This window comes from Actinia tenebrosa, unplaced genomic scaffold (assembly GCF_029948245.1).
Source record: "Actinia tenebrosa isolate PJP-AT-01 unplaced genomic scaffold, QUT_ActTen_1.0 PGA_scaffold2__45_contigs__length_23673736, whole genome shotgun sequence".
NCBI lineage: Eukaryota > Metazoa > Cnidaria > Anthozoa > Actiniaria > Actiniidae > Actinia > Actinia tenebrosa.
This window is the reverse complement of record NW_028292579.1, coordinates 3,672,223-3,776,237: the sequence shown is the minus strand read 5'-3', so window position 1 is coordinate 3,776,237 and position 104,015 is coordinate 3,672,223. Positions and strand designations below refer to the sequence as shown.

At 38.1% G+C, this 104,015-nt stretch overlaps 11 protein-coding genes across 15 annotated transcripts; 7 read left to right on the top strand and 4 right to left on the bottom strand.

The window, feature by feature from the left end:
- Positions 1-2,606: 2,606 nt before the first annotated feature.
- LOC116302148 (lysophosphatidylcholine acyltransferase 2) lies at positions 2,607-17,266 on the bottom strand. The gene is made up of 14 exons (XM_031711369.2): positions 17,084-17,266; positions 14,991-15,133; positions 13,354-13,571; positions 12,475-12,606; positions 11,459-11,500; positions 10,971-11,029; positions 9,550-9,584; positions 9,404-9,458; positions 8,752-8,834; positions 7,697-7,822; positions 6,659-6,809; positions 5,962-6,060; positions 4,906-5,050; positions 2,607-4,117 (listed from the first exon to the last, which is right to left on the bottom strand). The coding sequence occupies exons 1-14, from the start codon at positions 17,195-17,197 to the stop codon at positions 3,969-3,971; spliced, it is 1,551 nt and encodes a 516-aa protein (XP_031567229.1). The 5' UTR covers positions 17,198-17,266; the 3' UTR covers positions 2,607-3,968.
- An 861-nt stretch (positions 17,267-18,127) lies between these two features.
- On the top strand, positions 18,128-22,870 carry LOC116302128 (E3 ubiquitin-protein ligase TRIM45). Its single transcript, XM_089033761.1, has one exon. It carries the CDS (start codon positions 18,169-18,171, stop codon positions 20,443-20,445), a length of 2,277 nt encoding a protein of 758 aa, XP_088889887.1. The 5' UTR covers positions 18,128-18,168; the 3' UTR covers positions 20,446-22,870.
- LOC116302134 (lysophosphatidylcholine acyltransferase 2) lies at positions 21,425-35,266 on the bottom strand. Of its 3 annotated transcripts, XM_089033762.1 has the most exons (14): positions 35,016-35,266; positions 32,753-32,895; positions 31,438-31,658; positions 30,813-30,947; positions 28,564-28,605; positions 28,328-28,386; positions 28,021-28,055; positions 27,712-27,796; positions 27,351-27,403; positions 26,801-26,926; positions 25,956-26,106; positions 24,686-24,784; positions 24,375-24,501; positions 21,425-23,979 (listed from the first exon to the last, which is right to left on the bottom strand). In XM_089033762.1, the coding sequence occupies exons 1-14, from the start codon at positions 35,133-35,135 to the stop codon at positions 23,891-23,893; spliced, it is 1,485 nt and encodes a 494-aa protein (XP_088889888.1). In that variant the 5' UTR covers positions 35,136-35,266; the 3' UTR covers positions 21,425-23,890. The 3 variants fall into 3 exon arrangements, with proteins under 3 accessions (XP_088889888.1, XP_088889890.1, XP_088889889.1); XM_089033764.1 differs by lacking the exon at positions 32,753-32,895 and having other exon boundaries at positions 35,016-35,143; XM_089033763.1 differs by lacking the exons at positions 32,753-32,895; positions 35,016-35,266 and adding an exon at positions 31,826-32,738.
- A 3,310-nt stretch (positions 35,267-38,576) lies between these two features.
- Positions 38,577-50,832, bottom strand: LOC116302122 (alpha-protein kinase 1). Its single transcript, XM_031711339.2, has 10 exons — positions 50,497-50,832; positions 49,026-50,285; positions 48,067-48,172; positions 47,754-47,964; positions 45,697-45,920; positions 44,853-45,035; positions 42,982-44,482; positions 41,340-41,499; positions 40,872-40,996; positions 38,577-39,295 (listed from the first exon to the last, which is right to left on the bottom strand). Exons 2-10 carry the CDS (start codon positions 50,180-50,182, stop codon positions 38,877-38,879), a joined length of 4,086 nt encoding a protein of 1,361 aa, XP_031567199.2. The 5' UTR covers positions 50,183-50,285; positions 50,497-50,832; the 3' UTR covers positions 38,577-38,876.
- Positions 50,833-53,080: 2,248 nt separating this feature from the next.
- On the top strand, positions 53,081-64,343 carry LOC116302135 (oxidative stress-induced growth inhibitor 1-like). Of its 3 annotated transcripts, none has more exons than XM_089033766.1 (4): positions 53,081-53,174; positions 60,385-60,454; positions 61,200-61,333; positions 61,708-64,343. In XM_089033766.1, the coding sequence occupies exons 2-4, from the start codon at positions 60,406-60,408 to the stop codon at positions 62,947-62,949; spliced, it is 1,425 nt and encodes a 474-aa protein (XP_088889892.1). In that variant the 5' UTR covers positions 53,081-53,174; positions 60,385-60,405; the 3' UTR covers positions 62,950-64,343. The 3 variants fall into 3 exon arrangements, with proteins under 3 accessions (XP_088889892.1, XP_088889891.1, XP_088889893.1); XM_089033765.1 differs by lacking the exon at positions 53,081-53,174 and adding an exon at positions 58,725-58,953; XM_089033767.1 differs by lacking the exon at positions 53,081-53,174 and adding an exon at positions 60,190-60,289.
- A 1,324-nt stretch (positions 64,344-65,667) lies between these two features.
- LOC116302125 (eukaryotic translation initiation factor 2 subunit 2) lies at positions 65,668-72,168 on the bottom strand. The gene is made up of 9 exons (XM_031711342.2): positions 72,036-72,168; positions 71,759-71,897; positions 70,761-70,858; positions 70,022-70,141; positions 69,027-69,155; positions 68,314-68,462; positions 67,983-68,039; positions 67,818-67,903; positions 65,668-67,113 (listed from the first exon to the last, which is right to left on the bottom strand). The coding sequence occupies exons 1-9, from the start codon at positions 72,051-72,053 to the stop codon at positions 66,938-66,940; spliced, it is 972 nt and encodes a 323-aa protein (XP_031567202.1). The 5' UTR covers positions 72,054-72,168; the 3' UTR covers positions 65,668-66,937.
- A 1,367-nt stretch (positions 72,169-73,535) lies between these two features.
- On the top strand, positions 73,536-77,118 carry LOC116302136 (kelch-like protein 18). The gene is made up of 5 exons (XM_031711357.1): positions 73,536-74,457; positions 74,790-74,936; positions 75,529-75,697; positions 76,081-76,215; positions 76,698-77,118. Exons 1-5 carry the CDS (start codon positions 73,536-73,538, stop codon positions 77,116-77,118), a joined length of 1,794 nt encoding a protein of 597 aa, XP_031567217.1.
- Positions 77,119-78,084: 966 nt separating this feature from the next.
- Positions 78,085-80,464, top strand: LOC116302139 (uncharacterized). Its single transcript, XM_031711359.2, has 5 exons — positions 78,085-78,272; positions 78,907-78,947; positions 79,065-79,100; positions 79,455-79,571; positions 79,723-80,464. Exons 1-5 carry the CDS (start codon positions 78,106-78,108, stop codon positions 80,196-80,198), a joined length of 837 nt encoding a protein of 278 aa, XP_031567219.1. The 5' UTR covers positions 78,085-78,105; the 3' UTR covers positions 80,199-80,464.
- A 1,093-nt stretch (positions 80,465-81,557) lies between these two features.
- LOC116302138 (uncharacterized) lies at positions 81,558-84,152 on the top strand. Its single transcript, XM_089033693.1, is given in 6 exon segments — positions 81,558-81,744; positions 82,590-82,630; positions 82,725-82,760; positions 82,925-83,050; positions 83,198-83,358; positions 83,360-84,152. Coding segments are annotated over 6 exon segments (849 nt in total). The 5' UTR covers positions 81,558-81,577; the 3' UTR covers positions 83,678-84,152.
- A 59-nt stretch (positions 84,153-84,211) lies between these two features.
- On the top strand, positions 84,212-100,540 carry LOC116291994 (uncharacterized). Its single transcript, XM_089033995.1, has 6 exons — positions 84,212-84,866; positions 85,533-85,573; positions 85,651-85,695; positions 97,774-97,833; positions 98,139-98,282; positions 98,885-100,540. The coding sequence occupies exons 1-6, from the start codon at positions 84,691-84,693 to the stop codon at positions 99,358-99,360; spliced, it is 942 nt and encodes a 313-aa protein (XP_088890121.1). The 5' UTR covers positions 84,212-84,690; the 3' UTR covers positions 99,361-100,540.
- A 2,541-nt stretch (positions 100,541-103,081) lies between these two features.
- LOC116291993 (uncharacterized) lies at positions 103,082-103,468 on the top strand. The gene has a single exon (XM_031699227.2). The coding sequence runs from the start codon at positions 103,082-103,084 to the stop codon at positions 103,466-103,468; it is 387 nt and encodes a 128-aa protein (XP_031555087.2).
- The last annotated feature ends 547 nt before the right edge of the window (positions 103,469-104,015 follow it).

The window sequence follows — 104,015 nt, the reverse complement described above, 5'->3', positions numbered from 1 at the left end:
TGCACTGACACTATTTACATATCATCCACAAAACATTTCAAGCTTGATACGCAACATGTAGCAAAACCTTTACCAACCTCATAAATATAAAACATCCATAATTTTATATGAATACTCATGTTGCACGTTTTTAGCCAATCAGAGAGCGCGTTGTATCATTTCAATTGCGATGAAAAAGCGCGCGCGCGCCGCTGACGAAACAATGAACAAAATAAAATACTTAGCTTTTTGCCTGTTAACTTTTAGTCGCGTCCGCTAAACCTTTGCAATTTATTTATCGCTTTGGTTGGGCTTCCCTTACATTTTGACAAATGTTAGAGGCAATAAATCTCCACCATGTGCAGGTGAAAGAGCATAAAGGAATTTTAAGGTGAATACCAGATTCGCAAAATGAATCCTGCAGTTTTTTACAGAGGAAAAGACAAGACGATCCTCCCAGCGGATCTGCTTGCTACATACCTCACATACCATGCCAACAAGGCCGAAGACATGAAACTTCTCTTCAAACTACGCCTCCTCGAGAGAGAAGAGAAAATATCCTTAAGGGAAATCAAATGGCGCAAACACCAACTGGAAGCAGAACTAAAGCAACAAGCTGAATATTATTTTGGATGTCACAGAGTGTTTTCTGATCAGTCCTTGGTTTCGACCTCAGACTCGTTTAAGAAGAACTTGTACCTTGGGCCTTACCCAACTAAGGCCCTTATTCCTAATGCACGTCTGAAGGAGCTGAGAGAGAAGCTAAGATCAATGCCCACGGGTAACGAAAAACCAAAAGCTTTAGCTAGGGCAAAATTGTTGCAGGGTAGGAGAAGACAAAGATTTCCTTCGGCTCCACCCGAGTCTGTCCATGATATATCGGCTGATAACATAGGGGTGATTGAGCCAATAGAAACGCTAGTTGGAGAGGATTCTAAAGCAGATGGCTTAGAACAACTGCCCTCCTTAGAGCCAATCAAATCGCCAGAACAAAAACCCGAGATTATCGGTGAGACGCACGATTCACTGCACGAAATACAGAAATTGAAGTTCAAACGAATTCAATCGGCTCCAATGGCTAAACACTCTAGGGAAAAGGCAGAGGGACTACATGTAGAGGGCCGGCCAAACGCCAAGCAGAAATCTAAGGTAAAAGTAGGACGAGCCAAGACTTGTGTTACAAGACGAGAAAGATTAACAACAGGCACTAAATTTGGAAAAGAACTTTACCGAATTGAGCAGACAATCAAGAAGAAAACGAAAGAAGAAAAGTCAGAGTTCAATAAGGGAAGGCCCTGGAGTGATAGGAGTATAAAGACCATTAGAAAACGCCCAAGACCCAAGTCTTCTTCTTTCGTAAGCGCTCTTCCGAAACACTTAGAAGCAAGCGCACAATGTTTGCGGGCGAGATCCGCGATTTCAAGCAGACAAAAGCAAAAGGAAAGAGACAGAAACGAAAAATATCCACAAATTTTGAGCAAACCTTTGCTCAAAGCTTTGGAAACCAAGTCAAGTACATTGTCAGGAGATGAGAGGATTTCTCGTAAACATATCTCGGAGCAGGTTTCGGAGGTAAAAAAGCCAGGTATTCTGCGCAAGCAAATAGTGGCGCATTTAGATTTCTCAAAAGCTCATCACTTAGTTTGCAAAAGTTTTGATAATTCAGAGACCGATAAAACTGGCCAGCTTGATGAAGAAGAAATAGCTAGACGTTACATTGATGACAGTGTACAACTGGAAGATCAAAGTACTGCTGAACACAAACACCGACGAGAAAAACGAGGAAGTAGAGACGTCGAACTAGAAATAAAAGGTCAGCGAAAAGTAGCCGAGAAACTACGAGTAGAAATCCAAATTCCACAAGAACAATGTCCATCGGAAAGCAGGGAAGCGACGACAGCATTAGCAGAAAAACACCACGAGGAAAAGCAAGAGTCAGTATCTCACAAAGACGCAAAAAGACACTCCATAAAAAGATGGAAGGATGCTGTAAGTCATGTGATCGATCACATGGACAAAGAGGGCGAATGTAAGCGGTTTGTCGGTCATCAAGCAAAAAAGGAACATGCGAGAAAGCGCAAATTATCGATATTCAAAAAAAGAAATTTTTCAGATGAACTGAAGGATAAACAAAATGAGGTGGAATCAGACATGAGGAAAAAGGTATTGGAATACATGAAGGTTTACAAAGAGGAAGAGGAAGATCAGAGTGCTGAATATCTAGATGGACCACAGGAGAATGAATATTAATGCATGCAAATTGGATGGGAAATTTTTTAGTATAATATAATTGAATGTTAGATTAATGCAAAAATCAGGTCTTTCTGAAGCAAAATGTTATGTAGAGACACAAGATTATTGCTAACTATGTTTATTTAAAAAAATGGTTTGAACAATTGTCCCTGACACTCAAATGGGTTCTACTAAAAAATTCTTCCCATTCAATCACAGTTGGGAAGCCATTTGAGTTGCCAAGTGTGGAAGCCAAGTTAAGAGTAACTACTTTAAAACTGTATACTATATGAAATGAGAAAATTGTCAATAAATAAATATAGTATTCATTGAATTGTGAGTTGTGGGCTGCCTTGATACATTAACCAATAAAACAAGCCAAAATCTGATCTGGATTAGCTTAATGGTAAGTTTTATTAAAATTTCAACATCGCCTTATAAAAGGAGAACAATTTATCAATTCAATCAATCAATTGTATATAAGTTAATAAATAAAACAACATTAGTGTGCCAGCCTTATTTTAGCTAATAGATAAATAAAGACTATACAATTAGCTGGTATTGAAGAAGGTTTAGCCTAACGAGTGATTCTTCAAAGATTCACAGAAAATCACTTAGGTAATGCGTAATTTTTAAATTGCGGTTTCCAAGGATAACAAAAGGCCTCAACCTAAAATCTGTGTTCCGTGATTTTGGGTGCAAGTGCGCAACCCTGAATAACAGGTTCTATGCAGGATTATTCGTGCGCAAGATTCTTCAAATGCAATTCCAGGGAAATATGTACAATCCGTTTCAGAATAAATGGTATTTTGCTGTAGTCTTGTGCCTTAATTAAACATTTGTTCTCCATAGTGTACGAACAAACTTATTTTCAATAATGATATCTTTTTTGAATAGTCCCATTCTCAGTTCCAGTTTGCATCGAAGAGAGACGAACTATGAGCTTGCAATGATAGAGGCATGTGAACAATTGTCCAAGGTGTTAAAAAAGGTCTCTATCATTGCATGCTCACCGTTCGTCTCGCTTCGATGCAAAGGCACGGCTACCTTTCAAGATGGCGCAGGGAACTTGGAGGGAACTATTCGCAAAACATCGCTAAATTAATTGATTACAGACTCATTTACTCAGGATATTTTTCTCTTATTCTCTCTACTTCATTATACACCCCGAACGCATAATTTATTACTACTATACTATGTCTATTCTTTGCGTACATATTTACGGTGTTCAACTTATCTATAGAGAAAAAATATCGTTCTGGGATCCTCACGAATACCCTACATTTCGTTACCAGCGTGGTTGGTCCATGTAGTGTAGTGGTTAACACATGGGACTGGAACCGAAGACGTTGGTTCGATTCCCGCCAAGAGCATTTGATATTTTTCTCTTATTCTCTCTACTCAGGGTTAGCCTCATTTCAGCGTCAAAATATTCACAAATACCACAGTAAAGTAAAGAATTTACAACTTCAACAATAAACTTTGATTGACCACGGACCTTCACTGAAACACTGAATATTCTACACAAAATCAAGACTAGCCCTGAACAACAGAATTCGAAACTAAAGCATTTCCATATAATTTCAAAGCACATTTATTAAATATGCCTAATTCAAGGTCCTTTTAAGTGCTCTTAAAGATGGTTTACAGATTCCATCTCCAGGAATGAATAGCGCTTACCCTATCTAAAAACATGTTCCACAATCGAGATCGCTTTTATGTTTTCTTCTTACCGCCTATCATAATCCAGCTCTTGTTCACGCTTTTGCTGCCCTATCCGCATCCTCATACGCCTCATTCACTGTACCACTCTTCCCAGGGTCTGTCTTTGAATGGTCCTCCTTTCTGTAGCTGTCAAAGATAACTGCGTACTCTGGATTGGACTTGGCGAACGCGTAAAATTCCTCTGTTAATAAAAGAGGATTTAAATCGGGGCGTAAGAACATATATATATATATATATATATAGAAGTTTTATGGCTGTTTTGTGGAGACTAAAGGTGGTGTTACATGGACCAACTTGCAACGCCGATTTTTTTGCGCAACACTATTGCACGAATAATCGTTGTCGTGTAACATAGCGCCGAGGACGATTTGTCGCGCAATTTTTCACTCTGCAACACGTTGCAAGTTTTTGATCTGCCTTCAAAAACTTGCAACGCAAGATGACGAATTTTCAGCAAATCGATGTGTGTAATGTCGCCGACTGTAGAAGAAGTAAGCTTAAAGAGTACAACAACTGCAACAATTGTCCAAACCTAATGAAACAGACAAGATAGAACTTTTGTAGTTGATAAAAAATGATAAAAGCAAGAAAAGAAGAAAAAAGAAAAAAGCCGTGAGTGAGTTGGCAGCGCGTGGCCTGAATACTAAAGTAAATGTTGCGCGAAAAGTTGTTCCCGTGTAACATGTCGAAAAAGATCGACACACAAATGGCGCAATAGCGTTGCACCAAAAATCGGTGTTGCAAGTTGTTCTGTGTAACACCACCTTAAACCACCTGTCCAACGTCGAACTTCACATGAACCGAACCTAATGACATCAAAGAAGACCGCCTTGTTATCCATTGTTTCAATTAGGTTCGGATGATGCTTAAGTTCGACTTTTGACCCGACTCTAAGACACTAAGAATTCACTCAAGTGATATCGTAGGCAGGAGACATGTAAAGACGCGTAAAGACACGGTAGTACCTACCATATGTGACATATCCACGATTATTCACATCAATTCGTCTAAAAATACAATTGATATCGCGTTCCCTGATGGAAGGGTAAGCACTTTGTAGGATATGCTTGAGCTCGAGCTCCCCAACACGACCATCTTTATTCACGTCAAAAACCTGGAATAACAATAACGAAGAACTAAAAACTACGAGCTAAAAAAGCAATATTCTTAGCGTACTATTTAAGTTCAAAAATGAAATTTCTATCGAGTGGACTTTACCATAAGTTTGCAATTGGACTCACAGCGCGTTATTATAGAGCAGTTTTCGTATGACTGTGAAAAGCTCGTTGCCGTAAGCGTGCCTTGCCGTGACCATGATGCTTTCTAGTATTTTAATTGGCTGACTTTTTTCTCGCGCAATGTGACTGGTGTGACAGTGCCGTGACCTTGGCATGACCGTGTTCGCGCCATGTTTATACCATGTTCAGGGTATTTGATTGAATGGACAGTAAATTATAGAGCAATGTGATTTGTCTGGTGTCACGACCGTTTCCCACTAATACACCGCCCTGGATCGGTTTTCGGATGAGTCAAAAATGATTTGATGAATCACACAAAAACCCTAAAGCCAGTTACGTGTTACCGCATACCGTGCCGTGAAAGTGCTGCAAGTCAGTACCATACGTTCCCCACTGATGTGACAACCGCTCTAAAACAACTCTAAGGCCTTTCAATAAATGCAAAATTTACTATGAAGAACGCGCGCTGCGAATGTATCATGAACTAGAGGCGAGAGCAAGCGGAAGCCATTTCAGTGATACGAAGGGCATGTCATACGTAATAGAAATATATAATTAGGGATGGATCATTAGATAATTGAGAGGAGGTTGCAGGAATTTGTTGCACGAATTTTTTTTTGCGAGAAACCCCTGCACATATTTTTTTGTTTGCTCGATATTTCTTTTCTGAAAGGAGAGGTTGCGCGATATTTTTTTCGTAGGTGAAGTGCCTGCTCGATATTTTTGGGGGGATTTACGCAACACCAACCCTCGTCAATTATCTAATGTTCCGTAGTATATATCAAACCTCGAATGCTAGTTTAATAGAGTCATCGCTACTGGCTGGTTTTGCCACAAGGGCCATACCAATCAGGTATTCTCTGAAATCTATGTCGCCAGACTCATCCTAAAAGAAATTAAAATAAATAAATAAATAAAAATCAGCAATAATTGAATACGATCTTCCAGGGGTGGGACAGTGCGCATATTATTTCTTTATTACAGAACGGACAGTATTCATGGTTCCGACTCAAACAATAGCGAACCAATCGCAGTTTTCTCAGTTAAATAGCGCAGCGCAGTCGTGACGTCATAAAAACGAAGACAAAGGCGAAATTCGGACAAACAAACTTACAAGTTTACTTTCAGCAGATAATTTTAACAGCCGATCGCAGTTGATCTTAGTTTACATGGGTTATTATTGTAACTTTAAGTAAAAATAATAAAATCTGTTCGTATAATTCTCGTAGCGGCTAAACAGAATGCAATGTTTGTCCGAATCTTTAAGCTATTTTTAGAATCAGTGCGCTGCGCTATTGAAATCTCTTCCCACAAGCAACTACAAAGTATCTGTTTTAAAGAGTACTACAAGTATTATACGAGGGAATCTTTAATTTATGAGTTATTTTCAAAGGATAGTAAACGATAATTTATATATTCCAGATCCAGGTATTTTCGTTAAAGGTGAGGCGAATTATCGAGTGCAATTATGTACAGAACATTACCCTGTCATAAAGAGAGAATAACTCCTCTATTTGTGGCGTGATGGGAAGATTAAGGTACGCTGCAAATTCTTGAAGGTCAACTCGACCATCAGCATTTGTGTCGATCTCAGAAAATTTATGCAGCAAGTCTTTCATGCTGTCAATGCGCACACTACAAAAATACAACATTATACAAAGCAATTACTGTAAGTACTGAACGTTAATATTATAATATGCAGATTGCGGGACTTTGGGGATGAGATAACCTGCTCTGTAAGGGAAGCTATTCCCTGTTTCAGGTTCTCCTCATAGCTTTTCTTTTTGCTGTGTAAACTAGTAAAGTTTAGATTAAATAGCTCCACCACCTCGCCTCTCTACACTCATTCCCTCGATTCTATCTTCCACCAGGTTGTTACCTTATTCCTTTAAAACCTAGGAGAGGCCAATTCGGGTTCAAAATCGTACCACGGTAATGATAACTATAATTGAAGGCATTCGTTGATGCATTCAAAGCTCGCGACATTAATTTTTATCCAATCAAATTACGGTGTCACGACACCGTCAAGGTCACGGTCCCACCACGGTGCACGATCCAATCCCCGGCCAGGATTAACACTCAGGGTCTTATTAATAAAATAACTGTAAATCAGTTAATTGCCTTTGTAATCACATCTACGAATGGTTGAAACTACGAGTGACTCGGATAACTATTTTAATTGATTAATTAGCGGCCCCATCTCTCCACATTTCTTCCTCACTAACCAATATCGGAGGGACGTAAAAGAACCATTTGAGGAAGCAAAGAAACCCTAGCAGTGCAAGGGTGGATCCAGCCAAAATTTTAGGGGGGGGGGGGGGGGCTAATCGAGTTTCTTCCGTCAACACAACGGAAAACAATAAAAAAAGCATCTAATTCTTCAGTTTTTTTTTGCTGAAGGGGGCTTCAGACCCCTTTTGCCCCCCCCCCTCCCCTCCCTTGCAGTGACCATCCTCAGTGGATACAAGACATCATACATAATATACACATCACAAAACGGCTCTTATGTCTGATGTCTTTACCATAGTTTGGTGCTGATTTTCTGGTACTCCACCAAACCAGTTGAGGCTGGTAGCTTCTTCTGTGTTGCTTCGAGCATCAGTCGGCAGTCTTCATAAGTGTGTTCAGTTACAGGAACCTTCAGTACACTACGCAAGGAAAGAATAGATGTTAAGATCATATTATTTCTTGGCTGGTCATCTGTTAGGGTTGCATGCATCGGTCTAATCCATGGTTCCCACTCCACTTAGTTACCGTTGCTATGTCCACAAGCTCGACAAATTACCTAGAATATCTCAGAGAGTCTTAAAGGGGTAAAATTGGAGCTCGGAGTCGCCTTTTTGGGCTTGGAAAATGAGGGTTCTATGCACTGGGATAGGAATATGCTTTTTCGTAGTCCTATTTTTTTGTTTTGCTTTGCGCATTTGCGCAACCGGAAGTGATTAGAAAAAATTAAGATTCATAAGATAATAGTTATTTGCAGACTCTATAATTGCACGAATGAAGGCTAGTCAATCATTCTACAATAATACATGGATATTTTCGACAAAAAGACAAAGAGATACATTGATTTGTCATATTTTGTAGTTTCGGTGCTCTTAAAAAATCTCATAAAGTCGAACAAAATTCTCTACAAAAATCTATTTTTTCATGTGTTAGAATATTTAACTTTTTCTAAAATGTTGATGTATCCTAGATTTTTAGGAGTATTTTCAAATAAGCTATTAAAAAAAAGAGAGTCCCGTGCAAAATTTGAGGGTTTTGCCCTGTTGAAGCTCAAAACGCGTATGGTTCTTCAATAAAATCTTGTAGATTTTTCTGCGGTTTTTGAGCGCGCGCACATCGTGCGCTCAAATCGAACGTTCAAAAGTAGGCAGTCACCTTAAAACAGATACTGTTAGTGGTTTGTGTGCCAAGATTCTAATTCCACTGGGGGAAATGCTGCAGCTGTGATTGCCTCACTATTGTCTGAGTCGGAACAATAAATATTTCTTCCTCAGACTCAAGTTATCTTCCCATCCACATAAGATGCGACACTACAATGAAAGCAAAAAAAAAACACATTTATTTCACTTACCTAGCCATTTGCTCTCTGACGTTACGCGCAAATAGTTTTGCGTCAAGTAATTCTTCACAGGATGGTTTATACACTGGCAAAATCTATCCCAAAAAAAGTAAAGAAAAGTGAGTGAGTTTAGCGAGTTGTGATAGAGAAAATAAATTTGTTCAAAATTGATTTTTTTTACAGTCTTGTGTATTCATGTATTCCAAGAATTTGATCACGATTGGTCTCGTACGCCTGTTTTTTTTTTTATTCCACTTGACTCTACGTAGTATCATTTTAAAAATATCCTCAAAAACTGGCAGGATAAAATGTGCACTGTTCGCTTCCACTGAGAGTGCTTACTATGCAGATGAAGCAGGGGGAAATTTAGTGAGGGTGAGTGGTTCGGGAGTCCGGGGGATTTGTGCGAACTCCCTAAACCGCAATCAAACTCCCTAAAGGAACTGTGAATTCCTTCCCTATCCAATGCAAAATTATTTTTTTTAATAAATGATTTTGTTTTCCACAGTTAGCTCATTGCAACTCTACATTCATTGTTTAATATCAGCAGCAATATTGGATCCGCTCCTGTAAAGGAACTATCAGCAATGGATTGCGTTATGTACTTGCAGTATGAAGAGAGATCATTGAGGAAATGGTGTTCCCCAAATATGTACAGACGTACCTCTATTTCCAAGTAATTGTGAAACTGGCAAAGTGTTAACCAAATAAGCTTCAAACTAAGAAAACAAACATATAAAGAATATTATAAGACTTGTCTTATAAAAGAAAGAATTCACAGTGAGGCAAAAAGACACTATAAGAACTTACGCTCCTGGACCAGACCAAGTCCAAGTGACTGTATCCTAGCAATGACAAGACAGACATAGTTTTAAAGCCAAAACATTTTTGTTGTGCTGTCAAAATGTGGTAAAATTAAGTACAAAACATTTAGATTTTAATGGAGTCATTTATAGATGAGTGGACAAATGGATGGATAACTGGGATGAAATAGGATAGATGAACAGAAGAATGAGTGACCAGATGTATTGATGGATGAATGAGAGGTTGGACGAATGGATGATTTTGGGTGGCATGGGTGGCGTAGTGGTGTGAGCGCTCACCTCTCGTCAATGCGACCCGAGTTCGAGTCTCGCCGGGTTCGGTGTTGTATATGAGTAGAGTTGTTTGTTGGTTCTCTCCTGTGCTTTGCGGGTTTTCCGGGTTCTCCGGTTTTCCTCCCTCCTCCCACAGGTTTGTTAGCCACTGGCTATTAAGTGCTACCCTCGTGAAAAAAGGACTTTATTATTATTATTATTATTATTATGGGATGGAATGGAATGAATGAACAGAACGAGTGACCAGATGTATTTGATGGATGAATGAGAGGTTGAACGAGTGAATGGATGGCTTGTGGGATGGAATGGATGAACAGAATGAGTGACCAGATATATTAATGGATGAATGAGAGGTTGGACGAATGAATGGATGGATGGTGGGTGGGATGGAATGGATGAACAGAATGATTGATTGACCAGAGGTATTGATGCATAATTGGGATAGAATGGGATGAAGAGACAGAAAGATGAGTGAACAAATATATATTGATGGATAAACAGGTGTACATATGGAAAAGGGACAGGGTGTTGTGCAGAGACAGACAAAAAGGTGAGCTGATGTATAAATGAATGCGTAATGATAAGAGGGTAAATTTTACACCATGAAAAAATGACGTTTCGGATGCTAGTCCTTCATCAGAGTAAGTTGCTTTTTTTACTCCGACAAAGGACTAGCGTCCAAAACGACAGTTTTTTCATCTTTTCAGGGTGTAAAATTTACCCTTTTATCATTACTGTTTCATAAGAAACACAGATGCAGCTCACACTAGTTTTTAGCTAGTTATCTCTTCTATAAATGAATGATTTGATCAATAGATGGATAAGTGGGATGGGGTGAAGGTTCAAAAGAATTGGTGAACTTCTTTATGCATGAATGAATGGATAGATGGATTGCATTGGGATTGGATAGAAATTCACAGAAAGATGGGTGAACAAATAAATGGAAGGATAGGTGGATGAATGATAGCTGACTGGGATAGAATAGATGTGCAAAATAATAGATGATATGATGGGTAAGTGGAGGGATAGATGGGTCACATCAATGAATGAAGAAGGTGGAAGAATGGAAAGATAAAGGGATGGGACAGGAAAGGAAGGGATAATCAGAGGGACGCCATTTGTGTCAGTACATACCAGTTTATTGGGAAATTTTAGAACTACAGGCTGTACTGGACATGCTGCGTAAAAAGCACCTGGTAGGACAGTAACACATAAATTATTTATTGTTATTATTTAATTCAATTCAATTCAATTTATTTACACACTAAAAATAGAAATTAATATAACAAATCATAATTGTTTATCTTTACAAGTTATTCTAGATTCTATAAAGGAATACATAAATAAATATTAGATATAAACAGTTACTACAGTGAGTGTGCAGTGATGGTTTAAGTAGTATAAACCTTTGAGTAAACCATCGCTACATACAGAAAATATAAATTATATCATGGCAAGATTGGGGTGAAAAAACTAGCACAAGTATTTTTAATAGCTATATGAATGTATATATTATGTTACAGCTTTTAGTAGGTTCAGAATTCAAAATATTGTACAAAAGGGTGAAATGGTTCATTTTATCATCCCTATGTCATAGGACTGCAAGATATCCCATTAGTTACCTGGTTTAAATGTTATCAGACACTGTCTGTTTGTGCAAGTTCCTGGAAAATAAGATAAAAAAAGATGAATTTCTAAAAAAATCATCTTCCACATTAAAAACTGCAATTTTCGACAGAATAAAATGAATGAAAGAAAGAACGAATAAATGAATAAAATAAATGGATGAATAGATGAATAAATGAGTGAATGAATGAATAAAAATCACAAATGAGGTCGGGATTATACAACAGAGCATAGCTCCAATCTAAGTACACCCTTGATGAATGAATGAATGAATGAATGAATGAATGAATGAATGAATGAATAGATGAATGAATGAATGATGGATGAATGAATGAATGAATGGATGGATGGATGATTGTATGAATGAATGAATGAATGATGGATGGATGGATGGATGAATGAATGAATGAATGATGGATGAATGAAAGAATGAATGAATGAATGAATGAATGAATGAATGAATGATGGATGAATGAATGAATGAATAAATGATGGATGGATGCATGGATGAATGAATGAATGATGGATGAATGAATGAATGAATGAATGATGGATGGATGGATGGATGGATGGATGGATGGATGGATGGATGGATGGATGGATGGATGAATGAATGAATGAATGATGGATGAATGAATGAATGAATGATGGATGAAAAAATGAATGAGAGAATGAATAAATGAATGAGAGAATGATTAAATGAATCACAATCAAATGAAAGAGTAAGAGAGTGGGAAAGGTAGCTATTGAGTGGGGTGTGTGGGTGTGTGGGTGTGTGGATGGAAGAGTTAACAGATGAATTAACAATCAATAATTTAAAGTCAATAAAGATTAAGTAGATAAATTTATGGAATAAAAAAAGGAAAGAAAATGAAAGGATAATGATCTAAATGGAAATTAAAATCTTGATGAATGGAAAACTTGGAGGAATAAAGGAAAAAGGAAAAAACATCAAACGTAAAATTGTAAATGCATTAGTAGAGTTTGCATCATTTTCCAATATTGGTTTTACCTTCCGGGAATATTGCAAGATGAGGCCATAGTCCTTTAGAGCTGGTTCTTCTTTTGATTTCAGCGATAGTGTTTTGTCGAGAGTTGACATCATTCCTTGCAACATAGATAGGCTGCATGCAGCGTAGTATAGCTAGAGTAGAAAAGAATGAGGACACCTTTTATAAAATACACTGTATCAAAAAAATTTTTGATACAAAATATAAATATATAAATTAATTTTATTCTCTCCCTTCCCCTCCACACACACACAAAGCACACACACTCACTTATCTATTTAGCTTTTTCCTGCAGAGACAGCCAGAGGCACCACAAAAGTTTTTATAAATTACTTTGTGCCTTGTATTGTAAGCACAGGCACTGAAGATGGTCGTGGGTCTTTTGCAACCACCTTTTTACAACCAACCTCAAGTAAAGACAGACGTGGCCTACAGTTTTAAGTCCTTGCCAAGAAAACTTGAAGGTCTAACCAGATGTAATTACAAAGGCAGTACTTTCATTGTCGAAACATTGAGTAAAAGGATGCTGCTTCTTAAGTACTGTTTGAGTGAACCACTTAAAATTTGAATATTTAATGAAGCCTAGGGTAAGGTCACAGTTAGTAACATATTGGAAATATACTGTCAACTTTATAACTTAAATATGTAACATTCAAAAGAAGTATTTCACCATTCAATTATTTGCTTTATGTAGAATCAATACTGAAAGTATTGCATCAGGGGTTAGGTGCACTTTAAACATTAGCCTCCGAGTCTGTCTAGAAAGACTGGGAAACAACTCCCCATATCATGACATGAAATAAAAAGATTTACTAACTGAGCTAACCAGAAATTTATGACACAATACCCTACGCACCCCTAAGAATAGAATTATACATTACCTCCAATAATAGGAATCTGATCATTTTCCCTTCTAGACACCCCTCCAGGCATACCGATAACAGAGAGGGCAAGAGCATCGATAAATGAAGAATGAGGAGCAACAACCAAGACAGGGGCCTCTTCTGAGCTACAAAGCTTTCCCTTGACCTTTACCCAGTGGAATCCAAAGAAGAAGAGACAAGCACGTGCACACAGCCTAAGGGGTACTTTCAATATTCTAGATTGCAAGGAAATAAACAATAAATTATGTATTGTTAAGTCTTGTTACCTCTCCTGCCCAGGGGGTACCCCGCCAGGATTTGGGTAGGGGTGTTCCGCTGGGATTCTGAAAGGGGTACCCTGTTTATGACAAAAAAACCCAAATTTTTAGACCCTGTTTATGACAAAAGATATAATTTATTGCACCGAGTTCCTGTTTCAATTATCATGTCAGCTAACGCGTATGGTTTTTTTGACGACCGTATAATAACCAGTTTCGGTCAATACGAAAGTAGAAACCCTGAATATGACAGGAAACTCAGGAAGAATTTGGAACTTGAGCAAAATTGTATACCCTGTTCATGACAAGAAGCTCCACATATGGGAGTACCTCCCCCCCCCCCCCCCCCCCCCCCCAGGCTCTCCTATTACCTCTTTAACCTCTCCTTGGCTATACTTTGAAGTTCAAGATACTTCAAGCAAGTTCTTCCACACATCTCCCTATTTCAACTCAACAGAACTCCACTGTATATACCTCTTTACCTTGGACATAATGTTTTCCTATTTCAGACCACATGTCATTGCCTTAGGCACATGAATATTGATACAACTCAAACAAATAATCTTATTCTCTAGATAATGACACATGGACTAAAATGAGAAAACATTACGCCAAAGGTAGAGAGGTCTATTCCTATCTACTTGACAAAATTTAACAAATTCATTCTAGAAGACAAAATTATTAATGAAATTATAACTATATTTTAGTATAAAAAGTAACAAATATAGAGTACTAATAACGCAGGGTTGTGGGTTCAACAGCGCAGCACAACCGTGATGTCATAGAAACGAAGACAAAGGCGAAGACAAACAAACTTACAAGTTTACTTTCAGCAGATAATTTTCACAGCCGATCACAGTTGATCTTAGTTTACATGGGTTATTATTGTAACTTTAAGTAAAAAATAATAAAATCGGTTCGTATAATCCTCATAGCGGTTAAACAGAATGCAATGTTTGTCCAAATCTTTAAGCTATTTTTAGAATCAGTGTGCTGCTCTATTCCACATTACATCTGGGATTCAGATTTTTTTCTTAATACTCCACTTTACAGTTTCGTTCCAAGCCAAGACTGGAGTTTCCATGCATGATAAAAAGTATAGTTTTGCTATGCGCGGAAACTGCAGCCTCGACTTGGAGTGAAATGGAGTATTTTCTATATGTCACATTGATTTCCAATATATACTATTATATCATATTGCTATCCTTAATACGCAACAACAATTATATTAAATTAAAAAAGATGGGTAGATGGATGAAAACATTAGAATAAATGAGATATGATAGATGGATGAATTTTTCACAGGAGCCAGTGATAAACCAAATTGCAAAGGGCAGCTTACGTTTCAAGTAATAATAAAATTGCTTGTGGACTTACTTTCGTATTCCAGTCAGGGGCTCATTCAATTTACCCTCTGTTAAAAATGCTGTAGCTAATGATGCCAATATACTAGCAAATAAAAGACAAATCACAGCTCCGACGACTCTTATTGGAAATAGAGTTAGTGTACAAATGACAACCTGTGGAATACAATTCGAATATCAAACTATGATCAGTCAGAAGAATACTATGATAGGAAGGCAGACCAACCAGATAAGATAACCTCTACATTAAGCTTCTGTATGGGAAGAACGAGAGAAGTGCTAGGAGAAGCATGAGGTTTAACTGAGTGCTTCTCCACACTTCTCAAGTGCTCTGTCAATCCCCTTGAGTGCTTTATAACTCCACGCAGCACAGCAAGCAAAGTTTTTAGTAATATACAGTATGAGTGGCCGTGTTGTATCAGATATACAAACTCGAGGCATAGCGGAGAGTTTGTGTAATGTTTAATACAAATGTAAACGAGCAGGAGTGTTTTATCGGGTATAAGACATGAGGCGTAGCTGAGTGGTTTTAGACCTGATAAAACACGATCTGCGAGTTTATTAAACGGCTTAAAAAACTCCTGATGTAAGTTCTCATATTGTACTGAATTCTTTACGAAATGTTTCAAGTTTGATAGAGAAAATCCAAGTTAAAGTTTATGCAAATGAAGACCGACCTATATCAGATATAAAACCTCCTTCACAGTCATGATTTCTATTGTGTTTCCTTCATGAATTATTAATGAGTTTTTTAAATATCGGATACAACACGGACACAAATACTGTATACTACTTATCAAACATCTAGGTTAGTTCCTTTGTGTTTCACTAAAATTTTCAAAATTAAAGTGAATCTGGCCAAGAAAATCCAACTTAAAGTTTATGCAAATGAACACAATTTTGTATCAGATTTACGACATTCTTCACGGTCGTGATTTCTGTTGTGTTTTCCTCATGGATTATTAATGAGTTTGATAATTTCTTTTACGAAATACTGATTAAACAAAACCATTATTTCAGATAGAAATGACACAACTGAAAGTGCATGTGCTGCGTGCTCTCATAAAGCACACACTCAACCAATCAGAACACAACATTTGTATATGTAATAGGACTCCATAGAGGAAAATTCCGAGGACTGACAAAATTGGATGAGGCCGTAGGCCAAGTCCAATTTGGCAGTCGGAGGAATTTTTTGAGTCTAATTATTTCTTGATTGGGGAGCATGAAATCCCATTACCTATTAATTATATAGCTGCCTAATTAATCCCATATCAACAAGACCTGTCCAATTAAGAGAATAATTGCACAGTTACCTATATGTGATTAATGAGAAGCTCTATAATTAATAACAGTTATTGTATAATAATTAACAATAAAAGAGCTTTTTTTGTGCTCCGTTCAGTAATAAAGCACTCAGGAAGTGGCGTAAGCATGAAAGAAGTGTAAGGAGAAGCAACTGAGCCGTAGGCGAGTGCTTCTCACACTTCTTGAGTGCTTACGGCGCTTCCTAAAAGCTTTAGGAGCACGGAAAAAGCTGTTTTATTCGTTTTATTATATATTTACTAATTTTATTTCGGTAGAGTACAAACACTATAAGTGTGTAACATAATACCACTAAATACTGCTAAATTATGCTAATCCTATTGTATTCTATTGTTTAATTAGCACTATTTGCTACTAAATAGTGCAAAGTGTTGCACACTTTTAGTGTTTGTACTCTATTAAATTTATTTAGGCAAAAATAAAGACAGTCGAAGGATCTTGCAGCACTTCACGCGCGCAGATGGTATCAGCACTATGCTCTGTTCACTAATAAAGCACAAATTTAAGTTAAACAACACTAGCTACTGTAAATTTGAAAAAGTAGCCATAAGCTTATTTCGTGCTACGCCTTTCAGTTTATCGTGGATTTCGTTAAAATATTTCTAGATGCCATTGATTTGTTACCTGTTTGGTAACTGGACTCTTGAATCAATAACAACATATATTATTAATTTTTTAGCTAAATATACAATGCTGAAGTATTTATTCAGCACGATAAATAATTCACTTTCAATTAACGTTTTAGAGCAAAGGACAAACAGATGCAAGTTGTAAACTCACCTTGAACTTGTCGAAAATCGTCAAATGAAGGCTGTACGAAAATGGATTTTGTACTTGAGGAATAACAAGGGATTTCTGCCTGAGAAAATGCTTGTCTTTATGCTTTGAACTCATCTTAAAACCGGGTAATCAGGCCATAAATTTAAAGAGAAATATAGGTCACCAATATTAAGAGATTTCTGTAGGTAAACAACAATTCAATTAAAATTAAATCATGCGCGGGAAAACACGCGCGGGACTGCCTCCGACAAAACCATATATGGTCAATAAGTCCATATATAGATATAAGCTGAAACCTAAAAAGCTCGTGACGTCATTCGTCAATGAGAAGTTGTAGGGAACTACGTCACGACTTACAAACTCGATCTCGCCCATTTAATTTCGCTCTTCGTTTTATATTTATAAACAATATCAAGGGCGGATCCAGGGGGATGTCATTCTTGAGGTCAAATGGGCCTTCTGTGGTAAAAATGCGACTGGGATTTCTTTGCCCACAAAATTTACCCCTGGGACCCGCCCTTCAAAAAAACCCTGGATCCGCCCTTGAATATTATTCTTATTTTTTCTTGGTTTGTTCTGAGCATTTTTCAATAAAATTTCAATAAAATCATTGAAACGTAAAACAAAGCCTCGAAATTTTACCCGTTCATTGAGAAATAGCACTTCTTTCGCTCTGCATAGTTATTTTTTTAATTTAGCCCGGTTTTTTTTTTGTTGTTGTTTTTTTTGTTTTTTTTTTGGTGGGGGAAAAATCCTTAAAACGGGCTAAATTCAAAAAATAACCACACAGAGCGAAAGAAGTGTTATTTCTCAATGATCGGGTAAAATTTCGAGGCTTTATTTCACGTTTCATTGGTTTTATTGAAATTTATGATGAATCCCCATACATTTCCTTATAACATGACACCATCTGACACCACAGAAACCAAGCTTGGGCTACCTGTGAGCAGGTAAGCGGGAAAAACATGACAAACTGCATGGTTAGGTTTTCCATGTATGGTCATGATGCCCTTATTTGATTTGTTTTCCAAGAAAGATCAGGATTCCCCGAAAAAAAGAGATATTTTCTCCAAAATCTCAAAAACATGGCTTCTAGACTGCAATCGCAGTCTTCTTTTGACAAAATTCGTAACGAACTCATCTGTTCTATATGTCTAGATCCCTTCGAAGACCCCAAGATCTTACCTTGCTTTCATACCTTCTGTAAAAAGTGCTTGGAAGATACGAAGAGGTCTTGTAGGGGTGCTCTTTTGTGTCCAACATGTAGGAGCAAGACCAACGTTTTTCTAGAAAGTGAGGTGGAAAAACTTCCAAATAACTTCTTGGTTCGTAATATAATGGAAACTCTGGCAGAAGAAGAAAAAGCTTACGTCTGCATTTGTACAAATTGTGATGATAATATCGCCGCAAGATGGAAGTGTCTGGATTGCAGGAGGTTTCTCTGTGATTCTTGTTATGAGGAGCATAACGAATCGTCTCTTTTTAGAGATACTCACAGATTAAGAGATGTTGATGAGCATGAAGACTTCGAAGAGGCGAACTCTAGTGTGTTTTCTAGTGGTTCGTTTGAGAAGGAAGCGAGGGAATTTCCAATGATGAGTTGTGAGAAACACTTGGACAAAGAGTGCGAGCTGTATTGCAAGGACTGTAAGAAGTGCGTTTGTACTGTTTGCTTTGCTGTTGAACACAGAAACCATGAAATGGGAATGATGAATGATGTTGCAAATGAACAAAAGGATGTAATCAGAAAATTGCTTGCGACGACACAGATAACGACAAAGGATATCCAAAAGACCATTGAAGAGATAGGCACAACAAATGCAAATATTGAGCAGCGCCACCATGATCTTGCCTGTCATGTTGAAGCTACAGTTGCTGAAATAATACATACAACTCAACAGAAAGCCACTGAGTTGTATTTGCAATTAGATGAAGCTAAGGCGCAGAGATTTAAAGTAATAGAAGCACAGAAAATGTATCTGGAGTTAGAAAAGTTAAAGCTGGAAGGTGCATGCCAGTTTGCTAATGAGGTTCTATTGTGTGAGAATCCAGCTCAAGTTTTGTCATGGAATGAGCAGCTACTGAAGCGAATGGATGAACTGAACCATGAATCCTACCAAGAGATCTCTCCTGAAGTGAATGAATTTATTGACTGTAGCTTTGATATCACAGATTTTAAAAGGTGCATCAGTAGAGCATCAGTGTTGTCAAGCAATACCATCCCTAGCAACACAAAACTCACAACTAAAACTATCGCCGTTGAAGGAAAAGAGACAGGTCTTGAATTGATGACCATGGACAGGGATGGGAATCTTTCTTACAGTCCTTTAGATAAAGTTAAAGTTAAGCTATTCAATCCTAAAGGTGAAGAAGTAGATCTTACACCACTGGCAGACCTCCAAGATGGGAGATATGCAACCTCATTCATTCCTCAAGAACCAGGAAACCACAGAGTTCTGCTCACGATAAGAGAAAATCAAGCTTGGAAGACACCTCTGCCAGTTTATGTCTCAAGAGACTACATGATGACCCACCATGCAATCCATGGCTTTGGTACTAAGGGGGGAAGAGAAGGGGAATTGTCTGGCCCTTGTTTTGCGGCAGTAGATGAAGACGAAAACATCTTGGTTGCAGAATCACAAAACAACCGTGTACAGATTTTTGATTCATTGGGGAATGTCAAGAAAGTCTTTGGACAAGAGGGTAAAAATCTTGGTGAGTTCAGATGCCCAACAGCGACTGGGTTCTTAAAAGATGGATCGTTGGTTGTCCTTGATTCTTATAACTCCAGGGTGCAGATCTTAAGTCTTGAAGGTGATGTGCCAATAAGAAGTTTTGGCAAAGAAGGCAAGGGAACCAAGGAGCTTTATTACCCATTAGGCTTATCAGTTGACGAAAAGAACAGAATCATTGTTGCTGACACTGGCAACAATGCTATCAAAGTGTTCAACCCAAACGGAGACTTGATTTCAGTTTTTGAATCGAACGAAGAAGAAAAGTTGAATAATCCTCTGTCTGCAGTTTATTCAAGAGGGCAGTTCATAGTAGCAGACTCAAGAAATAACTGCATCAAATTCTTTTTCGAGGATGGAAGCTTGTTGCACACTCTCACTTCTATTAATCATGAAAGAATCAGTGGTCCTTGCCATGTATCAACAGATAAGAATGGTTTTCTTTTCATATGTGAGAAAGGGCGTCATGATATCAAGGTGCTTGATCAAGAAGGAAAGCTGCTTATGGTCTTCGGTACAAGAGGAACAACAGAAGGGTATCTCATGAACCCTCAAAGTGCTGTGGTTACAAAATCTGGAAAAGTAGTTGTAGCTGATTGGGGGAACAATAGGATACAAGTTTTCTATTGAGATGAAGTTAAATATCCATTAAAAGTTAGTACTATTTTTCTTCAGAAGATTCCTAAAAACTAACTTCATGGACATGCAGTAATAACATAGTACAGAAAAATCATAAGATTTGTTGGCTTTGTTTTTCTACAAATTAAGAATTCAATCTGAAAGATTGAATCATGTTATACATGCATGTTAATAGTACATATATAGCACAGTGTTATACTGGTAATATATTTCAGTTAAGCATTATTATGAAATGACCAAGTCATTAGCATACAAATTTGTATAACATTATTTTTTCAGTTGAGGGTGACACCATAGAGTCCAGCATTCAATGCAGTCAACTGCTGTTATAAAAATAAACCATGAAAATGATGGGTAACTTCTGGGCTTGGTTGTACGAAGGATGAATAGCACTATCCTACGGATAAATCCTATTCTGACCACTGGATAAATTTATCAGATAACAGCATGGACTTATCCACTGAATAAGGATTTATTTATTGGATAGCGCTGTTCACTCTTCGTCTGGCCCTGATTGCTTTGGTAACTTAACATAAGCAATTTGATAAAAAAGAACAATCTGCACCATACAGTAAGTGGTTGGTAAGTGGTCAGCTTGGTAAAGGTAAAATACGGACGGTGAAGTAATGGTAAGGTAATAGTAAGTGGTCGGCAAACAGGATTCTTTGATGCTCAGGGTACTTAGTCTCAATTGTGTGTGGAATGTTTCAATGTTCCAGTTAAGGTCAATGGAATTTTGAAGTGTTTGTATTGTTGAAGACATGCATTACTGTGGTATTTGTGAATATTCTGATGCTGAAGCGAGGCTAATCCTGAGTAAATGAGTCTGTAATCACGGGATACAGTAATATTGTCTATTTTACTTTTGCTAAGTTTTTAAAAAAAATTTTAAAATATTAGCTAAAGTAAAAGTTAAGCACTTCTGTCAGGGTACCCTTTGACAGCTAAGATGAAAGATGGAAAACAGGCAATTTGTTGTGTTATCTATTAAGCTTTGTAGTTAAAGTGCATATGCCATATATCATTGAAAAATGTAACTTACAATATCGTACAAATTAGTGCAAAGTCTTGCAGGTCTACGGTCTGCTGAGGTCTACTGAACTTTCTAGTTTGTGCATGAAGTCTTTTTATGAATATATGGTGCACTCTAATTAAAAATAAAAAACCTAGTTAAAATTGACAATGATTATTTTTATGATTTATAACCTGCATATAATAATATTAAGATCATATACACTCAATTGAAGAATCGTTGTCGGGTTCAGAAACATAGAACATAGAAGCTGAGACGGAAATGGCACATGGGAAATGATATAATTATATTATAGTTCATTCATTTGCGCTATCCATGCAGTAGTCGGTTTAAAATGCCAAACGCATATTAAAAACAGTGGACGATGCCACGGGTCGCCAGTCACAGCATGCGTCTAATCTAATTCCCATGTGCCATTTCGGTCTCAGCTTCTATGTTCTATGTTTCTGAACCCGACAACGATTCTTCAATTGAGTGTATACATGCTTATGAATTAGACTACATTTAGTATTAAACCCATTCTTATTGATGTTCAAATTCTAAGAGATAAAAACGTTTATTGATGATGATATTTTTATTTACATTTTAGTATTAAAGCATATTGATTTTAAGGTGACTGCCTACTTTTGGAAATTGATTTAAGCTTTTCTTAAAACTTCGATTTTCCGAATTGAAATTTAATGCTGATTCCAAATCTGGAAAGAAAAATAGGGTGTCCCGAGCTCGTTTTCGAGATAATCAGCAATTAATGGGAGCCTACGCACGAGCTTTTGGAGTAAAAATTGCGCCACCGGAAGTGATTAGAAAAAAATTTAAGATTCATAAGATAATAGTTATTTGCAGACTATATGATTGCACGAATGAAGGCTAGTCAATCATTCTACAATAATACATGGATATTTTCGACAAAAAGACAGAGAGATACATTGATTTGTCATATTTTGTAGTTTCGGTGCTCTTAAAAATTCTCATAAAGTCGAACAAAAATCTATACAAAAATCTATTTTTTCACGTGTTCCTGATTTAAACTTTTCCTAAAATGTCGATATAACCTTGATTTTTAGGAGTTTTTTCGAATGAGCTATCAAAAATATAGTGTCCCGTGCAAAATTTGAGGGTTTTGCCCTGTTGAAGCTCAAAACGCGTATGGTTCTTCAATAAAATCTTGTAGATTTTTCACCGGTTTTTGAGCGCGCGCACATCGTGGGCTCAAATCGAACGTTCAAAAGTAGGCAGCCACCTTAAGCACATCTTTTTAATTCGTAGATCAATTTGTATAAGAAATAGTTATCAGACTCATGATGTAAAGTCTGCTTTACTTTTAATTAGTTAGATATTGCTTTATAGTTCATTTGTATATCTACAATAAATGGTATAAATTAATCTGGATTTTTCATATCTTTTTTTGAACGAAATACATTAGGGCCCCGTCCACATGTATCCGCAAATTTTTGTATCCACAATTTTTTTTTATGGATACAAATTTTTGTGTCCATATCCTCAAATTTTACGAAAACGGATACCTGTGGACGGTGAAAACAATTTGAATATGCTGCGTGTGGACGCAAACATTTTCTTATCTGCAAAAAATAATTTGCGGATACAAAAATTTCCGGATACGTGTGGATGGGGCCTTTATATCTAGTAAGAGTTAAGTGTACCCAAATTAAACCAGTGAAAACCATATGTCAAACAAAATTTCTAGATTAAATTTCCTAATGAACTGTACTACCCCAATGCAAACGTTATTGCTAAATAGAAATTGATTTTCCAATACTTCCATTTAAATTTCGATTTCAATATCTAATTTATATAATCATGCTGGGCCTTTGAAACTGTTATGAAATCAGTAAAAAAATCTCACTAAAGATTCAAAACTAAACAAACGCCAATATAAAAGCTGCCGAGCTGAGATTTGAGGGGGGCTTAATTCTTGCAAAATTTCATAAAAGAAATGGGGAGCTGGGTGGACAGGGAGTATTTACAAAAGCGCTGTAATCAATGCAGCCCACCATGCACGTATATATATCATAAAAAAGTTATTTTTGAATTCAATTTGTTTCCATTAATTTTTCGATTGGCCCTCACTTGTGAAGGTTGAGGTAATTGTGATTAGGACCTTTAGTTAAATGCACTGACATACAGTAAATTAAAAAACCGTTGGGTCGAAAAGTGAAGCTAATTGAGACGGTATTCTAGGTTAGTTGATATTCCTGTGCATTGAGTGTTTGCATACTGACACATTCAAGAGTGACAAAATACTTTGTTTGGTAACTTGAATCAATGTTGAGAGGTGCAAAACTGTTTACCCAGAACACACCCCGTTCTTTGCTTTGATGAGCTTTTTCAACCTAACAATGTTTTTTTCCAATTTGTTGTATACCAATAATGGCCACAGCATTATTATGCAGCTTCACTAGAATCCATGTTCTCCAACAATGAAAGTAGCACAGTAAATTCAGAATGAAATGAAAGAAATTCATTCAGTTCATCTGTGGAAAAAAACATTGGACAGGCATAAAATTATTTCATGTTTTCCTTTAAAACAAGACTGAGTGACTGCATAAGGTGTAGCAAGGGGGAGCAAGGGAGTGTAGTGTGTGACTATATCCACCCCTCTTCGAGTTTGTCAAAATAATTATAGTGTAAATTTAAATTGGATGTTATATACTGGGAGAACCTATATGTAGTACTCAGTTGATGTAATGTATTCACAGAAAAACCTATTGTATTCTATTGTCATTATATCTATTTTATTGTATTAGGTGGGATTCATTTTTGTTAATGAATACATTAAATAAACTGCTTGCTACCTAGGCTCTCTTGCTACGTACTGGCTAGCTAGGTAACTCCCTTGAAATCATTGCTATCCATATCAATTTCTTACCATTTCTGCTCATGACATAATTATTGTTAGCAAACATATCATCAATACACTGCAGCGCACAGTCTATTATCTTCTGCTGGATAACTGATGCCATCTTCTTCCCAGGCTTGCTGTATTTGTGCAACATCTTTGAAATAAAAATAAGATTGTGAGGCTTGCAACTTGATTAGATGGACAGATCAATTTAGGCAAAGTTCTCCACACCATGTGTCAATGGCCTGCTCCATGGTATTTTGATCTGAACAAAAATGCACTCTTGATTCCCAAATGAACCATTACTTATTTTGTTTAGCTATGGTTATGATACATACCCTTAATGTGTTGTTGTACAATTTTCCCTGTGATGCCATTCTCTTCAAGCAAGTACTTCCAATCAGATATTGAAGGAATGTCACCTGACCAGAGTTTTGCTGTTATCAGAGACAATGGTGCAAAATCAGTGACTATTAGGCAGATAGGCAATATGCACCACTGGTACAAGTATATTAATATATACTCCTCCAACCAGTGGGCAATGATCAGAATAGTAACCTACCTGCAACCTACCAAAATACTACCAATACCTTACCAACGTCCTACTGACACCCTAACAACACCCTACTGGCATCCTAACAACACCCTAGTAATACCAATGCCCTACCACACTCTAATGACAACTTAACAACACTCTACCAACACCCTACACCAACACCCTACTGACAACCTACCAACACCCTACTGACAACCTACACCAACACCCTACTGACAACCTACCAACACCCTACTGACAACCTGCCAACACCCTACTGACAACCTGCCAACACCCTACTGACAACCTAGGAATACAACACTCTACCAACACCCTATTAATACCCTACCAACACCCAACCAACACCCTACCAGCACCTCAACAACTCCTGACCAACACCCTGCCAACACCCTACCTACCAACACCCAACCAACACCCTACCAGCACCTCAACAACTCTTGACCAACACCCTGCCAACACCCTACCTACCAACACCCAACCAACACCCTACCAACACCTGACCAACACCCTACCAACACCTGACCAGCACCCTGCCAACACCCTGCCAACACCCTACCAACACCCAACCAACACCCAACCAACACCCTACCAGCACCTGACCAACACCTGACCAACACCTGACCAACACCTGATCAACAACCGACCAACACCCAACCAACACTCTACCTACCAACATCCGACCAACACCTGAGCAACACCCTACCTACCAACACCTGACCAACACCCTACCTACCAACACCCGACCAACACCCGACCAACACCTGACCAACACCCTACCTACCAACACCCGACCATCACCCGACCAACACCCCACCAACACCCTACAACCCAGTCAACCAACCATTGTTGATGATCATTAACAGCGTATTAGATAACAGTCTCCATCATTGCCAATATCAGCCAGTTTTCTGCAGCTAAATTTTGATCAGTCAAGCATGATCAATCAAAGTTCATCAGTCAACTGTACATTGTCAACTATCATCAGTCATATTTGATTGGGTACATAGTGCTTAAGCAGCTAGAATGGCACTGACTATCTTTACATCACTTACAGGATCAAATGCAGAGAAGAGTAGTTTAAGTGGACTACAAATTGGCAGATCATGGTACTTGGCATAGTCATCAAGTGTAATGATACCATCTTTATCAGTATCTATCACAGCAAACGTCTCAAGCTGGTCTTTCATGTAATCTAAATTTATCCTGTGAAAAAAATTACTAAATTAGGCCAAGTAACAAAGATTAATATTTCAGAACAGACCACAAAAGACATGTTGCAAATAAAAATTATTAGTCGGCCTTCCAATGCAAATATTTTGATAGTGTTAACTTACAAGGACTGCAGAGATTTTCCAATCTTAGGCCCCACTTTTTCCATACTAGTCCCTAGTATTTTCCAATCTTAGCCCCCCCCCCCCCTACTTTTTAGGATAGTCTGCAGTTAGTCCTTGTCCTACCCAGACAAACAAGCTCTGCTCAAGTGCAGTCTCTACTTAAACATCAATTGCATGGAGGCCCATTCTAGGGACATGTACAAGTCTTTTATTTTATTTGTTCAGGGAACACCCTAAGATGAGCAATTAGATAATAGACCTAGAATAGAGGTCACCCCTACATTCATGCAAAGGAAGCTTATGCGTTGCTTGAAAAAAGCTCATTTGTTAAGAAAGAGCAGTTCGTAGCATAACGTGTAATTTGTGTCATCATCAGGTCATCAAACCCTCTCAAAGTCAGTTTGGCCCCTTTACATGAACATGGGATACAAAGGCAAAGTCATCACTCATTCTAGCAGCTGAGCACAGGTTGGTCATAATTGTTCAATCATATTTCAATCATGCTCAACTGCTAAAATGGCCTACCCTTGCAACAGGTATAATTGAATGTTGTTCATTGTTACCCAAGTGTTTTCGAAAGGCTCTGATATTCAACTATAGCCACATCATCAGGTAGGCCCAGTTCACTTGCTTTACTCATCAGGATGCAGTCTTCAAAGGAGTGCCCTGTTGTAGGGACACCAAGGCATCTAAATATACAAAAACAATTCATAAAACAGTGTCATAATGTAATGATTTGTGATTTATATAGCGCCCTTACTACGTACATATTCAAAGGCACTTACAATTATTAAGTGGTTAATGTGACATGACTGGGATGGTCACTGCCAGGATTTCTTAACGTCCTCAGTGGGAGGGTCTTTTTTTACCTCCCTCCAATATTGGTTAGTAATCATGATGAAGTCTGGAGAGATGGGACCACCATTTAAAGTGGTCATCCGCGCCACTTGAAAGGCTAACCATTTGTAGATGAAATTACATATGAAGGCAGCACTTTCTCCTCAATTATTAAGACCCTGAGTGTTGATCCAGCTGCCAAGGCTCAAACCCATGACCCATGATTAATTATAATCTCTAGTGTCAAGAAATTATCTGGCTATGACTTGTTCTTACCTTGCCATTTCTTCTCTCACATTATCTGCAAACAACTTAGGGTTCTCAAGCTCCTAAAAGCAATAAAAATGACAAAAAGAAACTTGATATTAAAATGATGTTTAAAAGTGAATGCAAGTAGGATATACACGAAGGAAAGGAAGAAGGAAAAGGAATAAATCAACTAATAGTAATTATTAATATTCAATTATTATCTAATAATTATTATCATTACTATAATCAAGATGACAAATACCAAGAGAAAGAATGGGGTTTAGCAAACTCAATAGGAAGATAAAGAAGAGAATACTTTCTTGTTTCTGAAGAATACAGAATTCTACTGTCAAGTGAGACATGTTTCCATGGCAACAAGCCTACGTACCTTTTGTGTTGGTGTCCTGATAGGCAACAGCTCCAGCTCGGCTTCGTGATACAGCTGACACATGATCATCATGAAAAGGTGCAATCTGGAGAGAAAGCAAAGTGACCTTTATTGAGACTTGTAATAATAAAAGGGTAATGACACTAGTCCTTTGTTGGAGTAAGTTGCTTTTTTACTCTTCCTAGTTTTTTCATTTTTTCTTCATCTTTTCACTGTGTATAATTTACCCTTTTATCATTACTGTTTCATTTAGAAACACTGAGACCTGTTGACCTTCAACTGTGGGCTTAACAGAAGCTATTTACTCACCCAGTTGGTCCATCATACACCCAGGAATAGATATCCTATCAAACCAAATCAAATTTGACGTTAAAAATTATTCATGTATAAACAATGTGTGAAACTGCAAGAAACTGGCACCAGAACTAATGAACTTTCACCCAGGTGACTATGAAAGGAAATTGGTGAGTGAATTGAGACTACAGAAAATGCACTAGTTGAACTAATGGGCTCTATACACAATCATGTAGTTGGTGTAGGCTCTATCAATCTCAATAGTCATGAACTTTGCCTTTTACTATGATCACAGAATTAACAATCTTGATTTTGTACTCACTGGTTTACTGATGTATTTGACACAGATTGGCTGGACTGGACAACCAGGTATGAATGCCCCTGAAACAGAATGCATCCATGTACCCATGAGAGAGATCAATATGATTGTATTTAACACTGAACCCCCCCCCCCCTCCCTGGTATCCCCTTCTACACACCCACCCACCCACACAATATTTTGACTCTTGCTCACTTTAACTCTAGTCACATATTAATTGGCATGAACATCATATTTACCTGCTTTGAATCTAATGAGTGCACTTCTATTGGTACATGTTCCTAAAAAAGAAAACATAAATAAATGTCATAAATCATAAAGCATAAATAGGGTGATAGTAGGGCATTCGAAGAGTGTCCTCAGACAGTAGAGTATCAATAGCGTGTTAGTAGGGTGTTGGTAGAGTGTTAGTAGGATGTCAGTAGAGTATCAATAGGGTGTCAGTAGGATGTTGGTAGAGTGTTAGTAGGATGTCAGTAGAGTATCAATAGGGTGTCAGTAGGATGTTGGTAGAGTGTTAGTAGGATGTCAGTAGAGTATCAATAGGGTGTCAGTAGGGTGTTGGTAGAGTGTTAATAGGATGTCAGTAGAGTATCAATAGCGTGTGAGTAGGGTGTTGGTAGAGTGTTAGTAGGATGTGAGTAGAGTATCAATAGGGTGTCAGTAGGATGTTGGTAGAGTGTTAATAGTAGGATGTCAGTAGAGTATCAATAGGGTGTCAGTAGGATGTTGGTAGAGTGTTAGTAGGATGTCAGTAGAGTATCAATAGGGTGTCAGTAGGGTGTTGGTAGAGTGTTAGTAGGATGTCAGTAGAGTATCAATAGGGTGTCAGTAGGGTGTTGGTAGAGTGTCAGCAGGATGTCAGTAGAGTATCAATAGGGTGTCAGTAGGATGTTGGTAGAGTGTTAATAGTAGGATGTTAGTAGAGTATCAATAGGGTGTCAGTAGGATGTTGGTAGAGTGTTAGTAGGATGTCAGTAGAGTATCAATAGGGTGTCAGTAGGGTGTTGGTAGAGTGTTAGTAGGATGTCAGTAGAGTATCAATAGGGTTTCAGTAGGGTGTTGGTAGAGTGTTAGTAGGATATCAGTAGATTATCAATAGGGTGTCAGTAGGGTGCTGGTAGAGTGTTAGTAGGATGTCAGTAGAGTATCAATAGGGTGTTAGTAAGATGTTGGTAGAGTGTTAGTAGGATGTTGGTAGAGTGTTAGTAGGATGTCAGTAGAGTATCAATATGGTGTCAGTAGGATGTTGGTAGAGTGTTAGTAGGATGTCAGTAGAGTATCAATAGGGTGTCAGTAGGATGTTGGTAGAGTGTTAGTAGGATGTCAGTAGAGTATCCAACACTCTACCAACATCCTACTGACACCCTATTGATACTCTACTGACATCCTACTAACACTCTACCAACATCCTACTGACACCCTATTGATACTCTACTGACATCCTACTAACACTCTACCAACATCCTACTAACACTCTACCAACATCTTACTAACACCCTATTGATACTCTACTGACATCCTACTAACACTCTACCAACACCCTACTGACACCCTATTGATACTCTACTGACATCCTACTAACACTCTACCAACACCCTACTGACACCCTATTGATACTCTACTGACATCCTACTAACACTCTACCAACACCCTACTGACACCCTATTGATACTCTACTGACATCCTACTAACACTCTACCAACATCCTACTAACACTCTACCAACATCTTACTAACACCCTATTGATACTCTACTGACATCCTACTAACACTCTACCAACACCCTACTGACACCCTATTGATACTCTACTGACATCCTACTAACACTCTACCAACACCCTACTGACACCCTATTGATACTCTACTGACATCCTACTAACACTCTACCAACACCCTACTGACACCCTATTGATACTCTACTGACATCCTACTAATCAATAGGGTGTTAGTAGGGTGTTGGTAGAGTGTCAGCAGGATGTCAGTAGAGTATCAATAGGATGTTAGCAGGACATTGGTAGAGTGTTAGTAGGATGTCAGTAGAGTATCAATAGGGTGTTAGTTAGGTGTTGGTAGAGTGTCAGTAGGATGTCAGAGTAGAGTATCAATAGGGTGTTAGTAGTATATTGGTAGAGTGTTAGTAGGATGTCAGTAGACTGAGTATCAATAGGATGTTAGTAGGACATTGGTAGAGTGTTAGTAAGATGTCAGTAGAGTATCAATAGGGTGTTAGTAGGGTGCTGGTAGAGTGCTAGTAGGATGTCAGTAGAGTATCAATAGGGTGTTAGTAGGGTGTTGGTACAGTGTCAGCAGGAGTAACAGGGTTCAGTACGAGTATCAATAGAAGGTTAGTAGCACATTGGCCATGTATCTTAACTGGTAGAGGAGTATCAATCTGATTAATTCACAAATGTTTGATGGTTTTCTTTGACATAACAAATTACCTGTACAATATATAATTTGTCTAATATTTAGTAAACATATTTTACCTTCAGGACAGATCAGCAGATGAGGCCACTGTCCTCTTGTTGTCAGTGTTCTGTATTTGACATCTTCAAGAGACTGCACCCTTGATTTAGGGCACTCTCTTCTGACACCAATTGACTCTATTGCCATTAACAGGGCTAGAAATCAACAAAACAATAATATAATCACAGAAAAAGTATAATTAGAAAAAAATATTGCTAATGGCCGATTATTGGTAAGGTGGTGTACAGCCAACAAACACTCGACCGTTGGAAATTGCAATCCTTATCCTAACAGGGGTAGTGAGATTTTTATAAAAGTGGACAGTGCAAAAAATTAGTACCAAGGTTGTAAAAACAAGGTACACATCTGTCAATAAAAAAAGCAATTACAAAATGGGAAAGTGGATGGGAAATATGAACAAAACAAAAAATAAAAAAATCAGCTGAAATAAATGTGAATATGGATAGGAAATGTGAAAGAGAAAAGCCAAACAGGTGAAAGAAATGGGAACATGGATAGGAAATATGAAAAAGAAACCCAAAAAAAAACTGAAAGGGATAAAAGAGGTTTATTTAGTTGTAATAGCAACTACCACAGAAATCTCAAGGGGATAGGGCAGATGTTATATATCTTTATAATGCTTACGTGCAGTAATTGGGCTTTGCAGGTTTTCTATTTTCGATAACCCAGAAGGTACCATTTCAACTACACTCAACAACAAGGTATCCATGAATGATGAATGAGGAGCGAACACAACGATGGGAGCCTCCTCTGGCGAGGCTAACTTTCCTTTTATTCGCACTTTATGAAAGCCGCTGATATAAAGTAGCAATCTGGTGTGAAGCTGCAAGACTTTCTTCATCTTTCTATGGTTATCAATTGAAGGGTAGAAAGAAAACAAAAAATTAAAGCTGAAATGTTTTTTGTTTTTTTTTATGTTAGTTATGAGAAGCTAGATCCAAACCAGAAATATATAAATGACATAAAAAAGACAGTGCTATTAACGGTAATAGATGATTAACTCAAAGATTACATTGTTCCAGCTACCAGCCAAATGGTGGCAATAGATTGGTCAACTGATTACCCAGTCAGAACAGTCAGCCAATAGGCCATTTGCAGGACATGACTGTTACTGGAAGATCTTTTGGCTGAAATGATTCATTATCAAAGCAATATATCAACTCTCAACTGTTTGATGTAAATCCAACTATTGTGGACAAACATGCATGTGTGTCATAAACTACATGACTACCCAGTTTAACCCAGACTGTGCCTTACATGTAAGTGATTTAACAAATTGTACTTTAAGGTTTAAAATAAGCAGCAGAATTTTTTTAAGTTTAGTTCACATTCTCCATGCAATAATTTTAACAGTTAATAAATATAGAGCTTCAAATTCCTTTTATATTATATTTAAAGGTGCGTCATTGACCCAGGGGGGGGGGGGGGTACTCTGCCAGGATTTGAGTAGGGATGTTCCGCTGGGATTCTGAAAGGGGTACCCTGTTTATGATAAAAAACTCAAATTTGTAGACCCTGTTTATGATAAAAGATATAATTTATTGCACGGTTTCAATTATCATGCCAGCTCGCGTATCGCTTTTTGAAGACCATATTAACCAGTTTCGGTCAATACAAAAGGATAAACCCTGAATATGAAAGGAAACTCAGGAAGAACTTGGAACTTGAGTGAAATTGCATGCCCTGTTTATGACAAGAAGCTCGAAAAACCATACCCTGTTCAGCGGATCATCCCCGTATAGTCCACATATGGGAGTACCCCCCAGGGTCATTGACTTAATAAAAATTTTAATGGTTTAGCTCAGGTTTCAGTCCTTCAACAAGGCCTTCATCAGTGTGTTATGCATTATATATTCCATGATTTAAAACGAGAATAATTCTTCATAATTTAGATAGTTGTAGACATTTATTTACTAACATTAAATTATTATTTTATTACCTTTTCCAGGTTGGAAGAGGTGTTTTATAGTCATACCGATCTGCACCATGTGCTATCACCAGACTCCAAAAAAGCACAGACACAAAAACAATAAGAAAAATGGGAAAACGAATGGGAAATATGAACAAGAAACCCAAAAATAGCTGAAAGAGAACAAAAAAATGCTTATTTAGTTGTCATAGCAACTACCACAGTAATCCCAAGGGGGAATTGGACATTTCTATTTTTCATGATAAAAAGCAGTGGAATTCTTCATACATGTGACCTATCTCATTTCTTTAACACATATGTTACCATAACTTTAGGGGAACATACATTATTTACTGGTTGGATCTAGGGGGACACATTAAAAAATGTATCCTGTTTGAATAGAGGGCCATGTTAAAAAAATTTAGGTTGGGAAGTGGCAATACATTTTTTTACCTTACAGTTCACAAAATCCCACCATCCCCCCCCCCCTCCCCCATACCCATAAACGGTCCCATATTTAACAATTATTGGCCAAAGGCAAAGTGATTATCGGTGGAATATTTACCGAGCCGTGAGTCTTCAAGCAGCGAGGTAAATATCACAATAATCACTGAGCCTGAGGGAAATAATTGTTCTTGTATGATATCTTTAGACTTGAATATCAGAGAATAGTCAAAATTGAGGATTTAAAAAAACCTTTTAGTAATTATTTCCAATCTTGAAAAGTTTGGAAAACCTCATAATCTCCAGTGATGATTATCGTCTTAGAACACCGGTAGCTCAACCAATCACAGCCTGAGAAACTCTATATTCAAGTCTAAAATTATACTGAAAATGAATATTCAAGTCTTAGAAGAGTGGTTTTATATGATGGTAGACAATACAAGGTTATTATTTATAGCACAACAGGCAAGGGTTGGAGATGAGGGAATTAAGATGCAGGATTGTCCTAGCTAGTATTTTTCTAATATATCCTCAGCTGTGACTTACTCTAATTGAATGTCCAAAAAAATAATTTGTCAGACAGATTTTAAAAGTAAGATGCTGTAAGGATAATAAGGAGACAACTGACAAATATTATTTTTTAAAAACTTGATAGGATAAATGAATCAGCTTAATTAGTGATAATGGAAAATAAGCCTTTAAGGATATTTTTCGAAATAATTACACATCTTAAACTGGAAAATTAAATTGCCTACTTTATCAGTTATAAAAAGATAATTTTCTGCATTGAGACATGTTTATTAGACTGTTTGACAAATTGAGGTTTTACTATATCTCAGCAACAAACATTCCGTATATAAATGCTTTTCAAAAGACCTGTTTAACTTGGGCATAAAGTTTCCCATTCTAGACCATGTGTCATTCTCTTGAGAAAAAGATTCATTTGTGTAGTATCCATATTCATGTGTGTTCTCATGCGCAAACGTTAAACAAATAAGATGATACTCTAGGGAATGACACCTAGTCTGAAATAAAAACACATTATGCTTATGCTAAATTGGTCTATCCTTCTATTAGCTGAGAATCGAAACCTTGGCCTTCTCTGGGCATGGAATATGATGGCGTAATGTCAAAAGAGGACTGTTAAAATTCTGAGAAATCTATCCCTCGTTAAATGTGGTTTAAAGTTGTGCAACAATTTTACATGTTGAGATTAAACTTATCCATTAAGCTTAGAATGTAAGTATGCAAATTAAAGGTATAAATAATTAATGATAAGAGAAGAATAAAGCCATATACCACAACAAATTATATATTATGATATGCCTGGTAAAGATTTATAGAACAATTTACAAGTAAAAGTTAAATGAAAATAGCTGTTAAATTGAAAAAAATATATTAACAAATTTTATTAACAAAGGAATTAAGAAATCGTGAAAAATTCAAAATAACAAATTAGAGTTCGTTGCGAAATATATATATCTCTTTTGCTGAAAGCCACAACACCAACACACCGACATTTCTATACTGTTTCCAATCTTTAATACAAACATTGAAGCTTATTAACTTTACAGTTTCAAACCTTTCTTCACGGGATAGTTAATAAATCAGCTGAAACACAAGTATTTCTGCGTTTATATGCGTAGTCAGCTTCTAAAAATAATTCCAAAGACCTGCCAAAATTCCCTTAAAAAATGGCAATAGCACGATATTAAAATTTATGAACGCTACATACGGAATAACCTAAAACCTCAGCTTATTTTAGATATATATTTTTTCATTTAAATATACGAATGAGTCTAAAATTGTGCGAAGAAGAAAGAAAGAGATCGTAAAGATAAGATTTTACCTCAATTTTTTTGCTCCATGTCAGATGCAAACGATGTTTGAACGGGTTTTTTATTGGAGGCTCACGTAGCTGTGTAGTTCGATAAAACTTCTCGACTTCTGTCTCAACAAAAGACTGCATCCTATAGAAGCTGATTAAGAGATAGGAAGTTGGATATAGAGTTTTTTGATTCAAAAAATTTGAGGAGGAAAATTACTTCCCTCATAAACAATGTTGATGTTGATGTTGTGGTCAAGTCGGACAGTGGGGACTGGGAATAGGTAATACGCTGACAACAATTCGCAGGCTCAAGAGAATTTATTTTAGTTCACTGAATGAAAAAATGAATGAATGAATAAATGGGAATGAATGAGAACCTTTTTTTAAATTTCCTTTCTTTTCTCCTTTCCCCTTAATTTATACCTGGTAGACAGGAAATCCGGTCTTACTTTCATTTTTTTACCTCTTTCTTTCGTTTTTTCTTCCCACAATTTTGTATGGCGAAAATATGAGTGAACTGTATTCAAGTGGTTGAACACAAGCCTATTGTAAAACGCGATGGGTCGCAAAAGAAGGAACATTTTTTTGCAGTGAAGTGCAGTCAATAGCTAGAGTGTGTATACTAACATTTTTTGCAGTGAAGTGCAGTCAAGAGAGTGTGTATACTAACATTTTTCTGCAGTGAAATGCAGCACCTGCTAGTAAGTTGATATCAATCAGGCGTTCCTGTAGAGCACCACAGGAACCCCTGCGTTTCTTCAAAAGATTTTAATTTGCTTATTTTTGAATTAAAAAACTGTTTATCACTCATTTTAATGTAAATATGACTTTTGCGAGAATAATCAGACAATTTGGAACTAATTCGATAAAGTTTAAGTCATAATTACGGTCCTTATTGAGCCTGCATTTCATACCGCTGATCGCCTCATAAAATCCCCTTAAATCTGTTAATCATACCCTTCCGATTAGGATCCAGACCGTATCTCAATGGTTTATCAATCTACATGGTAAAATGTGTTTATTCTGAATATTTGGTGCTTGTATCACTAATTTGAACAATTTGGCTACTTTTGTCCATTATCTTCCGGACTTTAGAAAGCTTCCCTCGCCTTGGCAGCTGTTGGGGATATGAAACTAATGCGAATCCATGCACCGATCCACACTCAGTTTGGAGGTATTAAAGCAAGACAATATTAAGGCTGCAATTGTCTAGTACATACGATTTTCATTCTTGATTTTGATTGCCTCTCGAACGCCCCTACATCGTTTATTGGTTGATTTTCTAGTAACCCGTATCAATATGGCGACTTGTCAAGAGATGGCGGACGAAAATAGTACATTCCCTTATTTCAACAATGCATATGAATGTCAAGACGAAAGATTGTACGTTGTGCTACTATAAAACATCGAAGGTATGTGTAATAAAAGTTTTGATCGTGAACGCAATTTTGCATCGAAAACGCCACCCGGTAAATGATATATGACTGGTATATGTACCTAGTATATACCATAATCATTATTCGCTGTTGTTATTCCTACATAAAATTTCAATTTTTACTGTTTGATTTTTTAGATCATTGTATTTCTTTTTTGCCCTTTTCTAGATCGAGGAGAGGTAGTGATACATATATGAATTTACATTTTACTCCTGATGACGTCATTATTGTCGAAGACCCATCCACTCGTTCTCCGCCAGGATTGCTGTATGTCGAGTTTGCAATAGTTAAAAAGATCAACGGCAAAACCTATGTCGTTGATCCAAAGCGACTATGAAATTATACCACATGATAATGAGACATCTAACAACATATTATCAACGTAATGCAATCTCATCCGGTGGAATCACCGAAGAATAGAGCTTCGGCTCGCTCACCTGGTAATTTCCAGACTGCTTTTGTTGTTGTTTTGGTACTCTTGGTGGTCTCTTTGACGGTAGTTGTAGTATCGATATTCATTTTACAAAGGTACGTCTTCCTTTATACGAATAATGCTAGTTGAGGGTCAACAACCCCCTTGCTCTGGTTGTCGAGATAAATTTTGGCATGGCACCTGTTCTGCATTTCATTATTCTATCAACCTATGTGTAGCTTTTTATCAAGCTGCATGTTGCATGTTGCATATTGTATGTTGCATGTTGCATATTGCGTGCTGCATGTTGCGTGTTGCATGTTGCATATTGCATGTTGCATATTGCATGTTGCATATTGCATGTTGCATGTTGCGTATTGCATGTCGTTTACCAAGCTTGGAATGTATTATATTTATATGGAAACGAATTCAGCACTGTCGAAAATTCTTCTCTGTGTAAACGGACTAACATTCTACCAAAATGTTATTATCGCCGTAGGGTAGAAAACGCCGTAAAAGGTATATTATCTTATTTCTAGCACATCAATGTATGAAGTGATCCACTTGTTTGTACGTACATGAAGTACCACGGTAATGAAGAATCGTAATCAACTCTGAATTATGGAAGTATGGACCTTTATCACACGGCAGCCATGTTCATCCTCATGTGAATAAAAACCTTTGTTTCACCCGCATAAACTCATTCTCAAACTCTTGTATGCGAGGCTACGCGTGGTAGAATCTATTGTTCCAACCAACATTGCTGCCGCGCGAAAAAGGCCCATTGAGGCTAGCCATGTGAAAATGCGCCTGCTACAGCGGTCGTCGTTCGCTGGGAAATATTAATCCGAACAAGAGTATTCTGTATTTTATATAATTACACTAGGGACTTTGTTAATATCTAGCACATCATATGTGTGTTTGCTAAGGCTCCGTCCACACGTATCCGGAAATTTTTGTATCCGCAAATTATTTTTTGCGGATACGAAAATGTTTGCGTCCACACGCAGCGTATTCGAATCGTTTTCACCGTCCACACGTATTCGTTTTCGTAAAATTTGCGGATACGGGCACAAAAATTTCCGGACACGTGTGGACGCAACCCGTATCCGTAAAAAAAAATTTGCGGATACAAAAATTTCCGGATACGTGTGGACGCAACCCTTATCCGTAAAAAAAAATTTCCGGATACGTGTGGACGGGGCCTAAATGTATACGTTAACAACGTACATAAATATGACAAACTACAACGGAGTTAAGATTATCCTTTTTTTTTCAAAAAAGAATTCTCTCGGTTACACATATTTTCAAAATTACGCGACCTGTGTGGTTGGCACTTGAAAGGTATTTCTTGTGTTTTGGCTGCTGTCAATCAAACTTCGGACGATTTGTTGTCACTCAAAAAAGCCCAAAATGATCTTAAAATTTCAACCGTTTGAATATTACAGAAAGAAAGACAAGTTTGCTTCGTTTCAGAATTTACAAAGCTAGGATTTCGCAAGAGCAAGCCGTTTTCATATTTGATTGACGGCAGCCAAAACACAGATAACCGACGATACTTGTCGTGAGCAGCGCCGGTCGCGTAATTTTGAAAATAGATGTAATTGTGACTTCTCTCAAGCTGTTCTCTACTGTGAAGCTGAACTTAAACACTCGTTATAAGAATAAGGAGCATTAAGGGTTTGAGGACGTACGGGGCCCAAAGTTCGAATGAATTAAACTTGAGGAACTGGCTCGGAATAATTGGGCAACCACCTCCACCAATTTAATTTCATAGTCACATTACACAACATGAAATATGCGTATTACTAAAGAGTCGTAACTGTTTCAAGAGCCTCTTCTAGACTCTAATCTAGTGAGATGTGTAATGCTTAAAATATTGTACACACTACTCTGTACACAATGGCATATTGTTGAATAAACTTGAAGCAACTCGTGTCCTTACACACGTGTATTCTCTATACTATATATTGCAGAGAAAAATGTGATATATACACCTGTCTCATAAATGGCTCTCATAATTTGAAATTATTCTTACATAATAGAGGGTCTATTGAGCCCAAGCATTTGACATATTTTGTTGCATTTTGAATGCATCTTCCAGAAATTTTGATAACCCCTTTTCCCGAGGTTTCCTGTCCCAAAACATTTATAAACTGTAGAATGGATTTGTGGATCAGTTAAAAAGGTACAGCCCTTCTCATCATGTGGAGCCCATCCCTGTATGTCTACAATAATCAGCTTGCCATTGGAAGCTTGGTAAGTAAAATGGCTGTAGGCCAGAACCAGATCTGTTCTTCTTTGTTCATTTTTCCAGTCAACATTGTTTGTTAATTTAGTAAACTCCCCTGACATGTAGGGTTCTGCATTGAAGACTTGGGTCACACCGCCAGATGAGTCAAACAACTGGAGGAGAACTACTGGAAGGAACTGGATCTCTCCTACAGTAGCATCTTGAAAAGGAAGAAGGAATCCAAAATGATCAGTTTTTGTAAAACTGTGAAAAGCTCACGGCACAAACGCGGTCGTCACGAAACATCGGCCAATCAAAATCCTAGAAAACATCGCAGTGAAGGATGCGCACGCAATCTCTATCCAATGAAATGCCAAACACGGCACAAACACGGCGCGAACACGGTTGGTCACGGCACTGCTGGACCAATCACATTGCGCGAGAAAAAAATCAGCCAATCAGAACTATAGAAAACATACATCACACATACGGCACCAGACTTTTTACAGTCACATGAAATCTTCTCTCATTCACACTTGAAGTACCTGCTCATCTAAATCAAATTGTTCAAATAGCAACAGATATAAGGGTTACACTCCATTGCTTTTAAACAATTTTTTCAAGTCGAGGCATTTGGGCCAACAAACAGTAAATGTAAAGAAGCTGACACCGACTGAATGCGACTACAGCGATGTAATATGTTTTATTTGTTTAACGCCTGTTTGTATGCTTTTCAAACTGAAAATGAATCAGGGAAGGAAGAGTAGGACTTCTTATTATAGTTAGATTGGAGCCAGAATGAAAAAAAAGATATTTTCCTGTCCTTCTACAGAAGTAATACAGACTGTCATTGGCTGAAAAAGGTTTCGCGGAAGAATTCGAACAAAGCTACTAAAATGCTGTTACTACTCTCTTTGCATTTTGTAGCGAAAAACAAGACGCGGAATGTAACCGTAATGGGCAGTTATTTGTAAATTTATCATGCAGCCTTTCATGCATTTAAGGTCATAACTTGCTAGAATAAAGTTTTTTTTTTAATGGACTCCTCATAGTTTCTCCATTGCTATTGCCTATATGACAAAGCACTTAGGTCCCTCGGGAAATAGTAAGTTTTGCCAAGACTCTCAGGAAAACAAAAATAAATATTCACTACTTACTTTCCATACATCGGTTCACTGGCCACACACAAAGCACTCAAGTCTCAGAAGGTAGCTTCAAAGCATTATTCAATTTTTTACCTTGCAGCCTCGATTGAATGCTTTGTGTATGACCAGTGAACCGATGTATGGAAAGTGGTGAATTTCATTCCAGACCATACATGAACTATAAGGCCCCGTCTTCACGTATCCGGAAATTTTTGTATCCGTAAATTATTTTTTGCGGATACGAAAATGTTCGCGTCCACACGCAGCGTATTCGAATCGTTTTCGAATCGTTTTCGCTGTCCACACGTATCCGGAAATTTCCTGATCGATTCGAAAACGGATACGTGTGGACGGTGAAAACGATTCGAATAAGCCTTTTCATAGTTTAATAATCGATTTCACTGCGCATGCGATTTTATCCCGAATTTCTCACCTTCTTTTGTTTAATTAAGAACAAAGAAGGTTTAGACAAAAGAATGTAGAAATTCGGGATAAAATCGCATGCGCAGTGGAATCGATTCTTAAACTGTGAAAACGATTCGAATACGCTGCGTGTGGACGCGAAAATTTTTGTATCCGCAAAAAATAATTTGCGGATACAAAAATTTCCGGATACGTGTGGACGGGGCCTTACATTCAACGCCGGTTTACCTTTCGCTGCTTGGATGAGGCTTTGGTTGAACAAAGCTACATAATGTCTAGCAGTCATTTGACTCAACACATCATTTTCGTACTGATGAAGGTTGACTTTCTTTCTGTACTGCTTCGCCACATATCTGTAAATAAATAATTTATTTATTAACCGCCACAGTTGGATCAATCTATGCATACAACTCTTCACTCACATGATGATGCTGGGATCTACCACTACATTCAATATTCTATGCATACAACTCTCAACTCACATGTTGATTTTTCAACTCACATATAATCCCGTCCGAGCTGGGGCTCGAACCCGGGCCACAGCGGTGAGGGGCGAGGGGTAAACCACTACGCCACCCATGCCACTAATACCATATCTGTCAAGGTACCACCAGAGAAAGCCGGGCAAACGAACCAATAACAACTTTTAGGTATCGTTGAATATTTTCTTACTCAAAAAATAAAAACCAAAACTACCTTCCTAAAGGCTCGTCTTGATTGATGAACACAGCCTTGAAAACATCTCTTTGGGCGCCTTCCTTTCCTTTATCAAGTTGCAAGCGATCATCAATGTATACCATTGTTGGCTGGCCTCTCCACTGGCTGCTTGGATAGTCATATTTCCATAAAATGGCATCTGATAATTAATTTTTAAAAATAGTTTTACAGTGCAAAGCCCATAAGTATAAACTACTATGGTATGGATTAATTATGCATTAAAACCATGAAAAAAATCAAAGTTGATATTGACAAATAATAGCTATTTAGTGACTAATAGTCACTATCACTCAACCAGAACATTCATTACACAAAGAATAAACTGATCATCGCAAATGGTCTCTTGTGTATTTGTCTCTCTGTAATGAATATTCTGGTTGATCACACTAAATAACGACTATTTTTCAATATCCCTTCGCAAAAATCAACTTGTAAATTTCAATAGAGGTTTTGCACCACCACGTGACGGCAGCCAAGTTAGATGGCAGGAACAATACAATTGTTTTACACGAGAAAGAACTCAATTCCCAAGAGTAAAGGAATTTTATTGTCCCGCCATCTAACCACAGGCAGCCCACGCGGTATTATGGCTGCCGGCACGTGATGGTGCATAACCTCTATTCCATCATGGAATCAAGCCATCAGTTTGTTAGCCAATGCCTATTAAAAAGTGCTACCCACGTGAAGATAAAGAGGATCTTTTAAGTACCAACCTTGATTTTATTTTATGTTTTTAATCTTTTATGCAAAAAAACTCTTAACTGCATGTCAACCAAAACTTTGCGCCTTATTTGATGAAGTTGAAAACATGTGTATGTTCAACAGACAAATGCCTGTGCGTGAAATAAATGCCATATATTATATGTGGCCATGATAATGATGACGATGGATTTAGTTAGGCCCCGTCCACACGTATCCGGAAACTTTTGTATCCGCAAACGGGTTGCGTCCACACGTGTACGTAAATTTTTGTATCCGTATCCGGAAATTTTACGAAAACGGATACGTGTGGACGGTGAAAACGATTCGAATACGCTGCGTGTGGACGCAAACATTTTCGTATCCGCAAAAAATAGTTTGCGGATACAAAAATTTTCGGGTACGTGTGGACGGGGTCTTAAATAGGCCGTTTGCATGATGGCGTCATTTTACTAGCATTACCAAAATGCTTCGTGAATTTTCTTTCTTATTAAAATTTATATTCCTTCATGAGAATATAAGACGATTGGTGCTAGTGAAGTGAACGAAAGAAAGTCTGCAAGGGATTCTGGTAGTAGATGACGCAGTAATGCAAATGGCTTCTCGTGTTATGGGACTGCTTGGGTGGCTACAAGACAAATGTAATATCCCGAGATTGCATGACATGAAATAAATAAAAACAATACTTTTGAGTCTCCAAAGAATGGAACTTTTCTAGGGTTCCTAGGAGAGAGGGTGGGGGGAAGAAAAAAATATGAAGGCGCTCCTCTCGTCTCAGTCTTCCCTCTTCCATACCCCCAGGCCAGGCTATACCACAAAGGGGGTGGGGGATGGGGTTGAATCCCGATAAGAGTAGCAAACAGAGGAGGATAAGGCTTCGTGTTTTATAGCTCTAGTGAAATATTTCCATCTATTGCATTACCTCGAGGTGTTTTTAACACTTCTTCATCCCTTTTGGTACCGTGGTAATGAGTACTACTATGTACGGTTCTTGGTAATTCAAAAGTCTGTGATGGTAAAGACACTGCTTCTTCTATCAAGCTTTGAACGATTACAGCTGAATCGCCCTCCACAGTACGACTTATAAGAAATGCGTACTCGTCGACTGTGTTGGCTCTATCTGAAATGGCTTCCACCTCATCTCCATCTATTGTAGCTGAACGTTGGTCCGTAGTCTCGCAACCGCTTGGCCTGCCTCTTTCTGAATGCCCTTCCTCTACATAGTCCTCTACTGTAGCTGAATATTGGTCAACAGTCTTGCCATCGCATTGCTTGCCTTTGTCTTGATGCTCCGCCTCTACATCGTCCTCTACCTTAGCTGCATGTCGATCAACAGTTTTGCCATCGCCTGATCTTGCCTTGTCTGGATGCGTTTCTTCTTCGTCGTCCTCTACTGTAGCTGAATATCGGTCAACAGTCTTACCATCGCATTGCTTGTCCTTGTCTTGTTGCTCTGCCTCTACATCGTTCTCTACCTTAGCTGCATTTCGTTCAACAGTCTTGCATTCTCCTAATCTTGCCTTGTCTGGATGCGTTTTTTCTTCGTCGTCCTCTACTGTAGCTGAATATCGGTCAACAGTCTTACCATCGCATTGCTTGTCCTTGTCTTGTTGCTCTGCCTCTACATCGTCCTCTACCTTAGCTGCATGTCGATCAACAGTTTTGCCATCGCCTGATCTTGCCTTGTCTGGATGCGCTTTTTCTTCGTCGTCCTCTACTGTAGCTGAATATCGGTCGACAGTCTTACCATAGCTTGGTTTGTCCTGCTTAACCCCTGAAATGGCTTCCTCTACATCTCCTTCTAATGTTGCAGCATAACGATCCACTGTCTTGTCTGTTCTGTGTTGTGCGGTGTCGTCAACATTCGTACCTAGTAAACGATGTCGAATTCCTACACTACTTTCTGGATAATCATAATTCGTCGGTGATGCTGGCGAAAGAGGAACGTGTCCCTTTGTAAATAATCCCATAACGGTGAGGCGCGTGTTTTCTTTCAGACGTTCAGCTGAACGCCTGGTATAGTACTTTAGAAGCATTTCGCCTGCATTGGGAAGATTTTCTTTATGAAATTTCTCTAAACCAAGCAAAGTCAGGCACTTGTCTATTAATCCAATAACATGGTCATCAATGATCACATGACCACTAGAGGAACAGTAATGCTCAAACAGCTCCACGGAGATGGCATTCAGTCTATGGCCTGTTTCTTGTTCAGCTGTTGTCTGTAAATCTAGCAAGGCCAAACTTAGTTTGTATGATGCTAAAACAAAAATGTAGAACTGTTCCCTGCTTGTGAGTGCCTCGTAGGTTTGATGGGATTGGATACTGTCTCTTATATCTTCAGTGGCAACTTTCAACAGCTGCCGTCTTTCGTCCTCCAGGGTTGAAAGTTTGATGAACTGCATCATTACTTCCCCCGCATGACACTGAATAAAAACGATATAGTATTGTCTTTAACGTTAACTAGCTGTCAACTGTGTCGCGCCTGGTCCTAAGATGCGCGCGCATTCTTACAGCTAAAGCTATACTTAGAGAGCTTTACTATAAGTGTACAAAAGTGTACAAAAAGGTTTACGAAATATTAATTATACATTTACTCTTGGAGTAAACTTAAAGAATTTATATGTTTAAAGAAAATTAAAAAAAGTGTACAAATTATAAATATGATATGATAGGATGGGATGCGGTGCGCCGTGGCGTGGGGTGGCGTGGCGTGATAGTCGAGTCTAGTCTAGTCTAGTTTAGTGCAGTGTATTTATAATAAAAATAAGAATAATAAATACTGAAGATAATTACAATATGCCTGACAAAGAACATCGGGGTGTATGTAGACGACCTGGCAGCTTCTTGGGCACTGATGTACGCAGCAAGTAAGGGATGGCATTTGACAAGACCAAAGGAATTCGCCAAGGAAGAATAATCTTGCACAGTCATGTTACGCAGGCATGGACATAACAATCCATACCCAAGGGAGAGTCCCTGCATAACAAAAGCTCTGGTCAGTCAGAATGAGTTGTTCTTGTTGCACATACAGTCAGTCTTAAAGAAACGTCCAATGAACTACTTTATAAATATGCAAAGCTTTTTTTTACAGTATTGGCGTCGATTGACATTTAATTCGCAACAAGAAAAGTTGTTTTAGCACCTAAAAAGAGATGAATTAACAAGATGGACGTGAAAGGAATACCAAAACTATATATTGACCGACATTTTTTTGTGAAACGGCAGGCCGTCTTGAACCACAAGACATTATGGGGCGTCCAGGGGGAAAAGCAAGACAAAAATGTCGGATAAAAAAAGAGTTTCCTGTAATGAACTCTTTCGCATCTAATTTATTACTTCGTCTCTTAAGAAATTGTCTCATGGTGAATTGAATGCTAATGGACACCATGCATTGCCGTAAAATAATCTTTCGCATCCAATTTATTACTTCGTCTCTTAAGAAATTGTCTCACGGTGAATTGAATGCTAATAATTGACACCATGCATTGCTGTAAAAAAAAGCAATCTTTCGCATACAATTTTTCGCATACGTCCTCTTAAGAAATTGGGCGGGGGGGAGGGAGGCGAAGAAATTCTACTGGAAAAAAGAGGGAAATTCCAGGATCCAATTACATGGCGACAAAATGTGTCGCTTCACCTTTTTATCTGGCCTTGAAAGAGTTGCAAATAATTCAATGGATTGAAGAAGAAGCTCTGCAGACTTGAGCCAGTTTCCAAGGCTATACTGTATTTCTCCCTTCAACTGAATACACGCGGCTTTGGTTAGTTGGAATTGATCTCGCGTTTTGTACCTCCATCGACCAACCCCATGACTTTCTCTGGTTACTTCGTCGAGTATTTCGTCGAGTATTTCTTCTGCAACTAAAATCAAAATTCAAAACTTTCACGACAGTTGCGCAATAACAGAAGTCTAGTAGTTTATAAAGGATTGGAATTCCCGTAAGGACAACAACAACAATTTAGTATTTTTACATTAAATAAAGATAATTTACAATAATAATAGAAGAAAATAGACCTAAAAATAAAGTGCAGGCTACTTAGATATCAGTGGCGGATCCAGGATTTTTCAAAGAGGGGTTCCGTTTCTTAAACTGTGTATAATTCTCTTTTGTTTAGTCGATGTTTGACAAAAAAATTGGCTCTAATCACCTAATTTACTATCTAGTATCTTAAAGGTAAACTAAACATTATAACAGCAAATATCTATCATTTCGTGTTCAACATTATCTTTGTGGATACTTTAAAGCAAAATTTATATAAGACATATTTCTATTACCTAAAAGATCAAACCTTCAAAGGGGTTTCCGTGGACCCCCTCGTCCCCCTGGATCCGCCACTGAACTAACTCAATAGTGCAACAGAGTATGAACCTATGACAATGAAAGCCTACATATGACAAAAACAAGGGGGGGGGGGGGGGGGGAGAAAAAAACAGGAATAGAAGTATAAAGACCACTAAGGGACAGTTTTCTGAGCATCGGGGCCGGCTGTTGGGATTTGGGAAGGAGGGAGAGGGGGGGTTACGCGAATAAAACGGCTTCAAACTAGCATTCATCTGACAGTGCTGAACATGCTTTTACATTCAAAATTTAAGAATAAATAAATAAATAAATAAATAAAATGAATATGAAAAAATGAAAATGAAAATGAAAATAAAAATAGAAATAGAAATGTGAAAATGAAATAAAAATAAAGATAAAATAAAAATAAAAATAAAGATAGAATAAAAATAAAGATAAAAATAGAACAAAAATGAAAATGAAAATGAAATGAAATGAACATAAAATAATTTATTATATAGGCACGCGTATTTTACTGGGAAATACGCTACTCGTAAATTTCATACAAAACTACATCCGGGATGCGAGTGACATATTTTCCATATCTTCACTAGCGAAGCGGATATCGATGACGTCATTTCTGTTGTTTTTTTCCGCACTCGTTCATAAAGAAATCGGCGCGCATTTCCATGTGTGTGTCTATATGATAAAAAGAAAATTACACGGCAGCTTGAAGATATGAAGCTTATCTTCTCGTGTTAAAAAATATTTCAATCGTTTCAATCGAAGATAAACTTTATATCTTCGCGCTACAATATAAGCCTAGTCAAGTCAAATCAAATTTCGTTAAAAATAAAAAGTTAATCGCTGCACAAGGGACTAGTCCCTAAGGCTTATAATATTTTTTGTGGGGGGAGGCACTGAAAAAACAGGGTTTGTGCTGAGGTAACCACTTGAAATTCAAGGACTATTCAAGGAGTATACAAGGACCCAAAAATGAATTTGCAAGGAGTATGTTCAGCTATAAACTATGCCAAGGTTTTACACGGTAGTTGCGCATGGCAAACTTTCAGATTTTCCGATCTTTCTGACTAGATCTATTTCAGAACTATGCAAGTAATGATCAAAGCAAAAATTCAAGGAGTTTTCAAGGAGTTTCGCTAAAATCATAAAATTCAAGAGCTTTTCAAGTGCCCTTGAAAACGTGAATTAAATTCAAGGAGTTTTCAAGGAGTTTAAGGAGTTGCATGAACCCTGAAAAAATGACATCTTTTGGTGGGGAAAGGGGTGGCATGGAAAAAAATGAGGAATACATGTAGGGGGTATGCTAATTTGTAATGGAAGTTGAAAAATTTCTACCAGCCACACAACCCCCCTCCCCTCCTCCCATTCTTATAATGGTCCTTAAAATCACCTCTAAGATTCCCTTCATTTTTCAGAACTCGGGCTTTTCTGACCAATAGTTGTGGGGCAATTGCAGTCTGAGGACTTTTCTTTTGAATGTGAGTGACTATATCCATTGATGTTTTGGTATCTCCTTGCCAGAAAAGAAACCGATCGAGAACAAATAAAACAGCTGCCAATTTCTGGAAATTGTCCTGTATATAAGAGTGATACAAACATTCCTGAAAAATAAAAAGACAGTATGAATATTGTATCAATTGTATTAGCAGCAAACTTAAGACACCAGGTAAAATCAAAAATCAGTTATTTTAAACAGCCATTACTTGTAGAATTTGGAGTTCAGTTATAGTGGGGATGTTGGTGTTAATAGAAACAATGGATTCCTTCACATTAGTACCCTGTTCTTTGCTAACATCTTGGACAAACTGCCTGCATAATAAATAATAATAACAACTTTATTTAATGAGGGTGGCACTAAATAGTGTACTACACTAATAAACTTGTGGCCCTCAATATAAAACTACTAATATTTACAAATTTACAAATATAAAATATATGTAATAACTATCAACACGAACTTATTAGAGAAATTGACTATAGTATGATGAAACATTACATCAAGATTAAAATGAACTATTTATAAATTTAACTGTGAAGCTCAGCCACACTACGCTCATGCGGACGACGCAGCAACGCAGCTGAACGTAAAATTGCAGGAAACATATTCATAAAGCAATTTTATGGAGTAACCAGCTACAGGGTCCGGGTTCTGACGGGGTAAAATGGGAGCTGGAATTTCTTTTGTTGGTGTGGCTGGGAAAATGTCATTCTATATGTACTGGGAATGGGAATCATAAATTAAAAAAACAAAAACAAAAACAAAATTAATGGGAAAAGGAATGTGAGCTGAGCAAATGGGATTAGGAAGTACAGGGGTGGATATAGGGGATTTGCCTACATGAATAGAAGGTTTTGACTTGACAAAATTTCTGCATTCCCCCCCCCCCGCCCCTGAAGGACCCCTCCTACCCACCACTTCAGATCTCTCTCTACTGTACAACTGACTTGAAGCCAATGGATAAAACAATTACTTAAAAATGGAAGATTACAGTGCCATTTTCGTGGAGGAGGACGTGGAGCTGCTGGCAGCTCCAATTTACACCATTATGGCCACTTACATGTAAATGCTTGGGGGTAAATGAATGAGGGTAGCAACTGTGGGATATCAGGCCCCAGTGGGCCCTTTAGCTAATGAATTAATATCATACAGTTCTGACCATACCACTTTTCAGGGACAAAGGGCCAATCATTGTTTTCAGCTTCACATATCAGTTTTTGAAGATCTTTGTTGGAAACAAGAGAAAGCCAATGTTGAAGAACATCAAAGTCTGTCTCTTTATAGCTGCGTGAATTCTTTTTGCTTGACAAGTACTTCTTCAAGGTTGGATGAAGATAAATGCATTGTACATTGCCTTCTTTCTTCATGCAAAGAAGCTTTGCTAATGCTAGTTCTTTAACCTCAGAATTCTCTTCTAGCATAGGCAGTGGTCGGCGTAGACTACTAAGCTTATATAACATATCAATACTTGATACCTTTAAAGCTTTGCCAGCCAACTCAAAAAATCTGTCCAAAGCACAACCCTGAACATTGAGAAGCTCTGTTGAGTGCTGATTTCGTAATATTTCAGATGTAACCACATCTTCATTTTGGCCTTTCAAAAGTCCACAAAGAAGTTTAATTCCAAATGGATTGTATTTTACAAAATTACAAAGGCTGGTGATGTCCTCATCCTTTAGAACATGTGGATGTAACAGTGTTGAAGCCAAGGCTTTAGAAGAAGATTCCGTTAGCCCATTCACTGAAATAGTACTGGAAACAATGTCAGTTGTAGGATATTTTATATGCAGGCCATGTGTTTGTGTCTGCAGCACGAGAAAACTTGTTGCTTTACATGTTTTTAAAACATCACCAAGAAATGAATCCAGTATCCAACTTTCACTATAATCTGCATTATCAACACAGATGACTTTCCAGTGTTGTTCAAGAAATTCAGATAATGCTTTGATCTTTATGTCAATTTTCAAAGATGTTTGGGTAAATTTAGCGGCAGATTCTTGATCATTTCTCTCTTTTGCTAATTTACCCATAAAATCCCATAGTGATGCATTACTACAACCTTGGTTTAAAGATAGATACAATATGTCAGATTCTTTAATGGTTTTTGTGTTACAAAGACACTGGCACAGCCCTTGGACCAGGGTTGAACAACCAGTGCCGGGTTCACCAAGGATAATAAAAACATTGCTGCCATTCTCTTTGATTGTCCTCAATATGCTAGATACATCACTGCTTAATCTGATTTGCCGTATATGTTGACAGGCTTCTGGATTAAAACTACTTGGATGGACTTGAGTTAATGCTTGTTGGAACACTTGCATTCTTGTAGGCTGGAATATAGTGCTGTGTTATTTCATTTGAAACATTCGTTTTTGACAATCCTCGTATTTAAGACAGTTTAGAGCAATTACGTTTTGAAGGATTCTAAACATGAAGATAAAACAAAAGCTTATTAGCATAATAAATTGAGTTTAATATCCACACAAAACTAACCTTTTGAAACCGGAAGTGCAAAGGTTTGACTAAAAAACCTTCTGTTTTAATGTGTCAGCCTACGTAAAAACTATCGTATTTTTAAAACAATGTTTTTACTTACCTTAGATGACAACAATTACTACATATTATCCATACTCACCGTAGCTAAATATACAATTCTACTGATGGACAATCACACAGGTTCATACAGTGCCCAGACTAACGATACGTAAGTTAGTGTTAGGTCCAGAAACATGTTTCTCTATGTTTCCTAAGGTGGCAAAACTGTCAGGAAACATCGGGAAACAATGTTTTTTCATGCGTCTTGGAAACATGAAATGTTTCTGCCGCACAGCAAAAACATTTTTTGCGTTTTGGAAGCAAAATTTGTAGCATGCATCAATGTTTTACACATGGCTAAACTGGGAAACAATGCTCGCGGTAAAATGTTTCTGGAAACATCCATGCTTCCTCGTTTAGCAAGGGCCTTAGTTCGCTCAGCCAGTCAGTACCACAGGAAACCCAAAATAACGTTTTTTATCATTTTAAACCAGGTTTTAAACGGCGCAAAAAAAATACAAAGACGCTTCAGAATCGAAACATTCCTTCGACAAATTTCTTATGATAGCTTATATTTTTGTTTAAAATTATAGCGGAGCTCCCGCGCGGGCCTTCGATACAGAATCACAAACAGAACAATCAACTTGTTAACTACGGACAAACAGAAAGAGAGCACAACACTCCCTGTCAAGCTGGACATGATTTTGACCTGGATGGTATGGCTGTAATGGACAGAGATGTTCCTTGAAGCGTGGTTTTTCTCGACAAGATCATAAAACCATTAATGATTCCATCAACATTCAACTTTCTAACTAACTTCTTAGCGCTTTTGCGCGCGCTGATATGTAAAATCTTTAAATCACGCGTGCAAACGTCTTTAGTGACAGATTTACGTGATGAGTCTTATAGGCCTTGGCTAAACGAGGAAACATGTTTCCAGAAACATGTTTCCCTAAATGTTTCTTAAGGTGGCAAAACTGTCAGGAAACATCGGGAAACATGTTTACTCAAACATCAGTTAGCGCATGCTGAACTCTTTCAGTTTGGCTTCTACACCTTCGTACTCCAATTCTTTTTGGTCTCTGCTGCTATACTCATTTCATGTTACGCTTATTTCAATAAAGTTAGTCACCTGAAAAGGTACAAAGCTGAGACCGACAAGGATTATGGGTAGATTCATTTTACATGTTTCAACCCCTTGATAACTGTTGATGGACTTGAGGTCTTCTACCAGTTACAAGTTAACCTCCTCTGCGAGTATCCTCAATTGCTGCAGTTTGTGTCAAAACCTTTACTTGTTGGATATAAAACATTTCCCCATGATTCTCAGCGATCACAGCTTTCTAGGTTTTTGGTGACTAACTTTATTGAAATAAGTATATATCCCATAGACATCTCCTTTCCTCGTAGCTAGTTATAAGTTGTTCTATTTCTTCATCTGTCCATAGTCTTTCCTTCTTCTTTTTCTTGTTTACATCGTTTACCGCCGTCATCTCCGTCACCTCCTCATCCGCCATCTTGTTTTGACAAGTTAGAGCGCGAGCGTTGCTAAGTAACGAGCTTTAGGAATGTTTACTTTCGTGGCTAAACGAGGAAACATCGGGAAAAGAGAGTGTGTATATACTCTATTGGAAGAGTAACTTATTTTGAAAATTTGTCAGGTGACGTTTTCATGATATACGGTAAAAACTGATGGTGCTGGGCATCGAACAATCATGGTTCAATACTTCACTCCCTGAATCCAAATTAAATGATCAATATTACTTTGTTAAATATCACTTAAAAGAAAAATGATGCATTCACAGTTTGTATAGTTCACTCAACAAAATTTCAGAAAAAATGCGAAGCGACGCCGTTCATCTTTGTCTATTTGGCGGCCGATTTTCAGTCCATCGCGCAACTGAAACGCATAAAAAAGATTAGTTCTTATTAGTTTTTACGGCTTGATATATGACGCAAGTTTAAGATTTATTGAAAGTATTGGAAGAACTGCTGTTTTTAAAGCACCGTCATAAGTTTTTACAAAGATTTTTTTCCCGTAATATTTGTATTTGCCATTGTTGCCACTAATTCTCGGATCATGCGCAGAATATCTATAAATAATTTTCGATACAAAACCGAGCAAACTGAAAAGGCAATGAATTTTTCTAAATGGTAAACAACTCAATGCAAACAATCGCTCTATTGACTGCCACAGTATATAATAAAAGTGATTTCATTCTTAGAAGGAACTGAGGCGCTGTTCAATAGTACATTCGACATGAATACTCTAAATTATATATAACTTTTCTTTCTTTATATTGAAAAGCAAACACCTTTGTCCCACACGTCAAAGCATTTTGTATGACTTGTGTGCACATCCTTTTTAGAATTTCTTCATAAAAGTATAGATTTTATACAGAAATTAGAGAATTCTATTTTATCCTTCTTTGTGGTACCTGTTTGTTTACGCCAATGATGATTTACCACCAGCAGAAAGGAAAAACTAAAACAAGCAGCGAAAGCTATTAATTGGTAGCCTTGTTCTGGCAAAAATCCACGGAAAATTATCTTACAATTGTGTTAATATTCATGCCGATAGACTGTACTTTGCTCTACCTCAGAGTCGTGCACGTGAACATTAACCAACGTATTGACGCACGAGCAGTGCACGAGATTGAGGTAAGCCAAACTATAGCTATGTAGCACTACGGGAAGAATTCCAGTTGATATCCTGTAACCTGAAAGACATGTAAACACTACTGCACCAACCAGCTACAACAAAGACTCCAATATAAGGTACGACTTAAACAAACTAAGCGCGATTCAAAAGTTTTTCAAAAACGTCTAAGCAACTTTTTATCAATGAGCGTAGCTAGCTTTCATGAACCGGTTTTAAACCAGCTAACGTTGGGGCCAGCGTGCGGTTGAGGTCCGGATGACAATACGAGTTGTAAATACCTTTACTGGGTTTTTAAACTAGTTCGTTCAGTCAACGTTGTCTTTAGATTATACGGATGCATGCATTTCGAAAATACAAAAATTATAAACAATGCGCACATCAGCAACGTAAAAAATGCATGCTGGAAGTGTAGAATAGATTCATGGCACTACCATCGTCACGGTATAAAAGCGACTATCAGACAATCCTAGATAATTCATACTTAGAAATGAAAAATAGCATTTTCGAGCCGTGCGTCGACCATACAAACTCAACAAAGACCGTAAAAAACTAAGATGTTGTATTAGATCAACTAGGCTTTATTATTTTATATATGTATTTTTCTTATGTGTCTTCTCTCACGCGCAAATAATGGTGCGAGTAGTAAGATTTAAACGGCTTGTAGGTTTGATGATAATAAATACCAGGCGAAGCAGTTCCAAATTCCTGTAACAAAAACGTTTGCGCTATTGTTTTGTATAAAGCAATTTGATTATAAGATCACAGCAGAGTAAGGAAACTTACACAACAATCAATTGATATGCAAGCGGATGCATTCATAATACCCAACTATGACAAAGAATATACATAGAGACTACGAGAACATAGTTGAATTTGGTCGAGTTTAGTTACCGCATGTACCAAAACTTTGTCGTTGTGCGCTGTGCGTTGAAAATGGAAAGATTGCGCATTGAGCAGGTGTTAGATCTCTATCTAGATTCCATAGAATAGTTCTCTGTTTTTCCACTATCCTCAAAACCTAACTAGCTAAAATCCGATCCGATCTGTGAGTTAGCCTTAATTGCCCTGACGTTGGTAAGCCCAGAGGTTGTTTCAGGATATCAATAAGATTTGAAGAAAATTACTTCTGATCACTTGTTGTTGTTCCTCATCTTCCTTTTTTGATATAGTGGAATATAGAGGAAATAGTACGTTGGCTAAACTCGCGCAAAAAAAACCCAGTGAAAGTGCAATGCGAATGCGAAAACAAAACGTAGCATTAGTTAGTCAAAGGTGCGTAAAACTATAGCGTTGTGGTTCTTAATCTCTAATCCAATGATTATCAGTTTTCTTTTTTCCTTTTTCTTTCCTTCTTTTTATTATTTTTGCTGTATTTTTTAACTCATTATCTACGTAAATTACTAAACTTGAATAGCATCATTTCCTTAGGATACTAATGCATAATTTCTTGCCGGAGTACTCGGTTCGATTAAGTCCTGTACAATACTCGAATATCCTGTGTTAAAATCTATCCCGTGTGGTTACTTATTTCTGTTCGTTAATTCTTAATCGACGGTTACTTCTCAGTTAAATAATGAATAGACCACTTTATACCGCTAAACTAACCCCTAGACGTTCTATTTATACTATGAAAAAACCTTAATAGAATAGAATCTTAAGGGCATATCACTTGAAGAGGAATTACTTCTTTATTTAGTAGAATATTTACTGAAGAGCTTGGAAAAAATAAGTTTGGGCGCGGCGGTAGGATTAAAGTTAATCCAGGGATAGGACACCGCTTGGGTTTTCTAGTCTTAACGTTACAAAAGAAAATAAATTCATCTAAATTCTGTTACAATCCATGTACTTTATCCACGGTCAGCACTGAATTTGTTTCTATTTAGTCATGCACGGTAATTGGTTGGCATATATAATTTGTCGTTTCCTGATTGGTTACTGGAAAACAAGCCATTTTAGACTTTAGTAGTCTAGTCTTAGCAATTTTGTTCCGCCTAAGTAAGAAAATTGCACAAATGTATAAAGGATTTTCCTTCCTTTTAAAATGACAATTTTACTCAAGTGAAAAACCTGATGGAAAAGTTACGAACGACTCGAATCAGATGCGTAGCTTCTTTAGTTTCTGGGAGTACTTATTATATATTTTCACACCTTATGTACGTATTCCTAAATCATTAAAGTGCCTATCACCCTTCTGACAATATTCACAGTATTAATTCTACATGGGGTAAGATGTTGAATAACACTAAAAAAATATATAGTTTAAGTGCAACTTCTTGAAGTCTTAAAGGTTTTTCCATGCCATATGTTAATGCTGTGACGTATGAGGAGTAATCATTTAATATACAAAACACTACTGGTACAAATAAATTAAATTTGAAATACGTCATTGTTTTCCCCATTGCTCTTATAGAAATGATTGCAAGTTAGTTTTCCCATAGAAGCCGGTGTTTCGAATTACGAGGAACAACAAATAACCATAAATGACTCCTCATACGTCACAGCATTAGCATATGACATGGAAAAACCTTCATAACTTCAAGAAGCCGCACTCAAACTATGTAATTTTTTCGGGTTATTCAACATCTTACCCCATGTAGAATCAATACTGTGAATATCGTCATTCTCATTGGTCTGTATTAATGTGTAGCAAAATTGTGTCAAAATTTCATATTTAATTAATTATTCAAGTTTAGGTTCAAATTTCAAGAAATTTTTGGAAAACAGAACCATTTAGCATATGAATATTCGAATTTATCCTACAGTAAATTTATCTTTTTTACTCTGTTCAGGAACAACAAAAAGGAAATAATCTTACCGTTAATCGTTAATGTTTTTTATTCTTTTCCAGTTTATTTCAATTCAAGTTAATTAAAAATAATAATGATACTATGAAGATGTCCGACTGATTAAATATTCAAAAGCGTTGGTGACAAAAACTTCAACGGGTGCTATAGTATCGGGTGTGACTCTCAATGATAACAACTCACTCACAAGAAAAAATAGAAATGTTCAGTTTTAGTTCACACACCGTACAAACGTGAATTCACCGAATATTTTTGAAAGAGAAAACCATAACGTCGTATACTTTAGGATTTCCTATTTGGAAGCCGACAGGAGGCCAAGCGAAGGATCAAATTGGCGGCTCCTAAAGCTACTTTTAACATACAGATATGTTTACGTACTAAAAGACTTCAATTTCGCAAGGTCATATATTCAAACTGATGAATAGCAGATTTTGGGCTATTTCTATTTTGAAATAATAATTTCAATAACAGAAAAACTCCATTTTACAGTTCCCTTCATTGACCACAAATAATACTTCGAAGCCGAGGTTGGAGTTGCCGCGCATAATAAACTATAGTTTTGCTATGCGCGAAAACTCCAACCACGACTTGGAACAACTCGAAATGGCAACTCTTTAATATTTAGACGTTCAATCTTTTGACCAGTTGAAAAAATTCTATTGCGCATGATCATATTGGCAGATCTCCCTGGGATCAGAGCCAATCTTTATTTCTTACTGCGCAAAAGGCTCTGTGAACGAAATGTTTGAATCGGAGCCAGAGTAGTGCAACAAAGATCCTGATCATATGACGCTCGATTGTGCAAGTCTTATTTGCGTCTATTCTTTCTCTTATTTATGAAAAATATAATAAAAATACTCAATTAAATTCGTTATTTTGGCTTGACTGTTGGCGTCGTCTTACGTATGTAATTGTTGCGCATGTCTGTACAAATAAATATTTTTACGATCGAATTCAAAAACATGTTTTACCGGTTTAGATGTAAATATTCATTACTATACAATTATACAAAAGATATCCAATGTCTGTTTACACATTATTCAAGTGAGTCTTGTCAAGTCTATGCTTCTGCAGTTTGAGAAATTGCGCCTGAAGAAACTGCGGTAAACTTTCTCTCACGTTTCAGGTAACTTTAGCGATATATTTAATATTATCTTCAGCATTGGTATGTTCGCATGAATCAGAAAGGAAGAGAAAGAGAAAAAAACGGGCCTTCCACAGGTATCCCAGTGATAACATAAATTCTCCAAGAAAAGCAAATGTGCACATCATGGGAAGTACGTAGCTCCAACGTTTCGATATACTATAACCGTTTGGCCGCAGTGTGGTAGCATGCGTGCAAACCGAGTTAAATCTGCATGCAGGCTACAGTCTGACGGATTCTTTGTTTGTCAATGAATTTTTTAGTTATATCAAAGCAACATGGCCGCTGCGGCGTCTTTTATTATTCCACTCCCTTGAAAACGATTGAAAAACACCTAAAATATATATGAAACGTAGCGTTTCTTTTCGTCGCTGTCTATCGGAGAAATTCCGTTTAGCGTTCGATTAATAATCGTCGGATTTAATGCGATTTGATTGGTTCCGAGTATTCCCACAGAAATGCCACAAAATTGCTTGCGGCGACACTGGTGAAAAACGCACTGCGCACGCTCGGAGATGGCGTAGCGTAACTAAGGGCAACTTATGTTTTTGATGCCGGTGTTTTGATCGTTTTACAAAATCGCAAAACTTAAGAAAAATACTGACAACTTAAGGTTGTCCTTTTCGTAATAGCAAGATAATTTCGATTGTGATACACTGCTGATTTATACTAAAAAACTTTTGTTTATACAAAGCAAAAATAATCTTCGAAAATGCCGCCACTCGCGGCCCGACGTCGACATCCAGCATGGCTAATTTGAAGATAATCACATAGTCGGATTCTATGTAAAGAAATTCAAAAATATCTGTAAAATTCCAAAACGAATATTTAAAAAATAGCCCTGTAGATGTAATAAATTGTTATTGTCCGCCATTTTGTTTTTCTCCCAACGCATGCGCAGTGCGTTTTTCATTAGTGTCGCTTGCGGCTAATTCAAATACCGCGTACCAAAGTTGCAATACGTAAAATTTCGACTTTATTTAACCCACAAAATAAAGAAATGTCAGTCACAAAAAGTGTACTAGTCACAAATAGACACAAAAGAAAACAATGGAATTAAGCCTTCCATGCAATGTGTATTAGCAAGAGAATATAATATTCTTTTGGAATTAGCTGAACACGTCCACGAGTTACGTTTCCATTCGTAAACGCTTTAAAAACGCCGTTTACGTTTTCACGTGTTGACGGCGAAAATGGCTAATTAAACGATATACTATTTTAGTATAAAGTAGGCAGAAACATGCCATAATGCCCGCTTATTTCAAAATGAACATTAGCATGCGTGAGGAAAAGCTCTGTCTAATATTTTGTTTCTTCAAGTCAAACTTATGTAAAAATAAAACAAATATTAAAATAAGGACGTTGAAAAGTTGTGCCGCCTTGTCACGTGTTAGTCCAAGATCACGTGGTAAGTGTACGACAGACCAGACTCTTCCACAGTCTCTCGCTCGTCCGTTCCGTCTCCACACTTAGAGACTGTAACGGTACAATGACCGAAAGGTCTTATGGGTCCCGAAAACTTGGACCCAGCGTGCTTTGGGAACCAAAATACTCGTCCACAGTCTCTCTCTTTTTCGCCGCCATCTTGAAAAATATTGAAACGAACGGAACGGACGAGCGAGGGACTGTGGAAAAGTCTAACGACGGACCTACCTAGAACGAGGCCAGTGATTGGTGGATCCCTGCTTTACAGGTATGATAATGTTCGCGATCAAAGACTCTAGCTCTTTTACGTAATTCTTATCAGACAGGTTGGAAAGCCTAGTTCGTCGCAAATTACAGCGTTTTCTGCTGTTTGTCGACGCTTGCCGGACTTGACGATGTATTCCGAATAAATTTGATCAGTCTTTGATTTAAAATACGGACCTAAAGACATTATCGATCACTATAGATCGCATCTATCAGAAATCCTGGTCTGTGCTGGTAATATTCTAGCCATTCAAGCAGGTGAGTGGAGCTTAGCTACGAAAAAAAATTAAAGTTAACGATAGTTAACGATAGTCCTTGTGACTATGTGCTGTACGCTTGCAAGATGACATGTGTACGGCGAAGCACACGTGAAAATCTCGGTTCCATGCCGTCTATCGCTTGTGATAAAGGTTATGTAATCTTACATAAACGCTTTTGTAGGGAAAATTTAATGCTAAATTCATCATACAAGAACATATTCTTTCAAGATTAATTCGGTTTTGAAACTTTGATCTTTACTATATATTTCTTAGGAATATCCTGGGATAGTAAGCTTCCTTACCTAGAAAATCTGGGCTTGCCCAATATATAAACACCAGATATATCTTATACTAGCAACATCGCTTCCTAGGGAAGTGGTTATTAAGTTTTTGAGGGTATTTAGGTATTTAAAAGCGTTTTGATCTCTGTTGTTTTTGATTTTTTTTTATTGTCCGTTTGTATGATCGCCCGCGCAAAACTTCACACTTTTTATAGAACCACAAAGCTATTTGCAGAATTTTTTAAATATTTCATCAATCCTTTCCGCGTAGTATTCCATTCTTTTTGCTATGCTGAGAATTTGATATTTACTTCCGAGGCTTAAAGCTTGTCGCGCATGTTCGATTTATGACTCTGCAAAAAATAATCTATATATAGAATAAGGACTTTACAAGTAATTGACATATGTAGATATTAGACCCGAATTTAATACCGCTATCTGGTTGGCTAAGCATGTCGTTCACTCATTTATTTGTCAGCAGCTGGGTTCCAAATATCCTTTGTTGCAGTTACAAAGCTAGCTCACAGTATGCACAATATATGTTCCAAGGTTTTTTGATACCAACATATTGGAATGCAAACAAAATGTCGCACAGGGAGCATAATTAGACTTAATAACCTTAGATGTAAGCCTTATATCTTTATCAAAAAGCATTCTAAAAGGTCTTGCAAAACAATAATTTTACACATAGAAAGTGGCTTAGATTGGTTAATCCCATTGTCTACACTATGTTAACAGGCTCTAAGCTTAATTAACGAAGGGATAAGACTGTAGCCTATAGACCCCTTGCATGTGACGTCAAAGCAGCTCAATTCAGAGGACAAAACAAAAGAATTTCAATCATTTGAGAATTGGAAACCTTTTGTTATGTCCTCCAAATTGAACTGCATTGCGCAATCTGCATGGGGTCTATTTATGCATACAGATTCCAATACTGTGAAAAAATGAGAAATTTATCAGTTGCTTGGATATCTTGCTTGGATATGGTTTCAAGCATCTAGATGAGTTCGCTTTACTTCACATTGTTTACAATGGTACAATTAGATTACAAGGGTATGTTAATTAATTGCTTGCAGCAAACTCAGAAAATAATATACAAAAACAGGTTTTATACCATGTTTAATGTTATGAATCCTTGTTATTCCCAGGTTATTTCAAGATAATTTGAAATGTCTGAAAGATATGAAGAAACTGAAGATTTTGATGTTGTCGTAATAGGTATGATAACATTGGGAGTTTTGACGAATTACTGAGGCAGGGGTTTCATCAAGTTTTGAAATGTTAGGAGAAGGTCATGAACTAGCCAGAGAGTCTAAGTGAACATTTTGCTATTTTGTGTCATAGTAGATAATTTTATCGCCGTAAATACGAAAGATAATAGACTGACGTTTCAGACGTTAGTCCTTTGTCAGAGTCCACATTTGTTTCAACTAAAAAACACTGACGCAGTCCAAACTAGTTCCAAAACTAGTTGTTATTTACATATTTTGCCATTTTGCTAACCTTTGAGTAATAGTCTAGAGAATTTTGCCCATTCTTGTCCCCTACCCTCAGGGGGCTTTCATTTATTACTGCATTGGGAGGGGGAGGGGCAGCAAAAATGTAGGGGGGTGGGGGGGGGGTTACAATATTTTGAGGAAATGGTTCGAGGGGGTTATCACATATTGAGGGGGGTTGAGAACTATTGCAGGGTGATGAAAGGGGGGTTATGCAATTGTTGTCTCTACCATTGTGGGGTGGGGGGGGGGGGTTGGGTTATGTTTGTAAAGTTTCCTGTGTGATATTGCCGACCCCATCTCATGTACTAATGAATAAAAGCCCCCTTAATGAAACCCAAGCTGACACTTATTCACTGCCCGGTGATCGGACTAGGAAAATCAGCTTGTACAAAATGAATAGCTTGGCTGTGATGTTAAGCTTCAATAATAAAGAATTGATGCAAATTAATATGCCTTTTTTCCAGGAAATGGACCAAATGCATTGTCACTCTCATACATGTTGGCAGGAAACTGGCCATATTACATACCAAACCAACATCCTAACCCTATCTTGAATCAAAAACTATGTGAAGATCCTTCAAAATCACTCATTGAACAGGTAGGCACAAACTAATGTTTCTCCAGTTTTTCGTCCCTCAACAAAAATGTCTTCCTATAGTTAATTTTATTCATGGGTTGTGATAAAGTGGGCGTCGGTAATAAAACCTGTTACATGTAGGTTTCGGTACGCCATGGAGGGGTAAATCTGATGAAATGATATATAATAAATAAGCTAAATATAGAAATTATGCATGCAGTGTTATTGGGGAGGGGGGGGGGGGGGAGGTGATAAGCTAAATATAGAAATTATGCATGCAGTGTTATTGAGGGGGGGGGGGGGGGGTGATGTTACAGTATGATCAAAGAATAAAAAAATCATCAATATCATTTTGTTTACATGTTTATTAAATTGTTTATGCATTGGTATTTCAGGATTTGGACTACTTAAGCGAAGGTCTTGAAGGAAGATCTTTCAATCCAGTTGCTCTTCTCTTCGACCAACTTCAGCGACCCAACACTGATCTAGGACTTGAACAAGGGTCTTGTCTCAAATGGATTTACAACCCTTCTCACAGTGTCAAGCACTTGGTCCTGGGGTGTGGCCCTCCAGGGGGGAGCTGGCATAACATGCATGGCTCTCAATTGACACTCAGCCTTAACAACTGGTTAGAGTTACCGGGATTGGAATTCCAGGACTGGTTACGAGAACATCGACATGAAGCAGTGCGTAAACCCTGCACTTTAGTGAAAAATAGAATTGAAAGTCCTGGAAACAGTTATGATCGTGCAACGACAAGCCATATTGCAGAGTATTATAAGGATTATGTTGACAAGATGGACTTGTCAGGCTATTTCTCAAATGATTCCAAAGTCCTATCAGTCAAGCATGGAAGTGATGGACTATGGGAGATTCATGGCGTAAAGGGAAATTACCCAGACGAGCTTGTACCATTTGCTGTCAATGCAAATAATGTCGTGCTTGCTACTGGTAACAGTGTTGCAAAGACTCTTGGAATTCCTGGTGAACGACACCAGTTTGTTTATCATCAAATGGAGGATTTGGAAAATCTTTTTGGGGACTTGGAAGTGTTAGACTCACAGCCAGATCCATGCTTGGTAGTCGGAGCTGGACTTTCAGCTGGTGATGCCATCCTTTCACTCTTATGCAAAGGCATCCCAGTCATACATGCAGTTCGCAGGAGTGTAAATGACCCAAGCATAATTTTCAATAACCTTACGCCGACAGTCTACCCTGAATATAGTCTTATTCGAGAGATGATGAAAGGTACTCATGACAAAGCTCTTGATGGTACTTACCAATGTTTAGCCAAGACCAAACTAGTGGAGATCCGTAAAAATAGAGAATGCATCCTGAAGAAAACAGATGGTACACTATTCAAGAAAAAAGTCTCATATGTCTTTATTCTCATTGGCATGAGTCCTGAACTGTCATTCTTACATGGAGTTAATTCACTTGGCATTGAGAAAAAACTTCCACTGGACAGCAAGAAAAATCCTGTAGATATAAATGCTTTTACTTATGAATGCAGTAATGAGCCAGGACTTTATGCTTTGGGTCCACTAGTGGGGGATAACTTTGTTCGGTTTGGTATGGGTGGAGGATTAGGAATAGCGAATCATTTGTTCAAAGACGACATGAATGCAATTATTTAAATATTCCATTTCTTCATACAACTATTCGAAAATAGCTAGGCATTCACACACAGACACAGAAAAGTACATATGATACACATTGCAATTGTTGCAGGTGACAAAGAACACTTACTGTATATGGTTCATTCACTAAAACAAATAAAAACATGCAACTGTAGCGTTTGAAGATTTAATAACTTGTCAAAATGCTTCTAAATCTTCACCTAGGTTTTTCTAACTTTTGGATTTTGAAAAAATATTAACACAGTCTTTATGCCTTTCCTTTTTTATTAGTTTTGTTTTACTGGTATGAAAATTTGGACTGATTAACTTTGGGTGAGACAATGCCAGCACATGTAGTCTTGTCTCCTTCAACTGTCTGAACAGAAGCTGTAATTTGAAATTTTCAGTATGATTGAATCTAATTTATACATATAATATATATAGCTAATGTGAAAATGGTGTATAATTTTTTTTCAATGTTCAAATTCTTCTCACACATTAAGGAACAATACTAATCTGTAGAGTTCTTCAGTTAAATCACAATATTGTTTACAGCATATATTCTTGTACAACATTTTTTTGCAGAGGTTTGGCTACTTATAAATAGAATCCTCCACTCCAGAAACCTAACCTTATCTAGAGTGCACACTGTATATCCATGAAACAGAACCAGATGATTGTCTAATTGCAGCTGCTATTTTGTAGTGGATGTTACTGGAGCAGAATAATGGAAACAGAAGCAAATTCTCACTGTGTCTTTTTGGTTCATGTCAGTGAATGTTTTGCTAGAAATAGTTGATAACTAAGTACTTTTAAGCACTACATGGCTAGCCATTGTTTCATGGGTATATGACGTGCACTCTAATGTCAATAGATCTTTATATTATTATACAAGTCTACAAATTTGGCATTAACTTTAGGGTGCTAAGGGGGGTGAGGGAGTACCAGGGCTGTAGCCACAAATTCCTGATTGGTCCGGTTTTCGAGGGTTTTCAGTTTTTCTTATATTTTTTTTCTTATTTTCCTTATATTTTTTCCACGAAAGCGTACCGGTGGCTATGGCCCTGAATACGAATCACATACATCAAATTTCACAAAATAATAAATATAGGCCGTTTCACATTTCACAAAAAATAAAAATGGTCAAATCATGGTTTCAATATAACCCCTTTGCCACCCTGTAAAATTCATTCAGGACCTTGGATATTTTTTTCAATGTACCACAATATAGCAGGGTTGTGACTGCCAAAGAGACTTAAACAGTCTGATATTTAAGTAGACCTGTGTAATGGTATTTTTGATCTATTGTACTCTATCTACAAGCACCAGCAATTATGACATTTTTATTTTTCATTATTTTTTATCACTTTACATTTGGATATAAACTGTAATAAAACATGGATTTGACTAAACTTGTTTGGTGTATTGTATACTTTCTATAATTTATAATTGTATAACTATCAACAGGGTTCATGCTACTCCTTAAACTCCTTGAAAACTCCTTGAATTCACATTTTCAAGGGCACTTGAAAAGCTCTTGAATTTTACGATTTTAGCAAAACTCCTTGAATTTTTGCTTTGATCATTACATGCATGGTTCTGAAATCGATCTAGTCAGAAAGATTTGAAAATCTGAAAGTCGGCCATGTGCAACCACCGTGTAAAACCTTAGCATATAGTAAGCTGAACATACTCCTTGAAAATTCATTTTTGGGTCCTTGTATCGTACTCCTTGATTTTAAGTGGTTACCTCGGCACGAACCCTGTATCAAGTTATCATGTCTTACCTAAAACTAATGCTATTTTGGGAGTTGTCCACGACTATCTAATAATTATGCTCTTTTCTTCCTTTCGTTTAAATATCTATGTATTACTCTTATTTACTTCGTATTTTCAATTTTCTGTTAGGCAGTGGAAATAGATTGAATTGAATTGTCATTGGCTCACCTGTTACTGTGGTTACATTGGTACTTTCCATCCTAACTATGAGTCAATATTAGACTGTGTGTGAGAAAAAGTATTTTCTTCTCCCCTTGTGCCACTTCAAACTCTGCACTCCTTGCACATCCAAGTCAGGAAAGAAAAACTGGGTTGAGAATGGAATGTAAAGAGGGACTGTAGACCCCTTGCATAATATGACAAAATAAATAAAAAATAAAATAAGGGCCAGTCAATGTCCATTGTATGGTCAAAACTGGTGCTTGTCCAGCCACATGCCTAATAGACCCCTGGCATGTGGTGTCAAAGCAGCTCAATTTGGAGGCCAAAAGAAAAGAATTTCAATCTCCTGAGAATCAAAAACCTATCGTTTTGCGCTCCAAATTGAGCTGCATTCTGAAGTACTGCAAGGGGTCTATAAATCTACCTATCAGTGTCCTTAGACTTCATTAACCTATAAACAGTCTGTGAAAATTATTCAAATCAGCGTAACATAGCAAATGTCTAATATTACTCCACCCACCAAGGGTTGAAGATTGCACAATGGTACACTAAAAAGGAGGAATGACATCTTAATCATGGTAACTAACGATTTGTATTTGGCTTAGATCCTTAAACTCTTAATATAATTCTTAAACTGGCAACTGTAACACCACCAACATGGCCACATATACCATCTTTATTTTGGCTCTCTTAATTGGGAAATGCTTGCAAAAGATCATTACCAAAAAACCCTTTTATGATTCATGTAGTCACATTGATCACTTGAAAAATAATTATTCATTAACCATGCACATGTGAACTATTGAAGCATTTATTACTATTTATAACAATTTTAGGCTTAAATATGGAGTTTTGCACACTTTGCAGTGATTACGAGACAATAATCACCGGTCAAGCAGTGATTATGAGATTTGCCAAAGCAAAATACTAACTGGTTTTTCATCCTGAATTCAGTCTTTTCTCTGATATTCAAGTATAAAATTACATTAGCTATTTAAAACAATATTATTAAAGTCAGGCTCAGTGAATATGGTGAACATTTACCTTGACTACATGTATACATCTTGGTAAACATTCACTTTGACCTTCAGCGAATAATCATTAGATATTAAAAGTGGGTATAAGCTGTGCAATTAAACCTGAAGTGTACTTGTACAGATATCGAGAAAGACATTTGTAGAATATTAGAGGCTTAGCCACTGTTTCTGAAATGTTTCTGCATTTAAACGAATGACTCCAGACCTAGACACAGTATGCTTGTGTGCTGGCTGCCATTCATCAACCTTACTACTATAATCTTTAGTTAGTAATTCCTTGATTGATGGAAGCCAAAAATCTAGACTTTGGAAGTTGTCAACATCACAGAAACATGAAAAATTGCTTAAAATTATGTGACTTTTTCGATTCCTTTAAAACGTACTGCAACTAGACCCCATACTTGTTTTGTGCATTGCAATGTAGTTAAGACATGTATATTCTAGTTAAATCTGTGACTGGCAAATCATAGATAAATCCTGTGTAAAGCAAGGGACCTCTGTTTTATGATTACAAAAGGTACTGTATGATATTTCTGCAGCATGTTACAACATTGCTACAACACCATCATACGTATACCAAAACCTCATACCATAAATTTTTCAATTGACCAGACTGGCAATCGTAATTTTGAATTTTTTAGTTTACTGATACTGTGATTTGTTTATTATTTGAACATTTCTAAAGTAACAAAGTTATGCAGTAGTATAATGAGATTGTGAACCATGATTACAGTGTATTGATCAAATTGACACGACAGTTAAAATTGAACACACACGAGTGGCAACAAACACTTTGATATAACCTATGGTGGTAACTTATTTCATTAATAATATTCTTACAGTCTTCAAACACTATAGATGCCAAGATGATACAAACATTATTAGTGATAGAATCTTTAAACTTTTCATTGTCATTTCAGTCATATACACCAGGTATTTGTTCATTCAGTTAAAGCTGAACCCGAGCTTGGAAGAATGTTTTCTTTTATCTATGAACTTCAGTTTTGTGAAGTAATTTTGGTGCCAGATTATTGCTGTTTGTTCTTCAGCTGTGCTCTCTTGCCTGTAATAGCCTGGAAGCCAGATTTGATGCTTGCTACAGAGCAACGAGAGCCACATGTTTCACACTGCAGAAAAAACAGCCTAGTTTCTTTTTGAAGGATTGTGTCGGGCGACCGACAAGTGTGGCAAGTTACATATTCCTCTGTTGACAAGGGAAAAAAATGTGATTATGAATTTTTTGATGTAAAAGCAATTGATAAAGACATTAGAAATCCTAATATTGATAGTCTTTTATTGCAACATCATCACTGTAGTGTTTCATTTGCCCATGACAAACAAGTCAGGGCTAAATATAATGGCCAGTTAATGTCCATCAACTGGTCAAAACTGGTGCTTGTTCAGCCACATGCCTAATAGACCCCTGGCATGTGACGTCAAAGCAGCTCAATTCGTAAGACAAAACAAAAGAATTTCAATCTCCTGGGAATTGGAAACCTATTGTTATATCCTCCAAATCGAGCGCCTGCATTCTGACGTGCTACAAGAGGTCAATAGGCCAGTCCTCTTGGCAAGTCAGGTCAGATGATGATTGTCCAGTCATCATGTCCTGCCATTGAACAGCCTTAATTTTTAGCAATGTTGATAACTACAGGTGCAGATCTGGGGGGGGGGGGGGGGGGGGGGGTGTATGGAAGACCTGGTTTATTACCATGGCAACTGCCAAATTTGATTCCAGTGCAAAAATTTTCTTTCATTCTAATGACCCCTTTTCAAAAGCCTAGATCTACCACTAATGTGCAACATTGTATTTTATGCACAAAGCACTCAACTAGCATGATTTTGAAATCTACTTTTGGCACAGGTATACCAAAATATTCTTAATCTTTTAATTTTTATTTCACTTACTGATATATCTTCTTAACACAGTTTCTATCTGTTTTTGTTGGAAGCGACCCTTGATTATAAGCTGGTTATTTCCATCACATGAACCACTAGGAAAAAACAAGAAAATTTGCTACATAAACTCACAAAAAGAAAACATAAAACTTTTGATTGTTATTGAAGGCTCACCTTGTTCCTAACTCAGCCATCAAAAATGCTAATAAATGTTTTGGTTGCCGATGCAATCTGAAATAAAACAGAAAAGTCATTTCTTTTCCAGTCCAGAATCCTTAGACTCCAACTTCTGGGGATCAGGAAAATTTTTTGAAATGACAGCCATTTGAGTTATAAAGGGTAAAATCGTACTGTTACACTACTAATGCAACACCATTTGATGTGACCTATGTTCATGATAATAGCACATTCAAGTTGTTCGGGGTTTGATGTGGAATCTTAGCTGGTATAACATTTTCCCCTTACAAAGTAAGAATTACAGGAACTGTATGGATAAAACACTTACATTTTACAAATATCTGTGAAGTTAGCAAATGATGTCTTTTTAGAGCCTATTCTTACAACTTGTGGTGGTTTCATAACAAACTTCCTTTTTTCACCAGCAACCATGTCTGGATTCTTTGCTCTCATTATATCAAATACTCGCTCTAAAAGCTACAAGTACACAATTATAATCAAGCTTTTAGTATGGCATCACACAAACGTCTTCAAATTTTATTGATACTCAAAAAAAAAAAAATTAAAATCGGGGTTAGAATTAAAAATAGAAAAACAACCCTGATCGAGAGAGATCTAACAAGCTCTATTCATATGTGTTGCTGAGTCCAGGAATTACAGCCATTCCCAATCAAACGAGCCCTCTAGCGATTGTTTCTATTGCGACAAAGAAGGTTTTGGTGGACGTCAATCACAAGACATTTCCATAACAATGTCGGAAAACACAAAGCTATAAGGGCACTTGCCTATGGAATGTCATGGAAACGCCTTGAATGATGTATACCAAAAGCTTCTTCATCGCAACAGAAACAATTGCTAGAGTGGTGCGTGATCGAAAATGGCTGTAAACATGAGACCTTAGAGGTGAGATGTGAATGCACTACCAACTACAATCAATCATTCAACGATATTTTCAAGGTTCTGTAACTAAGATATAGAACTTTGTTTTTCTAGGGTATAAAATCAGATCTAAGCTACTGATGTATTGTTCTATAAGCCTACCTCATCATATGTATATTCTCTGTCCTCAGCTGCCATTACATCCTCTGCCTCATTGCCTTCTCCTTCATCCTCCCCAGATTCTGCTCCATTCTCCATCGCCTTTTCTGCCGACTCTTTGTCAATAGTTATCTGTATGTCAAGTAATGTCAAACAGTCATCATATCCTTGTTTAGTTTTGAGATCATTGTGTTTGTAAACATTCACATAATAGGGTTAATATGCTAACTGTTTTATGATAGATCTTGTAAATGTGGGATTGTGCAATTTGATAAGCAAATAGCCTTTATTGCAATATTACTGGTGTCCCACAGGGACGGTGGAACAGTTTTTAGAGTTGGGAGGGGGAGGGGTGGGGTAAGGGCTGCAGTCCTGTCCTCCCCTCCCCGTTTTGAGGTGAACTTTTTTCTTATTGCTAGGCAAAACCGGGGGGGGGGGTACTCACATATATGGACTACACGGGGATGATCCGCTGAACAGGGTATGGTTTTACCAGCTTCTTGTCATAAACAGGGTATGCAATTTCACTCAAGGTCCAAATTCTTTCCGAGATTCTTGTCATATTCAGGATTTCTACTTTTGTTTTGACCGAAACTGGTTATTATGGTCGTAAAAAAAAAAACGATACGCGAGATGACATGATAATTGAAACAGGAACTCAGTGCAATAAATTATATCTTTTGTCATGAACAGGGTCTACAAATTTGAGTTTATTTGTCATAAACAGGGTACCCCTTTCAGAATCCCAGCGGAACACCCCTACCCAAATTCTGGCGGAGTACCCCCCCCCCCCCTGGGGGCAAAACGAAAATATAATTATCATTAAAAGCCTATAGCACGAGATCAGAGATAAGGTTGGTGTTGGTGAGCACACTTGATAATAATAATGATAAAGATAATGATACTGTTATAGTGATAGTGATAGTGATAGTGATGATGATAGTCAAATTAATAAACAGCCTTCAAGCTGGGTAAAATGTAAGGTACCATTTTCTTACCTTTTTCTTTTTTTTCTTTTTCTTGGTGGGAAGATTGAAATCAAGCTCATCTAAATCTTGTGCTTCATCTACTGCATCATTTGCATCTTCTTTTTTTTCTGTCGATCCATCTGCTGTATCCTGAATTCCAAAAAAAGCAACAATTTAGTAAAGAAATAAAAAGTTCTTACTATACCAAAAAAAAAAAAAAAAAAACCAGTTATAACAGGCTGGACATTGGACAGTGCCCGGTCAGAACTGGGACTTATATAGTCAACTCTTTGCCTTGTCGGTCATTTTGACCAGTAACATTTAGCCAGAAATGAGGTATGACTATGCTAAAACTAATTTGGCCTGTCATTATGTTTGTCATTATGACCGGCCATTATTTTTTGCCCTGAACAGTTGATGCCATTCCTATCCATCCACTGTTATCTTGGTAAGACAATGACCGTTTACCATACCAGATAACAGTAGATGTCATCCATAACAGTTGATGCCATTCCTACCCATCCACTGTTATCTTGGTAAGACAACGACCTTTTACCATACCAGATAACAGTAGATGTCATCCATAACAGTTGATGCCATTCCTATCCATCCACTGTTATCTTGGTAAGGCAACAACCTTTTACCATACCAGATAACAGTGTATGCCATCCATAACAGTTGATGCCATTCCTACCCATCCACTGTTATCTTAGCAAGGCAATGACCTTACCATACCAGATAACAGTAGACAACTGACAGTAGTACTTACTGGTAATGAATTCTCCAAGCTATCCATATCGAACACTTTCTTTTTCTTCTTTTTCTTTTTCTTCATTTCAGAAAAGTCTTCAAGGTCTAATGAAACATCTGCAATGTGCAAACATACAATGAGCTGATAAAGTTTCTTGGTATTTGATTCCATATTTAATCTGAGATTAGGCTATGCCTAAACTTAGATCAGCCCAGAGGTGGTTTTAGAGTTTTTGTCGCAACAGGTACATAGGAAATGTAGAGGTACAAGGGAACCTTACTCTAAGATCTTTTTTGATTGACAGTGCTGTAGTTCCAATTAACCTATCAGGAAAACAGTGGTGAAAATAGAAAACTTCTAATGCTTCATCTATCGAGGATGAGTGCAAATCAAAATCTGATGAAATACTTCTGGAAATTATACCAGTCAGACTTGAAAAAAATGACATATTTCTCTGATGCATGCAGAATACTTAGCAACAGAACAATAATACGAGGACCTTGGTTTGTCAAAATAAACATATGAGGATATACCAAAGAAAGGTTTGAATAAATTTATGAAATTCAGCCAGAAAAAAATTCGCATTTTGCAAATAACTGACCGGAAGCTATTTTTTCCCGTATATTTTTAAAGTATATTTAAGTTTATTCGTGATAAGAGAGACAAATTTCATAATTCAAGTGATTTTTTAAAATCTTTATCCACAAGATCACTGGTAATCTATTTTTAAAGCAAAAATCCTTGTACTTGACTTTATATGCGAGGCTATGGACAATAAACTATTTACAAGCTAGTTTGCTTGAATTTCATTACATTGGCTTAATTCACAACGTTATTAAACTAGCATTAAAGACATGGTGATGAATATGTGACGTCTAGATACAGATGTTCTTTATAATACAAATGGATTAGGATCTCTGTTTTAAAGTGAGATATCTTCTATTTTCAAGGGTAAATGGGGGTCTATTTCTCTCTTTAGAATCTTACGAGTAAGCTTACATCAATTATTCTCATACCTTTGGGTTCATCTTGTTCGTTATCGTTCGCCTCTGGAGCACCATCTTTATCCTCCACGACTCCTTCGCCTTCAAGTCCATCTAAATCTAAAGGAACCTTCTTCTTCTTCTTCTTCTTTTTCATAGTAGGATCAAACATCTTCAACAAGAACGACATTAAGTTTAATTTTTTTTGCACCACGAGATAAAAATGCCACTTTTAAAACATTAAAAAATGACATTTCAATACATAATAACCCGTATTTTTGGTAAAGAAAGATTATAAATATATACTAACCATTTCATCTTCGGCCATTGTTGGGGATTAAAGTGTTCTGATTGCGAGAAAAGCGGAAAAATGAATTTCAATTTTTGATTTCCTTCGTGTTTTAAAGCATGCGACGCAAAATTGCATCAGCCAAATTGCGCATGCGTATTAGTCACGACCCAGTTTCCACTCGGTTCAAATATACAAAAATAATCCAAGGGTGGAGAGGGACAGTAAGAATGTCCTCGGAAAGAAAATTTGTAAAAGGTAGAGCTTTGTTAGGATTAGGAAACCATGGCTACTGAGGCACGTGAAAAAATGTCATAAAGAAATAAAAAATAAATTTTCCTTGTTTTAAGATGAGATAACTAGCTAAAAACTAGTGTGAGCTGCGTCGGTGTTTCTAATGAAACAGTAATGATAAAAAGGTAATACACCGTGAAAAGATGAAAAAACTTACTGACGTTTCGGACGCTATTCCTTCGTCGGAGTAAAAGAGAAAGATTTGGTAGAAAGGAATGTTTATATGATAGAATATAAATAATGAGTGTCCTACTGTGGCCTCGTTCGATGAGGAAATATTGGAATTTTATAGAAGCTGATTTTCAAGGAGGGAGGAAAACAGGTGAACCCGGACTGAGACAAAACCTCGAAGCACAGGAGAGAACCAACGACCAACTGTACTCCCAAATATGATGATGCGTCCAGGAATCGAAGTGGAAGGTAGAAGCTGATTTTCAAGTGAGAAATTCAAACAGGAGAACCTACCCCGCGAAGGAGAGAACCGACAAGAAAGTTTATTCACTTCTGTTGGTGCGTCCAGGAATCGAACCCAAGAACAGCGATGGGAGGCGGCGCATTAGCATCGCACAGCACCCATGCTCGCAAGATTGAAAGTCGAAAGCTATATTTGTGAAAATTGATTGTGAATATGATCTTTCCGTAAACCACAAAATGAAATATAAATATCAGAAAGGATAGAATCATAGCATAATGGTTGCGCAAATTAACTGAAGCCTGTTTATTTAGGAAAATTAATAAAGCAAGGTATTAGATCTGCATTATATAACCTTAGCAAAGCAACAAAGGAACCAGACCTTTTTGGATTGTAATATAGCATTTGATGAACATGCATTGCGTTCGTAGCGCTACCGTCACCTGAAAAACTAGGGAGTTTTTCACGTAAAAAACCATATTAAAAAAAAAACCTGGACCCCGTTGAACGAAGAATAGTTAGCCAATCTTATGCAGTGGATAAATTTATTGGATAGCAGCATCGACTTATCCACTGGATAAGGATTTATCCATCAGATAGCTTTATCCACCCTTCATTCAACCGGGCCCTAATATTTTACACTAGACGTGGCTTGATCGATCCGGCGCGATTTTCATATGACGTCATCATTAATTAACAACATCGAATATGACGCGATAAGAGTTAATTGGGCTTCGCGCGCCCTGGCTTGGCTCATAATGAAATGTACAATTTCTGCAATGCATTAGAAAGAGTTTTCCTTGGGATAAGTCGCAATGACTGGTCAAGAAGATGAAACGGATTTCAAACTGGATGACACTTTCACGTTCTTTGATGAAAAATACTCCAGAATGATGATGCGGAGAATCAACGAACTTCGACAACATGGGGCCATGTGCGATGTAATCATCAAAGTAGAAGACGCGCAGTTTCTTGCTCACAGGAATATCCTCTCGGCTAGTTCGGATTACTTTTTGGCCATGTTTAACGGCAATATGAAAGAAAGTAAACAGGAGATTATAACCATCACGGGTGTGAACGGAGAAAGTATGAAGTCAATACTCAACTTTATTTACACTGGCGAGATCGTTCTTGATTGGAATAATGTCGAGTTGATCCTGCAAGGCGCAAATCTCATGCTCGTGCAATCTGTTAAAGACGCATGCTGCCGCTTTCTCGAAAGTCGCCTCAATGTTACCAACTGCTTGGGTATTCAATCCTTTGCTGAGACATACGCGTGTCATGAACTGTGGCACATTTCGAGCGATTATATTTACATGAACTTCGTCCATGTTTCAGAAAGCGAAGAGTTTAAGAGCATTTCGCTTAAGAATCTTAATATTTTGCTAGCGAGTGACGACATATCTGTAGAAAATGAGGAAAAAATTTACGAAGCACTCATAGGATGGATTTACCACGACTTACCGAAGAGACGCGAACACTTTCCGGATTTGTTGGAGCTTATTCGCTTGCCTTTAGTTTCACCTTATTATCTTGTGGACGTCGTAGAGAAAGAAGAATTAATGTCGCTGGCCCCGAAGTGCAGAGAACTTCTTCTTGAAGCACAGCACTTTCATATGCTTCCAGACAGAAGAGCTTCACTCGACAATGGGAGAACAAGGCCGCGAAACTACGAAAGATTTCATGAAGTGTTGATTGCTATTGGTGGAAACGGTGACTTTACTAACTTCACAACAGGTTTGTTTGATTAAAAAATTATTTGTTTTCAAAAGCATACATATATTTCTTGCATCATATTTTGTCGACGCACGGATTTGACAACAAGAGCAAGAAAAATATGATTCGCGACTAAAGAAGAACAAAAAACAAAAGCGTTTATTTAATTATTTTTCTGTGTTTAATGTTTGCTTTGTGGTCATCAAAATTGTATGCTTGACTATTTGGAACCAAAATTTCCAGCCTTTAGAAAATGCGCAAAAGCACTACGGATTTTGTGGATTTTCAAGTTAACATGGGCAGTCTCTAGAAAGGGGGTATGCGCGAATACACACTGATTTTTTTTCCTTAAGCATTTTCATTCAACGTCATCACCAATCAATGGAACGACCTTCCAAAGCTACCAAAAGATCGTGGGTACCACGGACTATCAAACTTAGGTGGTCAGCTGTATATTACTGGAGGATATTCAACGATAAACTCCGAGACACTAGATACAGGTAGGAATCATTGCGCATCATATATACTTTTCTTGATTTACCGATTTCTCCTTTGAGAAAATTATTGCATGAATCCTCTTGTTTTACGAAAACGGTTAATTGGTTGAGCACGCTTAACCTAGTTGGATTCAGTTGCGCTTCTTTAGTGAACATAGAGTGAACGATGTATGCTATTACACAAAAAACCTTCACATTTTATCGACACCTTGTCAGAGCACGGCGCACTCGCAGATAGCATTGGAATGTAGCTTCTTAGGTTTTGCGGAGGAAGACCGTTGAACCCGGAGAAAAACCCTTGCATTAATTAAGTAATAGAGACCCAACAAACTCTACTCATGTATGATGCAGCGAGCGCCGAGTCCAGGAATCAAACCCAAGACCGCAGAAGTGAGAGATGAGTGATCTACCTCTACGCTATCCTTGATTCCCCAGATCATGACTCGCGTCCTACACGCCTGGACTTACACCTTCCCTATTTTGTGAGCTGCTTTGACAAATGAACCAAGCTTACCTTCATCCGTAGCTCTCGCTTTTCTTAATCAAAACGAAAACGAAACCTTGCAATTCCTTGAGTTTCTCTGTGATTTTCTAGTCATGCGATACGACGTACGTGAAAAACAGTGGCACAACGTACCATCGATGAACTCACGGCGTAGCAAGCATGGCATGGTTGAGGTGGATGGAAACATCTTTGTGGTTGGAGGATTTGATGGGACGTCAACTGTCAGTTCTATGGAGAGTTACAATGTGCAAACGAATAGGTAAGTAGATGCGCATTCACTAGGACTTTAAAAAAATTATAATAGATTGTGAAGTAAAAACCAGAGTTTTGAAATGCGAAACTGCATAGTTTCAATAGGACACAAGGTATATACTGCCATTCTATAGGTAACAATCACTCCCATGAAATCATGCATCCTTGATCTGCTAGTATTAAAGCACGTTAATGGCATGGCACAACGATGAAATGATTACCCAAATTTTCATGCGCTGCCTCAAATAATAACGGATATTGGAAAGTACATTGCGGCTACCTTTCAATTATGAATTTGCTTTCGGTATCGTTACCCACTTAAATAAAATCTGCTCTTAGTTTAAATTTGAACGCATTATTGCTTTTTAAATTTCTTTTCTGTTGTAATAGATGGAAAACCCGTGCTCCTATGCCAACGAGAAGGCGCTGCGTCTGCGCTGTGGCCCATAATAAATTTCTTTACATCATTGGCGGGCATGACGGATCGAGTATTCTGAACACAGTAGAGAGATATGATACTACAAGGTAAAGGCGCAACACACAGTGCAACATTGCGCGCAATATAGCAGGCAGCATTGCGGGCAATATAGTAGGCAACAATGCGCGCAACATAGCAGGCAACAGTGCGTGCAACATAGCAGGCAACAATGCGCGCAACATAGCAGGCAACAATGCGCGCAATATAGCAGACAACAATGCGCGCAATATAGCAGGCAACAATAAGCGCAATATAGCAAGCAACAATACGCGAAATATAGCAAGCAACAATGCGCGCAATATAGCAGGCAACAGCGTGCGCAATATAGCAGGCAACAGCGTGCGCAATACAGCAGGCAACAGCGTGCGCAATATAGCAGGCAACAATGCGCGCAATATAGCAGGCAACAATGCGCGCAACAAATGCTGTGGGATAAGGCCCGCAACATCGATTTCCTGCAACATTGCGCGCGATGTTGCACCGTGTGTCCGTATCAAGCTCACCTTTGACATTGTATGATCGTTTTCAGAGACATTTGGAATTCCACTGAAGTCCAACCAATGAGAGATCGAAGATCCTTTCCTTGCGCCGTGGTAACCGAGGACAATATGTACGTCATGGGCGGTTACGATGGCAACGACACTCTACGAACTGTTGAAATGTACAACTTTACGACCAATCAGTGGACCTCGATGCCATCAATGTATGTCCCAAGATCCAACGCGGGTGCGGCGGTTTTTAACAAGAAGATCTATCTGGTAGCAGGTTGGGATGGCATCAGCCTGAATTCTGTGGAATGCTTTGATCTTTCTACACGAGAGTGGCAAAGACTTCCTTCCCTTCCTAGACCAACCACAGGAGTGCGTTGCTGTTTTCTTAGCTTCCAGTCGTCTAACGAGCAGAAACCTAAGGGCAAGAACGGTAAAGGTCACTTCTGTATCATTTGCTAGAACAAGATTATTAGATCTTAGATGTTAGTTGAGAACCAAACTGAGTATTGATGATAAGAAAACATTGTATACAGTGACTTGATATTTTTGAATCCAATCAATTGGTCTTTTGGTTTGTTTGTTTGTTTATCGTAAATAAAGTCTGTTTGCGATCATGAATGTTGTGGTGTAGTGTTTGATATTCCGCGCACCACTGCCACCAACGACATCAATTACATTAGATATCATCAAGAAGCACAGTTATAATAGCTGCAGAACACTACATATATGTTATTTACCGACCAGGAGGTCCATATAGGGAAAAACTGTGCCCGAGGTCAAGACCGAGGGCACAGTTTTTCCCTATCCGGACCGACTATAGGACGGTAAATAACTTATTCCATTTTTCCCGTATTTTTTTAAACTTGTTTTTGTAATCGTTTTACTTTGGTGTTTAGCGGCAAAGGAAACCGGACCGCGAGCGCGGGCAGATACTGACAAAATACCGCCCGCTCAAACAATCTATGTTAATTTACATATACACAAACATTATTTTTTACTTTCTAACTTTTTAATCAAATGATAACGTGGGAATGGCAGTTCGCATCAATAGTTTTCTTGTCACATGGAGTCAGCTGAATAAATCATCGTTTTCTTAACAAAAAATGGGTGTGGAGGAAGAATCTCTTGGGAACAGAAATACAAAGAAATGAGATAGATCTAGGGTTTCAGTAAGAAAAAAACAATTAAGTTCTGCAGACAACATATGTGAATTGAGTTTGTTTGATGCATGTCGTTCTCTTCCTTGCTACGAGGGTTTTCTCATCGCGCACTAACCAACTGGGCTAAGCCTGCTCATGAATTCCTCTCTCAACACTAGTTTATTAAACTTACATTAAATGCTCACGTGACATGAGAATTAAAAACGCGGAAAAATGAGGAAGTAATTTGAATCGCGTATACTTTAAATACAAAGTACGAGGTCAGGATAGATCAGTTCAGTTTACCATGTCGAAAATGGTTTCAGGTAAGACTCTGCTGTCGTTCGTAGTGATTCTTTTCTTGGTGGCTTGTGTTCTAGAGGTACATGAGGTGCAAGGTACGAGTCTCACGAACAGAGATCAAGGACAGAATCAGACGGAAATGATGGAACTTTTGAAGAAATTGCAGGCAAGGTATGTTACGTACTGAAAATATTGGTATTATGAACTTGACTGATGGACGCATGCGTCTGTATGGAAGTCTGAACAGTGTTATATATATCTCCGGATACGTTTTTGATGTAGGGAACATTTTTGAAGGTAGTTGTTTACTAACTAAAGCTGTTCTGTGAAATCACCAAGGACCAAACATGCTAAATTTCTATTCAATCTGTGAGTTAGATGTGCCCTAACTTGAATCAGCCCAGAAGGTGTTTGAGGTTCGATAAAATTGATGTTTAAAGACTTATGGATGACAGTGATGATTGATTATCTAAGGACCACCCGGCTAGCTCAGTTGGTAAGAGCGTTGAGCGTTGGTAAGAGCAAACATGCTAAATTTCTATTCAATCTGTGCATTAGATGTGCCCTAACTTGAATCAGTCCAGAGGGTGTTTGAGGTGCGATAAACTTGATGTTTAAAGACTTGTGGATGACAGTGATGATTGATTATCTAAGGACTGATATCTCTTTCAAGTATTCAAAGGTTACGTGTTATATTCAGGGAGTTTAGGAACCTATCATTTATCGACCATTTGAACAACAAAACATGTACATGTCTGCCAACATTTTCACCAGAAGTAAATCAAGACGTTTCTTTTCTCCTCAGAGTAAAGCAACTGGAAGGCAAGGAAAAGTCATGCTTACAAGGTGAGAAGTTTGCAGTTACATTTCTTGCCCGCGTGTGTTTTGTTTCTTTGTTTATCGTTTCCTTTTTTCCTGTGTTCCATTACTAACTGGGACTCAATTCCACGTACTGGGATTCAGGAAGAGATGGTCGTGATGGAATGCCTGGACCACCAGGTAAGAAAGAATAAACCACCTGTTCTAAATCAAATGTTAAGCACACAACAAATCTCTGTTCTAAGTACTTTTTTCTTCTTTTTCTCCATTGCATTACCCTTTCTTGTTATTACTATAGTTTATCACAAACGGCCATTCTTCAACTTCTCCTCCTCCAACGTACATCTCCTCCACCACTACCTCTTTCTAACCCCCCTTAACGCTCACTCTACATCCTCCAACAACATCTCCTCCACCACTACCTCTTTCTAACCCACCTTAACGCACACTCTACATCCTTCAACTACGATCCTACTCATCTGATAACTCATCCTCCAAAAATGAATAAGGTTGGTCATTATCAACCACCTATAGGTGCACCAGGTTTCACAGGTATACCAGGACCGCAAGGTCCACCTGGTCAAGGAGGGGTGGTGTACATACGATGGGGAAGGACAACATGCCCTTCGGATACTACAGTTGTTTATCAAGGTAGGCGTTCAATCACTAAACTGATGCTTCAGGTTACTTACTCATCCATCCATCCATTCATTCATTAATTCGGCATCAACCCTCTTCAATTTCTTAATTACTTAATCATGCACCCACTGACTCCCTCACCCACCTATTATATTTGATTCAGGTCGTACTGGTGGCCAGTACTACACGTCCACGGGAGGAGGTTCTAATTACGTGTGTCTCACCTTAAGCCCAAAATTTGGAAAGTACAAAGATGGTCTTAATAATAACGGATACATTTACGGCTCGGAATATGAGATTGCTTACTTCAACCCTCTCACCAACAAAAACCTTCAACATCGAGCTGCTCCGTGTGTAGTCTGCCACGTCCAAACCCGAAGCACCAAGCTGATGGTCCCTGGAACGTACGCGTGTCCCGCGGGATGGAGGAGAGAATACTGGGGATACCTGATGAGTGAAAAGCATGACCACAAACATACCACAGAATACATCTGTGTAGATAAAGATGCCGAATACGCTGCAGGAGGTAGCGGTAACCATGGTGCCCTGCTGTATCCAGTTGAAGGACGCTGTGGTTCTTTGCCTTGTGGTCCATACGTAGAGGGTCGTGAACTGACATGCGCAGTGTGTACCAAATGAGCAACAAAACAATACATAAGGCAATGAACTACTGGCCAACGAAAAGTGATCCTGGACAACACAACACGATTACTTCGATTTTAGTTCTCAAACTATGCTAGATTAAGATGAATTTGTTTACTAATAATAAACCAAAAGATAGATAGATTTAAGAAGCTAATGTAAAAGAATAATAACTGCATAAATGAAATGTGAGGAAAGTGCGAGAAAAAGTCAAACCCAGAAAAATAAAATAGAAAGCAAATAAAGCAGATGACGAGCATCAACCTTTTGTGAACATAGTCATTCAGTTTATCCATCCATCCATCCATCCATCCATCCCTCCCTCCCTCCCTCCCTCCCTCCCTCCCTCCCTCCCTCCCTCCCTCCCTCCCTCTCTCCATCCATCCATCCATCCATCCATTCATTCGTCTTCATGTCTCAATAGACACATAACAAAGCTAGACGTGAAATCAATACCTCCAGGGTACGTGAAAAAAAAAAAAAAAAAAAAAAAAAAAAAGAGAAAAACTTCGAATTTACTTTGTTGCACCAAAAAAATAAGATTTAATATCCGAAAAGTTAGTTTTTGAAAGTTGACGGGCTGTTTTCTGTCCAGTTTTTGCGAATTTGTCGAGGAAAAACAACAGTAAAAACCTTTTAGTAAACAAAGAAGAAGATAGCCTTTCCTGTAAGGTTTACGTCCACGCACTCTTTCAACACAAGTTTGGATTGGAGAAAAATATAATGATGTTTATGCCAAAAAATTCTCGTTATATATATTTTAAACGGATAACACCATAGACAGTGCTTTGTACAGGATTATATTCACTCGTTGTTTGTGTAAAACACCTCGTGAATATAATCCCGTACGTCGCACTTTCTATGAAGTAATCTCTACTCTGCATGGTATATACTTACAATATCGTAATGACTGTGACGTCAGATAAGGCTTCCTTAACTGATTAAATAAAATTGAATTGGTTCTGACAAACAGTATATGATTTAAAAAGCATCATTATTTTACTCATGGCCTATCTAAAGGTTATTTTAAATTCGTTTTCTCATAATGGCCAGCATTTAGTATTACAAGTTGCGACAAATACACTCAAATACTTTACCTGACGTCACAGTGAGTAACATATTGGAAGTATAAATCTTTATAACTAAATTAAAGACGTATCATTCAAATCAATAAATATTTTACTATTCGACTATTTACTTCATGTAGAATCAGTACTGAAAATATTGAGTTTATTTAGGAATGAGGTGCACTTTAACCCACCAATGAAAAGTCACGTGACATAAGAATTAAAAACGCGGAAAAATGAGGAAGTAATTTGAATCGCGTAGGCTTTAAATACAAAGTACGAGGTCAGGATAGATCAGTTCAGCTTACCATGGCGAAAATGGCTTCAGGTAAGACTCTGCTGTCGTTCGTAGTGATTCTTTTCTTGGTGGCTTGTGTTCAGGAGGTACATGAGGTGCAAGGTACGAGTCTCACGAACAGAGATCAAGGACTGAATCAGACGGAAATGATGGAACTTTGGAAGAATTTGCAAGAAAGGTATGTTACGCAGTGGAAATCTGATTGATATCACGAGCTCGAGTGCTGAACGCATGCATATCTATCTATGGAAGCCTGAATTTTATATGCTTCTGATACCTTTGGGTATTGGAAACATCGTTGAAGGTAGCTGTTTACTGACTAAAGAGGATCACAGAACGAAGAACCAAACATGATAAACTTGAATCAGTGAATATGTGAGTTAGCTGTGCCCGGACCGATCAGCCAAGAGGGTGTTGCAGGGCATCCACAAAATTGATGTTTGAAAGGCACGTGGATGACAGTGATGATTGATGACTAGAATCGGGTTATGTGATGAAGTATCCTAAGTTGATAATAGTTTCCTTTATCATGCTAATGCCCATTAGCATAAATTTAGACTTGAATATAGAGTTTCTCATGCTGTGATTGGTCGAGCGACCGGTGATTCTGAGACGATATTCACCGCTGGAGCGGTGATCATTAGGTTTCCAAAGTTATCTAGATCGGAAGTAATACTAAAACTGATATTCAAGTCTAAAATTAAACTAAAACAATTATTCCCATCAGGCTCAGTGATTGCGGTGATATTTACACTATACCTCGCTACTCGAAGGCTCACCGATAATCACTTCGCCTTCGGCGAATAATTGTTAAATATAAACTGACAGTAGATATTTCATTTCCCCTTCAATTGTTTATCGTGTGCTGCGATCATTTTTTGGCATTTTACATTGCAATAGGTTAGGTTACATCAACAGCATGTTCATCTATCCACCGTAGGTAAAAATCTCCAACATATACATCTCTGTCAACTGAAATTAAAAATTGTTTTACGAAAGTTAATTTACAAACTTTCTTTTCAGAGTGGAACAACTGGAAGCCAAGGAAAAATCATGCTTACGAGGTGAGAAGTTTACCTTCTGTGTTTTTTGTTTTTTACTTCTTTTTTCTGTTTTCTTATGTTGCATACTAACTCAATTCCACGTACTGGGATCCAGGAAGAGATGGTCGTGATGGAATACCTGGACCACCAGGTAAGAAGGAGTAAAAGGCAATTATCTTTTCCAACGTTACTTTTCTGAATCCTGTTTTCTATTACTATCAATTCTCATCTCCACCTTCACCTCCATCTTTTTTGTTCACCTAATTATTGAAGTTCCATAAATATTCAAATTTGGCTTTTATCAAACGAAAATAGGTGCACCAGGAATGACAGGCAAACCAGGAAGCAAAGGACAACAAGGACCTTCTGGACCAGGAGGGGTGGTGTACATACGATGGGGAAAGACAACATGCCCTTCGGATACTACAGTTGTTTATCAAGGTAGGCGTTCACTCACTAAACTGATGCTTTACGTTACTCCCTCATGCATGCATCAATCCATTAATTCGGCATTAACCCTCCTCAATTTCTTAATTACTTAATCATGCACCCACTGACTTCCTCAGCCACCTTTTATATTTGATTCAGGTCGTATTGGTGGCCAGTACTACACGTCCACTGGAGGAGGTTCTAATTACGTGTGTCTCACCTTAAGCCCACGATTTGGAAAGTACAAAGATGGTCTTAATAATAACGGATACATTTACGGCTCGGAATATGAAACTGCTTACTTCAACCCATTCAGCCAAAAAAAACCTCCTACACCAAGATGCTCCGTGTGTAGTCTGCCACGTCCAGACCCGAAGCACCAAGCTGATGGTCCCTGGAACTTACGTGTGTCCTGCGGGATGGACAAGAGAGTACTGGGGATACCTGATGAGTGAAAAGCATAACCACAAACATACCACAGAATACATCTGTGTAGATAAAGATGCCGAATACGTCCCAGGAAGTGGTGCTGACAACCATGGTGCCCTGCTGTACCCAGTTGAAGGACGCTGTGGTTCTTTACCTTGTCTTCCATACGTAGAAGGTCGTGAGCTGACATGCGCAGTGTGTACCAAATGAGCAACAAAACGGTAAATAATGAAACGAACTACTGCCCAACGAAAAGTGATCCTGGACAACACAACACGATTACTTCTAGTTCTCAAACTATGCTAGATTAAGATGAATTTGCTTATGGATAATAAAACATAAATGAATAGATTTAAGAGTAAACTTAGGTGAATAATAACTGGATGAATAAAAGTGCAAGAGTAATAAACAAGGATGGATCCGGGGGGGGGCTGAATACCCCCTTCAGCAGAAAAAAACAAAACAAAACAAAACTGAACAATTAGATGCTCTTTTTATTGTTTTGTGTGTGTGTGTGTGTGTGTGTGTTGACGGAAGAAACTCAATTAGCCCCCCCCCCCTAAACTCAATTAGCATCCCCCCTAAAATTTTGGCTGAATCCGCCCTTGATAAAATCCAAAAATAAAGAAAATCTAAAATCCAAAATCCAAAAATAGAAAGCAAATAAAATAGATGATGAGCATAACCCTTTTGTGAACATATTCATTCATTGGTCTTCATATCTCAATAGACATACAACACAGCTGGAAATAAGGTCAACACCTCCAGGGTAGGTGCAGAAAAACAACTGTGAATTGACTTTCATTACGAAATGAAATTTTAACCCAACAGTTTGTTATGCACTGATAAAGATATATTCCACGAAAAAAATTATTACATTCGTCTTTATGTCTCAAAAGTAGGACGTGAGGTCATTACCTCCCGTTTACTATTGCATCAAAAGAGAAAAAGACAAGTTTTCAATGTCTTTTCGTTCCCTTGCTTCAAGCTGCTTCAGGTTGCATTAATTTACATTTGAATGACAAAGAAAAACCTAGAGAAAGACGAACATTGGCTAAAGATAGATGTTCAAAGCCAGTTCTTGTTCTATCAGGAAAAATCCTGTATGACATTATAATCATGATGCTGAAGAGGTCTAACAACAAGAGGAAGATATCAAAGAGGCACTGCTTCTCCCACAAACAAGACAGTTGTCGAGTTAAGTTCTGCTTACCTTGATTAAGATGAGTCAGGTTCCTCAAGCATCGTGTAAGGCTGTGTTGTTGGTGTTAGCTGTTCTTCTTGTAGCAGGTCGTGCTGCTGAGACAAGTGAGATACAAGACGAAGGTCAGATGGAGAAAAGAGTTCAAGGACAGAATACAACAGGCATGATAACGCCGTTAACGACTTTGCAAGCAAGGTAAGGAGTAAATAAATGTTTTCTTTTCAATTTTCCTTTGCCTTTCATAATGTTGGTGATTCTCAGGAGACTCTCCAACAATTCATAACCTTGCGTTACAGATATATGTTCCAAATACTAAAATTTCAGGCAATGTTTTTCTTTTTGCTTAGGAATTTGGGTATTTTGTGAGTGCCGGCCTCGTCACTTAACCTTGTGTTACGAGTATAATTATCGATATAAATCGTTATCAAACTTACTGATATTTTTAAAATGAGGACACAACAAAGTAAAAAAAACTTCTTTGACGGTTTAGTATACAATTTGGTTAAATTAAGATCTTTTATTATCTCCTAAAAACTGATGTCCTTTGTGTTGTATATCGCAAGACACACTGCTCTTTCTACTGTTACAAGTATTTCTTCTTCATGAATCAATGGAGCGGTTTTTACAAAGTGTGCGCGATCGAAATGTCGGAGCGCGTTAATCAGTTCTCTTTTTCGTAGCGTCTGTTATATTAACCCCAAATGCATTTCAAATCGACCACGTGATGCCAATGTCGTACACGTGTATTTTTATACCACGTGATAAACACCTGGATTGCACTTCGATCACGTGGTGTAAAAAACGTTACAACAAGGTTTCAAAATTCAGAAAATTCACAATCTATATTTGTCTTTATTTCAGAGTGGAAAAACTGGAAGCAAAGATAAAAGTACTCCTTCGAGGTGAAACGCTTTAGTTCAACATTTGCCTCCTGCATGAACTGTTCATAGCTGACTTATTTAACTGGATTTTATTTCAGGTAGAGATGGTCGCGATGGCCTGCCAGGAATGCCAGGAACGCCAGGTTAGAAAAATAATAGGAACGACTAATTTCGAGAGCTAAGAGCTAAGAAACTGTCCATAATGAAAATGAAAAGCGTGTGGGAAATGAACAAACTTCATTCGAGATTTCGCATTTGTAAAGCTGGACATTTTAGAACCACCTCCGCCTCAAATAACCTATCTTGAGTCACTGGCGGCAAAAACTAGTTTTGTAGTGGCCGTGCGCTTAGAGGAGACTGGGTCGAGTCTCAGTAGGAGGTCGGTTTCAGTTCATGGACGCAACAGATTCGTGTTGAAGTTGTTATCGTTTCAATTTGTCCCTTTTAGGAGAGAAAAGTGTAAGTATTTTCTTAGTCCTTATCGAGTTCAGTAGTATATTCAGCACCGTTCGAGCCCGGTTTTTGCGCCTGAAATGCGCCTGAACCGTTCGCGCTCCTGATTGGTCCATTTGATAAGTCGGAAATGACGTTAGGATTGCGCCTAAATCATGTGCATTGCGCCTGAACTATACTCGGTTCTGATTGGTCAATTCGGACTGCAAGAAATGACGTCAAAGCTCATCTGCATTGCGCCTGAACCATACTCGGTTTTGATTGGTCCAAGTGATATTAAGAAGTGACGTCAACTCTGTATCGTTTTCATAGATTATCGAAATGGCGGGAACGGATTGTCAAAAAATTATCATACTGATAAGTTTTGTATAAAGGCGCGAAAAAGTATTACGAAATCGTGACTCAGCAGAGACTATATAAATAGGTTGCGCTGAATGTTTGTTCAGGTCCTTTGTGCGAATATAAATGTAAAGCCTAAAGGCAGTGGAGCAGCGACGGATCAACCTATTTCGACTTCAAAAGGGAGAAAGATGGGGTGGCACGAATACGAAAATGTATACATTTTTGGGACAAAACATGAAATGAACATGCAAAATGCAGTGGAGCGAGAAATTTAAGTCAAAATCTTATCAGTTGACGGGTGTAGTTAAACAAAGAGATACGACTACATTATAATAGTTCTTTGTATAGTTTATTTATTTATAGGTAGAAAAGTACTACAGTGTGTATATTGACAACTAATAAAATGAGTTACACGAGCGTATGTTTTTAAATAAATTGTCCTGCTTTTACAGTGTCTTCCAACCTAGATCGCTTAACTTTATACACAGCACCGTCTTCTACTAACAACAATTTTCGTTTCTGTCCTTTATGTTCTACGGATTGGATACCAGAATCGGTAGCATATACGAATTATTTACGAATTACAAGGTCAACCACTTCTTTGCGATTATATCTTTCTTGTCTGTTAAGCGTTGCTCTTTTTTCGTAGGCAGTGGTGTTTTTCGCTTTTGTACTACAGATTTTCCAAGTGGTACTCTAAGGAAATTATTAAAGTTTGTTTCCATATCCTTTTGTCGCTTAATAAGTCTTTCTTAAGTTTTCTCTATACATATTTCTTTGTTATCTGCTCTAGTTTCTTCATCCTCTAAAGGCGCACATATTCCGATTTTACTCAGTCCATTTTAATCATTTGGCACGTTCGTCGATATCCATACGGTGAACTTGATCGAGATGATTTGCTAGTCGAGCAAGATTGGTGCTTCCACATCCAAAGACAGGACAGTTTATTCGCGTTCGACCCATATTTACTTGACCAGTGACTGACGGAAAATGAAAGCTTTATATTGTGTTGTATGTATTTATTAGGCCCGATTTGGCCCGAAGTGGCATTTTGTGGCCCCATAAGGCCCGATGGCCCGTTTAGTTGTAGATCCAAACAAGTAAGACTATTACCGATCAAAACGATATCGCAATACCAAGTTCTGTGAAGAATCTCAAGCCTCTCGACTGATAAATTCACCCTTCTTTAGACAGATAGACAGCATAGATAAAAACACATACGAAGTGCAGTCATGTAAGAAAAACATTAAGTTAAATCTACCTCTTCAGATCGGATTCTTTGTATATCAATATGCAAAATTGCGTATGCTTCAGTTTTACTTTGATTTTATTGACAAATATGTAGACAGAAATTATTTCCAATATTGTGAAATGGATGCGGACTCGGCCTATATCGCTATCTCAGGTAACAGTATAGAGGAATTAGTGAGGCCTGAGTTGAAAGAGGATTATAATCAAGATATATGCAACTGGTTTCCAAGAACCGACAGTGCAGCAAACGCAGCATACGATAAGCGAACTCCGGGTCTATTAAAGAGGAGTGGTCAGGGGAGGGAATCATAGGTCTTTGTTCGAAAACCTACTACTTCTTTGGTTCGAACGATAAATACAGTTGTAAGGGTGTTTCAAAGAGATGTAGTGAAGTAAACAAAGACAAATACCTTAGTGTCTTGCAAACTAAACAAAGTAGTAGTGGTGTAAACAAAGGTTTCAGAGTTGTGAATAACAGTGTTTACACATATAATCAAATCAGAAATGGGTTTTCATACTTTTACCCCAAGCAAAAAGTGTTAGAGGATGGTATAACAACAATCCTCTTAGATATTTAATTGACCTGAATTTAATGAATGTGTACATAGTATATGATGATTGTTTGATAGGTTTTGACAGTGTTTGTTTCAATTAAATAAAGACTCTTCAAAACACGAAACACAGATATGCTTTTGTCCCTTTTGTCCCTTTTATTCCTTTTGTCCCTCGAAATTTCGATAAAATTCGTCGTTTTCGAATTCTAAGAGTCATTTTCGTTAACACATAATATTGATAGCATGAGTCAACGCATTTGTAAGACTTGTCCAGTGCCAAATTGTGGTTCAAAATATCTAGTGAAACTTTCTAATCATCTAGCCCAAGTTCACGATTTGTCAACGGAACAGAGAAAACCTTATTTACAAGAAGCGAAACTTCAACAGTTTAAAGTTGTTCGAAAATATACCAGAAAAAATTGCGATTGGCTTATTCCATCGGAGAAAAAGTTATATAAATCAATCGACAAATGATTTTTGGTCCATTTACTGTTGAAATGAACACGAGACTAAAGCACCCTTTTGGAGCCATTGTCGCTGGACCCACTTGTTGTGGAAAAACTCAGTTCGTTAAACGACTCTTAGAAAATGCTGATGTTATGTTCGATGGGGTTCCTCAGAATATTATATGGTGTTATGGCATGCACCAACCTGCATATGACGAGATGATGGTTACCGTACCAAATATTTCATTTGTGGAAGGACTACCTCAGGATTTGGAAGAGAACATTGACCCATCTATTCGAAATCTCGTAATTATTGACGATTTGATGAATGAAGTGAGCAATGACAAACGCCTAACGAATATTTTTACCAAAGGATGCCATCACAAAAACCTCTCGTGTATTTTTATTTTGCAAAATATTTTCCATCAAGGTAAAGAGTTAAGGAATGTTAGCCTCAACGCTCATTACATGGTTCTCTTCAAGTCCCCAAGAGACAGCAGTCAAATCAACCACTTGGCTAAGCAAATGTTTCCAGGTTATGTCAAGTATATGCAAGAAGCCTTTAACGATGCCACAGGCAAGCCCCATGGATACCTGCTTTGTGACCTCAAACCAGAGACTCAAGAAGACTTTCGTCTACGAACGAATATCTTTCCCGAGGAAACACAATATGCGTACGTGAAAAAACTATAAAGCATTTTGCTTCCTACTCGATAATTTAGTTTACCATGAGTCGGCAAGTGAGAAACAACTTCCATCATCTAAAGGTGTTATCTACAAGCAAACCCCATCAAGCTAAAGCCTTGCTCAAAGTTGCTGACGACGATCTCATCAAGAGCGTTTGTGAATGTGTGTATAATATCCTCAAGTCCACTGTACCCGTTACACCACGTCAGAAGAAGGAACTTCATAGATATAAAAGGCCTTTGTTGTCGTTGGTGGATAAACAAGTCCCTTTGTCACAAAAGAGAAAGGTGTTGGTTCAGAAAGGAGGAAATTTTCTATCTCTTCTCTTACCTCCCGTGCTAAGTGTGCTAGAACATTTTTTTAAATGAATTACTCCAAGAAGATGGTTCTGTTCCCTGAACAAACTTTGGAAAGGCTCAAACAGCGAGAAAAGATCCAAACCACACCTTTGACGTCAAGACTGAGTAGACTTGATCATGATATGGAGGATGTATTGAAAAGCACAGAGTTATCGGACGAGGAAAAAGTCAAACACTACAGTCAATCACTTCAAAACTACCTCAATTATTACAACCAGAGAAGAGATGAACCCATGAAAATTAAATTTGAAGCTAGTCCAGAGCATCAGAAGGAACCACAAGAGGGGGAGGAGAAACTACCACCACCACCAGCAGCAGCAACGAGATCGGAAGTACAGGATAAAATTGAGCGGGACATTATCAGTGCCTTACCCAAGTCTCTTAAAAACCGCGGCAAGCTGCTCATTGAAAAAATAAGAGAAAACCCAGAGATCATGAAATGGGATAGTCGTGGACAGCTGGTGTTTGAAGACCGACCTCTTCCAGGCTCCCATGTAGTTGATTTGATAGGAGATTTTATGAGAGAGCGCAAAGGTGTAGATCCAATAGGATGGCAAGTCTTTGCAAGGGGTCTTGCTAAGATGAACGCTCCTGAAGATTTGGTCAGAAATGAACGAAGAAGGGGAGCACTGAGAGAATTCAAATCTCGAATGGGTGATCAAGAAGATCCAAATGTGTGGTTGCCTAGCCCTCCGCCTACGAATCCTCCAAGACACCCAAGTCCAAAGCGTAGTCTTTACCGTGAGCTGCCATATCTACCCCCTTCAGATAAAACACCAGGAACTATTAGAAGTGTTAGACCTAGACAGCCCCCGAGACGTTGGCTAACGTTTCGATCTTGATTCGCTGTATGCAAGTGTTGTTTGAAAATGAATAAATAAACGAATATACTTCATTCACATGTTGTTTATTACTTTTTTCCTTGAAGTTTGATGGGATACATGTTTCTTAAGATGATTATAAGTTCGACTAAAATGTCTAACAATAAATCGATGCACAAAATTGTCGTTTAACCTCTTATTGTTGCTAAAACGACTTACAATAGCTTTCATGCTCACATTTCTGCAGCGGTTGAGTAAATAATACAAACAGTAGTGTCCACACACGTTAGAATCTAGGCTTTGCAAGCATTTCTGGTTGTATCTCCAGTCTATACTGTTGTTTCTCAAGAAATCTTGAAATGTCGGAACGTATTCTTTAGGTCCGAGACCATAAGAATAAAAAAATTCGCCTTCTTGATCCTTGGTAAAATAAAAGGCACACCAGTGTGACCCAGGCTGGCCTTTCGGGTCGACGTTAGCCACAAAGGCTGCTGGGTATCGTCGTATCTGGCTGGGCAATAAGTCTGATGGAAAAACACCTTGAAACTGAGGTCTCGTAAACGGATCCTTTTTCAAAACAGCAGCAATTTGTCTGGTATTCATCTAGCCGCTCCAGTTGTAAGTTACCATTCTATTCGAATCGATCTCAATCATAGAATCGAACTCGGCGTAGATGATGCAGTTGACGGTACTTGGAAGACCCTCAGCAAACTGAAACCCAATGCGTAGATTTCCTTGCTTTATAGAAGAGATGTGAGGACCGGATGAAAGATCTGGACTCAAGTCAAAAGCATAGATCGTGTAGCCCTTTGGGTACTCTTGCCTGGTGATTTCATTTCCTTGGTCGTGATACAAGGTGTTGGTACCAGAGAACAGACTCATGTACCCCATGATATACTGTTCTTTTTCGAAATTCAGCTGCAGTGCCTTGAGTGGTTGAGCTTCTCCGTTGACATAGATCCCGACTTGAGTGGCTTTGAAATGTTGGAAATTGAACGGATTCTTGTTATAAGCTCCATTGAAGGCAGCATTTTCGACAAGACACAAAACAATCCGTTTGGGGATTTGTCCTAGAAATACATCATCTGGGGTGAAAGACATGTTGCCGCTTGGAATGGAAAGTACTTTACATTCTACCCTTCGTATGGGATAGAGGGCTGGCGAATGCTGTAAGGCTGCTGCGTGACCAAGGAACGTGTCTGACGTCACTTTCACTTTTCTGATAAACAAACTGGCATAGGAAATAACCACTTTATAATCAGCTCCAACGACAGCAGACAACAGACAGAAGGCATTTTTACTTCGATTCAATCGTATGCGTATGGTGACTCCATTCAGTAGTAAGCGATCTTGATAAAATAAATCTGAATGAAGAGGTCCTATCAATTCCACCGTTGAACTGTCTTTGATAAACTTGTATCGGGTATTCAGTCCGGTGTTGTGGCTAGTGGCAACGGGATCCGCGACATCCATCTTTCCAGCAGTGTCTTTGTAAAACAGTTCCGCAGAAAGTTGCGATTTCTTAGCATCAGCACCATAAGTCAATAAAGTGCTGATCATAGCTCGATAGGGGTTGGTGTTGGTGGAATCGGAGATGACTTTTTCGTTTAGACTGACATCGACTTGACTGAAGAGGGATTGAAGAAATAGGTTGACCGGTCCAACTTTATCGGTAGCAGAATCTAAATCTCCACCGTTGGCTTTGGTAACCTTAGCTTTAACGTAAATCCATGCTTGTCTCAAATCTGTGTGTTCCTCTCCACTTCCTGATACACTTAATTCAATAGGGCCAAAATCGGTAACGTTAGACACAGGAAAGTACTCAACCCATTGTCCCTTTTCAATATTGGTTTGAACATGTGGTACAGCAAAGAGGTCAAGTTCGGACTTGCTGCATTCGTGAAATTTTGACTGTGCCATTAGAAGAAATTGAAGTCTCGCTTCTTAGCTGATGATGTTCTCTGCTTCTTAGCTGGACGTGAAATGGCAGGCTTCCTTTGATTCTTCCTTTTTGTAGTCTTTCTTCCTCCTCCTGTTTGTCCTGGTTTCCGAGTTATCATATCCTTCATCACTGCTCGGCCAACTTCTCCTGCTCTTGTTTTTAAGGAATCACTTACATTTTGACCACTCATAACATCGCGAGCCACCCCCAAGCCCCCTTTCAGGGCCTGACGACCAAGAGATTGAGCGCCAGCGCTCACGTGAGGCATAGCCCAACGAAAAAGACCTTTAAGCATAGAGCCCAATCCATATCCTCGTTGCACGGGTGCTCCGTGGAAGGCAGCCAGACTCCCTCCTCGTTGTTGGGCCTGGTTAACATAGTAATGTTTGTAATACTCAGCGTTCGAATGTGGCATGGTTAGTTGAAATAAGGAGACGATCTTTTGAAATGCAACGTCACCAACACTTTTCCAGATTCAAATGGGACTTTCACACCTGTATCTTGCCTTATATTCACCTCGATCGTCTCAAATTGCTTCCTGCTGACTGGTAGGCACTGTGGGGTTAAGAATGACCTGCTAACGCGTTCACCATCTTTTCCTTCGACAGGGACTATTCGTATCAGAGGAACTTGAGAGTGTCCAACTACCTGTGGCTGCACCACATCACAGTAGACGTACAGGTTGTGGAATCCCAAATCCAGGTCTGCCTCTCGTTCGGCCGTAGTGGTCTTTGAGATCACATGGCCTTCAGAAAATCCCAACATCTTTCCAAAATCCGAGAAGATTAAAGAATAGTCATTCCTCACATGGACTGTAACCTTGTGATTGAGCGTTTCATGAGAGAACCATACTGTATCTTTGTATTTAGTCGCCTTGACCAAATCGTTCATCTTGCCAATAATGCTCTCCAATGAAGAGTAATGACCCTGGGGCACAATAAACACTTCCATATCTAATGACTTCCCCTTTCGGATATAAAATCGATTCCAAAAATCTCCGCGAACGTTATTCCAGCTATGAGGGTATTGAATCTCCGTCAAAGCCACTTCCCAATCACCCGTCAGCTGTATGGGTTGAGGAAGGTGGACTCGAAATTCCGAGAGAGTATTGGATGGAAATACATCCATACTGCTGTTTGAGGGTAACCACACATAAAACTGCGTGTTCTCCATGACCGCCAAGGTTTTAGTGAGTGCTTTAGCATTTGGAACAGGTATTTATGCTGAGACACACAACAGCGAATTTTGGACAATTAAAACTTTATTAGATATTCAGAAAGTTATAGATCTTTTACATCACTAGCTTGGACCCAAGAATTAAACTTATCTGGATACCCTTTCCACTTAACAAAATACTCTAAGTGATTTTTCACTCTTCGTTTTTTCAAGATATGCTCTATTTGATAAACATCATCGTCTTTTTGAACTCCTTGAAGTTCTTCTTCATAAAACACACCCCCTAAGACTTCTCCTGGTAGGTCTTTTAGACGATAAACTGGTGGTCGCCTTGGGAGCCTTTCCGATATGATAAATATCTCAGTAGTCCAGTTTGGTAAATAATCTTTGTCAAAGATCTTCTTAGCTTTACTGATTCTGACTTGATCGCCAACTCCAAATTTGTAGCGAATAGGTTCTGTAACGGTTTTTCCATACAAGGTGTGCCAAACCACCGATTCATTCTTCCTGTTGACCTCCACGGGTTTCATTCGAATACTGCGGTGAAAGCTATTGTTGTAAGATTCGAGAAGGTCTGGAAGTACGTCAATGTATCTCCAAGTGTTTTTGAAGGTAAAGTATTTCCACATTTTAGTCTTTAATGTACGGTTCCAGCGCTCTATCACCGATGCTTTTTTATCACTATGAGTGACGAAAAAGTGTACATTATTTTTCTTGAAATAGTTTTGGACAAGACGATTAAGAAACTCTGTTCCCTTGTCGGTCTGAAACTTCTGAGGAATCCTCCCAGACTTGAAGATTTTTATTAGACCATCCAGTATGTCTTTCCCCGATTTGGTCTTTAGAGGAATAGCCCAGGCGTACTTGCTAAATATATCGACGCATGTCAGCAGGTACTTGTATCCATCGTTGTATTTACTTAGAGAACTCAAGTCCACTAAATCAGCTTGGAATTGGGAGTCTATTCCAGATACGATCACTCTATTGGTAGGAAATCTTCGACGAGCAGGCTGATGTAACGTGTACACTTCTTGTCTCTTTAGCCAGTCTCTGATTTGCTTACGATTGATCTTTTTGTATCCCTTTTCTCTTGCGGCACGGAAAACAGCATCCACCCCCGAAAAACTTCCCGCGCTTCGAAGATCGTAGTAGATCTGGTTGAGGACTTTGTCCATCGCAAAACTCTGAGTTTTTGACTACAATCGTCCCTCCACAGCACGCTAAGATGCAGCGTATGCGATTAAATAACCGTTCAATACCGATTTGATAGGATGGTGGAAAACAACCCATGTCTTTACCCCTTGGAGTCAGACAAAAAATGATTCTCGATACGAAAACTGTAACATTTATTTAATTCTTCATAGCATTTACAAACTCACTGAATAGTTCTGAAGATAGTTCACGAGTATTCTGTTTGACATCACACATGTCATTTACAAAGTTCACAATCGGTCTGTTATATCTATCGGGAAATGACATATCACTTGCTATCATCATTGCTACACTAGAGTTCATGCTTGGTAGGTTGGAAACAAAGGCTTCCCATTCTGAGGACATAGACACATCCACCAGCTTGCCAAGATCTGCACACACATCTTGCATCATGTTTAAATCGATCACATTTTTAACATCGTCAAAGTAAAAAGTCCACAAATCATGATCACTGGTCATCAAACATATATGATCGCGCTGACTTGGCCAATTGTTTTCGCATCCTTCACACTCTTTTGTCAGCTTCTTCATCATTTCTCTCCGGCAGAGTTCGACATAAAAGAACTCAAGGACGTATCGAATCTTGGCTCTGGCAACCATCTCCACTTCATGACTGACAATCACAACCACGGCATTGTCGACACAAGAGATACTTTGAGCTATCGTACTGGACATCTTGATGTCGATATTCACCATCAACTTGTTGGTGGATATTCCAAAGTGGACAGCGATAAGAATCCCGCACCAAGCAAAAGATCAGAGGAATAATCGTAAACAGCATGAGCAGCCACCACATGAGAAATGATTGTTGTAGTCTAGTGCTGGGGTTCTTATATATTTCTAAACAATTGCTGATGTCATCGGAGAACGCCATTTAATATATGCCTACGATCTTGACGGTGCCTTTGACTTTCTTCTGTAAATCAGGACGTGAGGAGATTGGGTCGCTCCGCAACCATGATTCGAGTCCAATTTGTTTGGTATAGGATAATCTAAATGGTGACATGTTCGCCATGATTTTATCATTTACTACTTTAAGGATCACATTCTTTAGGGCCAAGTCAAAATTGACTTCTATCTTTTCATCTTCCGTTAGCATCAGACACTCGCTGTTACTAGTTTTATCTTTACAGCCACAACACTGATTTTCATCAATTTGGTGGAGCTGTTTACACACTTCAGATGCGTAAATCAAAATAAGTTGCTTTTCGGCAAATGTGAAGGGGTCCATGATTTCGAGCAAATGATCGAGAGCTTGAATGGATCACGCTCTTTATATCTAATACCGCTCATAATTTAGCGCGCACAGTGTTTTGGGGAGTGTGGAACTCTTTTCAATAGTTGATTAATGAAGAAACACTTTTGTTTGAGATTTCAAAGAATTTTATTACAATATATGACTATTAGAGTACACGGCATGATAATTAATAGTTTAAATGTTCAAAATTCTCAAATTCTCTGAATGTCATGCAATGGGTTGGGCATTTTTATCCGTACACTTTTTGTGGAGGAAAAATGCTTTGCGGATGTCTTTTTCGGGACTAGTGAAAGTTTCTCCAGTCTTGAGAATCCTGTATTGGTAGCTGGGGCTTGAAAACATGGAAAAATTGCATGTCGCGAGAAGCAGTTTTCTCACAGTACGCCCACCATCGACTTCAGGGATATAGCAAATTCTTGATTTGGAGTTTTGGAAAAAATCATCCCAAGATATGATATTGGGGTGATTGGTGAACCAAGGGTTGCCGATTTGTGATGCCATGTCACTAGCAAGCTCTTGGAGGTAGATTTTCTTGTCAGATACTGAAAAGGCATGGCTTTTGACTTGGTTTATTTCCTCCATCAGTTGAATCATTTTTTCACTGTCGTTATTATTGTAAAGTTCGTTGAGGTAGTTTCTCAGGACTGGTCTTAGCCACTCGGGATCTTCTGAACCATGTTCATACTTCATAAAAACATCAAAAGCTTCTAAAAATATTGGCAAGGGAAGTCTGAATTGCATACGACGCAGGGCTTCCTGGAAGGTCGTTAGCCAAAAGAACTTATCTGCTTTCCAGTTTATCAATTCGTAAAAGTTTGGCTTTCGTCCTTGGACTCTTTCTATGTCCGTCAACCTGACTTTGTTGCCAAGGTCTTCACAGCATTGATAGAATAAAAATCTGAAAAATGTCTTTAGGTCCCCCATAACCTTAGTTTCAACTCTCTGGTCTTTTTCATCAATGCTTAAGTTTCTCATTTGTTTCACGAGATTTGCTATTGCTTTTTGTCCTGTTCTGCGTTTGAACAGTACAGGTTTGAGAACACGACCACTTCTCAACTTCATGGTTTAGGTCTCTTGATCGGTAACTACGTGATATCGTAAGGGCAAGGAGGAGAGGAAGAATGATAAAGATTGCTCCTTTCAACATATAATTACTTGCGGTTCAGGCGCAATGCTAATAAATTGTAACGTCATACATTTCCAACTGTTCGAGCGGACCAATCAGAACCGAGTATAGTTCAGGCGCAATGCAAATGAGTTCAGGCGCAATCCTGACGTCATTTCCGACTTATCAAATGGACCAATCATGAGCGCGAACGGTTCAGGCGCATTTCAGGCGCATTTCAGGCGCAAAAACCGGGGTAATTATCGACCTATAACACTACTTCGGGTTGTTCAAAGCTGGATTAGCGCTAATCCAGGATTAATTCTATAGGTCTTATTAAGAGTTAACCCAGGATTAGCACTAATCGGGCTTTGAACAACTGGACCCAGGGCCCCAAACTTCCAAACTGCCTTGGAGACCTCGCATATGTAAAGCTGAACATTTTAGAACCCCCCTCCGCCTCAAATAATCTATCTTGAGTCAATGCCGGCCAAAACTAGTACAAACCTACATTCTTTCATTACTCGCACTTTCTCGAATAAACAATGACCGTCGCCTCAATGCTTTTAAATTAACTGCAGCTTCAGTCACTACAAATGCAATTCTATTTTTAAGGTAAATGTTTGACGTGCAAAGATGGTCGTGATGGCAAAAATGGAACACCAGGATCAAGAGGTAAATAACTTAAGTATAGATGATCAGTGAAAATAGAAAATATAAAAACGGACGGACGGACGGACGGACGGACGGACGGACGGACGGACGGACGGATAGGCAGTCAAGGAAATAGCTCATTTATCTTTGAGCTCAATTTGTTTTTATGCGCAAAGAAAGTTACAATTTTCGAGTCGAAGTTCCCACCTAGGGCAAGTCAGTGGAATTTACTAGAAAGAAGAAGCAAAGCGTCCTTAAGAAAACCTGAAGACTATTATGAAAACCAAAAGGAAAAACTAATACTAATGATAAATTAATGTTAATAGGTGCGGCTGGTGTAAGAGGCAGGCCGGGAAGAAATGGACAGCTAGGCCCAAGAGGACCCAGAGGTTATCGTGGACCAGGAGGAGTACAGTACGTACGATGGGGAAGAACCACGTGTCCTTGGGGTGCCTCTCTTGTCTACAAAGGTACGTTACTGACTTGCTTGGTGTTTACTGTTCATTTCCAAGAACTGAAATAAATTTAGTGCTGTTTCAAAGATTAAATCATGAGTAGCTTAGGTCCAGGAAAAGACTTTATACAGATTAACTAAAGGTAGATTAAATCTACCTTAGATTAATTAAGCCACGTGGTGCTTTTAAATGACTTTTCACACCAAACCGACACCTAAGATGGAATGACGTACCATGTTTACAGAAAATAATTGCATGTTGACAACAGTATTAACACGTACACACAATTTGATTGACATTACTTACGCAAAACTGAGTTGTCACTTTTCCTCTTGAAATTCATGGATTTTCAGGCCACCAAATAAGAAAAAAGCCGTTGCTATTAAGAGATTGATAACAGTGACACAATAACTAATCAGTTTACATTTTTATTGAAAGGATGGACAGGTTTTTACATTTGGCTGGCCATGTTCTCACAGCCTTCGCGACACCTCAGTTTTGCGTCAAATCTACATCCATATTTTAGATCAGCTGGGTATATCATGAAAATGAAACAATGTTTGAAATGAGATTAAACAGATCAAAAATATTGAGTGATTTAATTATGATCATTTTAGGTCGTATCGGAGGCGAGCACGATAGTCATCCAGGCGGAGGTGCTAATTACGTGTGTCTCCCTGAGACCCCCAAATATGGAAGGTACAAGAATGGCTACCAGAACACTGCGTTCATGTATGGTACAGAATACGACCTATACTATTACAACCCATTCACAAGAAACCTTCACGATCATGACGCTCCATGTGCTGTGTGTTACGTTACAACACGAAGTGCCAAGATGATGATCCCTGCGACTTACGAGTGTCCCGCGAGATGGACACGAGAGTACCATGGATACCTCATGAGTGAACATCATACCCACCGTCATTCAACAAACTTCATTTGTGTTGATCAATATGCACAAGCTGTACCAGGAACCCATGCTGATCGAGGTGGTGCTCTACTGTATCCCGTGGAAGGTGTGTGTGGTTCTCTGCCTTGTCTTCCATATGTTGGGGGAAGAGAACTGACATGTGTAGTATGCACCAAGTAATTCTTGGTTTTCACCTACGTCATCATGAATTTCAAAAGCGTAAATTCGCATAATAATGAAATAAAAGTTTCATAATCTTGTAAAGCGGTCAAAATTACATATTCTGGCCACATTTCGAGGCTGTAAAGCATTTCGTTGCAGAACTAGAGGCGAGTAAACATGACGCAATTTTTGGTTAAAATGTATGGAGCGGCCATCTTGGTGTTCCAAGTTGGTACACCATCATGGCGGACGAAATTTCAAAGGCTTAAGATGATGGAATTTTTAATATTTTTGACTATATTTCACTTAAATATACCTTAAATAGATCTTTAAAACGTGTCTAAGGGCAAATCTTTTAACTAGAGTAAATTATTTTACTATTTTCATCGCTATTTAGGTAGACGTGACGGTATTGGGTGACACAAACTCAACCTTCATAACTCGAGAACCAAACATCGAAATGACTCAAGACTTTTTCTTGTGACTTATAACACTGATTTCTAAAAAATACTTGAGACATGTCTTTATACGATCTATAGTTTAGATTTTGATGTTTTGATGACGTCATGTGAAAACCGGCAATAGAAGTTACTTCAAGCTCAGTGTTCTTACCAGGCCGCGCCATTGCGGGAATCGCGCATAAAAAACAGTAATGGCGCACAAATTTCAACTCTATGCGCCCCCAAAGGCGCATGAATTATCCAAAGAATACTTTTGAAATAACAGAAGTCGCATTATATTGTCAATAAACAAGGGGAAAGTCCACATGAAACAACACGAATCGAACATAGCCACCATCTTTTTTCACTCGCCAAGAGGTCTGGGACTTGTTTACTGACCTTGTTTTTTGGAGGCTCAAGTATGGCTGCCCAGTGCAAGTTTATTGTATTATCATTACTAATAAAAAACTGTCTTACATTGTTGTAGATTTGCAACAGAGTTACTGACTAAAAACATCATTATTCTTTGTTTAAAATTTTGAAAATGGCCCATCCAGTTTTCTAAATGGCCCCTATAACCCCCTGAAAGAAATTTCTGGTCAGAACACTGCAAGCTCATCACGAAAAGAGAGCTTGAAAGAAAGACTATAAGGGATATGAATTAAGCGTTTTGATTACTTAATGATAAGTAGGACCTCTTCTAAAGAAACATTACATCATAAAAAAGTATAATTAGAAATAGAAATTGTAAATTGTAACAGGACAAATTGTAGTGATTGTGAATTAAAAACTCATGCTGCTAACAATATATACAGCTGGTGTGTTTGTTTTCTCTCGTGTCTCATAAGGGGATATTCAGTTCAATAACAGAATAATAATAATGATAATAATAATAATATAACTTTATTTAATGAGGGTGGCATACATTACTGGTAGCCCAGTAGTTTACATTATGGCCCTCTTACAGTTAAATTAAAATAGAAAACTTTTTAAATTAAATTAAATTATTATTAACTAATTAATATGTTTGCTGAATAGTGAAATGTTCTAAAGTAGCATTGCGTTTTAAGAATGTTTTCTGTAGATTCTGAAGAAACAGTTTGTGGGATACAATGCTTCTTATAGAAATATCAGTATTGTTCCATAGGCGGATGGCACTAGCATGAAACGTTTTACGTCCTGACATTTTCTTGAAAGAGGGCATAGTGATGTTATTATTTTTTTAAGCTCTAGTATTATAATTATATATATCTTTGAGGTAGCTTATATACGAGATGAAATAGTCTGGACAGTGACTTAAGCTAAGCTTATGCAGCATGTAGAGCTTTCTAATACAAATGATGTCGACAATGGGGAGACATCCCAATTTAGCGAACAGCTTAACGGAATTGTCAAAGAAATTGGCGTTAAGTATTAATGTGGCACATCTTTTCTGGATTCTTAATAGTCTTTTAGCAATTGCACCAAGCAGTACGACATTCTAGGATAGGCTTTATAATAGCATCGTATAACAATTTTCTACAGTGAACAGTTAAGTAATCTTTGGAACTTTTTAAAAGGCGGATTCTCGAATTTAATTTACTAATTAAATAGTCAATGTGCTTGTCCCACTTTAAATGTCTATCTATTTTAACCCCAAGAAGCTTTTCATCGGTGGCCTCATCTAGCTTGGTATTGTTCAGGAAAAGTTCCATATCCTTCTTGTCTGTATGGCAAAGTTTTTGCACTGTTCCAATGAGTAACTGTTTGGTTTTCTTTGGTGTTTGGCAACATACCATTGAGCGAGAGCCAACTTTGAGCTTTGTTGAGGGTGTCCTGTAACGTTTGTTGGATTTCTTCACGGTTGTTGTCACATGACGAAATGGTGGTGTCATCTGCATAGATATCAACTTCAGATTAATCAAGTGATAATGGTAGGTCATTGATGTACATGGAGAAGAGTATAGGTCCTAATATAGATCCTTGTGGGACCCCAGGCTTGAGTGTTGAAGAGCATGAAAGCGAGCCTGATATGGAGCACTGTTGTGAGCGGTCCGTTAAATATGAGGTAAAACACTTTAATGCGTGTGGGCTGATGTGGTATTTGGCGAGTTTGGATAAGAGTATATTGTGATTCACAAGGTCGAAAGCCTTGCTTAGGTCCAGAAAAACAAGTCCAACCAGTTTACTATCGTCCATAGCTTTGAGCCATTTATCAGTAATGTTGAGAAAGTAACTACACAGTAATTGTCATTTGGTTTGAATAGTAAACAGGATAGACAACAGAAATTCTTCAATAGAAGAGACAGAAATCACTAAGATAAAGAGTTGAGTGATGTTTTTTTCCCTAGTCAACAAATCTGCATCAGAGAAACTTTAAATAGCATGTGTGAAATATAGTACGAAAAATTGCTATCTCGTAACATGGCACGCAGTTATACAATTTTCAACGATATTTCTCAAATACTTGTCTTGTCCGAAAAGAATACATAAAATGGAAAGCGGAAAGTGGAATGGAAATTTGTAGTGCGATGGGGGGGCACTGAGAACCATGGATTGTAGAATATGATTGCGACTTTTTCGTGTAAACAATCTTCTTGAGCTGTCAAACTTCCCTAATAAGGCGATAACCATAGCAATATTGGGATCCAGGAAGAGATGGTCGTGATGGAATGCCTGGACCACCAGGTAAGAAGGAATGAACCATCTGTTCTCAATGAAATGTTATGCACACAGCAAATCTCTATTCAAAGTACATTTTTCTTATTTTTCTCCATTGCATTACCCTTTCTTGTTATTACTATGGTTTATCACAAATGACCATTCTTCAACTTCTCCTCCTCCACCATCTCCTCCACTACTACCTCTTTCTAACCCACCTTAACGCACACTCTACATCCTCCTCCTCCAACATCTCCTCCACCATTACCTCTTTCTAACCCACCTTAACGCTCACTCTACATCCTCCAACAACGTCAGGTATACCAGGACCGCAAGGACCACCTGGTCAAGGAGGGGTGGTGTACATACGATGGGGAAGGACAACATGCCCTTCGGATACTACAGTAGTTTATCAAGATAGGCGTTCAAATTATGCCTTTATCTCTCACTCATTGCCTCCCTTCGTTTCTAGCTAACTTACTCATCCCAGTACCATCTATCCCCTGCACACTCACTCTCTAATGGTAGTGACATCGGTAAGACACTTTAATATTTTTTATTTGTTTCAGATCGTACTGGTGGCCAGTACTACACGTCCACGGGAGGAGATTCTAATTACGTGTGTCTCACTTTAAGTCCCAAATTTGGAAAGTACCAAGATGGTCTTCAGAATAACGGATACATTTACGGAGTCGGAATATGAGATTGCATTCTTCGACCCTCTCAGCAACAAACCTTCAACATCGCGCTGCTCCGTGTGTAGTCTGCCACGTCCAGACCCGAAGCACCAAGCTGATGGTCCCTGGAACTTACGCGTGTCCCGCGGGATGAAGAGAGAATACTGGGGATACCTGATGAGTGAAAAGCATAACCACAAACATACCACAGAATACATCTGTGTAGATAAAGATGCCGAATACGTCCCAGTAAGCGGTGCTGCTAATCATGGTGTCCTGTTGTACCCAGTTGAAGGACGCTGTGGTTCTTTGCCTTATGGTCCATACGTAGAGGCTCGTGAACTTACATGCGCAGTGTGTACCAAATGAGCAACAAAACGGTAAATAATGAAACGAACTACTGCCCAACGAAAAGTGATCCTGGACAACACAACACGATTACTTCTAGTTCTCAAACTATGCTAGATTAAGATGAATTTGCTTCTGATAATAAAACATAAATGAATAGATTTAAGAGTAAACTTAGATGAATAATAACTGGATGAATGAAAGTCCAAGTATAATAAACAAGGACGGATCCAGGGGGAAGGGGGAGGGGGCTGAATACCCCCTTCAGCAGAAAAAAACAAAACAAAACAAAACTGAACAATTAGATGCTCTTTTTATTGGTTTTTTTGTTGTTGTTGTGTTGACGGAAGAAACTCAATTAGCCCCCCTAAACTCAATTAGCATCCCCCTAAAATTTTGGCTGAATCCGCCCTTGATAAAATCCAAAAATAAAGAAAATCTAAAATCCAAAATCCAAAAATAGAAAGCAAATAAAATAGATGATGAGCATAACCCTTTTGTGAACATATTCATTCATTGGTCTTCATATCTCAATAGACATACAACACAGCTGGAAATAAGGTCAACA

Coding starts and splice junctions, on each gene's coding strand:
- LOC116302148 (XM_031711369.2), bottom strand. CDS start 17,197: ATGAGTTCAAAGCATAAAGACAAGCATTTTCTCAGGCAGAAATCCCTT. Junction 13,572..14,990: donor CCCCTGACTGGAATACGAAA/GTAAGTCCACAA, acceptor CTTGCAATCTAG/AATATTGAAAGTACCCCTTA. Junction 4,118..4,905: donor TCGTGGATATGTCACATATG/GTAGGTACTACC, acceptor TTTTATTAACAG/AGGAATTTTACGCGTTCGCC.
- LOC116302128 (XM_089033761.1), top strand. CDS start 18,169: ATGGCTTCTAGACTGCAATCGCAGTCTTCTTTTGACAAAATTCGTAAC.
- LOC116302134 (XM_089033762.1), bottom strand. CDS start 35,135: ATGCAGTCTTTTGTTGAGACAGAAGTCGAGAAGTTTTATCGAACTACA. Junction 28,387..28,563: donor ACTCATTAGATTCAAAGCAG/GTAAATATGATG, acceptor ATTCTGTTTCAG/GGGCATTCATACCTGGTTGT. Junction 28,056..28,327: donor TCAAATACATCAGTAAACCA/GTGAGTACAAAA, acceptor TTGGTTTGATAG/GATATCTATTCCTGGGTGTA.
- LOC116302122 (XM_031711339.2), bottom strand. CDS start 50,182: ATGCAAGTGTTCCAACAAGCATTAACTCAAGTCCATCCAAGTAGTTTT. Junction 41,500..42,981: donor AGTGTTAAAAACACCTCGAG/GTAATGCAATAG, acceptor ATTAATTATCAG/ATGCCATTTTATGGAAATAT. Junction 40,997..41,339: donor CAAGACGAGCCTTTAGGAAG/GTAGTTTTGGTT, acceptor ATTTATTTACAG/ATATGTGGCGAAGCAGTACA.
- LOC116302135 (XM_089033766.1), top strand. CDS start 60,406: ATGTCTGAAAGATATGAAGAAACTGAAGATTTTGATGTTGTCGTAATA. Junction 60,455..61,199: donor TTTTGATGTTGTCGTAATAG/GTATGATAACAT, acceptor CCTTTTTTCCAG/GAAATGGACCAAATGCATTG. Junction 61,334..61,707: donor CAAAATCACTCATTGAACAG/GTAGGCACAAAC, acceptor TTGGTATTTCAG/GATTTGGACTACTTAAGCGA.
- LOC116302125 (XM_031711342.2), bottom strand. Junction 70,859..71,758: donor CGAACAAGATGAACCCAAAG/GTATGAGAATAA, acceptor TGCACATTGCAG/ATGTTTCATTAGACCTTGAA. Junction 68,040..68,313: donor TTCACAGATATTTGTAAAAT/GTAAGTGTTTTA, acceptor GTTTTATTTCAG/ATTGCATCGGCAACCAAAAC.
- LOC116302136 (XM_031711357.1), top strand. CDS start 73,536: ATGACTGGTCAAGAAGATGAAACGGATTTCAAACTGGATGACACTTTC. Junction 75,698..76,080: donor TACAATGTGCAAACGAATAG/GTAAGTAGATGC, acceptor CTGTTGTAATAG/ATGGAAAACCCGTGCTCCTA. Junction 76,216..76,697: donor GAGAGATATGATACTACAAG/GTAAAGGCGCAA, acceptor GATCGTTTTCAG/AGACATTTGGAATTCCACTG.
- LOC116302139 (XM_031711359.2), top strand. CDS start 78,106: ATGTCGAAAATGGTTTCAGGTAAGACTCTGCTGTCGTTCGTAGTGATT. Junction 78,273..78,906: donor TTGAAGAAATTGCAGGCAAG/GTATGTTACGTA, acceptor TTTTCTCCTCAG/AGTAAAGCAACTGGAAGGCA. Junction 78,948..79,064: donor GGAAAAGTCATGCTTACAAG/GTGAGAAGTTTG, acceptor ACTGGGATTCAG/GAAGAGATGGTCGTGATGGA.
- LOC116291994 (XM_089033995.1), top strand. CDS start 84,691: ATGAGTCAGGTTCCTCAAGCATCGTGTAAGGCTGTGTTGTTGGTGTTA. Junction 85,574..85,650: donor GATAAAAGTACTCCTTCGAG/GTGAAACGCTTT, acceptor ATTTTATTTCAG/GTAGAGATGGTCGCGATGGC. Junction 98,283..98,884: donor TGCCTCTCTTGTCTACAAAG/GTACGTTACTGA, acceptor TGATCATTTTAG/GTCGTATCGGAGGCGAGCAC.
- LOC116291993 (XM_031699227.2), top strand. CDS start 103,082: ATGGTCTTCAGAATAACGGATACATTTACGGAGTCGGAATATGAGATT.